Source organism: Cynocephalus volans, chromosome 2, assembly GCF_027409185.1.
Source record: "Cynocephalus volans isolate mCynVol1 chromosome 2, mCynVol1.pri, whole genome shotgun sequence".
Taxonomy (NCBI): Eukaryota; Metazoa; Chordata; class Mammalia; order Dermoptera; family Cynocephalidae; genus Cynocephalus; species Cynocephalus volans.
In genome coordinates this window covers 209,655,974-209,800,152 of record NC_084461.1, presented here as the reverse complement: position 1 = coordinate 209,800,152, position 144,179 = coordinate 209,655,974, and the positions used below count along the sequence as shown (strand labels likewise).

At 45.3% G+C, this 144,179-nt stretch overlaps 4 protein-coding genes across 6 annotated transcripts in view; 1 reads left to right on the top strand and 3 right to left on the bottom strand.

The window, feature by feature from the left end:
- ZNF74 (zinc finger protein 74) overlaps window positions 1–636 on the bottom strand; it is an 18,904-nt gene extending 18,268 nt beyond the window's left edge. The window contains exons 1-2 of the mRNA XM_063085763.1: window positions 362–636; window positions 1–14 (exon numbers count right to left, since the gene is read on the bottom strand). The exon at window positions 1–14 is cut by the window's left edge and continues 72 nt beyond it. Coding sequence (XP_062941833.1) covers window positions 1–14; window positions 362–395 — 48 coding nt within the window. The 5' untranslated portion in view covers window positions 396–636. The remainder of the gene's footprint in view (window positions 15–361) is intronic.
- A 61,297-nt stretch (window positions 637–61,933) lies between these two features.
- LOC134370806 (protein FAM246C) lies at window positions 61,934–62,653 on the top strand. Its single transcript, XM_063087761.1, has one exon. The coding sequence runs from the start codon at window positions 61,934–61,936 to the stop codon at window positions 62,651–62,653; it is 720 nt and encodes a 239-aa protein (XP_062943831.1).
- Window positions 62,654–64,089: 1,436 nt separating this feature from the next.
- On the bottom strand, window positions 64,090–66,997 carry LOC134368176 (carbonic anhydrase 15-like). The gene is made up of 8 exons (XM_063084723.1): window positions 66,931–66,997; window positions 66,655–66,690; window positions 65,928–66,098; window positions 65,239–65,399; window positions 65,047–65,139; window positions 64,716–64,782; window positions 64,444–64,610; window positions 64,090–64,314 (listed from the first exon to the last, which is right to left on the bottom strand). Exons 1-8 carry the CDS (start codon window positions 66,995–66,997, stop codon window positions 64,090–64,092), a joined length of 987 nt encoding a protein of 328 aa, XP_062940793.1.
- A 2,271-nt stretch (window positions 66,998–69,268) lies between these two features.
- DGCR2 (DiGeorge syndrome critical region gene 2) lies at window positions 69,269–143,531 on the bottom strand. 3 transcript variants are annotated; one of them, XM_063086140.1, is made up of 10 exons: window positions 143,225–143,531; window positions 114,234–114,356; window positions 94,817–94,942; window positions 92,202–92,421; window positions 90,361–90,437; window positions 87,429–87,605; window positions 81,156–81,359; window positions 75,082–75,234; window positions 73,754–73,990; window positions 69,269–72,174 (listed from the first exon to the last, which is right to left on the bottom strand). In XM_063086140.1, the coding sequence occupies exons 1-10, from the start codon at window positions 143,301–143,303 to the stop codon at window positions 71,918–71,920; spliced, it is 1,653 nt and encodes a 550-aa protein (XP_062942210.1). In that variant the 5' UTR covers window positions 143,304–143,531; the 3' UTR covers window positions 69,269–71,917. The 3 variants fall into 3 exon arrangements, with proteins under 3 accessions (XP_062942210.1, XP_062942211.1, XP_062942212.1); XM_063086141.1 differs by having other exon boundaries at window positions 92,202–92,412; XM_063086142.1 differs by lacking the exons at window positions 114,234–114,356; window positions 143,225–143,531 and adding an exon at window positions 95,492–95,656.
- Between the last annotated feature and the right edge of the window lie 648 nt (window positions 143,532–144,179).

Here is a 144,179-nt window from a genome sequence, read left to right as displayed (position 1 = left end):
CTGAGAGGAAAGAGCTGGGGAAGGAGAAACGAGTCACAGCCATCAAGTTCATAGCTGAGCTAAAGCCCACCCCACCCCTGGCACAGACCAGAATCAGAGAGGCGGCAGGAACCACCCAGGCAGGTCAGGTGGGTAATGAGCCGCAATAGCCAGCACAATCTGATACAGCACGAGGAGTTAATTCTGCCCCTCTGTGTCTCAGACACTCCAATTAACGAGGAAAAGCGCTGCCATTCCCTTCTTCCCATCAGCATGCTGGAGTCATGCTTTGCTGGGTGCTTCTGGGAAACGAGCCTGACCTCTCTGGGTATCAGTCTCCTCAAGTGCAAATCCACAGACCCACTGATGAAAGAAGCTGTACCTGTCTCCTTGGGCTTCAGGGCCAGCGTCTCCATGGCGCCCCTCGGCGGCGTCCCCTGGAGGAGTGGGCAGCTCTGTAGCCGCCAGGATCCCAGGTCAGGCCCAGAGGAGCTAGTCCTGCTCCCGGGACTCAGGGACAGCCGGCAGCAGGGGATGCTCGCAGGGTCGCACACGCGCGCACAGCTGCACGATCACACGCACGGAGCCCCCTCCCCGCGCCCCGGCTGAGCTCAGCAAACACAGCCCAGCCCACACGGGGCTCACCCCATCACACCCGTCCACAGACACACCCACACCCCACACACCCCACACAACGCCCCGGCAGCTCGTCAGACACTCCTCAGGGCTCGGGGACCAGGGCCCGGCCTCGGGCTCGGCCGTCCGGAGCCAGCGGGCGCGGAGCACGGACGGCAGACAGGCGCCGGGACGGACGGAGAGACCGACTGACAGTCGGACGGACGAGAAAGCAGACAGGCCTCCCACAAAAGAACAGCGACCCCCACAAAGAGAAGCCCAGTGGCCACCAGGGAAAAGTGCGCCTGCGCGGGACGAACGCGAACTACATCTCCCGGGAGCCTTTGCGCCGCGCAGGCGTCGGACTCCATTTCCCAGAGGGCTCCTGGCCCCGGAGCTGCCCTGTCGTCCCGACCCGGCCGGCCTTCTGGGAAGTGTAGTTCCGCGGCCGGCCGCGATATGGTGCTTGCTGTCAGAAGCACTGTGCACGGGTATAATGCCAATAACAGTAACATCCAATATTTATTGAGCACTGACAACGTGCCAGGCACTCTTCAATGCTCGCAACAGCCCGGTGAGGTTTGGTAACTATTATTACCCCCATGTGAGAGATGAGAAATCTATGGTACATGTAGGTTGAGCACCTTGTCCCAAGTCACACAATTGGGAGGAGGCTGAGTAGCTCCAGATCTGAGGTTTGTTCCTACTGAGAGTTGGGGTGGGGTGGGGCAGTGCAGACTCAAACTCTTCAGACTCCCACCTTGACCCCAGTTTAGACTTAGTCACAGCTTAGCTGTGTCCAGACCGCCCCTGCAGAGTGCAGCACCAGTGTTCAATAGCAACCCCAGGACAGGAGCCTAGGAGCGTGTGGGCCTGTGTGCACCTGAGCCCCACAAGTCTCACTGTGACTCTGTGTATACATCTATTGGTGTATGTGAACCTATATGTGTGATTGTGAATATCTCTATCTGGTTGTTAATCATGTGTGTGTGTGTGTGTTGGTGTGTGTGTGTGTGTTGGTGTGTGACTGTTGGACACACAGTGTGTCTTTGCATATACAATAGTACTTCAAAAAGTTTGTGGAAAAATGAAATTAAAAGATAATATGAATCCTTCCATGATTTTTTTTTTTTTTTTTTTTTTTGTGGCTGGCCGGTATGTCCATGAATTTTTGAAGACCCCTTGTATCCCTTGTATGTGAACTTTGTGTTTGTGTTTGTGTCTCTATGGGTCCTACAGTCTAGATGTTTGTATGTGTGCATAATCACTAAGTTCATTTCCGACTTTGTGTCTCACTGTCTTGATGTGCCTCTAAGAAACAGTATGTACATGCACCTGTGCACAGGTGAGTCTGTGAGCCTGTATATGGCTACCGTCTCACAGTTCTGGTATGTGTCTGGATGTGTGTTTGCGTGCAGGCTTCTGTACATGGGAGCGTAATTTGTGTGCACCCGTGTACTTATTTGTGAGTCTAATGTGATTTTGTATATGTTGGCGTATAGCTGTTGGCTTACAGGTCTGCTCAAAGTCTTTATATATACTGTTGTCCTGTGGTATCCATGGGGGATTGGCTCCAGGACCTCCTGTGGATACCGAAATCCATGGATGCTCAAGTCTCTGATTTGAAATGGTACAGTATTTGCACATATACTATGCACATCCTCCCATATACTTTAAATCATCTCCAGATTACTTGTAAAACCTAATATAATGTAAATGTTATGTAAATAGTTGTTATGCTGTAGTGTTTAAGGAATGACAACAAAAAGTCTGTACATGTTCAGATGCAATTAAAAAATTTTTTTCAATCCACAGTTGGTTAAATCCATAGATGTGGAACCCGCAGATATGGAGGGCCAACTGTATGTGCTCACGTGCACATATGTGTGTCTCACTCTGGCCACACAGGTCTGAATGAATGACTAGATGTGTATTTGTATGTGTGCCTTTGTATGTTCATCTATATGTAGCTGCATATAGTATCCATCTGTGTCTGATTGCCTGGGTGTGTTCTGTGTGACAGTGTGTTTATGTCTTACACACAGGTGAATCTGTAGAAGCGTGTGTGTGTGGCTGTTCTCTCACATTCTGCTTTGTGTGTGGGTGAGTATGCCCCTCTCTAAGTTTGTGAGTCTGTGGGTCTATGGATCTCACAGGTCCAGTTGTGACTGTGTGCATGTGGGCCTATATGTGTTTCTCTGTATGTCACTCTGTGTGTTGGCTCACAGGGCTCATCAATGTGTGCATCCTTGTGTATCTGTACCCCTGTCTACATATATATGTCACTTTGGGTCTCACAGGCCTGGGTGTGTCTGAATGTAAACCAGTATGATCCCAAGGATTCTATACTGAGGGCGGTGTACACCCGTGTCTGTGTACCCAAGTAACAAGCGGTAGTGAGAGGGCTGTGGCCAGCCTGAAGAGGGAATGAATTGGAGGGTGCTGATATTGCTTAGTCTTGACTGTAGAATTCTGGGGCTAGGAAATGCATTTAAGTAAAGTTTATTTAGCCTAAGATTCTCACCGTAGAGAGGTCCCAGATCACTTTCTGGCCCCTGAGTTCCCCATCCATGTAAAACCTTGAGGACTGACTACCAGGGCTATGTGAAGCTCCAAAGAAATATGAGTACATATCCCATTTTAAAAGCAAAAAGTGGGCTGGCCTGTTAGCTAAGTTGGTTACAGCATAGTGTTGATAACACTAAGGTCAAGGGTTCAGATCTCCATACTGGCCAGTTACCAAAAATAAATAAAAGCAAAGAGCATTTTTTTTTTTTTTAAAGATGATCGGTAAGGTGATCTTAACCCTTGACTTGACGTCACCGGCACCACGCTCTCCCAAGTGAGCAAACCAGCCATCCCTATATAGGGATCCAAACCTGTGGCCTTGGTGTTATCAGCACCGCACTCTCCCGAGTGAGCCATCGGTCGGCCCAGCAAAATGCATTTTTTAAAGTGGAAGATTTTAAAGGCCAAACACACATTAATAATGTTGTACTACATTAAATATTTGGTGTTGCATCCTAAAAAATGTTTCTAATACCCGTTGCAATAATTGCAAAGTAGCTTGTATCCGACCAACACCTGAGCCAATAACAATTCTAAACTTGCAAAGGAATAGATCTCAAATAGAAAGCAATAATCTCAACGAGCTGATTGTCCAGAGCTTACAGACTGGTTCTAAATTGAGAGGGAAAATCCAGGAACAGAGACAGCCAAATAGTGGTAAGCCTCAAAATCTGCATAATTTTTTTCCTCAAATTCTTGGGGGACTCCTAAACCGTACAAGACCCCAGGAAACTCAAGAGAAAGCATTAGTTGGAGGCTAAAATGCTGAGTAGAAGTTTCAATGGAATTTGGTATTCAACTTTCACCAAGAGATTTGTTAAATATCTCATGCTTTCCATTGGAACCCCAAAAGGTTTATGCATTAGGGATAAACCTACAGCTCAAGTCTGAGGGCTACACCCTAGGACTAAAGGCAAAACTAAAATAAATGTACCTTTAAAAGCCTAAAATGAAGCTTCCATGGAATCAAGGTGAGCAATTTAACTGCCTGCCTGAATGAAACTCAAGACTCTTTAATCAGAATATCTTCAAAGCATCATTCACAATAGCCAATATAAAATAAAAGATTATTAGACATGCAAAAAAGCAGAAAGGTATGACCCTTATTCAAGACAATACAAAAACGTCTATATAAGCAAACCCACAGATTACTCAGGTGATGGAATTAGCAAAGTGTTTAACACAATTATTATAACTATGTTAAATAATTTATAAGAAAAGATAGTCAAACAAGTGAATGAACAGGGAATCTCAAGTAAGAAATGGATCTTTAAAAAGAAACAAATTGAAAAATTCATTGATGAAAACAGATTAGTAGAAATAATCCAAACTGAACCATAGAGAAAAAGGAATGAAGTGGAAATAAAAAAGAAAGAAAAAATCTGAGATTTGTGGCACAATATCACATGGTTTAACACAGTGGGTCCAACTTTTTCTCTTCAGGAGCCCTTTACACTCTTAAAATGATTTAAGGACCCCAAAGGACTTTTGCCTATATATTTGCTGCATTCAAAATTAAAACTGAAGAATTTTAGAAATATTTATTAATTCATTAAAATAACAATAAACCCAATACATGTTGTATTAGTATCCTGGGACTACTGTAACAAAGTACCACGAACTGACTGGCTTAAGCAACAAATTTATTGTCGCAGAGTTCTGGAGGCTAGAAGTCTGAGATCAAGTTGTCAGCAGGGTTGGTTACTTCCGAGGGTTATGAGGAAGTATCTGTTTCATGACTCTCCCATAGAAAATGGTGATTTTCTGGCAATCTTTGCTGTCCCTTGGCTTGTAGAAGCCTCACCCCAATCTTTGCCTTTATATTCACATGAATATTATTCCTGTGTGTGTGTCTGTCTCCAGATTTTCCCTTTTAATAAGAATATCAGCCATACTGGATTAGGGCCCACCCTAATGATCTTATTTTAACCGATTACCTCTGTAAAAACCCTATCTCCAAGTAAGGTCATGTTCTCACATACTGTATGTTAGGACTTTGACATATGAATTTTGGGGGGATGCATAACCCATAATACATCTTAACATAAACAACATTTTAAATGAAAAAACCCCTACATTTATTTTTTATTTTAGCTTATCAATATACAATGTAGTTGATTCTCATGTCCCTTTACCAATTCCTCTTCTCCCTCTCTTTCCCCCCTCCCCCCATCAAAAAACCCCTATATTTTAAAAAATAGTGAGAAGCACTATTTTACAAGTTTTGCAAATCTTTTTAATAGAGAACAGCTGGACTCTAATATCTGCTTCACCCTTTACCCTCTTGTGATATCACATATCAAGTAGATTCTGGAAAATTCCATTGGACACTCATGACAGTATTCTCATGAAATATATGAGAAATACATATATTACTATGGACCTCCTAAAATGGTCTTGAAGAATCCCAAAAGTCCCTACACAACATTCTGAGAATCACCAGTCTAATATATATATGTAAGTGGAGTCCTAGGAGGAGAGGAAATAATGGAATGGGAAAATTATTTGAAGTGAGAGTGGCCATATCTTTTTCCTAAATTTGAGGAAAGACATCATCTCTGAGATCCAAGAAATTCAGCAAACTCGAGAAAGGGTAAAAGCAAAGAAGATCAAACCTAGTGAAACTACTGAAAACAAAAGATGAAAAACGAACAATAAAAAGACACATTCTATTTAGGATAACAATAAAAAGAAAGATGGCTAACTTCTCATCAGAAACAATGGCAACCAGAAGACAATTGAATGAAATTATCAAAGTACTGAGGAAAAAAAGTCAACTAAGAATTTTATATCCAGCTAAAAGTATTATCTAAAAATGAAAGGCAAAAATATATATCTCAGAAAGTCAACAACTTAAAGAATTCATTATAAGCAGTAAAGGAAATGCTAAAGGAAGTTCTCCAGACTGAAGAAAAATGATCCCAAGTAAAAATTCAGATCTTCAGGAAGAAATAGAGATTAACAAGAGTAAATTGATGAGCACATGTAAAATACTATCTTTGTTGACTTCTTTTAAAATGTATAAATGGTTTAAGACAGAACTATAATAAAGTATTGTTGGGTTTATAACATATGCAGAATTAAAATAAATGACAACAATACACAAATGGGGGGGTAAATGGGACGATATTGTAGTAGAATTTCATTTTCTGTAAAGCAGTGTAACATTAATTTAAGGAACACTGTGATAAACTTAAAATGCATATGATAATGCAACTGCTAAAAAATATACAGGAGATATACTTTAAAAGCCAACAAATGAGACAAAATGGAATACTAAAAATTACTTGATTTATTCAAAAGAAGATATAAAAGGTGAAGCAAAAGCAACAAAAATATGGGACAAAGAGTTTCACAAACAGCAAGACAGTAGACTTGTAACAGCCAATCATTTCAGTTACCACATTAGAGAGAATGGACTAAACATAGTATCTAAAAGGCAGAGATTGTCAGACTGGATTAAAAATGAAAAGTAAGATCCAACTATATGCTGTTTACAAAAGATACCCTCTTTAAAGGCACAGAGAGATGGAAAGGAAAAAGACTTTTTTAAAGATATATTATGAAAAACTCTCATCCCAAGCAAGCTGAAGTGGCTTTTAATATCAGACAAAGTAGACCTAAAGGCAAGGAGCGTTTAAAAACCAGATATCAAGAAGAACATTTAATAATGATGAAACAGTTCATCCTGAGGACATAACAATCCCCACCCAGCTTTCCCTATCAGCTAGACCACTGCACTCCACCTGGTTCTCAACCTCGTCGGAAAATGAAGGAGAACATGTTAAAGATGGAGGCACTCCTGCTCTCCACGATTTAGACTGTGTCAGCAGAAATGCAAATAGACCAGGTCAGCAAGGATTCGCAAGGCTTAACTGCAAACCACAGACTTCCTATTGAGTCACCTAGATGGGCAGGTGTGGGAGGGGCTTACGGCTGGCTAAAATGTATATAAGACATGCTTGTAGACAACAAAGTTGCTTAGTGCGTACACTAAGCCCCAGAACTTTGTGTCTGGTTTCTGGTTGCCCACCTCCCTTGGCAGCAGCCCCTAGTTCAAGGCATGCCCTGAGCAACTCACCTCGCTGCACTCTCTTGGCAGGGCTGCATGCGGCCCTGTTCCCTGAGGGACTCCTGGCAGAGGCTACATGTAGTCCTGCCTCCTGAGACCCCCCAGGACCAAGAGACAAGTGCACAACCTAAAGGGTTTCACCTGCCTTCCAGGTTGGGAATTATTCAAACAAATGATGCACATCCTCCCATGGGGACAAGAGGGTAACCTGCTACTAAAAAGCCTGCTTCCCATGGCCCCCACTGGTTCATTCTGCTCTTAAATGCAACTCAAATGTGGTGTTGGATGGTGTGTCCTGTTCTCTCCTGGGTTGTGAGTATCTGCAACTCATAAATTTCTGTCAATTATTTAGCCAGTGTCAGGTGTCTTATGTTTGGCTTTCTCATATACTATTTAGGGCACAGAATCCTTTCATCACTAACAAGGTGATCAAAACACTGAACAGGTGATCAACAAATTATCAGAAGTATGTTTGCTATAAGTATTCATTAGAGAAGCCATATAATTATCTTCAAAGAAACACTTCTGCCTTGCATTTTCCAGAAAATAATTTTACCCTAAGTTTTGCAAAATAATTCAGAAATTATAAAACAGGTAAGTTCTCTGTACAGTACAATTTGATTGACTACAATGTTGCCCTAATTTACCAATTTTATATATTTTAGAAATCTGCATACAGCATAGAATGTTGACATATTAATTATAGTTGATTCTAGACACCCACAAAGTTCAGCAGAACTCTTTGTAAAGGGCTAGATACTATTTTAGGCTTTGCAGACCTGTTATTAACTTGTGTTCCTCCCAAATTCATATGTTTGAAGATAGGTCCTTTAAAGGGGTAATTAAGGTTAAATGAGGTTATAAGGGTGGGCCCATATCTGATAAAACTGGTGACCTTTGTAAGAAGAGAAAGAGACACCAGGGGTGTGTGTGCACAGAGGAAAGGCCATCTAAGGACACAATGAGAACACAGCCATCTTCAAGCCAAGGGGTGAGACTTAAGGAGAAACCTAACCTGCCAACACCTTGATCTTGAACTTCTAGCCTCCAGAACTGTAAAAAAATAAATTTCCGTTGCTTAAGGCATCCAGTTTGTGGTATTTTGTTATGGCAGCCCCAGAAAATTAATACAGGCCATACAATATCTATCACAACTACTCAACTCTGCCTTTATAGAGTGAAAGCAGCCATAGACAATATACAAACAAATGGATGTGACTGTGTTCCAATAAAACTTTAGAAAAACAGGTGGCAGGCTGGATATTATGGTCATGGGCCATAGTTTGCTGACCCCTGACCTACAGTATTTAAAGCTATGTCTATATGAAGTGGGGATCATATGTTAAATGTGAGCCTCACTTCCTCATATATAACATCGTTTATAGATTCAACAGACACTATTTCTATACCTTTTCTAGAAACTCAAAATGATGTATAAAAAGATCTAACTTTCATGTATGACTTCATGATTTTTAAAATATTATTTATAAGGTTCTCCTTGGTGTTTTTTTTTAACTTTTCGTAAGAGATGACATTATACCAAAACACTTCACAAATTTATTACATTCATAATTTTCTTCATGATGAGTGTATTATATTGCATACATACATATGACAAATGAAAAATTTCCCACAATTATAGGGTTTCTCTCTGATTAATTAATTAATTGGGGGAGCAGGGGACTGGCTAGTACAGGGATCCAAACCCATGACCTTATTGTTATAAGGCTGCACTCTAACCAACTGAACTAACCGGCCAGCCTGGCATATCATTAAGGTTTCTTTCTCTTGTGAATCCTCTGATGTTGAGCAAGGTATGCATTTACAGTGAAGGCCTTTCCACATTCTTCACATTGATAGGGTTTTTCTCCAGTGTGCATCCTCTGATGTTGAATCAGATATGCACTCTGACCAAAGGTTTTCCCACACTCATTACACTTGTAGGGCTTCTCTTCAGCATGAGTTCTCTGATGTTGATTAAGGTGTGTACTTCTGCTGAAAGATTTGCCACAGTTTTTGCATTTATAGGGTTTCTCTCCAGTGTGAATTCTCTGGTGCTGAGTAAGGTGTGTATTCCACCGGAAAGCTTTTCCACATTCATTACATTGAAAAGGTTTTTCTCCAGTATGAATCCGCTTATGTTGAATAAGGGATGACCTATGACTATAGGCCTTGCCACATTCAGTACATTCATAGGGCTTCTCTCCAGTATGCGTTCTCAGATGTAAAGTAAGCTGAATGCTCTGGGTAAAGGCTTTCCCACACTCTTTACATTCAAAGGGTTTTTCTCCAGTATGAATCCTCTTATGTTGCATTAGGGATGAACTATGACTGTAGGTTTTACCACATTCAGTACATTCATAAGGTTTCTCTCCAGAATGAGTTCTTAGATGCAGAGTAAGTTGAATGCTCTGAATAAAGGCTTTGCCACATTGATTACATTCATAGGGTTTCTCCCCAGTATGAGTTTTCTGATGCAGAGAAAGATGGGAACTTTGGCTAAAGGCCTTCCCACACTGATGACATTCATAAGGTTTCTCTCCTGTATGAATCCTCTGATGCTGTGTGAGGCATGTACTTTGACTGAAAGCTTTCCCACATTTACTACACTCATAGCGTTTTTCTCCAGTATGAATTCTCTGATGCAGAATAAGGGATGAGTCCCAGCTGAACGATTTTCCACATACATTACATTCATATGGTCTCTCTCCTGTGTGACATCTTTCATGTTGAATAAGGTGTGTTCCCCTGCTGAAAGATTTCCCACAATTTCTGCATCTGAAGGGTTTTTCCCTAGTTCCAAACTTCTGAAATCTAATAAGATTCAGATCATCTACAGAATGAGTACTCTGGTGTTGAGTGAGAGCCAAACCACAGCTAAAGTATGTCCCATACCTATCACATTTGTATGGGTTTTTGCTCATGTATGTACTCTGATGATTACTTAGATCTAGGTTATGTGAAAAGCTATTGTCATCACTGTCATCTTTAGGAACTATTTTCTCTGAAAGAAATTTGTTTTGAGTAGCAAAGTTTGATTGCAATCTAAACTCTTCCTCAAACCCATTATATTCATGAATGTTCTCCTGAGTCAGGCTTGTCTTCTGGGTAAATGCTATTTGCCCTAGATTGTTCTCAGATTGTATATGGCCCATAGATTCTGGGGTTTCTCTTGTGGAGGAACAGATTCCATTCCTCTTACCTTTGTTGATTATCATTCCTTGGGAACATTCTTTAGAAATTACTTTCTTAAGATTTGACTCTTTAGTTCCAGATCTGGTCTCTTGATCTGAAATAATTCAAAAGGGAGAATATTTGACTATTTAGAGAGAGGAAAAGCCACATATAATATGTTACTATTACTTTTATTCTTTGATTTCCCAGACAGAGGTATGTGGCTTTGATTGATTTCAAATATGTCAGGTAAGCCAGGAGCCACTGTGACACACGAGCAAGGAGGAAGGGAACAAGGACAGACAGACCTGTGTTTTAGAGGTGCTGATAATTAAGTAAGTGAGGATTGCCTTTCTGGAATGATGGAAGGGTGAAAAATGGGCCTCTGAGAATGGACAAGTGGATGATGTTAAGGGGAACCACAGGAATAAGAACCAGGACAGGAAAAGGACATAAACTAGACTCCCCATATGCCCAGATTACTGGGAAGTGTCCTCACTAATCTCTCAGCATACAACCTCTTTACCCTTTTGTCCATCTTGTAAGCTGAATTGGTGTTTCAGGAAACACCAGGTCTTTAAGGACAGTCCCAATCCACCCATTCTGCTGCTATCATAGGCAACCTGCAATCACTGTTGAATCAACCAGGGGGGCAAGACCTACACCTCACGGAGTCATTGGGTGATGGGCAGAAGGGGCACATGAGTAAGACACCAATGAGAAGGCATGTGAGTAAGATTTTAAAAATGCAGCAACTTGAGTAACTAGGGAGTGATCATGGAAAGTCTTGCTGAGACAAAGTGGCAGGAAGCAGAGATTCACAGTGTGCGTTCTAGCAGGTGGTGGCCATGGTTACAAGGACATTTCTAGTAGAGTTGCCTAATGGCAGCATTCGACGTGGATTAAGAGAAGACAGAAGGCACATAGTTAAGCACATCTCAGGTTGATATTCAGATTATGTGACCTCCAGACAGACTCTGGGAAGAGCCATTAGCCTCTGTGCCTTTCCTGAATCAACATAGTCACTAACACCAGCAAGAACCAGATTAATGTGTTACCCTATTGTTAAGGGCAGAATGGAAGAACCAGAACAAGCACTCTCTACTAATGGAGTCCAGTCATTGTAGCACCAGGAGAAGGAGACAGTTTTAAGTACAGAGCTCTTCTCGGCACCATTTATAACCCCCCCCCGCTCTTCCTCTGCAGGGGTGTGGCTGCCTATTGGGCTTACACAGCAGCAGCTGAGGAGATGCTTAGCTTCTGCCTTCCATTCCGTCATTTCTCAATTTCTTGGATATAGTAGCAAAAAATCCATTTTAAGCAGAAAGGGGGTGCAGGCCTTAGCCTTTTGGCTTTACAACGGAGTAAAGGAGAGAGCTGGAAAGAGGGGATCACAGCAACACCTGAGCTCTACTGTACAGAGGTAATGACAGAGCCAAAAGGTGCTGGGGGAGTTGCCATGTGCAATAATTAGGCTCTGGTGTCTGGGGCCAATGGTTATGGGGCACTGGCTAGTCTGAAAATTCCTCCCCTGCAGATTTCGGCTCAGTGCCTTTTCCACCCAATCTTTCTTGAAAGTTGCCTGGAACATTTGCTGCTGTGAGGGACATTCTTTCCTTGGATGCTGACTGCCAAATAAAATAGCGACTCCCAATGGGAGGAATAACTAAAGAAAAGAAAAAGAGAGAGAAGACAGAAGGAATGGAAAAAATCTTGTCCCACTGCATGTGACGACAGGGTTGAATCAGAACCAGGAGACAGGAGCCACAGGTGCTGAGGGACAGAAGGGGTCAAATGACTAACAGGTTTTGAGGCTAAATGTGAAGTGACAGCTGAGGATCCACGTGGAGATATAAGAGCAGAGGAGAAGGCAGGGCTGGAGAGCTGGGAGACAGAGGAGCCAGGGGTTTGGACCAGCAATTCTTCTGCACAGGTGGCCACTGGATCTGGTACTTGCTCCAAGAGTACGAATGTGTACAAAGAATGGAAGCTGACAGAAATGGGAGGCTAGGGAGGCGAATGAATGATGTGTGGTATCAAGACACCAAGCAGGAAGAGGGCATGAGAAGGGAAGGAGCCACTCTAAACTCAGGAAAATGAGGACTACAAAGTACCTGGGAATTGGACCAGACAAATGCTGTCTGCCTGGGGAAAGAACTGGGTAGAACAAAGCATGGGAGAGAGGCTGACAGTCTTAGGAACTGTTGAAGAAATGAGAGTAAGAGAAAGGGAGCTGAAAGCTGCATGATGGAAAACTGATGGGAGTCCTTTAGAGAGGGAGGAAAGGCTGGCAGCACAGGGAGGTCTGCATATGAGAGAAAGAAGGAGGGAATGAAGCACAGCCTAGGGGAAGCAGCTCGCAAAGGAGGGAGGGCTGACCCAGGAGCAGGGGCTGCACTGCAGAAGAGGAACAAAAGGGGCAAGAGGAGGGTCACGTGCAGGAAGTGGTACCAAGGGCGAGGCCAAGGCAGCTGCATGTTCCTGAGGCCAGCACTGATTTCCCCATGGAAAAGGGCTCCATGGCCAGCATTTCACTGAAACCATGGGCCTGCTGGACAGCCATGTGTGTGAGTCTCCAGGACTCCTTCCTGACTATTTACCTGCGGAGAGGCCCCTAGGGATTGTCCTCCACACTATCCAGGGTGATCTGCCTTGCTCCAACTGGGAAATCACCTTGGGCTTGGGATCCTGGCACCCTGTTTGGAAAAGACAAGAAACTTAGGTGTGTGGGCTGGGACAGATGTGAGCCTAGGGCCCTGACTCCATTCTGTGGCCCATGGGACCTTTATAGCATGAATGACAGGGAAGCCACAGGAACACCATGGGCCTGTGTTCCCGGAAGAAGGAGACTATTTTTTCTTTTTTAAAGATGACCGGTAAGGGGATCTTAACCCTTGACTTGGTGTTGTCAGCACCACGCTCTCCCAAGTGAGCTAACCGGCCATCCCTGTATAGGAATCTGAACCTGTGGCCTTGGTGTTATCAGCACCACACTCTCCCAAGTGAGTCACAGGCCGGCCCTGAGAGCAGAAGACTCTGACCTCTGAACATCAAAATACAGTTCTATGGACCAAAGGCCTCAGGGCCTCAGGATTCAGGCTGGATAGCTAGAGAAAAGCAAGCAGGTGCCTCGCTTTCCAGCCCCTATTCATGGAGAAGGGTATACAGGCCTCCAAAGATCAGCAGGCAAATGAGCTTCTGCCAAATACAAAACCTCTACCCCGTGTTTGCTGCATCTTTTAAAATCATGCACATTTTCATTGAATCTAATATATCTGTTTATTTAATATAAAAATAACTACTTGCCAGTTAAATTACTTAACTTCTCCCGCTCTCCCCATAGGCTATGCAGACACCACAGGTAAATGGCACCCTGTGCCCTGACTCCCCCAGGGAGCCACCTTACCCAGGGAGGCCAGGCTCCTGTAGTTCTCCAGCATCACTTCTTGGTACAGCATCCTCTGAGCAGTGCCCAGCTGTTCCCACTCCTCCTGGGTAAATTCCACAGCTACATCATGGAATGTCACTGTTTCCTAAGACATGACACACAATAGTGCTAGGCAGTAGGAAGGCCACAGAGAGTGGCCAAGGCTATCCCCACAGGCAGAGAAAGGTATATTCAAAGACACCCAGTGACCTATATCATACTGAACACAAAACATGAGTGACATACTTGTTCAAGCAAGAACAGGACAGTGACACTGGGTTTTGCTACTCTAGTATTCTCCTGGAAGTGCTTGTGAATGCAGTAAGACATTCTGATGGGTTATAACAGCTACAGGCACCAATTTTAAGAATCTCAGGGACATGATGTCAGGGAGAAAAATGCAAAATGGTATATGAGTACATGAAGTATGCATGTATTCAGTGCTGTGAACTGAATTATTTATGCTCCTCCCCCAAAATTCTTATATTGAAGCCCTAATCCCCAATGTGACTGTATTTGGAGACAGGGTCTTCAGCAGGTAATTAAGGTTAAATGAAGTCAGAAGGGTGGGGCCCTAATCCAATAGGATTGATGTCCTTATAAGAAGAAGAAGAGATGCCAGACCTTATTCTCTCTGTGTGCACACAAAGAGGCCATGTGAGGACACAGTGAGAAGGCAGCCATCTACAAACCGGGAAGAGAGGCATCAGGAGAAACCAACATAGATGGCACCCTGATCTAGGACTTTCAGCCTCCAGAACTGTGAGAAAATAAATGTGTGTTTAAGCCACCTGGTCTGTGGTACTTTGTTATGGCAGCCCTAGCAAAGTAATACATTCAGAGTTCAAACATAAAAATTTCAACGATATATTGTTTAGATATACATGTGGCAAAACTATAAAGAAAAGCAAGAAAAAAATTCCTACGAATTTCAGGATGGAGGTTATATTTGAAGGAGAAGGGAGATGGATAAGATAGTTAGGGACCCACTCTTTTGTACGGTAGATAGTGGATAAAGAATAATTCATCTCATTATTATTAGTTTACATTACATATATGGTACAAACCTTATTTGGTTTCAATATAACATGCAATACAATTATTAGAAAGAGAAATGTGATACAACTATTGAAAATCAGAAAGTATAAATTTATTCCAACTCAATGAATAAATTAAACTCAATCCCAAACTAAATCTTCAGGAGATGTATGCCAGAGTGTGATTCTAAAATATCATGAAAATCACAAATATCATAAAAAATAAACAGATAATAGCATCTAGGTCAAGAAAGGATAGGAAATTGAGGATACCTGGTCCCACATAAAGATGGAGAGAGAGAACCATTCTATAAAGAATAACAGGAAACACACACTGGGCAAAGAGGTGGAAGAGCTCGATAGGGGTGCTGGTGACTGTACCCAGAACATGTGTTATGCTGAGAGCCAATCAGTGAAGCCACAAAGAGCCCTAGCTCATTGCCTGGCACCCGGCAAATGCTCAATCTGTTTTGGCTCATATTAGCACTATAGTAGAAGTGGCACTGAAATACAAATGAAGTCTCTCTCTCTCTCTCTCCTCTCTCTGCTTCCGCCTTCTTGCAACGTTAAGACCCCTGGGTCACTGTCGCCATCACCAGATGGACTTTGGATTTCCCAGCCTCAGAAACTGTGGTTTGGAACCAATCACATGCTTCTTCAGAAAAGGATTTTGCTACAAATGAGACAGCACTCTCTGAAGATCATCTTAACCTTAATGGAATGTATTCGGTTAAAGAAAAAACTAGTATAATTCAAATGAATTGATTTGTGAATATTAAAAACTGGTTTTTAAGCTAAAAAAAAAAAATTAAAATGAAAGCAACATAAAAGGCAGTCTCCCACCTCCAAAATATTATAAAACCTATTTTTTAAAACCTATGTTTAAGGGAAAAAAATACAACTCCTACTAATTAGAAAAATATGAAAAGCAAAATATAGACATTCCACTATTAACCTAGGAAACTGGAAAAATTAAAAATAACAGGATGGCAAGAGTATGGGAAATAAACATTGAAATATAAGTTATTACACCTCTTGGGAATGGTAGTTTCACACTATGTATCACAATGCCTTAAAAGTCTACCATTGTAAATGTAGGCTAATAATGTGCATGAGAATTAAGTAACTCCACAACATTGCTTACAATGACAATAAATTGGAAACAATCTAATAGTGAACAAAAATGGCAAATTGGTTAAATAAGTTGTGGTACCTCTAGGCCATGGAATACAATGTGGCCAATATAAATGATGTTTGCAGATATGTCATGACATAAGACACTTATGCTTAAATATGGTAAAGGAATATGTTCAGCACAAATTCCAATTGTAAAAAATATGTATGTATACTTACATATACACAAACATTTGCATACAAATTTACATTTACATTGTACACACATGAACACAGTACATAGAACATACGGTTAGCCAAATCGTAGAAAAACAGATACCAAAATGTTAACAGTTGTAAGATGCCAACAGATTTTTTAAATTAAACTTTTGGAGATACTTGCAGATTTGCATGCAGTTGTAATAAACAATTACCCCAATGGTAATACCTGGCAAAACTTAACTACAATATCAAAACCAGGATAATTGACATTGATACAATCAAGATACAGAATATTTCCATCACCATAAGGATTCCTCATGTTTACATTTTATAAGCACATCCACCTTCCTTCTGCCCCACCTCCTACTGAACCCCTGACAACCACTAATATGTTCTCCATCACTGTATTTTGTCATTTTAAGAATAATACATAAGTGGCACTATTATAGACTATGTAACCTTCTGAGATTGGCATTCTCCATTCAGCATAATTCTCTGGAGATTAACCCAGATTATTTTATATCTCAATAGTCTGTTCCTTTTCTATTGCTGAGTAGTAGTATTCTATAGTATAGATATGCCAACAGCTTGTTTAACCATTCACCCATTGCAGGATATCTGGGTTGTTTCCAGTTTTAGCCTATAAAAATTAAGTTGCTACAAACACCCATGCACAGGACTTTTTAAAAAAATTTAACAGATTTATTAGGATATAATTCATATACCATACAATTCACCCATTTAAGTAAAATTGTTTTAGTATATTCATAGAGTTGTACAACCATCATTACAACTAACTTTAGAACATATCAAAACCTCAACAAGAAACCCCTACCCATTAGCAATAACTTCGATTTCCCCCAAACCATGTCAGCCCTAGGAAATCCCTTTCTTTCTCAATGGATTTTCCTTTTCCAAACTTTTCAAAAAGAAAGAGTAATATGAGTACATTATGTTGTTTTTTTGTGACTGGCTTCTTTCACTTAGCATGTTTTCAAGGTGTGTCCATGTTGTATCATGTATCAGAACTTCATTTTTATTGGTAAATAATATTTCATTTTATAGATATACTTAATTTTATTTATCCATTGATCAGCTGATGGATATTCAAACTGATTGCACTTTTTGGCTATTATGAATAAGGCTGCTATAAACATTGACGTCCAAGGTTTTGTGCTGGGCCATATGGTAGTTGCAAGTTTAGTTTTTTTTGTTTGTTTGTTTGTTTTTTGTCTTTTTTCGTGACCGGCACTCAGCCAGTGAGCGCACCGGCCATTCCTATATAGGATCCGAACCTGCGGCGGGAGCGTCGCCACGCTCCCAGCGCCGCACTCTCCCGAGTGCACCACGGGCTCGGCCCTGCAATTTTAGTTTTTAAAGAAACTGCCAAACTGTTTTTCAGAGTGGCTGTACAATTTTACATTCTTACCAGCAATGTATGAGTAACCCAGTGATCCAATGTATGAGCATCTTCATCAGCATTTGGTTTTGTCACTATTTTTTATTTTACCCATTCTGATATCTGTATATGATATCTTGTATATCTTTCTGCCCTTTTTGAAAGTTGTACTAAAAACATATAAACATAAAATTTACCATCTTTTCCATTTTTAAGTGTACAGTTCAGGAGGGTTAAGAATATTCACGCTGTTGTGCAACCAATCTCCAGAACTTTTTCATCTTGCAAAACTGAAACTATATTAAGCAACAACTCCCAATTTCCCCTCCCCCAGCCCCTGGCAAACATCTACTTTCTGTTTCTGTGCATTGGATTACACCCGTTACCTCATATAAGTGTAATCATACAGTATTTGTCTTTTTGTAACTGGCTTATTTCACTCAGCAAAACGTCCTCAAGGATCATTCATGTTGTAGCATGTGCTAGAATTCCTTCCTTTGTAAGGCTGAGTACTATGCCATTATATGTATGTATCACATTTTGTGGACATTTGAGGTGTTTCCACCTTTTGGCTATTGTGAATAATGCTGCTATGAATGTGGGTGTACAAATATCTCTTTGAGACCCTGCTTTCAATTCTGCTGGCTACATAACCAGAGGTGGGATTACTAGGTCATCCTTGTGGTTTTAATTTGCAATTCTCTAATGGCTAATGATGTTAAACATCTTTTCACATGCTTATTTTCCATTTATATATCCTCTTGGGTGAAAGGTCTCTTATGTCTTTTGTCCATTTTCTAATTGGATTGTTTTCGCATGTTGTTTTGAGAGCTCTTTATATATTCTAAATACTAGTCCTTTGTTGTATATCTGCAAATATCTTCTCCCATTCTGTAACTTGTCTTTTCATCAGGGTCTTTACAGAGCAAAGATTAATTAAATTAAACTAATTTTTTTTTTTTTGCAGCTGGCTGGTATGCATAATAATTAAACTCTAATTTATCAATTTTTCCTTTTATGATTGTGCTTTAGGTATCAAGTCGAGAAACTCTTTGCCTAGCCCTAAATCCTATTTTATTTTATACTTTTATACTTTACATTTAAATCCATAATGCATATTGAATTAATTTTTATATACGGTGAGATTTCGGTCACGGTTTCTTTTTTTGCTCCAGTACCATTTATTGAGAAGGTTATCTTTCCTCTATTGAATTGTTTTTGCACCTTTGTCAAAAATCAGTTGGGCCTATTTATTTGGGTCTGTTCTTGGTTCTCTATTCTGTTTTATTAACACATGTGTCTATCCTGCCACCAGTACCACACAGTATTAATTACTGTAGCTATATAATGAATCTTGAAATTGGGTAGACTGATTGCTCCCACTATATTCTTCTCTTTCAAAATTATTTTAGATATTCTAGTTCCCTTGATTTTCCATACAAATTTCAGAATAATCTTATCTGTATCTATAAAAAAATCTTGCTACGATTTTGATAGGAATTGTGTGATACTTGGATATCAATTTGGAAAGAACTGACATTTTGACCATGTTAAGTCATCCATGAAACTGTGTCTCCATTCATTAGAACTTACTTGATTTCTTTCATCAGCACTGTGATTTTCAGCATACAAGTCCTGTACATATTGTGTTAGACTTACACTAATTTTTTAATTACAGCCAAAAATAATTTTAATTAAAAATTAAAAGTTTTAATTAAGTTTAATCAAGTTCCATAACCAAATTGAATAAGAATGCGAGAATGGACAACCTTTCCTACTTTTTATTCAACATACTACCAGAAATTCTAGCCAGAGAAACTAGACAAGAAAAAGATATAACGTATACAATTGGAAAGGAAAAAGGAAAAGTATCTTTACTTGGAGATGACACGATCTTATATGTAGAAACCCCTAATGATTCCACACACACATACACACAAAAACTCTATTAGAGTTAATAAACAAATTTAGCAAAGTTGTAGAACACAATATACATACACAAAAATTAGTTGTATTTCAATACAACATCAATGAATAATGTGAAAAAAATAACTTGACAAAATAGTATCATTTACAATACCATCAAATAACATAAAACATGTAGGAACAAATTTAACCAACGAGGTGCAAGAAAACTTGCTGAAAGAAATTAAAGAAGACCAAAAGATATGGAAGATATCCTGTGTTTATGGATTGGAAAACTTAATATCGTTAAGATATCAATAATACCCAAAACAATATATAGACTTAATGCAATCCCTACCAAAATCCCAATGGTATTTTTTGCAAAAATGGAAAAACTCATCCTAAAATACATATTAATTTCAAAGGAACCAGAATAGACAAAACATTCTTGAAAAAGAGGAACAAAGTTAGAGGACTCACACTTCCTGATTTCAAAACTTACTACAGAGCATCAGCAATTAAAACAAAGTAATACTGGAATAAGGAAAAATATATTGATCAATAGAATAGAATTAAGAGCCTAGAAATAAACTCTCACTTCTTTATCCAACTGATTTTTGGAAAGGATGCCAAGACTACTCAATGGAGAAAGAACAGTCTCTTCACCAGATGGTGCAAGAAAAACTGAATATCTGCTTACAAAAGAATAAAGTTGGACCCTTAGTTTATACCATATATTAAAATTTAACACAAAATGGATGAAAGACCTAAATTTAATAGCCAAAACTCCAAAACTGTTAGAAGAAAAGAAAAAGGCAAATCTTCATGGCCTTCGTTTTGACAATGGTTTCTTAAATATAACAATATACAAATATTATATGATTCCATTTACATGAAATATCTACACTAGACAAATTCATAGAGACAGAAAGTGGATTAGAGGTTACCAGAGGCTGGGAAAAGAGGGAAATGGGTAGTTATTGCTTTAACTTCTCCTCAACAAGAATTCATGAAAATAGTTTTTAAAAAACATTATGACCCCAATAAATAAATGTGCAAAAATCAGAACAGTCAATGCATGAAAGAATGCCCTACCTAACTTGGCACCTGTACCAAAAGCAAACTCCTCACTGTTACCTGTGCCTTGGCTGTATCCTCTTCTCCAGGAACAGCTGCAGAAAGAGAGAGGACACATGAGTACTTTGTCTTGTGAGGCTCTGAACTATCCAGAGAGGAGAGCCCACCCTAGCCCAGCACCCCAACAGGGGCAGGCAGGACATGTCACTTGTATACCTGTGGCTCTGTGCTGTGAAGGAAAGAGGGGCTTTTACTTGGGTTCCTTGTTTTTTTCTGACCTCTGTGAGGCATTTAACACAGTGTACACCACATTTATCTTCCAGAACAGCTCCTCCCACAAAGAAAATTCCAGACCTTGATGGTTTCAGTAATGAATGCTATCAAACATTTAAGGGTAAAATTCTTACATAAACTCTATCAAAAAGTCAAAAAGAAAAGAAAAAAGAAAGAAAAAAATTCCTTCTAACTCACTTTTATGAGACCAACAACCGTGATACCAAAACCTGACAAATCATTGAAACTGAATGATCTTGAAAGAAAAGAAAATTAAAGACCAATCTCACTCACAAACATAGATAAAAATCTTTAATATATATTAGCAAATCAAACGTATATATATATATATATATATATATATAGTATGTGCATGTGTGTGTGTGTGTATCATGACCTACTGAGTTTATCTCAGAAATAAAACGTTGGTTCAACATTAGAAAATGTATGTAATTGATCACATTAACAGAATAAAGGAGCAAAATAATATATCTTTATATATGCAGAAAAGCATTCAATAAAATTCAACACCAATTCATGGTAAAAATGTTCAGCAAACCGGGAGTGAACTTAGCTGATACACGGTGTTATGGGTTAAATGTGTTGCCCAAAAGTTCATGTATTGGAAACTTGATCCCCATTGTAACAGTTCTAAGAGGGTGGGAAATCTAATTATATTTGAAAGGTGGGGGCTTTAAGAGGTGATTAGATTTGTGAGGACTGGGCCCTTGTGAATGGACTGACCTATTCATAGAGTAATGGGTGTGGTTCTGATGGTTTTACAAGGACATTGTGTGAAAAGTTTAGCTTTCTTGCTCAGACCGTACTTGTTATGTGATACCCTGAGTTATAATAGAGAGTAACCCATCAGGAAGAAGGGCCTCACCAGATGTGTCCCCTGGACTTTGGACTTCCCAGCCTCTAAGAGTGTAAAAAATAAATTTCATTTCTTTACAATTTATCCAACCATTTTTACAAATCCCATTATAAGCAATAGAAACAGACTAATGCACAGGACATCTACAAAAAAAAATACGTGCAATTCACATCATAATAAATTGTGATATATTGAATGTTTTTACCCTAATATTGGGAAGTAGATAAGGATGTTTTTCTCACCATTTCTATTTGGCATTGTACTGGAGGTCCTAGTCAGTGAAATAAAATAAGAAAAAAGAAATAAAAAGCACAAATAGTAAGAGAGTAGAAGTAAAACTATTTGCAGACAATACAATTATCTCCATAGAAAAGCCTAAGGAATCTACAACAAAACCTTCAAAATTAGTAAGTAAATTAAGCAAGGTCATGAAATATGAGGGTCTCCTTATTTCTTACTAAACTCAATACACCAATAATTCTTCATATTAAACTTTCCCCAATGAAATTACTGTGTAATTTCTGTCTTGGGGTTGGAATCTTACTAATATAGTTGTGTGGGTGAAAAAAATCACCCTTGCCTTATACTTTACCATATACAAAAAGAAATTAATTAGAATTACAGAGCTAAACAGAAAAGCTAAAAGTACAAAGCTTCTAGAATAAAACATAAGAGGAAATATTTGTGACTTTGTTGTAGGCAAAGATTCTTAGGTAGGACTCAAAAAACATTCACTAACCATAAAAAGTTGATGATTGGACTTCACTAAAATTTAAAATTTCTGCTCTATAAAAGACATCATTAAGAAAATTAAAAAGCAAGTGTACAGAAAAGGGTTAATTCAGCAGGCCTGAGTTGCCCAAACCCTGCACATTCCCAACAAAGGTCTGTTTTCAGGACTGGCCCTTGGGTGGCTCCTGGGAACTGAGCTCTTAGAATGTTCTGTTGGACAAGAGTGTTCTTGCATGCCTGAGGGCTTCAGCCACACCGTATTACTTTGTCCAGATAGTTTACACTAACAGTGTGATTTATAATGAACATGTGATTCCCATCTAGGGGCCTAGAGCTTCAGTAACTGAGATAAGTCACACAGCACTATATTCCCATGTAACTGATCCTCAGTAAAAATGCTGGACACCCAGGTTCAGGTGAGCTTCCTGATTGGTAATATTTCACACATGTTGTCATGCATCATTGCTGGGGGAATTAAATACGTCCCTTAAAACTCCAGTCAGATGAGACAGGTAGAAGCTTGTGCCTGGTTTCCTCCAGACTATGTCCCATGTGCCTTTTCCCTTTTGCTATGTTCTGAATGCTTGTGTCCCCCCCCCCAAACTCATATGTTGAAAATAATCACCAATGTGATGGTTTTAGGAGGTGGGAATTTTGTGAGGGGATTAAGTCAGGAAGGCTCCACCCTCACAAAAGGAATTAGCACCCTTATAAAAGAGTCCTGAGAGAGGCTTACTAATTCCACTATATGAGAACACAGCAAGAAAGTGCCATCTATGAAACAGCAGGCCCTCTCCAAACACTAAGTCTGCCAATGCCTTGATCTTGGACTTCCCAGCCTCCAGAACTGTGAGAAATAAAATTTTCTGTTGTTTACAAGCTATCTAGTTCATGGTATTTTGTTACGGCAGCCTGAACAGACTAAGACGTCTCTGCTGATTTTACTCTGTATTCTTTTGGTATACTAAAGACTAACCATGAGTAAAACAACTTCTGAGTCCTATGAGTCCTTCTAGTGAAACATCAAGCTTGAGAGTGGTCTTGGAGACCCCTGACACAGCAAGCCATAGACTCCAAGAAAATATTCACTATATATATGACATAATGCATACACAATACACACAGACATATGAATTTAATATATAAAAGACAAAACCACAAACAACCCAATTAAAAAAAATAGGCAAGGGACTTAAACATACCTTCCCCAAAGAAGATATAAAAATGCATATTAAAAAAGCATATGAAAACATACTCATTATGTCATCAGGAAAATCCAAATTAAAAACACAATGAGGGGCTGGCTGGTTAGCTCACTTGGTTAGAGCCTGGTGTTGATATCACTAAGGTCAAGGGTTTGGATCCCTTTACTGGCTAGTGGCCCGCGTCCCCCCCACGCCCCCCACCATCAACACACACACACACACACACACATAAACACACACACTGGGATATTACCACATGCCATTACAAGGGCTAAAATTTAAAAGAACGAGACTACCAATTGTTGGTAAGTTTCTGGAACAAATGCAACTCTCACACGTTATTGGTGGGAGTGTTAAATGGATCAGCCGCTTTGGAAGTTTCAGTTTCTTATAAAGTTAACCTTTGCTACTACAACCCCTCTCCCTCACCTATCCATACCCCTAGGCCTTTACCACAGTAATAATTCCTCTGGCTTTTACAGTAATAATATCCTTGTTTACCTTTACAGTTTTATAATGCCTTTCCACTCCTCAGCAATAGAATTTATTTTTGTCAATTTTTGGATTATATTATTTAAGTGGAATCACTCTGTATGGAGGGTGTGTGTAATTCTCTTCTTGCTTATTGTGTAGGTGAGATTCATCAATGGTGTTCGTGCAGCTCTCATTAGTGCATTTTCTGCAAAGAACTTCATAGCAGGAAAATTCACTTTCAGTCTCTTCAAATACAAATCCACAGACACAGAGCGAAGCGGTACCTGTCTCCTCGTGCTTCGGGGCCGGGGTCTCCATGGCGCCCCTCGGCGGCGTCCCCCGGAGGAGTGGGCAGCTCTGTAGCCTCCAGGACCCCAGGTCAGGCCCAGAGGAGCGAGTCCTGCTCCCGGGACTCAGGGACAGCCGGCAGCAGGGGATGCTCGCAGGGTCGCACACGCGCGCACAGCTGCACGATCACACGCACGGAGCCCCCTCCCCGCGCCCCGGCTGAGCTCAGCAAACACAGCCCACCCCACACGGGGCTCACCCCATCACACCCGTCCACAGACACACCCACACCTCACACACCCCCACACGCCCCAGCGGCTCGTCACGTTGGACTCCCACAAAACAACAGCGGCCGCCGCGGAAAAGTGCGCCTGCGCGGAACGAGCGCGAACTACAGCTCCCGGGAGCCTTTGCGCCGCGCAGGCGTCGGACTCCATTTCCCAGAGGGCTCGTGGCCCCGGAGCTGCCCTGTCGTCCCGACCCAGACGGGTGAGTAGCACAGCCTTCTGGGAAGTGTAGTTCCGCGGCCGGCCGCCGAGCGCTCTGGCCACGCCGAGGTTCTTCCTGTGAAAGGGGCCGTGTATCTTGATGAGGGTGTGTGTAGGGGGGGCCGTTGCTTGGGTGATTATTTGCGGGGGTATCGGGAGGGCGATGCCCAGGAATGTGGAATTGTCCTGTCAGTTTGTTCATGTCTCCAGGTGGGCTTCGGCCCACATCTAAATGTAGGAAATTCTCAGGCCCTTTGCATCCTGGTGGTGGTGGGCCTGCCCTCAGGGGGTTTCCCAGGAGCCCTGCCCCCACTGCCCCTTCTGGAGGGAGACACCTGAGGCTCATGGGAGGGGCCCCCAGAGGAAGGCTCATGAGAGTTCCAGGTCTGCTCTCAGACAGGCCAGGTGGCCCTGACTGCAGCCCACCCTCTGGCGCTGGGGAAGGGGTGTTTGGGTGGTGGCCCAGCCTTGGCAGTGCTCTAATGCTACCATCCTCCCCAACTATGACCCCAGGTTCAGCTCTGGCCACAGCTTTACCCAGCCAGCATCAGCAGCACCATAGCTGTGCCCAGGCTTCGACTGCTGTGGGGCTAGCCTCCAGGATGCCCTCAATAATCCTTGTCTCCTGGTTTTCACACTCTTGTGTAGTACCTCCCACACTGAATAGGGTTGACTTGTGTAACGAAAAGAAAATTGTGGAAATGCTGGTGTGTGGATCATGAAGCTAGGTGGCAAAAGACATGGCAGCTTCTGCTTTGCTCTCTTGGATCACTCACTGAGGGAAGCCAATACCACATTCTAAGGACTCTTGGGCAATCTGTGAAGGGGTCTACATGGCAAGAAACTGAGGCCCCCTGCCTACAGCCTCTGCTATAGGGATTCATCTTGGACGTGGATCCTCCAGCCCATCTTAACTGCAGCCTCATCGGAGGCCCTGCTCCAGAACAAGGAGGATAGCTAGACATGGTGTAAAATAATTGGTTTATTGTTTTAAGCCACTTATTTGGTAGGGTAGGGAGGGGGTAATTTGTTGTACAACAATCCATAGCAAATATAGCTATCACTAGTGTAAATAACTAATGAAGATAACTAATTCCAGTATTTGGAAATAGGGTGCTATAAAACAAAAACTGAAATGTGGGAAAAGCTTTGGAACCAGCAATGGGCAGAAGCCAAAAGGACTTTGAGAAGTATTAGTGAAAGCTGAAATGCCTTTGAAGATATATTAGAAAAAGTCTGATGGACTTTAAAGAGGCTTCAGATGAAAGGGGAACCTTAAAGGAAAGAGAGGGGGCTGGCTGATTAACTCACTTGGAGTGTGGTGCTGATAACACCGAAGTCAAGGGTTCAGATACCTGTACTAACCAGCAGCCAAAAAAAAGGGAGGAAAAAAATTTTTGGAAATGGGAGTGTATTAGTCCATTTCATAGCATAAATATCTGAAACTGGGTGATTTATAAAGAAAATAAAATTTATTGCTTATAGTTTCGGAGGCTGTGACGTCCAAAGTCCAGGGAACACATTTGGTGAAGGCCTTGGTGGTGGTGACAGTGACCCAGAGTTCTGACATGGTAGAAAATGATGGAGCAGAGAGACTAACCTCTCATGTGCTCTTCTTTTAAAGCCCTCAGAACCACGCCCCTGACCGCCATTATTAATCCATTCACCACAGCATGGTGCTACAATCTAATCAATTCTCCAAGGCCCCACCTTTCAACTACCGTAATAGGATTTCCCACCCTCATTAGTTACAGTGGGGATTGAAGCTTCAATGAAGTTGGGGGAGGGGCATCCAAATTACAGCAGGGAGATAAGGGAATCCATATTACACTGTGGCAGAAAATTTAGCAACACAGTCACCTACAGTGAGATGGAAAGTAGAAAATATACCTAATGAACTGATGATCTAGTTAAGGAGATTTCCAGTCAGCATGCTGATGATTCCCTCTGGCTGCTTGATGCTTATACTATAATAGCAGACGAGAAAACCCACTATTAAATAAAATACAGTCAAAATTTCTAGGTTTGAAAATTCCCAGCCTCTCCAGATGGCTAATGATGCTGAAATTAGGAAATGGCTTTAAGGCGGACTAAACCTACAGTCAGTGAAACATGGCATGAAAGGCGGACTAAGGCCACAGTCAGTGAAACATGGCATGAAAGTGCAGTTCTGTGACAAGAAGCTCAACATCATTAGCCATCGGGGAACTGCAGAAAACTGTAATAAGAGACAGCTTGGCACCCACTAGAATGGCTATAATAAAAAAGAGGATATAGTAGCAAGTACAGGCGAGCATGTAGAGAAACTGGAACCCTCATACACTGCTGGTGGGAATATAAAATAGTGCAACTTCTTTGGAAAACACTCCTGGCAGTTACTCAAAAGGTTAAACATGGAGTTGCCATTTGACTCAGCACTTCTCCTCCTAGGTATATTCCCCGAAAGAAATTAAAACATGTGTTTACACAAAAACTTTACATCAATATTCAGAACAGTAATTATTCATAATAGTCAAAAAGTGGACATAACCCAAACGTCCATCAAATGATGACTAAATAAATAACATGTAGAATATTTATACAATAGAATATTATTCACTGATTGAAGAAATGAAGTATTGCTACCTGCATGACATGGATACACCTTGAAAACATTACACAAAGTGAAAGAAGCCAGTCACAAAAGTGCATATATTGTATATTGTATAATTCCATTTATGTAAAATGTCCAGAATAGCAAATCTGTACAGACAGAAAGTAGATTCGTTGTTGCTGAAGAGGTTGGTTTGAACATGTCACCCCAAATATGCCACTTTGGAATATTGATTATTTTGAGCTAAAAGAAATTGAGAAACAGCCAGTGTAGGAAAAACTCTTTACCTCCCCCTCAATTGCCTAAAATAAATTATAAATTTCCCCTTTTGTAAAGGAAATTTACATATTTTCTTTTTTAAAAAGTTTTATTTTATTTTTAATTGACACATAATAATTGTACATATTTATGGGGTACGGTGTGATGTTTCATTTATACCTTGTGCAATGTCAAATCAGAGTAATTAGCGTATGCATCACCTCAAAAGACCATGACTCTTCCCAATTTGATATACAGATGCTCCTGGACTTACAATGGGGTTACATCCCGACAAACCCGTAGTAAGTCAAAAATATCATAAGGTGAAGATGCGTTTAAAACCCTGATAAACCCATTGTAAAGTCAAAAAATCACAAGTCACGAACTGTCTGTATAGATTTAAAGCAATTCTAATAAAATTCATAGGAATGTTTTTGTTGTGGCAGGTAACTTGATTCTAGAATTTTTTTTACAAAAATAAATAAAAATGTGTGTTTTAATTGATAAATATAGTGGTAATAAGACTCACATTAGATGGGTAAATGGGTGGACGGGTGGAAGAATAGATCGGAAGCATTGCTCTATAAAGCATGAATGAAAAATTGTTCAATTTGTAGGGGGAAACTCTATACCTGACACTATAACTAACAAAGCCTATCAGGATTAAAAAGTTAAATGTGCACATAGAAGCCATAAAAGTATAAGCAAATATTTATATTATCTTTAGATGAAACAGGAATTTCTTGAATAAAAGATTCTCTTAAATTTAAAATGTATGCTGATCAAAAACAACCACATAAAATTAAAAGCTAAATGATAAACTGGGTGATAGTGCAGCATATGAGAAAAGATTGATATTTGTAACATACGAAGATCTTGTAACTTGATGAGAAAAGGGCACAGAACAAATATCTACCAAGCTTCTGCTATGCATAGGTGCTGCAGACACTACAGTAAGTAAAGTCTCTGTTTTCATGAATTTACCTTGTAGTCTGGGAGACAGACAACACATAAATAACAACAAATAAAACAATTTAATGCCAGGTCATAGTAAGTGCTATAGATAAAAGTCAAGCAAGGTAAGAGGAAGGTGATGGTGGAGGCAGGAGGTCTGAGTGTGGATAGGGAGGTCAGAGAGGAGGAAGCATTTCAGCAGAGGTCTAAAGAAAGTGAAGGGACGAGATGTAGACACTTGGAGGATGAGTGCTCCAGGCCAAAGGCTTTGAGGTGGGAACAGCACGGCATATTCCAGGAAAGGAAAACAGGCCAATGTAGCTGAAGTAGCATGAGTGAGGCAAAGACGAGGCCTGAGAGATAGGCATGGTCCAATTGTATAGTCTTTTACCTTGTCCTATGAGCCATTTCTGTCATTTCATACTCATCATAAATGTAATTTCTTTCTTTTTAAAAAAAAAATGACTGGTAAGGGGAGTTTAACCCCTGCCTTGGTGTTGTCAGCGCCATGCTCTCCCAAGTGAGCCACAGGCCGGCCATCATGAATGTAATTTCTAATGGCAGGCTTAGGACAGACTATTAAGTGAAAGTCCTAAGGCTTGATAACTATAACTGCTCTCATATAGTTGGATGTGATGTTAGATCCAATGCTGAACCATTATAAACAATGTTCCAATGAATAACTTTATACATCAATTATTTTTGCATTTGGTAAAAACATGGTTTTTTGATAGAGAATACCAGTTTATTTGACCCTTTTACAATGCCCTCATTAACATCCACATAAACTTATTTGGTCTCCACTCCATATTGTCCCTTTTCTGAATTCTGTTCACATTCTGGTTTTCCCATTTGTGTATTGGTGTTTTTTTCTCACCAAATTTTATTTTATTTATTTATTTATTTTTTGTGACCAGTAAGGGGATCGCAACCCTCAGCATGGTGTGGTCCGCACCACTCTCAGCCAGTGAGCGCACCAACCATCCCCATATAGGATCCGAACCTGCAGCCTCGGCGCTACCAGCACCGCACTCTCCCAAGTGAGCCACAGGGCCGGCCCTCACCAAATTTTAGAAGCATTTTTATAATAAAACTATAAGTACTATGTCATGCTGTCTGGAAATGAAGTGCTTGCCCTTTAACTTATAGCCAAAAGAAAATTGACAATGCCTAGCCAAGTGCCGGGCAGGCATGAAGCTTAACAGAGTATTGTTTATTCATTGTTCATTTATTCAGGAAGTTCTGGAACCACAACAATCCAGTTTGTCAGCATGGCCAGAAAACTACTCCTGGGAAATTTCCAAATAAAGAGAATGTCAGTCTTTTGAGCAATGGTAATAATGATGCCAGAGGAGAGGGTCTGGGAGGCCTGATAGCAGGCGTCAACCTACCCTGTCCTCTTAACAGGTTCTTGATTCCGTCACAGGAAAGAATTCAAGAGCAGAGTCACAGTAGAAGATGAAAACAAGTTTTAATGTACCAGATAAGAAATACAGACTTCACAGAGAAAATGTGGCCTAGCTCCAGAGATTGAGCAGGGTAAAAAAACACACACTTAAACGTTTAGTACAGAGTGCAGGCTTGCTCAAGGGAGGGAGCTGCTGCTTGCTGAAAGTAAGAAAGAGATACATACTCCACAGGCAGAGTGTAGGCTGGCCCCAGGGAGAGTGAGCAACAGCCCTGCCTTCTTCCTGGATTCAGCTTTTATAGTTTCACTGTCTAATAGATATTCATGCCACCTAATGAATATTCAATTAAGGCGGGGGTAGATCCTTGTTACGTAATGTAGTCTTGCACATGAACAGTTGGTCCCCTTTTGGAGCATGTTCATCGGTCAAATACCATCACATGCACTGAATATATTCAAGAATATTCTGTGGTCTTTAGTGGCACGGTCCACGCCATGGTGGGGTCTTGAAAAGAATAACTTGGGCTGCCCTTTCTGAGTTGGCAAGGCCCCGGAGGGAGAGCTGCTGGCAGGGCCACAGCTACCAGCACTTGCTTTCACTGTAAAGATCTCTGCCTTGGCACAGTGGTGCTGCTTTTGCTTTCTCTTTTGATGTTTTGGTCAGCGTGGCAGTTTCCTGAGTTTCCAAAAGATACAAAAAATGACACACAAACAGTTATTGTCATAAAATTAGATTATCCCACAAAAGATCCGGGAAGATTGAACAATTCCAAATTGTCCCTTTTGAGTCAATTTATTACACCAACAGATGTTTTAAAAACACCTTATGAGTAGCCATGAGCAACTGTTTTTACCGAAGAAATTAATAAACAATAGAAATTCCCATTCTCTTCCGACCATCTGGGTAAATGGTTATATGGATTATAACATGGGAAAAGGAAAAATTTGGCACCCTCCTAGGGGCCGTCCTAAATATGACTTAAGTTGGCAAACGTCATTTATAGGGGATTACATTAATGGTAAGAGAATGGTTGGAATTAATGGAAAAAGATACTATAGGAAGAATTAAGTTTATGAGAAAGAATGCATAGAAACCCTGTTACTCATTGGTGTCCTAAGTTAAATAAAAACATCTTAGTAAGATATTGGGACAAAAACATGATGCACAACTTTCCCTCCTAAAGATAAAGATTATAGATGGAATTTTGAATGCACCTGGTTTTGTGAGGGATGGTGCTGTGCACTTTGACACTTTACATTGGGCCACACAGCCGTTATATTAAGTACACGCATGATAAAGCTGTTCAAATATCCTTTATTCTTTTTCCAAATTAACAATAGGTTCATGCCTATAGAAATATGAGAATCATTAAATTTTTAGTTGATTATAAGTTTAATTGTTAGATTTATAAGTTTTAAATATAATTGTTAGAATTTTCTTTTATAGTACTTAAAAGTTAAAAATATATATAAGGTTTGTTTAACACTTTGTAACCGCAATCGCTGCCGTTTCAATTTTGAGTCAGACATATAACTTATGCTTGCTGGTAGTAATAAGTTTAAGGTTAATACGAGGGCAAGAAGAAAAGAAACACAATGGTGAGAAATGTCAAGAACAGCGAGTCACGGACTAATCGACCACAACAGATATAATCACCAAAAAGAATTGGCTGACCACCGAGTTTTATTTAACCTTGTGGATTATTAATTTTATGAGAACTGACGTAATTTTAAGAAAAGTTTCCATTTAACTATTGGTTTAATAATTTTAAAGGTTTATGTAGTTAAAATGCCCACATTAACCCCCCTGTGTTGTGTAACAAATAAAAATGCTGTTTTCAGTCTGAAGGCTGCTTTAGCTGCTTTAGCTGCTTTGGCTGCTTTGGCTGCGACAGCACTGACAGCCTGCAGAGCAAGAACGTGCTTCAAAGAAACCGAGGTCTCTGCCTGTGTTTGTTATTTTCGCCGACTCCTCATTCCTTTTTCAAGGGCCCCCAACTCGACTGGAGCTGGTCTCTGGCACTTTAGCACCCCTAGTGGAAGGTCATTCAAAGGACAAACTCCCTTCCACTATGCATGCTTGGTCACTGGGGTCATATAAGCCTGTATAAATTCTTTTTACTGAGCATGCTCAGCTACTGGATTTGCATAAGTCTGCCTCTTGTGGTCTCAATCTCCCCATGTTGGTATGGAAAATAGGTCCAACAAACAACAATAACTGTCCTTAGTGGCGGGCCCTGAGACCTTGGGGAGGGGCTTGATACCCAGAGATGTGTCCTGAAACCTGAACCCAGGGAAACTGAGCACCTCCTATCTTGATAACACAGGATTTGACACAGATCCTCCAAGATGAGCTATTTGGAAGAATACCATTCACTTGGATGCATGAAGTCTAGTGTATGAGTTAAGAAAAGTGGTCTCATTACTTTATAAAGTATTTTGTGGGCATTAATTTTTAAAAGCCAATCAAGGAAAAACAACAGTGTTCTAGAAATAGTTGAAATATGTTACTTTTAAAGAAAAAGACTGTACTGTACAGCCGCCAAAAAAAAAAAAAAAAAAAAAAGGAAGAAAGAAAATGACCTGTGATAAGAAGAATTGTTTTTGCTGAAATTAGGAGAGTTGAAGCTTTTTCACTTTGTTAGCTAATAAATGATAACAAAGTGGCAGCTGTCCAGTTAGCTCGGTTGGTCAGACTGCGGTGTTGTAACATCAAGGTCAAGGGCTCAGATCCCCTTACTAGCCACCTGCCCCCCCGAAAAAAAAGAAGAAAGAAAAGTAAGGGCAGTGAAAGTACGTTAGGTAAATCTCATAAAACTTGCACACTGGCCTCTTTAAACAGCCCCTGCTAATGCTAATCATATCACCTAAAAAGGACAGAAACTTTTTCCCCCTTCAAACATCTGGAAACTAGATTGATTTCTAATTTCCGGATTTGTTAATCATTAGAGCAAAACCAGAAAAATAGGAAGGGTAATTCCGGACAGTATCAGACATCTGTGATCTACAAAGAAAATATTCTGGATTAAATTGTCTCAAAAAAAGTATAACTTTTCTAATTTTTGTGACATAATTTGGGATTTTCCAAACAGGAAAGAACTCTACATAGTATACTCTGATTCTAGGTGAATGCGAGTAAGTAGGATTGACCACTGCAGCGCCTGGAGTAATCGATTTTAGATTAATGTTAGAATTAGAGAGCTTTGTACTGTACAGGCCTCTGATGTGCCGGTGTTTATCAAGTTCATAGATATTTCTATAAAAATCTGGTCAACAGATTTGGAACATTAGACTCCTCCTCCTGTTTGTAAGGGCTATCAAAATATAAGTACCTTATTCTTACATCTTTTTGAGAAAGTTGATGAAAGGTATGGGGAGAGAGAATTCACTTTACTAATCTGTGGTGAAAATATGTTATTAGTAGAGTTTCCATCCAGTGTGTATTACCTAATATTTAGTGAGAAATAAGAATTCACTTTCATATTTTACATATTTAATATATTTATAGGATTTCTTAATAAGAAACAGATTCTTACTGAATAAATGGTGTACAGATATGATGGCTGAGTTTCTTCCCATGATTATTATTCATAAAATGTCTCTGTCAAAGTGGTATCTCACTGATGTTGAGAAGTTTGCATTGTAGATTAAATATTCCCCACGTTAAATACATCTGTTGAATTTCTCTCCAGTCTGAATTTATTTATGATTGGGACATTCTTTTCTTTTCTATTGGTGGGGGGCATTCTTGAGGGTTGTTTCTCTTGTGAATCCTCTGATGTTGAGCAAGGTATGTATTTACAGTGAAGGCCTTTCCACATTCTTCACATTGATAGGGTTTTCTCCAGTGTGCATCCTCTGATGTTGAATCAGATATGCACTCTGACCAAAGGTTTTCCCACACTCATTACACTTGTAGGGCTTCTCTTCCGCATAGTTCTCTGATGTTGACTAAGGTGTGTACTTTTGCTGAAAGATTTGTCACACTTTTTGCATTTACAGAGTTTCTCTCCAGTACAGATTCTCTGGTGTTGAGTAACATGTGTATTCCATTGGAAAGCTTTTCTACATTCATTGTATTTAAAAGAGGTTTTCACCAATATGAATCCTGTTATGTTCAGTAAGGGATACCTATGACTATAGGCTTTGCCACATTTGGTACATTCATAGGTTTTCTCTCCAGTATGCGTTTTCAGATGTAAAGAAAGTGGAATGTTTTGGGTAAAGGTTTTCCCAAATTCTCTACATCCAAGTAGTTCTCCAGTACGAATCCTGCTAGGTTGCATTAGGAATGAATTATGACTGCATGCTTTGCCACATTCAGGACATTTATAGTTTTGCCCTAGTATGTGTTCTCTGATACAGAGTAAGTTGTGGGCTCTGGCGAAAAGACTTCTCATATTAATTATGTTAATTAATAGGTTTTCTCTCCTGTATGAATCATCTGATGTTGCATGATGTAAGTCTTTGGACCAAAAGCTTTTCCACATTCATTACATTCATATTTCTCTGAAATAGGATTAGGGATGAGTCCAAGCTGAATGATTTTCCACCTACATTACACTTATAGGATGCCTCTGTATGTATGTTGTATAAGGGGTGGACCCTTACTGAACTATTTCTCACAAGTTTTGCATTTTTACAGCTTTTCTTCAGCAACATTCTTTGATGTTAATTATGGGGAAAGGTATGACTAAAAGGTCTCCCACATTTATTACATTCATAAGGTTTTACTCTGATATAGGGTCTTTGACTTTTAATAAAATATGAGCTATCTCTGAATGTGTCCCACACCTATTGTCACTGTAGGTTTGTCCCCAGTATGAGGCAATATGTCTCTGAGTAAGATACGCAATGCAGCTGAGCTTTTCCACATTCACTACATTTTTGTAAGGTTTTTCACTTGCATAGCTTCTCTGTTGATTAATAACGCTCTGCATTGTGGGAAGCTATTGCTATCATGGTCATGGTTATGCACTATGTGACTTTCAAGAATCTGCTGTCATGAAATAAGGTTTGATTTCAAACCAAAGTGTCTCCCAAATTCATTATATTTATGATCATTCTCCTGAATCAGGCTTTTCTTATTAGTGAAAATCACTTGATTCTCCGGTGACTCTCTAAGTCATCAAAATCTGAGACGTCATTTGGGGAGTACAAAATGCCATCTGATTTGATGTTTTCTCCCTTTCCATGGGAAAAATCTTCAGCAGTTGTTGTGGATCGAATTGGGTACCCAATGTCTGTGTATTAGAAACTTAACCTCCACCGTGACAGTGTTAAGAGGGTGGGAAATCCTATTGTGGTAATTGAAAGGTGGGGGCATGGAAGAAGTGATTAGATTGTGAGGACCATGCCCTAGTGAATGTATTGATAAGTTGATGGTTTAATGGTGGTCACGGGCATGGTGCTGAGGGCTTTAAAAGGATGAGTGATGATTTAGTTCCATTTCTACTTCTGCCATTCACAATGTGATACCCTGAGTCACTGAAGTCACCACCAAAGAAGGCCTCTGCTATAGATATTCCCTGGACTTTGGACTTCCCAGGCTCTGAACTGTAAGCAATAAATAGCATTTCTTTACAAACTTCCCAGTTCCAGGTATTTCTGTTACAAGCAATGAAAATGAGCCAATACGGCAGTAATTTGCTTCAGATTTGAATCTTTGGCCCCAGTTGTAATTTTTTGGTCTGAAATAAATTAAAGATGTAAGATATCAGTAATAATAGAAACCTCTATGAGGAACTGAACTATAAAGTAATTGTAACAAATATAATTGTAATGGGTGTTGTCACCTTTCAAGTAATAATTTATATAAGTTACATATGAAATTTTGAGCACAAAGTATGAAGGCCATTGTGATATATGAGCAAGAAAAGAGTAAAGAGCAACAGCCAATGGTTATGGAGGATCAATGAGTATAATAGACAGACTGAAATGGAGATGGCCTTTGTGGTGGACAGAAGCGTAATTGGGGCCATGAAAATAAACAGAAGAGATAATGAAAAGGGGAACTGGGAGAGAGAAAGAGCTAAATACAGAGGAGGAAGAGAAGGTACAGCCCAACTGAGCACAAAAACAAAAAATGACAGCACAGCAAAGCGAGTCTGCAAATGGAAGACAGCAGGTATCTGACAAAAATGCAAGACGACACAAAGCAAGCCTGGAAGAGGTGGCATTTACAGAGCACAGATGGAGGGTGTGCATTGCAGAAGAGGACAAAAGAGGAACATGAGAAGACCTTATGCAAAAAGTGGTGAGGCTGAGGTAACTGTGGGTTTCTGAGGCCAACCATTATTTCCCCATGGGGCAGGGCTCTATGGCCAGCATTTCATAGAAACTACGGCTTGCTGGAAAGCCTTGTGCATGAGCCCCAGGACTCATTCCCACCTTTTCACCTGGAGAGAGACCCCTAGGGATTTTCCTCCACACCATCCATGGTGATCCTTCATGCTCCAACTGGAAGATCACATCTGGCACACTGCTTGGGAAAGAGGCTTAGGTGTTGGGGGCCAGCCAGGGTTCTTGTCTTCAGGACCTTTACAAAATGAATTACAGGGAGCCTCAGGTGGGGTAGCCTTAGCCTTTTGCTCCCAGATACACAGAGGACAAGCAGCAGAAACATTATGAGTCCCTGTATCAGGAGAACGAGATTCTGACCTCTAAATATCAAAATATGGTTCCATGGGTCAGAGGCCTCAGGGTCTTGGGATTAAAGTTTTGGATAGAGAAGAGAAAGCATATTATCCATTCTCCAGTCCCTATCAGCAGATAACAGTGCACACAGGCCTCCAAGAATCAGTAGGCAAATGTGCCTCAGTAAGTCTAAAGCTTCTTTGTATATTGCATCTTTTAAAATAATACACATTCATTGTAATCTACAATACAATTGTCTCTCGGTATTTGCAGGCGATTAGTTCCAGGACCCCCCACAGATACCAAAATCTGTGGATGTTCAAGTCCCTTATATAAAACGGCATAGTATTTGCATATAACCTATGCACATCCTCCTGCATACCTCAGATAATCTCCATATTACTTATAATACCTAATATGATGTAAATGCTATGTAAATAGTTCTTATGCTGTGTTGTTTTTTAAATTTGTATTTTTTATTGTTGTATTATTATTTTTTATTTTATTTTATTTTTTAAGATGACCGGTTAGGGGATCTTAACCCTTGACTTGGTGTTGTCAGCACCACGCTCTCCCAAGTGAGCCACGGGCTGGCCCCTAATTTTTATTGTTTTTTAAAAAATATTTGTGACCCACAATTGATTGAATCCACACATATATAACCCGCAGATACTGCATTATCTAATATACAAATAATTACATTACCTAACTTCTGCCATCCCCCATCAGCTAAGCAGATATACTATGGGAAGATTGTACCCCAAACCCCCCTGAACCACCCCATATTCATAAGAGATCTTAATCTGTAGTTTTCTTTTCTTGTGATGGCTTTCTCTGATTTTGGTATCAGGGTGATACTGGTGTCATAGAATGAGATGATAAGTATTCCCTCCAATTCTATTTTTAGAGGAGCCTGTGAAGAACTGGCATTAATTCTTTTTAAAATATTTGGTAGCATTCACCAGTGAAGACATCTGGAACTCAATCTATTTACTTGTTATAACTCTATTCAGAATGTCTATTTCTTGAGTCATTTTTGGTTAGTTATGTCTTTCCAGCACAAAATTAGCCTACTTCAAATTAGCCTATTTCATTTGTTATCTAATTATTGACATAGAATTGTTCATTGTATCCCTTTATAATCATTTTTATTCTTTAATGTCAGTAGTAATATTCCCACTTTCATTTTGGACTTTAGTAATTTGAGTCTTCTATCTTTTTCCCTTAGTCAGTCCACATAAAAATTTGTCAATTTTGTTGATCTTCTTTAAAAAATCCATCTTTGGTTTCATTATTTTCACGGTTGTTTTACTGTTCACCATTTCATTTGTTTTTGCTCTAATATTATTTTCTTGCTTTGGCTTGCTTTGGGTTTATTTCACTTTTATATTTCTAGTTTCATAAGATGGAAGGTTATGTTATTCCTTGGGACCTTTCTTCTTTTTAAATGTAGGTACATATAGCTATACATTACTCTTTAACCAGTACTTTTGCTGAATTCCATAAATTTCGGTTTGGTGTATTTTCATTCATTTCAAAATATTTTCTAATTTCCCTTGTGATTTATTCTCTAATTGTGTATTTAAGAGTTTGCTACTTAATTTCCAGATATATGTGAACTTTTCAAACTTCTGTTTCTGATTTCTAATTCCATTTCTTTGTGCTCAGAGAACATACTTTGCATGAGTTTAATCTTTTTTAATGTATTGTACCTCGTTTTATGGTCTATTGTGGAGAATGTTGCATGTGCACTTGAGAAGATGTGTATTTTGCTGTTATTAGATGGAGTATTCTATAGGTTTCTGTTAGGTTTAGTTGGCTTACAATGTTCTTCAGGTCTTCTGTTTCACTTCTGATCTTCTGTCTAATTGTTCTTTCCATTACTGAAAGTGGGGTAATGAAGTCTCCAACTCTTATTGTTGAAGTGTATATATTTTCCTTCAACTGTGTCAGTTTTTGCTTCATATACTTTGAGGCTCTGTTGTTAGGTGTGTATATGTTTATACTTGTTTTATCTTCTGATGGATTGGCACTTTTATCATCATGCGAGGGTACTTCAAAACGTTCGTGGAAAAATAGAATTGAAAGATAATATGAATCTTTCCACTAACTTTTTAAAGTACCCTCATATATTGTAATAATGGTTTAAAATTTTAATTAAGTGATCATATAATGTCCTTGTTTATCTCTAGCAATCTTTGTCTTGAAGTCTATTTGGTCTGATATTTGTATAGCTACTCGCTCTCTTGTTTATATGTCTACATGGAATATCTTTTTCTACACTTTTACTTGCAACCTATTTTTGTCTTTAAATCAAAATTGAATCTCTTGTAGACAATATATAGTTGGATCATCTTTTTTAAAAAATCCATTCTGCCAATCTCTGCCTTCTAATTAGTTTAATCTATTTACATTTAATGAAATTAGTGATAAGGAACGACTTCAATCTGCCATTTTGGCATTTGTTTTCTATACGTCATGTCTTTTATTCCTCAGTTCCTCCATCACTGCTTTCTTTTGTGTTAAACAGCTACCTTCTAATGTGCCATTTTAATGTCCTGTTGTTTCTTTTATTGTACATTTTTGAGTTGTTTTCTTAGTGAGTGCCCTGGGAATTACAATTCACATATTAATTTATAACAATCCAGTTTAGATACCACTGACCTAATTTCGATAGTATTCAAAAACTTTGCTTCTGCATGACTCTTGTTTTCTCCCTTTTATACTGTTATTGTCATAAATTACATCAATATTTATTATATGCCCATAAACACAGATTATCATTATTGTTTTGTGCAGGTCTTTTAAATCAGATATGAGAAAAAAAGAGAGTTTCAAACAAAAAATACATTTATGCTGTCTTTTATATTTACCTATGTAATACATTTTACCAGTGCTCTTTATTTCTTAGCAATTTACTGTCTAATTTCCTTTCATTTCAGCCTGAAGTCCTTTGGTATTTCATGTATGGCAGGTCTACTAGTGATGAAATTTCTCAGGTTTTGTTTACCTGGAATATCTTATAATCTCTCCTTCTCTTTTGAAGACTAGTTTAGCTGAAGATAGAATTCTTGGTTGACTGTTTCAGTGCTTTTAATATCATCCCACTGCCTTCTAGCTTACATGGTTTCTGATGAGAAATCATCTGTTCATTTTGTTGAGGCTATTTTGCATGTGATGAGTCTCTTCTTTCTTGCTGTTTTCAAGATTCTTTGTCTTGACTTTTGACAGTTTGATGATGATGTGTCTAGGTTTGAATTTCTTTGCATTTACTCTAGCTGGAGTTTCTTCAGTATCTTGGATGCATAGATTAATGTTTCATCTAACTAAAGAGAAAATGTTGGGTATTATTTCTTCTAGTATTCTTTCTGCCCTTTCCCTCCTCTCTTCTGGACCTGCCATTATACATGTATTAGTATGCTCAGCTGCATCCCACAGGTCTATTGGGGCACTTTTCTCGGTTTTTTTTTTTTTTTTTTTTTTCTGTCTCTCAGACAGTAATCTCAATTGGCTAGTCTTCAAGTTTGCTGATTCTTTATTCTGCCTGCTCAAATCTGCTATCAAGCCCCTTTAGAAAATTTTTTAAAATTTCAATTATTGTTATTTTCAACTCCAGATTTTTATTTGGTTCTTTTTTTATAATTTCTGTCTTTTTTGATATCCTCTATTCAGGAAGAGAATGTTCTCATACTTTTCTTTAGCTCTTTACATATGGTTTCCTTTTGTTCTTTGAACACATTTAAAATTGCTGATTTAAAGTCTTTGTCTAGTAAGTCCAATATCTGGTATTCCTCAGGGATAGTTTCTATTAATTGCTTCCCTGCTATTCCCCCCCCCCCCCCCCCCCGCCAACTGCATAGGCCATAATTTTCATAATATAATGTGACAACACTGAAAATCAGATTCTCCCACCTCCCCAGGGTTTGTTGTTGTTGACCTTTGTTGTATCTGTTTGTTTAGCGGCTTCTCTGAACTAATTCTACAGAGTCTGTATTTTTTGTTGTGTGTGGCCACTGAAGTCTCTGCTCATTAGCTGCTTATGCTGAGTTAATAATTGGGCGAAGATCTCCTTAAACACCTGAAAGCAGAATGTCTCCCGGTCTTTGCCAAGGAGTTCTGTGTGCATTTTGAGGCATGCCTTCAACACTCAGCCATGCAATAGATAACTGCGTTAACTCTCACTTTCTGCTTGTGCAGAGGTCAAGGTCAGCCAGAGATGAAAGTTTAAGAACATCTCAGGTCTTTCCTGTGCATGCACTCAGCACTGGGTGTGTACACAGCCCTGGGCATGCATCTGGCCTTCTAGATTCTCCAGAATATGTCAAAGCTTTTCAAACCCCCTATAGACATCTCATTAGATAGCTTTTCCTTTTAAGCTTTTAATTAGTCTAATGTTTGCCCTAACTGTTATCCACTGCCTCAGGCAGCCAGGAAGGTAACCAATTGCCTATAATTGTTTTTGACAATTACCTCCAGGGAAAAGGCTTGTTGTCCTGGATGACCTCCAAATCAGGTCAAATATGGAAAGCCTTATAAGTGTGGTTCTTACAGGAAACCACCAGACTGGACAAGCAATGACAATCCTGTGGGAATAGGTTTTGAAAGAGCTCCAGCGCCATTCTTTTCCCTCTAGCGGCTGCAAGACTCCCAGTTTTCACCACTAACGTGGGTTGTTAGTTTTCAAGGCTATTGTAGAACTGGAGAATGAAGGAAAAGACTAGGGCAAGCCTGATCACCACAAGCTCACTGTTCTTCCTAAGATTCAGCCATTCTTCTTGAATAAACACTCCCTGGATTGCTGCAAGTCTTTGGTAAATTTCCAGGGTCTAAAAACGCTGATTCTAACAATTTTGGCCAGTTTTCTCATTGCTTTCATGAAAGAAAGGATTTTTAAGAGGTCCTTTCACCACCTTTTTCACCAACATCACCCTCATGATATTTATGCACACACATGCATCTATAAGAAAAGGCACCAAAGTTGCAAAGGTAACTATCTCCAAGAGGTGAGAGTGGAAAAGGATTTTTTTCTATGTATGATACACTTTTCTATTCTGTCAATTTCTGCCTATAAGGTGCTCTTATAATTTGGCAGGCTGGGTACCCCAATGGCAGTGACAGGCAGATCTACTGGTAAGGAGTTGTCTAGGCCACTGTTTTCAGTTGCAGAGATCCTATCAGGATCTGTTAAAAGGAGCCTGTGTTAAATTTATAATCATGAAAGGTAATAATTACAACTTAGTACAAAAGTGGAAATGATCTAGACTAAAATATGGTATCATATATGACAGAAGAAACCCAAAAACAAATGAAAAAGATATTCTAATGCAATAGAGGACACATTAATTTCCAACAGCAGATCAAATTCTGTGAAAGCAGAAAAGGAATACAAGTAGTAGATGTGCAGAAAAAAGCTACCATAGCCAGCCTGAGACTGTTATCCTTAAAAAGTCCTGCTTACAAGGTTAGTGTCTGGAAACTTGGATTTTGGGAAGGTTCCCACCATAAGAGTGGCTCACTGTGCGTAAACTGTACAAATAATATGGTTTATGCTGAACACCTGTTTTCTCTGGGAAACTGAAATTTTTGTACATGGGAGGCAGCGGCTCCATGATGAGCCCACAGTAAAAACACTGGGCACTGAGTCTCTAATGAGATTCCCTGGTGGACAACATTTCACATATATTGTCACAATTCATTGCCAGAGAAATAGTGTCTGTGCAATTCTACTAGCAGAGGACTCTTGGAAACTTGCACCTGGTGTCCTCTATACTTTGCACATGTGCCTTTTCCTTTGTGATTTTGCTCTATATCTTTTTGCTATAATAAACCATAGCCATGAGTACAACTACATGCTGAGTCCTGTGAGTCTTCCTAGTGAGTCATCAAAACAGGGGGTGGTCTTGGGGATCCCCAACACAGTAGACATATTTTGGATAATATACAGTGAATAAATGTTTGACTTCTCTCAGCAAAATTCACATTAAAAAAACAATGAGATGTCATTTTTCCCTAATAAAAGACATATATTTTGAAAAGGCAATACAGCCGATAGAAATGCTGAGGTTAGGCACTGTGGTAGCCAACCTCCAAGACAGTCACAGTGACCTTTGACTCCTGGTGGTCAGCCCTTGTGTAGGTCTATCTGACAGAGAACCCTGCAGGAGTGATGGTACGCCACTTCTAAGATCAGGATATAAAAGACATTGCTACTTCTGTCTGGTCATATATATGATTATTCAGACAACCACAGGAGGTCCATACTATAAACAGTGCTACCTAAGAATAAAACAAAGGCACAAAAAAAGGGAGGAACCAAAAGGAGAGGCCATCCTGGGGACCAAGTGACAGCCAGATCTTCAGAAAGGAAAAACCAGTCACTTTTGCAATTGTACTCAAAATAGTCAATGAATGCACTGTGCTAACAATTGGGTATAATCTACATTGAGTTTCTCCTATTACCTACGAAAAATACTATATATTGATCGACCCAAATGTAGGGGTCTACACTGGAGTCATAGTGAACAGCCTGGTTTTTATCACAAATGTCGAACAAGTATTCTCATGATGCTTAGAGCATATAGTGCTTCAAATTATATATCTCATTATAATTTCAGCAGGTTCCTATCAAGAGAAAAGCACATGAGAAATAGAGAAGTGTGTTGGTGCTGTTCTTCCTGTTGCTGGACAGTAGTAAAATCGAGACACGTGTGGAAGGTGGGCAAGAGTGGCCCCTGCCTGGGTCTCAGTAACTTAAACTGAGCTATGGTAGTCCAAGAGGTTCCTTGCCAGTAGATCTGCTTGTCACTCTCACTCGTGTACCCAGTCTGTCAAGCTATGGGAGCACTATGTGAGCAGAAACTGGCAGTGTCTAGGAACTAACAAAACTCAACCACCACCACCACCCCCACGACTCCACTTGGATTTGGGAACAGAGAGGGTGATGGTATGTGCTCCCCAATGGTGTTGGCTGCTCTTAGGCTGGCTGGGAATGATGGAGAAAGCTCAGGTCAGAGGTGAGGAGAGGCTCTGCCTGAGTGGTCAAAAGCTGTGGTTCTTGCAGATTTCTGAGCACGCACCAGCAAGTCAGACCCACAGCTACCAAGGCCCAGACATCACCTGGCAATCGGGAGCCATCCACATGCCACTACACTGACCATTCTGATCCAGGAAATGCAACCTACAGGCTACACCATGGCTATGACCATTGGACTGCCACAGAAATGGGTTCTCACACTGTCACATATAAACCTGGGTAAGCACTATCCCAAGGGGCATTCCTTGGACACTCAAAATAGACTGGGACAAGTACAACATTTAAATGTTAACTGTTTTTTTTTTAATGTGAGAGGACCCCCCCCCCCAGGAGTCCCAGGGACAAGGGGACCAGCAGACCAGGAGACCCACAAGCCTGGCTCTTTCTGGCATCTGCTTAACTCCACACTGGGAAAGGGTGGTGCCATCATGACAGCTCGTGTCCAGAAAAACACCTGGAAGCTCAATGTCTCAGAGAGAGGAGAGAACAAAGACAAGGGTGCCATGCCGTGTTTGCCTCTACCCAGGACTGACTCTCATCTGAAACCCCTGAGTGACTGACACCATTCAGGCCTGCCCTATTAGATAGGACCTCCCCCAAAGCTGTGACCCCCACCATTGCCCATGGCAGTCCCAATGGCCAGACTGGGAAGGGGGTGGGGGTATGGGGGGCCACAGGCAGGATGGGATTTCTCATCCCCAATAGGTTACCTGCAACATCTCACCCCTGAGTGGCAGCTACTGAGTAAGGAGACTGGGTTGCCCCTCTCCCAGCTCCTCAATTAAGGCTGGGCCCACAGACTCACTCAAGAGGCTTATGACCCCATCCTCCTCCTCCTCCAGGGAAGCGTGTGTGTGTTGGGGTGGGAGTGGGGGTGGGGCTTTCTTCAGAGTCTGCCAGTCAAGACGAAACTCTAGCAACAGGGGCAGCACGGAGCAAGGCAGGAGGCCTCGGTTCCCTAGGGGACCCGCCAATAGTGCACCATGACTGTCGGCACAGAACGGGACCCGGGGGTCGGGACCCCTCTCCAAGCACCCAAGAGGGCAGAGAGTGGGGAGGGGACCAGCTCTGCCAAGCAGTGAGTGCTGGCCCCAGGCCTCCACCTTCCCCAGAAACGCGGCCCATCTCTCAGACAGCGACGCCCCCAACTCCGGCCTATCCACCTCTGGCACTGCTTTGACTGGAGGCGGAAGCCCCCACGCCACGCTCTCATTCTGGCCCCTCGGGATGATCCGGACGCTCGTCCCGGAGGAGTAAAATCCCAACCTGGGGAGTTTACACTTGGACACACCTCACCGTGAACAGGCAGAGATGAACACATGGACACACGGCATACACAGTGACACACACACCGGTACAAAGACACCCGAGGACCACACAAGAGATGGACACATCGGCAAAAACAGCGAGCAGCCCGCAGGACACCGGCACCATTTAAAGGCTGACCCGGTGGGCAGCAGACTCCTTCCGGCGCGCAACTGGGAGGCGGCCACTCCCAGGACGACCTCCGACCCCCATACAGACCCCGGCTGCGACCCGCGGGGGCAGCGGCTCCGCACCCACGCGTTACTCCGCAGCAGCAAGGCGGGGCTACACCCGTGCAGCAGGGCTTCTCTCCCGGCCTCCAAACTACATTTTCCAGAAGCCCCGCGGTACCCACGCCTACAAGAAGGGAGCCACAGAAGAGCGCGGGGGCGCATGGGAAATGTAGTCCGGGAGTTCCGTGCGGTGAACTAGTGACCTCGCTCCTAGAACCGGGCTAGTGTGTCCACGTGGGTCCCCTTCTCTGTCTCCGACCAGCCCGCGCGCGTCAGGTTGTCTGCCATCCTCAGACGGTTCAGTGCCTGTCTGTGAAATCCGTGACAGACCCTCTGTGGATTGCACCTGTCTGGTTGGCCATCTGACCTTTGTCGCCCTGTCGTTCGATCTTTCTGTTATGTCCCCGATGGTTCCTCTGCGCATCGCCCATGTCGGCTGCCCTCCTGTCCTGCCGACTCTGAGCCTGTCCGTCTAGTATTCTGAGACAGAGAGGAGTATTTATAATAGTTCATGAGGTGTTTGACTCAAGATAAATGCGAGGGTACTTCAAAAGCTTCGTGGAAAAGTAGAATGAAAAGATAATAGAAATCTTTCCATGGACTTTTGAAAGTACGACTGTACAATAAAAACCTCGAGGGAAAAAATCAACAGAAACAAATAGGAGTAGACACCCCAAGACTGAAGCAGTAGGCAAAGTACATTTTAGAAATTAAATAAATGAAAATATAGAAGTTCTAAAATGTATTACAATTTTGGTTAGTATTATTTACTGTCAACATGTACCAGACATAAACTGTCTCATTTAATACTCACAACTCTAGGAGGTAGGTGCTATTATCATCATTATTTTACAAGTGGGAGCAAACCGAGGCTCAGAGAAGTTAGGTGGCTTCCACCTCTGACTTGACGGCATAACAGGGACTGTTTTCACCCTCCTGCCTTAACAACTTAGAACACTGGACAAAATATACGAAACAGAGATTTTCAGACATGGAGAAACAGGCAGGACCAGACTGTGATTCAGACAGAAGGTAAACAACGGGAGCCCTCAACATGCCTCCAGTATCCAGACTAAAATTCCCAAACAGAACCAAGAAGTTTTGCTGAGTTGAGGAAACAGAGATGGGAATTTAAGGAAGCCAAATGTCTAGCATTTATAGGATAGCTGGCTGGTTAGCTCAGCTGGTTAGAGGATGGTGCTGATAACACCAAAGTCTGGGGTTCTATCCCTGTACCAGCCAGTTGCCAAAAAATGGAGTTACAGGATGAAAAAAAGGAGTTTAGTATTCTACAGAAAAAAGAGCTGAACAGGGAGACTGTTATAGAAATAGGGAGATGAGTTCTCTCAAGTTTTAGACTCAGTAATGATGTGTGCATGTATTGAAGGAAGTTACTTAAAAGTAGAAGAACCACCAGAAAGCAGTAGGCCAAATTATTTCCAGAGCTCATGCAGGGTTAGGAATAATTTGGGCTCGCATTAGTCACAGTGGAAAGACCTCATAATACACAGGACATCACCGTAACAGTAGGGCTCAGTTAACCCTTGACGTGAGGCTGTTCTGACCTGCCCTTAAAAAGCTTAAAAACAAGTCTCAATATGATTAGACTTAATTCAAGATACTTAGCTCCATTCCAGAACAAAGTCTAACTCCAAGGGCTGCCCAGTTAGCTTGGGTGGTTAGAGCATGGTGCTGATAACACAAAGGTCCAGGGTTCCATCTCTGTACTGGACAGCTGCCAAAACAAATTTTTTTTAAATAAAAAAAAAGATTACAAATTTAACTCAAAAAGTTAGAAAAATAATCATAAACTTAATTTAACAAAATCAAATTAAACATTAATAAGCCTAAAAGCATATATTAGAAGTTAAAATCGACAAATTCAGGCTGGCTGTTTGCTCAGTTGGTTAGAGCATGATGCTAATAACACTAAGGCCCAGGGTTCGATCCCCATACTGCCTCCCCCCCAAAAAAGAATAAATTAAGAAAATAATAATACTGACAAATTCATTAGGTATTTTAGCTCTCTCCCTTTCTTCCTCTCTCTTGCTTCTTCTCGCCATGTGATCTGCTTGTACCCGCCGGCTGCCTGCCACTTTCCGCCATGAGTAGAAGCAGCCTGAGGCCCATGCCAGATGCAGCTGTCCCAGAATCCTTTGTCATCTGCCATGTAAGATTCTGCCTTACTGTGTAGAGTTACCAGGGAGGCCATCACCAGATGTGTTCCCCGGGCTTTGGACTTCCAGCCTCTGAAACTATGGAATTTGGACTTCCCAGCCTCAGAAACTGATTACACATGGGCGTTTCTGACACCTGCAGCCTAGAGGTGGGGATCGAATGCAGCGGCCTTCGTGGACCTGACACCTGGAGACCTGACCTCGGACCACCTTTTTTTTGATCAGAGAAGTGGTTGCACGACGAGCCAGTAGGCTTCACCGCTGCCACCCAGCTCCATCCCAAGCCTGGCCCAGCGCACATGGAGCAGGGAGACACCCAGCAGGGGAAGGGGAAGCTCCACAGAGACCACACGCTCTGCGGGGCCTCTGCGCATCCCAGCAGCCTGGCCCAGTACACACGGAATAGGGAGACAACCAGCACGGGAGGTGGAAGCTCAGCAGAGACCACACACCCTGCGGTACTGCCCCGTGACCCAGCAGCCCGGCCCAGTCCAAGCTGACCAGAGAGGTGGCTCCCCGGAGAGGCCCAAGACCCGAGGCAACCAAACACACAGGGCACTAGTGGCCAACTGAGCAGTCACTGAGGTAGCCATAACAAATTGGCAACCCCAGCAACATTTTAGTCAGACAATAGTGTCAAACCTGTGGGCTGTGAAACCCCCTGCCACAATGAATAAACATCAAAGAAAAGATACCAGAAATAAGAAAAATCAAGAAAGTACACCACTAAAGGGTAATAACTCTGAAGCTCTAGATCCTATAGAACAAGAAGCCCTTAAAATGACTGACAAGGAATTTCGAGTGATAATTCTAAGGAAACTGAATGAGATACAAGAAAACTCAACTAGACATCATGATGAAACGAGGAAAAGTATACAGGACCTGCAAGAAGAAATGTACAAGGAAACCAATGCCCTGAAAAAAATGTAGAAGAACTTACTGAACTGAAGAATTTATTCAGCGAAATAAAAAACACAATGGAGAGTTTAACCAGCAGGTTTGTGGAAGTTGAAGAGAGAACCTCTGAACTTGAAGATGGGCTGTTTGAAATAACGCAGGCAGACAAAAAAAAAAAAAAAAGAAAAGAAAAGAAAAGAAAAGAAAAGAAAAGAAAAAAAGAAAAAAGAATCAAAGGCATTGAAGAAAATCTGAGAGAGATATCAGACAACCTTAAGCGCTGAAATATCCGAGTCATGGGTATTCCAGAAGGGGAGGAAAAAGGAGATTGCACTGAAAACATATTCAACAAAATAGTGGCAGAAAACTTGCCAGGTATAGGAAAAATCACAGATCTTCAGATCCAGGAAGTTCAACGATCTCCAAACGTATTCAATCCAAAAAGGTCTTCACCAAGACATGTTATAGTCAAATTGGCAAAACTCAAAGACAAAGAGAGAATCTTAAAAGCTGCAAGAGAGAAGCGTCAAATCACCTATAAGGGAGCCCCAATCAGACTAACATCAGACTTTACATCACAAACCCTAAAAGCCAGAAAGGAATGGGATGATATATTCAAAATACTAAAAGATAGAGATTGCCAGCCAAGAATACTCTACCCTACAAGGCTATCCTTCCAAAATGAAGGGCAAAAAGTATATTTCTCAGACAAACAAAAACTGTGGCAGTTCACCACCACATGACCACCCTTACACGAAATTCTCAAGGGAATACTGGGTTTGGTCCCTGAAAAATAACTACCACTGCCATAAAAACCCAAGAAAAATCAAAACCCACTAGTATAATAAAAATGGCATTCATGAAGAGAAAACAAACAAACAAAAAGGCTATCTACTATCCAAGGAACCAAAAATACAGAAAAAAAACAGTAAATCAGAAAGCAAGGAACAAAAGACACCTAAGACAACCAAACAATAATCAGTAAAATGCTAGGAATAAATCAACACTTTTCAATAACAACTCTTAATGTAAAAGGCTTAAATTCCCCAATCAAAAGACACAGACTGGCTGACTGGATTAAAAAGGAGGACCCAACTATATGCTGCTTTCAAGAGACCCACCTCACCCATAAAGACTCACATAGACTAAGAGTGAAAGGATGGAAAAAGATTTACCACGCAAACAGAAAAGAAAAACGAGCTGGAGTAGCTATTCTTAAATCTGACAAAATAGACTTTAAACTAAAAACCATAAAAAGAGACAATGAGGGGGCCGACACCATGGCTCACTTGGGAGAGTGCGGTGCTGGGAGCGCAGTGGCGTCCCGCCGCGGGTTCGGATCCTATATAGGGATGGCTGGTGTGCTCAATGGCTGAGCACAGTGCGGGCGACACCAAGCCAAGGGTTGCAATCCCTTTACCAGTCACACACACAAAAAAGAGAGACAGTGAGGGACACTACGTAATGATAAAAGGTTTGATCCTTCAAGAAGACATAACAATCATAAATATATACGCACCCAATGTCAGAGCAGCCAGATTTAGAAAACAAACTCTATTAGACCTAAAAAAGGAAATAGAAACTAATACCATAATAGCAGGGGACCTGAACACCCCATTGTCAATATTGGACAGATCATCTAGGCAAGGAATCTGCAGAGAAATACAAGATCTAAACAATACTGTAGACCAATTGGACTTGGCAGATATCTACAGAACATTCCATTCAACAACCTCAGAATATCCATTCTTCTCATCAGCACATGGATCGTTCTCCAGGATAGATCACATATTAGGTCACAAATCAAGTCTCAATAAATTCAAAAAAATTGGAATTATCCCATGTATTTTCTCAGACCAAAATGGATTAAAATTAGAAATCAATAACAAATGAAATTCTGGAAACTATACAAACACATGGAAATTAAACAGCATTCTACTTAATGACATATGGGTCCAAGAAGAAATCAAGCAGGAAATCAAAAAATTTATTGAAACTAATGAAAATAATGATACATCATACCAAAACCTGTGGGATACTGCAAAAGCAGTACTAAGGGGGAAATTTATTGCATTAAATGCTCACCTCAGAAGAATGGAAACATGGCAAGTGAACAACCTAACACTTCACCTTAAAGAACTAGAAAAACAAGAACAATCCAAACCTAAAGTTAGCAGATGGAAAGAAATCATTAAGATCCGAGCAGAACTCAATGAAATTGAAACCCCAAAAACAATACAAAAGATTAATGAATCAAAAAGTTCATTTTTTGAAAAGATAAATAAAATTGAGAAACCATTAGCATGGCTAACAAAAAAAAAGAAGAGAGAAGATTCAAATAACAAAAATTAGAAATGGAAAAGGTGATATTACAACTGATTCATCTGAAATACAAGGAATCATTCAAGACTACTATAAACAACTATATGCCAATAAATTTGAAAATCTGGAGGAAATAGATAAATTTCTGGACACACACAAGCTCCCAAAACTGAGCCATGAAGACGTAGAAAATCTGATCAGACCAATAACAATAAAGGAGATTGAAGCTGTTATCAGAAGGCTCCCAACAAAGAAAAGCCCAGGACCAGATGGATTCACAGCAGAATTTTACCAAACATTCAAAGAGGAATTGACACTCATTCTTTACAAACTATTCCAAAAGATTGAAACAGATGCAAATCTCCCAAACTCGTTCTATGAAGCAAACATGATCCTGATACCAAAGCCAGGTAAAGATATAACCAAAAAAGAAAACTACAGGCCGATACCCTTGATGAATATAGATGCAAAAATCCTCACTAAAATACTAGCAAACAGAATACAGCAACACATATGTAAAATTATTCACCACGATCAAGTGGGATTCATCCCAGGGATGCAAGGTTGGTTCAACATACGTAAATCAATAAATGTGATACACCATATTAATAAAATCAAACACAAGGACCATATGATCATCTCTATTGATGCTGAAAAAGCATTTGATAAAATTCAACATTCATTCATGACAAAGACCCTCTATAAGTTAGGTATAGATGGAAAGTATCTCAACATAATTAAAGCCATATATGATAAACCCAATGCCAATATCATCCTGAATGGGGAAAAGCTGAAAGCTTTTCCTTTAAGAACAGGAACTAGTCAAGGATGCCCACTCTCACCACTCCTATTCAACATAGTGTTGGAAGTACTAGCCAGAGCAATCAGAGAAGAGAAGGAAATAAAGGGCATCCAGATTGGAAAAGATGAAGTCAAACTGTCCCTGTTTGCAGATGACATGATCCTATATATTGAACAGCCTAAAGCCTCTACAAAAAAACTCTTAGAGTTGATAAATGATTTCAGCACAGTAGCAGGATACAAAATCAACGCACAAAAATCATTAGCATTTCTATTCTCCAATAGTGAACATGCAGAAAGAGAAATCAAGAAAGCTTGCCCATTTACAATAGCCACCAATAAATAAAATACTTAGGAATTGAGTTAACCAAGGATGTGAAAAAATCTCTATAATGAGAACTACAAACCACTGCTGAGAAAAATTAGAGAGGATACAAGAAGATGGAAAGATATCCCATGCTCTTGGATTGGAAGAATCAACATAGTGAAAATGTCCATACTACCCAAAGTGGTATACAAATTCAATGCAATCCCCATCAAAATTCCAATGACATTTTCCTCAGAAATGGAAAGAACTATCCAGACATTTATATGGAATAACAAAAGACCACGCATAGCCAAAGCAATACTGAGCAAAAAAAATAAAGCTGGAGGCATAACACTACCTGACTTTAAACTATACTACAAAGCTATAATAACCAAAACAGTATGGTACTGGCATAAAAACAGACACACTGACCAATGGAATAGAATAGAGAATCCAGAAATCAACCCACACACTTACTGCCATCTGATCTTTGACAAAGGCACCAAGCCTATTCACTGGGGAAGGGACTGCCTCTTCAGCAAACGGTGCTGGGATAACTGGATATCCATATGCAGGAGAATGAAACTAGATCCATACCTCTCACTGTATACTAAAATCAACTCAAAATGGATTAAGGATTTAAATATACACCCTGAAACAATACAACTTCTTAAAGAAAACATAGGAGAAACACTTCAGGAAATAGGACTGGGCACAGACTTCATGAATACGACCCCAAAAGCATGGGCAACCAAAGGAAAAATAAACAAATGGGATTATATCAAACTAAAAGGCTTCTGCACAGCAAAAGAAACAACAGAGTTAAAAGACAACCAACAGAGTGGGAGAAAATATTTGCAAAATATACATCTGACAAAGGATTAATATCCAGAATATATAAGGAACTCAAACAACTTTACAAGAAGAAAACAAGCAACCCAATTAAAAAATGGGCAAAAGAGCTAAGTAGGCATTTCTCTAAGGAAGATATACAAATGGCCAACAGACTTATGAAAAAATGCTCAACATCACTCAGCATCCGGGAAATGCAAATCAAAACCACACTGAGATACCATCTCACCCCAGTTAGGATGACTAAAATCCAAAAGACTCTGAACGATAAATGCTGGCAAGGTTGCGGAGAAAAAGGAACTCTCGTACATTGTTGGTGGGACTGCAAAATGGTGCAGCCTCTATGGAAAATGGTATGGAGGTTCCTCAAACAATTGCAGATAGATCTACCATACGATCCAGCTATCCCACTGCTGGGAATATACCCAGAGGAATGGAAATCATCAAGTCGAAGGTATACCTGTTCCCCAATGTTCATCGCAGCACTCTTTACAATAGCCAAGAGTTGGAACCAGCTCAAATGTCCATCATCAGATGAGTGGATACGGAAAATGTGGTATATCTACACAATGGAATACTACTCAGCTATAAAAACGAATGAAATGCTGCCATTTGCAACAGCATGGATGGACCTAGAGAGAATTATATTAAGTGAAACAAGTCAGGAACAGAAAGAGAAATACCACATGTTCTCACTTACTGGTGGGAGGTAAAAATAAATAAATAAATTCACACACACACACAAAACCGGGGGGGGGGGGAAGAAGACATAACAACTACAATTCGTTGAAGTTGACATGACAAGTGAACAGAAAGGACATTGTTGCGTGGGAGGGGGAGAGGGAGGAGGGAGGGAGGTTTTGGTAACGGGCAACAATAATCAACCACACTGTATATCGACAAAATAAAATTTTTAAAAAAATTCATTAGATATTTTAAAATCAATAGATAAATTGCAAAATAGAAATGCACAAATATACAAAATTGGTAATAAGAAAAAAGAACAATTACAACTTTTGAGCGCTAGAATCTTCTACAGAACTCCATGCAAATACATTAGAAAATGTGAATGGAATGAATTACTTACTACAAAAATCATCAAAATTAGTTTCAGAAAAAAGAGGAAGCCTAATTTGACCTCTAATGAAAGGAATTCAGAATATTACCAAACAGCTTACACACACCCCTGTTTTTTTAAATGCAAGGCCCAGGCAATTTGATTGGTAAAATCTCTCAAAACTTTGGGGAACAAATCATTCTGCTGTTCATTGTGGCAGATAGTTAGCACTTCCAAATTATGTTTCTGAAGGTACCATAATATTGATAAACATTGAAAAGAGTATAAAAAAGAAAAATGTAAACCAGTCTTACAAATACCAATGCAAAAATGGAAACAAAAGTATTAGCAAATAGAATTCAGCAATACAATCAAAGAATAATACACTACTGGTAGTGCTGATTCCAGAAATGCAAAGGAAATATATTAATATAGTTCTCCATCTGAAGAGTCCAAATGAGAAAAACTCAATAGATTTAAAAAATTTAATAAATGTAACATCCAGTCTGAATTTTAAATAGCATAATGAAATAATATTGTAAAGGGTACATCTTTCTCTATGTATAATTACAGCAAAGAGAAAACATGTTTCTAAAATAAGTTTTTCTCTAATGATATCTTTAGCTGGGTCTTCTAGCTGTTTAAATATAAATATATTTTAGGGCCGGCCCGTGGCTCACTCGGGAGAGTGTGGTGCTGATAACACCAAGGCCACGGGTTCGGATCCCATATAGGGATGGCCAGTTTGCTCAGTGGCTGAGCGTGGTGCTGACAACACCAAGTCAAGGGTTAAGATCCCCTTACCAGGTCATCTTTTAAAAAAAATAATAATAAAATAAATAAATAAATATAAATATATTTTAAACAAAAATATAGCATCATACTTAAGAGTTTACATGTGTGAAGTCAGGTACTTCAATGTAAACATTGTCTTTTTTTTTTTTTTTTAAATTCAGACCTAAATCAGTGCAGTAAGGAAAAAAAAAAAAGGCAAAATGATTGTTTAAAAAAACAATCATTATTCGCAAATTATCCTCTGTACATGTAAAACCCGAAATAATCTACATACTCCCAGAAATAATAGCAGCAGCTGGGTGTAAGATCATCATATAAAATATGCAAAATTTTATATCTTAATTACAAAACAGGTAGAAAATACAATTTTGAAAATATACCATTTATCATTCAGATCCTTGTAACCAGCCAGCTGCCCGAAAAAAAAGACAAAATATACCACTTACCATAGCAACAGAAGCTAAGGTAACTAAAACATCTACAAAAGTTATATAGGACCTGTATTGAAAAATTACAAAACTAGATTGTAAGACATTAGAGAAGATTTAAATAAGAGATAATATACTGTTTGTGGATCAGAAAATTCAATATTATAAAGTTGTCAGTTCTTTCCAAATTGATCTACAGATTTATCACAACTCCAGTAAAAATTTCAACAAGGAGTGTGTGTGTGTGTGTGTGTGTGTGTGTGTGTGTGTGTGTGTGTGTGTGTGTGCGTGTGTGTGTAACTTGACAAGCCGATTCAAAATGCATATGTAAAATGTATATGGAAAAGCAACGGGACAAAAATGACTAAGATACTCCTAAAGAAAACAGGATGGGAGGATTTGTCCTGCCAGGAATCAAAACATTTTATAGAACTATAGTAATTAAGACACTATGATAGTGATGCCCGGATAGAGAGCGTGGAAACAGACCCAAGCATATACAACGAAAGTAGCACTGCAAATAAATAAATACTGCAGGGAGAACCCATTATGAAAATGGAAAATACAAAAGTGAATCCCAACCTCACTCCAAACACAAAAATCAATTCTATATGGATATGAGACTAACTGTTAAAAGCAAAACTTTCAACTTCTACACGAAAATATAGGATACTATCTTTTTGATGTTTAGTAAAATCTTATTAAGCAAGAAAACATTTTATTAAGCAAGACATAAGAATTTACTAACAATAAAAGAAAGGATGGATAAATTCAATTATATTAAAGTTTTAAACTTCTATTCACTGGCCAACACCATAAATCACTTGCTGTGGAAGACTGGGAGAGGATATTTGTCCACATAGACACATAATAGGCAAAAGATGAGCATATCGAATATTTAAAGTTTAGTGACTTCGATAGCAGTTGACTTTTGGTGGGTACTGACTAGGAGGAGCCTTCTGGCTGCTGTAGAAGTTGTACATCTTGATCTCATTTTGAGACAGGAAGATGGGGAGGGAGGACATTGATGTGGGTGTTAGTTACAAAGATGTACACAAATATCTGATGTGATTTGGTTCAAATTCTGGATAGAGGTCTGCACTCACATCCCCTCCCCAGCCCAACACCACCCCACGTGCGCATCCTCCCTCCCCTCTACCCCACTCCCCACGGGTGCGGTGCCCAGAGGTAGGCGCAGACCCACTTCCCAGCAGCCTGTTGAGGGCCAGGGGCCAGGAACCCCTGGGATCCGGCTGGGACGAGCACTCTGACCCTCCTTAGACAGTCCTATCCAGGGGTGCAGAGATGCAGCTGGGCCTGCCTTGTATCCATTCTGGCTGGGCAGGAAACTGAGATGCAAAAGCATCACAAGACTGGAAATAATGAAGCCAACACCTATTGAGTGCCTACTGAATGCCAAACCCTGTGCAGACATCGCTCAACGAGAGTGGGCAAGTATTTATGATGTGTCTATTGTGTGCTGGGCACTTTTCTGGGCCTTGAGGACACAAGAGGATTCCTTGCCTGGAGGAAGTCAAATCCGAAGGTAGACAGAGACCAGGAGCCCCATCCGCCAGGAGGAATTACAAAGCGAGCTGAGTGCTAGATAGGAAGACACAGGCACATTACGGAGAAGGGCAGGTGGGGCAGGGAGGTCCCTCCCAGGAGGGATGTACAGATTATGCCCTGAGGCTGAGCAGGGAGCTGGCCTCAAGCCCAGGATACGCATAGGGCCAGAGCAGGAAGTTGCTGGAATGATGGGCAAAAGACAGCATGTCACTGAGGGGGCAGATCCAAATCCTGGGGGCTGCGTTGGCACAGTAAGGGCCTTGGGCAGGCTGACCCTGCACATGGACTCCCGTCCCTCTTTCATTTACTAGGAATTGCAGATGAGGTCCATCCCCAAGGATCGTCTTAACATGGAGACCCCAGCCCAGCAGGCAAGGGAAAGGGAGCCCCCAAAGTGCCAGTTTATGGGCAGGCCATGTCCCTCCTGGACGGCCCTCTATACTCTGCCCTGCAGCAGCCTTACATGCAGAACCTCTTTTGTCCCCATTGTTGAAGAAAAAATTATCCAATGACACTTTTTAAAGCGTGGTAAGGAAGACCTTACTTAGCACCATCGCAATAGGTACAGAGACCACTGCAAGGGTGTCTTGCCCTGGGGGAGAGAGATTGATCTCAACACTGAACACAGTATGGACATGTGGGAATTTACAGCCCAGGAGCAGAGTGAGGCTCAGTGGGAGGAAAATCACTAAGAGTCTCCATCAGGGGGAAGGGGATTCCAGCTAAACCCATCTAACAGGATTCTTGCTGAAGACAGGCCAGGGCAATCAGATATCGCCTGGGGATGGTGAGGATGAGAAACCTGATCAGATATCCAGGGTGATCAGGTATGGGGGGAAGGTTCTTGCTAAACTGACTTAGCAGGGTTCTTTGCTAAAACTGGATTTTACAAAGTGCACAGATGGGCTTAAGAGAAGGTTCAGGAGCCTGAATCAAATTTGGCCAAGCCAAAAATCTTTGTCGTCATCTGTGGTGAGAGACTGAGGCACAGTGTGTAAGGGGCTTACCTGCCCAAGGTCATGCAGCTGGAAGGGGACAGTCAGGAACCCAGAACTGGGAGACAAGGCTGGGCCCTCAGCTCACACACAGATGAGCCCAGCACCCCATCCAGGGCAGGTTGGAGGGCTGAGGCCCATGGCTAAGACTGGTCAGAACCACCCCAGGCCAGACATTCCTGGGGGGAGATGGGGGCTGGCAGAGGCTGCTGATGCCAGGACCAGGTAAACAAGGTCATTTTCAGGTAATGAGCTCATTACAGAGGTCAGGCAAGGTCATTACTGGGTAATGAGTTGCCCCTTGCAGAGCCCCAGGACAGTTCCTAGAGGCCAGGGCATAGTTCCAGGGCCCAGAGGGCAGGGGTGTTCTGGGACAAGGTGTGCCCCCAGTTCAGACCCCACAGGAAACCCCAGACCCTGCAATAAGAACTGGAGCAAGTCACTTCTCCTCCTTGACTTCTGTTTAAATGAGGGGTCACCTGCAGCTCAGGGTCCAGGATGTAGGGTCTCCCAGAATAGACCTACCTGGCTGCTGTCATGACCATACACATCCTCCCAGCCTCTCACCTCTGCTGCCCTCACCATCTCCCGGCCAGTGTAGATTCATCCTGGGCTCTGATAGGCGGGGAAACTGAGGCTAGCTGCCAGAAGCTGCCAGAGGTGAGTTTGAAACCTCTGAACCCAGAACCCAGTGTCCTGAGCTATGGCCCAAGACAGACCTGCCAGCTTGTGTCTACTGAGGCCCACTACACAGCCTGCACTTTGGGGGCCATAAAGTCACCATAGCCTTCTTTTCCTAAGAGCCCAGGGCGAGAGGTCTGGGCCCCAGCCAGGCCAGCCTTATAGCCAGAGCAAGCAGCACAGCCGCCGCAGAAGAAGGACAGGCGCCCGCCGTGGGCCCTGGAGGCTGTGGCAGAAGGCCACAGTCCCTGAGCGGAAGGGAGAGTGGTAGCCCCAACCCTAGACCCTCAGCCCACAGCCCTCTCCAGGATCAGCTCCAAGATTAGCCCTCCCACCCCCACCAGGCAGATCAGACATACCTGCTGGCTGTTCTCAGGTCTGCACCTCCCTGCCCGGGGGCCCCCTGCTCCCCGCTGGGGCTTCCCAACACCTTCTGAAGACAGCTCCAAGACCCTGTGGCCTGCACAGAATCCCTCTCCAGCTCATCCCTCAGGCCTCTGTCGGGTGCACCCTCTCCCCACACAGACCCTCTGAGCCAGCCTCAACAACCCTCTGCCTGCATCTCCACCTCCCTCCGCCCCTGCTTCATGGAGGAATGTGCCAGCTCAGAGAACATGGTGGTCAGATACTTGGAGAAGACAAAGACCCAGCTCTACCTCTTGGGGACTGTCTGGAGGGCCAGAGGTACCTGGGGGTTGTGTGTGTTCCTGACACTCCCCCAATAACTGTGAAGCTACAGTCACCCCTGCTGCTCCCCTCCCCGGCTCTGGGTTTTGCAGCTACCCCTGGAGGCCACCAGAGCCCCCTCCCGCTGGCCAAGCTGTCCTGGCCCTGCCTGACTGAGTGCTCTCCTGCCTCCCAACTGCCCAGGGACTGTGGGAAATAAAACCTCCTGTCGAGGTGGCTGCCAAGGTTTAGCAGCAATGGAGCATAGGAGTGAGGACGGTTAAGTCACACAGAAAGATTGCCCCCTCTGGACCCCTGCCTGGCCAAGGCAAAGCCCCCGGGTTTTCTCTCCTCCCCCTGCCCCCCCCCCCCCACTGTTAATGAGTTAATGAGTGGCAAGGTCATTAGTCACTAATTGTCCACCCAGCCTGCTGGGAGGGCCCGCCTGAATGCTCAAAGCTGGGGGACTGGGCTGATTGAGCTGGTGGCCTCTCAGACACAGCTGGCCTCCCCACCCCACCATCCCTGGCGCCTGGCCCCAGGCACGTGGAGGAGGAAGCGGGGGGAGGGAGGGAAGGAGCCGGCCCCTGCACAGCTCCTCCAAGCAGTGAGCAGCCTGGGCAGGCTGGGCTGTGTGAGGGCCCTCCATCCTCCACCACCCCGTGCTCCCTCCAGCTCTGCGCCTGCTCCCTTCCCCGCCCCTCGGCTCTGAGAGCCAGCCTGGGCAAGGGCTGTCAGCTCTCCCCACCCATCTCCCCACCTCCAGTCCTCAGCTTCCACCCAGCACCGTCACTGCCACCACCACCGCCAGTGATGAAGCTCAGGCCAGAGTCCCCACGACTTATTTCTCAGCCCTCTCTGCACTTGAGCTCAGGGGCTCAGGGCTGTGCTGACCACACCTGCCTGCTCACCCCTCACCTACACCTCTGCAGCCCTCCTCAGGACCCTGGGGCCTCCCCTCCCACTCCATCCTCACTCCTGCGCAACCCATCTTCTCCAAGCCCATGCCTTTGGGACCCTCTACCACAAGCAGCAGCCCCCACCTCTGCAGCCCTGCAGGAGCTCAGCTTGTATCCTGGCCTGGGCCCCTCCAGCCCCACACATCCACATCTGCCGGTCAGCAAACCCGGAGGCTCTCCTGAATCCTCTCCCACACCCCAGCCTCCCTGCTGCCCCTGTTGGGGATCTTAGGGATTCCTTCATTTCACAAATGCAGACTCGGTTCAGAGCGGGCGGAGCCCCTGGGTCACACAGTCTGTCTCCAGCAGGCCTGGGCAAGGGATCCAAGACTCTTTTGTCAGCAGCGTTTTAATTACTGGGGTAGGGGGACAGTTAACGAGGCCCTGGAGATCAGCAGAGCCAGATGCTGGAGGTCCCAGGAGGGCAGGTGACTCAGCAGGGGTGGGGTGAGTCAGAGAGGTTGACAGAGGGCCAAATTCTCACCTCCCCCTACATCTTCCAGAGAGACAGGCTGTAGTGAATGAGTTAATGAATGAATGAGTGACTGGGGGGACCCAGGCCTCTCCACAGTGGCTGCCTGACCACAGGGTCCACAGCACCCCATCAATCTCCCCCCCCACACACATACAGAACTGCATAGAGGCCAGACCCCTGTGGGCCCTGGGGACCCAGGTTCCATTGGCTGTCTCCCCTCCCAGCCCAGCCTGGATCCATACCAGGCCCTCCCTCCTCACAATTTGCTGGGGAAGGCCCCAGGGCCCAGAGCACATAGAGTCCTAACTAGCCCCTGGGGTGCAGTGAGAACAACATGCTGCGTGGAGGGTACTGCTCTGTAGAGGGGCTACAGCCCACTGCCCATGGCCCTGCGAGGGGCACAGGCAGGCTTGCACGTGGAAAGGCACCAGGGGGACAAAGACAGGGTGCCGTGGTGAGGGGCTCCAGGGAAGGTAAAAGGGCCGTAGGGGCAGAAGAGTAGCAGGGACGACCATGAGGACCTCGGATGCCAGGCTGAGGTGGACAGGCGGCCAGGGCAGGCAGGGAAGGCCAGCCGCTCCTCCTCTTGGCCCCCTATTGTAAGATGGAGCGAGGACCCCCGCCCCGTGCATTCATCCACGTACTCCATCCAGCATTCTGCATGTTTAGCACCACTGAGTACCTGAATCCGACCCAGGAGATAATCCAGCCTCGGGCTCAGGGACCCCACTGAGGGTGGACAGAGAACACAGCCATTTAAATACCACTCTGAAGGGTGCTGTGGGGGAGGGGCTTGAGTTACTTGGTGTGGGATGGGGTGGTCGACGAAGGTTTCTCTGCCCAAGTGAGAGAAAGGGAAGCCCCCAGCAAATGAGGGGCAGGGAGCCCCATGCAGAGGCCTGGAGGGGTGAAAGAAGGTCGTTGGGTTAGAGAAGGTTAAAGAGAAAGTGGCCAGAACACAGACAGTGTGAGATGGGCTGGGACCTCCAGGCGCCTCAGTGAGGGCCAGGCACATGGAGAGCAAGGGAGACCCGCAGAGCTTGGAGGGGCAGGAGCTCTGGGTTGGATAAAAATGGATTCCTGCAGCTGCGTGTGCACTGCTGGGCGGGAGGAGGTGACAGTGGCCTGGACTATGACATAGAAGGAGGTGGTTCTGCGCCAGTGAGGAGGGCTGCGGACCCTTCCCCCGACCGCGATGAGGACAGTAGCTTCCAGTCGAGAACACGGGCTTGGTTTCGGACTCAGGTCTGGAACGCCTGGGCTTCTGCAGCCCGTTTCTCCACGTCCTGTCACCGCTGCCCAGAAGTCGGCCCAAGCCTCTGTGGAGCCCCACCGACAGCGTGGTCCCCACGGGCAAGTCCACCACATCTTAGCCTGCCGGGGTCGATCCCTCCAACGGCCCCCGGGACCCCAGTCGCCCCGGACCTGGCCCTGCTGGGCTTCCCCGGGACCCAGGCCGGATCCCCCGGGGCCTGGGTGTTTCCCACCGCCGTCCCAGGGGCCCTCTCCACGGCGCGTGTCGCCCGGGCCCCAGCGGTCGCTAGGCTGCGGGCTGGGGCTCCCGGCCGGGCCGGGCGCTGCTGCTGCTGGTGGAGGCGGCGGCACGGATGGCAGCGGAGCCCGGGCGCTCGTGGGCTCAGGCGCGCAGGGTGTACGGGGCGAGCGACGCGCTGCGGCGCGGCGTGGACCGCCGCCGGGACCCGGGGCCGCTACCCAACGGGCCGGGCCCTGAAGACGGCCGCGCCCCGGGCCGCCTGGCCCGCGTGCGGGGCCAGCTCCGGGCCGAGGTGGCGGCGCGGGCCGAGGCACCACGGCTGCTGCGGCTGGTGGAGCGCGCGGGGGCCGGGGCGGCGGGGGCGGCGGGGGCCGGCGAGAGGACGGACGCGCGCAGCGGCGGCTCGGTGTGCTCAGTGTGCGGGGAGCCGCGCGGCGGGGCCACCTACCCCGCGGGCGTGCTGGAGGTGAGCGAGCGGCGGCTGCAGGAGGGCCTGGCGGCCGTGCGCGCCGAGCTGGGCGCGGGGCTGGAGGCGCTGCGCGCGGAGCTCCGGGCCGAGCTGGACGCCCTGCGTGCGCTGCTGCCGCCCCCGCCGTCCCCGCCGCCTCCCCAGCGCCCCCGCCGGGAGCCCCGCGCCGCCCCCCGCATCGCGCCCCGCGTCCCGGCCCTGCTGCGGGCTCTCGGCACCGTGAACAGCCTGGTTGCCGCCGCGAGGCCCTCGGAGGACGCCCCCGACGGTCATGCCGAAGGCGGTGCCAACCGAATCCCAACCCGGAAGAATCCAAAGACGACGCCGGTGTCGCCCAGTGCCCCGCAAAGCGGCGGGGACTGAGAGCGGTCGTATGGAGGGTGGCCCAGAGTGAGGTGCGGGAGGCGTCGCAGGTGGCCGGTGGGGCTCTGGTATCCCCGGGAGGGGGCAAGTGGGTAGATCTGTCCCCCTCGTGGAGCGTGGCTCAAAGCTAGAAGGGTCCCCGGGCACTGCCAGCTACTGCTTCGGTATTGGGGGGCGGTGGGTGGAGGGAGTGGGGGGATGGGACCGGCAGAGGCTAGGGGATCAACCAGGGTCGCGCCTGGGGAGTGCGGATGACTCCGTGCGGCTGGTGGTCACCTCTGGAGACTCAGTCCAGGCTGGAGGGGTGTGTGTGTAGCTTCTTTTGGCCTAAAAGCTGGGGAAGGATCTGGGCCAGGAGTTTGTCAGCCTCCAGGAGGGCAGCAGGGAGCCCAGGGGTCTGTGGTCCCCACTCTGCTGCCTTGCAGGCTCTTCTACTTTAAAGATCTTTGGGAGGATGCAGGGCCTCCATGCACTGGAATAGAATATCACCCATACACTAAGCAACAGACCTCAGGGACACGTGGACTGCTGAGGCATTATCACCTGGACACAGTGTCACTCAGGACAGTGCCATTCCAATATATAACCACATTCCACATGGCACCAACTGTACAGCAGCCCGACTCTGGCCAGCCTCACTCTATTGACAGCTCGGCCCACTCTCTCACTGCTTGGCGTGGACACAGAGCCTCATCTCATCAGCGTCCTTCAGACTCAGCTTTGCTTTGGACAAGCGACTCTAAGGACAGTTACCCCTTCACTTAGCTTCATCACAGTCTGTTACCTGGACAGCGGCACCTCTCCAGAAAATATCACCCTACATTCAGACTGCACAGCCTAACTTCCCAGAGTGTTGCCTGGGAATGACTTCGCCACTGCCAGATAGCTCTTCACTAGCTGTCCACTGTCACCAGGACCTACCCACCCACCCAGGGCAGCCTGCAGCCCAGTTTGGAACTAGCAGCTTCTCACCTCCTGGCCTCGGGGAACATCAGCTGGACTCATCATTTAACTAGGCACAATGTCCCTGGGTTAGTCACCAGGCTTCTTCTTTATTTATTAAATTAGTCTTGGTATGCAAGGATCCCAGCTCATTTTAAAAATAAATTATGTAGTCTTGGGCTGATGGTGATGTTCCTAAGACCTGCTAGCTTTTCTCCTTCCATCTGATCAGGGTATTCAGACATAATGTGTAGGTTGGGTGTGGGGAGGCCTGGGGGTTCTGGATGAGGACCTGGGACTGGCTGTGGCGTAGAGGAGAGTCACTCAGGGGTCTCCCGGCTGTATGGACAGGCACGCTGAGGACTCAGTGGGGCTACAGCCTAAATCCCCCCATCGTGGGGAAGGCAGCACACCCCAGGCTTCACCCCCAAGTCACATTAAGCCAAGGTTACTCTGTGCACAGTTTATTACAGGAGGGTGGTCGTGCCTGGATCCTATGGACCCTGCCAGAGTCCCATGCTGAGCCCCAGGCCCAGCAGAGCCCCATGCACGCGGGCCAGAGTGGGGGCAAGGGGCGGTGCTGCTGCGCGGATGGAGGCTCCTAGGGAGGCCAAGACCCTGCGCCCCCCGAGAGGCTGCTGCGGGCGGAAATTATCCGTGAGTGGCGCGGGGCGTGAGCCCAAGGTCCCAGCCTGGGGCACGGTCTGGAACTGGGCCACCTGGGGGGGGCGGGGCAAAGATGGGTCAAGACGGGGTGGGGGAGGGGCAACGCCCACGGGCGCGGGCCGGGGTGGGCACAGCTGCGGGAGGAAGGGCAGCCTGGCCCGGGGTAGGGGCAGTGACCCCACCTGCGCGCGCCCAATGGGTACGGCGTTCTCGAAGATGGTCCAGAGCACCGCAGGTTCGCAGCCGGGCGTGGTGAGCGACCCGGAGTAGCGATAGTAGCTCGAGAGGCGCGAGGCGTCCGGCAGCAGCGAGGCCAGCGGGAAGGTGGACTTCAGATTCACTGAGTTCCCTGGGCCGGGGCGCGGAGGAGAGATTGGAACCCACCTCCCTGCGCCTGTCGCCCCTGTCTCCAGCACCCCCTAGCAAGGATGTGACCCCAGTGGTGGCTCCTCACCCCGCGCAGACACGTTCTTCAGGCCCGACACAATGGCTGAGAAGTTGGCGTTGTCACAGTCCTGCTCCTGGGGAGGGGCTCCAAGTGAGCAGAGATCTGAGAGGGGGGTCTCCAAAAGGCACGTAGGGTCACCCCCCACTGACCCTGCAGTTCCATCACCTCCCACTGTCCCCATCCTCCCACAGAACCATTTAAGTCCTACAAACCCTATAGCCCACCCCCAAATGCCCCTCACTACCCCACAGACTCCACAGGCCCACCCTACTCCCTCTGCAGACCCCTGTGGACTCCCTTTCTGGAAACACACACGGAGTCACAGCCCCTCCCTCACCACCAGCAGCACGGCCAGCACCGCGATCCCATCAGGGTGATGTAGCGCCTCCCCCATGCTCTGGTACTTTGTGTTCATGTGGACCACATGCATCTGGGGAGGCACAGACCATGGGAGGCACCCACCTTCCTCCACCAGGCTCCCCTTGTCTTTATGGGGCAGTCCACCACCCCAGCCCATGCCCGAGCCCACCTCCATGGGACGGCGCTGCCCATCCAGGCTGTGCTCTGAGCCTGCTCGCCCTGGCCTCCCCCAGTGGAAGTGCAGCTGCAGGGCACGGTAAGCAGGTGATGGCAGCCCGGCCCCCCAAATTTCCAGGTGGCTCTTTGGACCAGTGTCCACTCGGAGTAGCACTGAAGGTGAGAGAGCACATGAGACCTCTCTCCCACGCCACGTACCCCGCCCTCGTGCTATAAGGACACAGGTGCGTCACTCCCTCATGCCCCTCTGCTCCCCGGCTGGGCTCACTGCCTCCATGGAATAGGACGCACTTGGGACTCCACAGACTGCAGTGGAGACCCCGACCCAGCATGGCCGGGGACAGCCATGTGGTGGGGGTCCTGTACAGTCGTGACTACTCTCCAGGCATCCCGATTCTGTGGGGATTCTGACTTCCAGGTGTGTCCTGACTCCTTATCCTCAGGGGCCATGGCTGGCCGCTATTTGTAGTGAGGGTCCTCACCCCCATGGGGGGTGTATCTCCACTGCTGTGTGTGGAGGTTCCTCTTTTGTGAGATTTTGGTTCCTGCGGGGGTTTCTCATTCTTGTATAGAGGTTCTTAACCCATTTGTGGGGGGTCAATGACATATTTGTGGAGGTTCCCATCCCCTGTGTGGGGGTTCCTGCCCCTGTCTGTGGGGTCCTGACCCCAGGGTGCTGACCTGTATGGCCATCATTCTCCAAAGTCCATGGGCCTGGAGGTGCCAAGTCATAGCCTTGGAAGATGATCGGCCCAAGGGTGGAGTCCCGCTGGACTAGGTGAAGATCGATGTTGATGGGCGACTGGGCTGGGCCCCCACATGCAGGGGCTATCTCCTCCCAGTGGGTGGAGCCTGAGGGAAGAAGATTTGGGGTCTGGAGGGGGTCAGGGAGGCAGCCTGGAGGTGCACAGAGAAGGATGGTCCTCACACACCCAGAGAATAGCCCAGCCTCAGAAACATTCTCCCCGCTTCCCCCCATGCACCTGGATAGGTCACAGTGCTGCTCCTTCCCCCCAACTCTGCACCTGACCTAGCTACCTAGTCTGTAGGCAGACTGCCCCCCAAGGAGAGGAGGGTGAAAGGAGCCCCTGGCACATGGATGCATACCCAAACTGGGGACCTCCACCACATTCACACACTTGGGCTGGCCACACTGACTGGCTCACAGACCCCTGACTAATAGGAGCAGGACTGGTGATCACAGCAGACCCGGACACACATACGGAGGGACAGTCACACACATAGTGCCTGGTGCCCAGACACAGGACTACAGACAGGAACCTGCAGAAACCACAGAAGTATGGTGTGCAGACTGTCTCTTGGCCACACTTGCACCACTGGCACATGCTCTGGTGGCCCCAGGACACAGACTAATCCCGCACAACCTCACACAACACTCTGTCCTCACCACATTTTGGGTCCTGCGAGTCATAGCACCAGGCACCTACAGACAATGGACAGGGGACAGAGCTGAGAGACCAGCCATCTGGGCCCTCTCCAAGCCCCATCCCAGCCAGCGTCCCAGGATGGGGAGTGGGGCTTTGGCTAGAGGCGGCCAGCCAAAGCCTGCTCTCCTGTCACCCCAACCCCGGTATCCCCCCCACAAGTGGCAGGACTGAAGGATTTGCAGAGAGCTGCGAGAAAGGTAGATTCGAGACCAGATGGGCAGAGTCCCGGCGCTCACCTTCCGAGTCCGCGCGCACCGCCAGCCGCACCGCGAGGAAGGCGAGCGGGAAGCACAGGGTCCGCATGGTGCAGCGGCCGCGGCTTGAGAGGACTAGAAAGTGGCCGAAGACCACGGAGCGGGGCTGCTGGCGAGGCCGCTACATATTCATTAGCGGGGTGCGCTAAGGGGCGTGGCCAAGTTCTGAGGGCTCTCGGGGCCGGCCACCGCAGGGAAGGCCGGAGGGGGCGGTCCCAGGCATGGCCACGAGGAAGAGAGAGAGCTCCAAATTCACCAGGCAGGCGCTCTGACCCCAGGTCTGCAGCTGCCTGTCAGCAACAACCACTGGCATTAATCCTGCAGGGGTGAGGGTGTCCTACTATTATCCCTATTTACAGTTGAGCAAAAGGAGTAGGGGACCAGGAGAGACAAGCCAAAGCCACCAGCAAGTAAGGAGTTCAAAGCGTGAGGGCACCTTGGATCCCAGCACCCGTGGCTCGAGGGGCGGGTTTGGGAGGGTGGGCGTGAGAGGACGTCTCTCACCCTGCTGCGGGCCTGGGACGCCCACCCTCACCCCAAGACCACAGCCTCCCTTGTACACTCGGTCCCCTGCGGATCGGGCCCCTGATGGAGCCCTGCGCAGGGACCACCTCACCAAAGGGTCTCGGGGAAGCCGCAGCCCTCCCCCTCTGCCCTGCGCAGCCCTGGTGGGGACTCGAGCTTCGGTCGCAGTTCGGAGGCTCTGGAGTCCAGCAGACCCAAGGCTCGGCAGGAGCCTCAGTTTGTTCTCTTGGAAAGTGGGCTCTGAATCCTACGCGCAACGCTGCCTGGAAATAGCTCCGCACCCGGGCGCCCGTGTGCCCGCGGCTGTGAGCACGACTGGGCTGGCGGGTTGAGCGGGCAGGAGGTGGGGTGGGGTAGAGTGGGAGGACACCTCTGCATCCGGCGCCTCTTTCCAATCGCCAGAGGGCCGGGCTCTTCCCACGCCGGGGAAGCGGGGCGACCCCCACCCAGCGGCAGCAGGGGCGAAAGCGCTATCCGCGGTGCTGACGGCGGTCCGGAAGCCCAGCCCGCACCCCTCTGCCGCAGCAGATGTGTTCAGGAATGATGGGTCTCCTCCTCGGAGCTTCCATTTCTACCAGGGGATTCACCAGTTCCTTTCCTAACCCTGACCCTTCGCCCGTCTGGCCGCCGCCGTCGCCCGGCCTGGAGCGCACCCCGGCGGCGGGGCGCGCGATCACACTTCCCGCGCCGTGCCAAGAGGATGGGTTAGGAAGGCGAGCTCGAGGATTTCCACCCCGGGGTTGAGTCGACCAGGTTTTCTCCCGTCCCCGAATCAGGAGTTGGGAATTTATCGAAAAGACCACTATCGGAGAACAGGAGAGACAGGAGAGTCTCGGAGCCCCGCACCCCTCCCTAGCTTCTAGGTATGGTCCAACTCCTCCAACCAACCGGCTCTGGGGTCACAGCATGACCTCAACTCGGACCGAGCCTCCCACCCCAGCTCCTCCCTTGTGCAGGAATGAGTGTGCTGCGGGGTCCCGCTGCTCCACTCTGGGAGACACCTTCTGGCCAGATCAGGTCCAGCTGAGCGCCCAAGCAAGCCTCATCGGGCACTGCCCCGGTTCTTATAAAGGGTTCCTCAGGTCACACTGAAGGCCCATTTTATAGATGAGAACATGGGACTTCCAAGGCTCCCAGAGAGGGCTCGAGTCCCTTCCCCATCCACACACACACTCAGGAAGGGGGGGGCAAATCTCAGTCCCACCCTCTCTGGGAGTGCTGGGCAGCCAGCTCCCTACCCTCTGGGAGTTACAGATGTTCCCACTGGGCTTCAAGACAGGTCTGAAGACGCCCCCAGGGGCCACAGCCGCTTTGGAAAACCAGGTGCTTGGACTGCACAGAGGGGCTCCTTACAGCTACATGGATAATAAAGGGTGCCTAGACAATGAGATGGGTGGGGGGCCAACCAAGTTCCAAGCACTTTCTGCCTGCCCCATCGCACATTGGCTGCCACAGAGTCAGGGCGGCCAGCCTGATCAGAGGCAGCCCTGCTGTCTACGCAGACCCCATGCATGTCAGCAACACTGGCCAAGGCAGCAGCCAATGCCGTGGAATGGGCTTGGGTACCAGAGTGACACAGCCTCAGTTGCAGGGCCAGCCACTCACACTGCACACTGTCTGGAGGCTCAAGCTCAGCTCCAAGGGACCTCAGGCCAAGGGGCCTCAGGGGTTCTGCTGGGCGTCTGCAAGGGCTGCAAGCCCTAGGAGAATCCTGCTGAAAGGTGGGTGCCCCAGCCACTCTCATCTAGTTTGAGGCAGCTATGGTGGCTGGGTCACACCAAGGACTGACTACACCTTTTCCAGAACACAAGTTTATTTGGCATTTGGATGAAATGGTTCTCACAGCATCTTAAGGATTAGTGCCAACCCAACCAAAAATAAACCCAAACTAAAAACCCTTAGTGAAAGGAAAACATAAAAACAGGCATTGAGACAATTTACAGTATCAAATTCTACCTCCACAAGGCAGGTCAGAGGGCAGCTGGGCTCCCAGGAACAGTGGCCAGGGTCCTGGGGAGGAGGCCCCTCCCAGGGGCTTGGCCTGTCCCTCTGAGGCCCAGGAACACAAGTCTCAGCAAAGGCTGGCTTTGGAGTTCTTCATTACTCAGACCATGGAGTACAATCAGATCTTGCAAAGGGCGGCAGACTGGACGGCAGGGTGAGGACAGACAGGTAGACCCCAGCAGAGCTCAGCTCCTGGAGAGTCGTATCCTGGAGCTGCAGCGGGCCAGGAAGCCCTGAATGCAGGCTTTCTGCCCAGCCCAAGTGCCAGTGGGCTGAGCACCCCAGGAGACCTAATAAAGGGAAGGGGGCCACTGGGCAACCCCGAAAGAGCACTCTTGGACAGAATTCTGTCCAATCCAGAAGCAAGCCCACCCTCTGCAGCCCCTGAGGTCCAATTCGGCCCACTTCCTTCCTCACTGCCTCCTACATGCCAGACTGGCACCAACAGTCCTCAAAGGAAGCTTCCCAGTCCCACACACCTTGTGCCAGCCACCCTGCCATGTATACTTGGTTCTGAGGCCTGGGAGGGACCCTCTGAGCTGTTGGGACCCCTGAGGGACTTGGCTGTGGTGGTCCTCAGGACCCTTGATGGTCAGCCAGCACCAACAAGACTGCTGCTCTGGAACCTGGCTGCCCTGCATCCAGCAATGCTGGAAGCACAAGCTTCCTGCTTTGTCCTCAGCCACCGTGTGGGGCCCTCGTAGCCCATACATGATTCTCAAGAAAGTAGCAGCCCTTCAGGGAGGGGAGAGCAGGTCTGCCCGGTATGCAGCCTCCAGCAACTGGCTACTGTGCACTGAGCCCAGGGACAGCAGTTCAGTGACAAAACACAGCTCTGGCCAGCTCTGGGACTAAGGTCAGGTCTGTGGGGCAACTCAAGATTCTCATTCCACTTGGGAAGAAAATGGGTTTCCAACCAGTGTGAGAATGTGCCCAGAAGTGGACTGTGCATGGAGTCTGTCCCCACAGAAACCTGCGTTTCAGTCTGTCCTTCCAGAGACACTCATGCTGGTCTGGAAAGACTGCGAGAGAAGACGCAGGGCTCCATGGACCCTCGGCCGAGAGAGCAGAGGCCCGGACACAGCTCCGTCTCAGAGCAGCCCAAGACTCAATGGCCAAGCCAGGAAAGTGGGGCCTCACCAAGTTCCTGTGTACCACCACCACCTGCAAACACTTGGCCACATATGTACACACAGACACACAAACACACCAAAGAAAAGATCCAGACATTCAACGTAGAAAAGATATGGATGTGCTAAAAATCGCACAGAACCCGCTTAATCTCCAAACCTCAGAAATGCTAAAGGCCCCATGTCAGGAGACAAGACCACTTGCCCAGGAGTGGACAACAGGGTCCCTCAGCCAAAAGGCCCCCAGGCAGGGCATGCAGCACCCAGCACTGCTGAGGAGGGATGGGGGTGTGCATGCGGCCACTGGGCACAGGGCTCCAGCAGTGGTGGGCAAGGAGTGGATTTTCAGGAGATGGACATGGCCCAGGATGTTGGTTTCGGCCACCCCTCCCCCAAAGAAACCATCCTTTATGGCACAAACAAGGTAGGGTGGGGGCAGGCCTGGCCCAGGGGCAATTCAACAGGAGGTGGGGCCAAGGCTCCAGAGTGTAGCAGACAGGAGCCCACTCCGCCCCTGATCCCCAACTCCAGAGCCGTCTCCTGGGGAAGCCATGCACAGCGATGCTGGGAGAGTTGGAGGCAGTGGGGTGGGCCTCCTGCCACAGAGCTGCGCTTCACAGAGCCCAGCTGCAAAGACAGCGGAGAGTTCAACCTCCTTCCATGCTCCCCTTCTCAGGGCCTCAGGTCTCAGAGTCCCAGGCCAGCCCCCAGCCCAGGCTGAGGTCATCTCCACGTTTCTAGCTGGACCTGTGGAGGCCAGCTCCTCAGCGGCCATCGCAGCAACCTCAAAGGCTGCCTCCCTGCCTAAGAAATACTGACAGTCCACAAACAGCCTGGTGCCCCGAGGCACCCTTCCGAGTGGCAGCCAGAGAGGCGCTCTGTGCTGGTCCCACACTCGGCTGTCCCCGAGGCTCAGTGACCGGTGGGCAGAATTCTCTGGACAGCACACTGCAGTGAGCAGGCCCACCAAAGGCGTGTTTGGTTTGGCCACGGCCCATGGTGCCTTGTTTCCTACCTCTAAAATGTGTGGTTTGAATAAACTTTTCATTCTTCTGCCATTTAAAAAGAAAGAGACAGTGACCCAAAGCTATGCGTGTTTTCGAAGCCCTCAGGAATCTTGGTGCAGGTGCCCCCTCCTCTTGGAGGGGGGCTGGCTGCAGTCTCTATGTACACACACCCGCCCACCGGGGGTGTGCGGCAGTGGACTGGGGTCCAGACTGAGGCAAGCCCTTCAAGTCTCCCGCAGGGACCGGTGTTTTCTCGACAGCAAACAGGTGCTCCTAGCCCATCTGGGCCATGGGCCGGGCTATCTATACCATGGTGTTAAGGGAGCTGCGGCTGTGGCGGCCACCCCCAGGCAGTGCCTCTGTGGCTGGGGCACTGCCGCTCTGGACAGGGTCAGGGGGCACGAGCAGGGCGCTGCTACTGTCGGCGGAGTCTTCCAGGTCTGCCAGAGAGGCCCCTGCGGTGGGCAGAGGCTGCTCCAGGTGTCGGGGCAACATGCTTTCACTGCCACCATCCCCTGGGGTCAGTGGCCCAACCTCCACAGGCTCAAAGGCATCGTCATCTGCAGGAGGAGACAGAGGGTGTCAGAGGTAGGTGTGGGCCTGATGCTGGAGACATGGGGGCTGGGCAGACTGGGGACACTCCTCCTGCCTGAACACTGCCACCACTGCTGGGTGGTGAGTGGGCCCTGGCCACCCTCCTGGACCTTGGATGCTGTGGAGGGAGCCCACCCCATGTGGGTGCTGTCGCACACACAATGCCTGCAGCTGGGCAGCCAGTACGGGTAGAATGCAGGGCACAGTCTGAGCAAAGCAGGCAGGGGCGCACCCTGCCATCACGGTGTGCAGTGGGGGAGATGCACTGACAAGAGCTGGCAGGAACAGACAGAGGCCGGGGGAAAACCAACTCAGACTCATTGGGAGTGGAAACCAGGCCCAGCTGGAAGGGAGCAGCATTTGATGTCAGGGATTCACTGGGCCCAGCTGTGGAAGACCACTCAGGGCTGCAGCCGGAATAGGGAAATCAGAGCACAGGTGACAGGGTAAGAGAAGGCAGACCTGCAAACCATGTGGTGTCTTCAGCAGCTCTGGTACAGGGAAGCTTTATGGTGGGTGGCCCACCTGCTTTGCTGCCTGCCCCTTATCACCCTAGGCTATTTTGGGAAGCCAGTGGCACAAGGTCCAGGATGCATCTCTCTCCCGGCCACTCCCCATGGCCGCCCTGCCACCCAGCTCATGGAGGCATCTGGGACCTACTGCTGCCCAGCAGCATCCCTTGCAGGATGCTCCTAGTCTACCCTGGCTCATGTGACAGCTGACTGTAACAATCTGTGGCCCGAGGGCAAGGGTCAAATCCAAGCCTTTCCTGCACCCCCAGACTACATGGGCGCTGTGCTGGCTGCCCAAATGAGCAAACACGACTGAGCCCTTTCAGCACAGTAGTGCCAGCCTTGTGGTGTCCATTCTGTTGTGGTGGGCAACTGCAAGAAGCCGGCTGCCCTGGGGTGGGGCGTTGCCTACAAGTGACTGTAGGCATGTCAGAGGCGTAACATGCAGGGAAACGAATGGGACATCGGCACTGCTCACTAGGGACAGGGAAATGGGGGTTGGGGGAGGGGGGGAGACATGACATTTCCTCTTAGGCACACAGCCCTGTGAGAAACAAGTCTCAGCATCAGAGGGGTAACAGACTCAGCAACTGTCCAATGTCACAGAACCAGCTTTCTTCCCACCTCACAGGGGCACCTCCTGACGTGACACAAGGGACTGTCATGATGGTGTGTCGGCTCACCACATGTGCAGGTGTGTCTTTACAGCCAAGTGACTGGCTCCTGAGACTGGGCCAGCCCCGTCCCCACAACCACCCCCGCCCAGCTCCCCAGCTCTCCACAGAGCCGGGCTGGGGGGCTGCTCAGCTAAAGGTGCTCATGTGGGAAGGGGTCCCAGGCCTCCCCAGAGCCTTCTGCACAGACACGCTGAAAGCCAGAACAGGATGACCAGGGCCTTTTTTGCACAGGCCACTCTGGGAAGAGCTTAAGACAAAATTAAAGAGAAGGGCAGGAGGAAGTGGGGGTCCCCAGCCTTGTGGAGCTGGAGAGGACTGCTGGGCCTGGCTCCCTCTCCCTGGGGGTGGGCAGACACCTGCAGGGTCATAGAATACACTGTCCGGGTTGATGGAGGCCTCGTAGGGTGGTGGCGGGTCGTCGGGCTGGTCAATGTCTGGGTACTTGTAAGCCGTGTAGGGAGGCGGAGGGTCGTGGAAGTGGAAAGTCCCGCCTTCCCCGTCGTCAGAAAGATGCAGCGGTGTGAGGCCCGTGCCGAACCCATCTGGGCCGTAATCAAAGCCGGGGATCCTCCGGCCGAGGTTGAAGTGGTGCACTGGGTCATCAGAAGGGAGACACAGGAACAAAGCTGTGTCACTCGGAGGCAGGCTGCCTGGCTCCTCAGCCACCCGTCCCCTGCTTCTGCGGTTGGGCCTGCTGTCCCCAAGTGTCACACTCCTGTGCCCAGCTGCCCTGGTGGGCCACATTCAGCATGCTTACATGAGAACTCTGACTTGGCCTGAATCTCCCACCTCAGCCTTCCTTCTCCAGAGCCTAGGCCCTACTCCTCACCCACACACAATCTGTCACTTGATTCTGCCATTGCTACTGTCCAACCCAGTCTCAGGACTGCCCACTGGCCTCCAGCTCTAACTTGTGTCTGGGTGTCTAACATACGACATCCTCTGAGTTCTGCCGACCTTGCAGCTCGGTGAGAATTAAGGAGAATCTTGAGAAGAACATTCCTGGCCTGCAGACAAGGGTACAGAATCACAGTGACGTGGGGCCTTCAAACCTGACCTGGGTGTCCAGGAAGGCACCAGAGGTTGTACCCCACCACCACCACCCGTCTCCACCAGGACCTGAGTTCCTGGAGACAAGCGTTGATCTCAGAAGCTCTATTGGGGGTATGGGCTGCTGTGGAGGAGCCTTTGGGCTGGGCCTGGCACACTGAAGAACTCAGGCTGAAGGGGATGAGCCACACTCCCTGAGCTGCCTAATGGTCCCCAATGTCTGCTGCAGCTCCTCTAGCAGGTCATCTTTGACACGTGGCCCACACTCATGGCTCAGGCCACTGGAGAAGGGGACATCACCATCTGGATGCATGGTGTTGCCCTTCCTTGCTGCAAGGCTCAGAGGTTGGAAAGCCCACCTCTGATTTCAGCTCCATGACAGTTCCTCAAGTGCCCATCTGTTTCTCTGCCTCTCCAGGAATGTGCACAGCCCAGGAGTAGGTGCGTGAGTGGGAGAGAAATGGCCCCCAGCACCTTCCATCTATGGGGAGACAGCACAACCCCTCCTTCCTCCCTAACTGGCCCCCAAGGAAACTGCCCGCATCCACACTTTACCTCAGACTCTGACTTGGAGGGGACACAACCTAGGACAGGGAGACCTGGGTTAGGACTGTGGCCCTTGGAGGGCACTCACGGTTTGCTCCAATCAGGGACTCGATGCGCTCCCGGCGTCTCTGGCGCAGCCGGTGGACCATGAAGAGCAGCAGCGACAGGATGAGAAAGGAGGAAATGCAGCTGACGACCAGACGCATCCCACTGGCCATGGAGTCGAATAGGCTATTGCCATCTGTCACGTGGGGAAGAAAAATAACCTCACTCTGAGAAAAGGAGGTCCCACCCCACGTGCTTGCCACAGCCCTCCTCTCCTAGGCCGAACACGTGGACAAGGCGCGTTCATGTCTTGACTCTCTGCACTTGACCTCTTAGGACAGATGGTGAAATAAAACTACTCAAAATCAAGAACACTGTGATACCACCAAAAGCAGAGGAACGTTTCCACAGGACAGCCCCTCATGGGTGCCCTCTGCCCTGCTCTGGCACAGGGAGGCTGTCTCAACTCACACCAGCTCCTTCTCACTGATAACTGAGCACCTTCCTTCCATGAGCACCAGGCCTGATGACTGCTGTGTGCAAACACCTGCCTGCCCATCACTTGAGCAAGGAGGCCGCACCTCCTGAGACAGAGCTGTTAAGGCCATGCCCTTAACAGCACCGAGGCACACAAGGCTACCGCCCGCACTCTCCTTGCTAAACAGGTCACGGCATCACCATCCCTACCTCACTGAGTATACACAGGTATGACACAAGACGACAACACAGAGCATCGTTTTCAATAGTGCCCAGAGCCCCGAAAATAACGGGGTGGGCTCAGGACATAAAGGCGAAGGGCAGCATGTATCCCGTCAGATGTGGGGTCAGAGAAGACCTTCCTCCCTTCTGAGGCCTGGAGCTCTCTGAAGATGCTCAGTTTCCTACCCAGAATGAGCCAGGGTGAGGCAAGGTGGCTGACCTTTCCCAGAGGGGCCTGTGGTCACCCAGGTGGGCAGGGGTCTCAGGTGAAGGGAGCTGCTGGAAGGTTTGTAGTAGGAGCAATGTCCCCGTGGAGCTCAATTCAGGGCAGCTGCTACAGGGAGCACAGGCTGCAGGGAAGGAGCGTGGGGTTTCGGGAAGCCAGTGAGGAAACGTCTATGGCATCCAGAGGAGGAAATGACAGAGGCCCATGCAGGGGGTAGTGACAGACAGGGAGAAGTGACAGCATGGCATACATCTCACTCGAATTTTTACCATTATTTACTGATGGACTGAGCAGGGGACAGTGATCACCTGCTGGACTGTCACTCAAGGGTCGGGAGCAGCTGCAGTCTCCAACAACTGCTGCAGACACGTCTCACAAAGAACAGTCCACTCAGGTGTCATTTCACAAATGTGCCCCCACTGTAGCTGTAAGTGAGTCAAATAACTTCAGTCCTTAACAAGCCACACAGAGGACCCCCACCCCCCTGTTCCATGCCAGCCCCGGGCACACCTGTGCAGACATACAGGCATGCTGGGGATACATGGGCACAGCACACGGGCGGGGTGGGCGTGGGGAAGGGGCCATGCAGCTGACCTCCAGCAGGGCTGGGGCCAAGAAGCACCCAGTTCCAGCTGCAGGGCCTTCCTTAGCTGTCCCGACCCTGCGTCCTTCCACCCTTTTGGTGGTCACCACTTGGAGGAGGTGCTCATGGCATTTCCTGGGTGGAGGCCAGGGTGCTGCTCAACATTTTGCTGTGCACAGGACAGTGCCACACACAACAGCCACACGCACAACAGTTCGCTGGTGAGGATGCCCCGCCCTGGTGCACACGGGACTGTGAGGTGCTTCTGGGGAGCCACTGATGGTAGGACAGGGTGATGCACGTGCTACCGGGTGTGAAGGAAGAGCACTGACAACGCCACTGGCATTTCCACGGGCTCTCAACCTAGGGGAGACTAGCGACTGGCACGAAGTCATAGAATGATAGAACCAGGAAGTGGTCCCAGGCGTACCTGCCTCCACAGACTGAGGGTGGAGGTTAGGAAGAGGAGTGGCCTGTCAGCTCCTGGAAGCAAGAGAACCCTGCGAGGGTATAGGGACCTCGCCAAGCTTTGGGAAGAGCCAGGACTGGCCACTCCCCTCTGCAACAGGCAGGTCAGGTCCCCAGCCACCAGCCCCAAGGAGACACTTCATGACCCACGTGTGCGTGGCTGGGCTCTCAGAGCCTGCTCCAAATCCACACAGATGACCAGAGCTCACTTTTGCTCTCCTCCCACGGGGCCAGAAAGCATCTCCAAAATCTTTTTGTTTCTGACAGCACCTGTGAAGTGAACATGTGGAAAGGATACATCTTCTCACCAATTAGCTGCTTTTCCTGGTGCCTCTGACCCGCTCCTGTCTCAAGAGAACATTCTGTCCCTGTCTGTGGGCAGAAGTCCATCAGTATGTGTCTGTTAATTTGCAGCCAGTTCAGAGATCCCAGGGAGCTCTTCAGAAAGCAGCACCTTTGCCATGACTAACCCTTAATCGGTCCTAAAACAAACCCGAGGCCATGGTCAAGGTCCCTGACTATCCTTCCATGATGGGAACCAGGAAGAAGCACCTCCTAGAATCAAGCCACCTGCAGTCAGGCATAAAGAAGAGAGCCTGTCCCAGGAGACAGAGGCCAGCCCAGGGATCTTGGGGGATCTATGAATGGTTGGTCCCTCCATGGTGTTCTAGACAGTGCAGACAGGACTGTCTTCTGCCTCCCAGCTGACCCTGGGCCCCCAGACAGAAGACATGTTCTACTGGGGTATATCCTGCCCTGGAGTCCACCCAGCCTGACCCTCGATCTGAAGCCTGAACCAGTCCAGGTCTCCAGGTAGCCACCCAGCCTGTGTGTGGAGATCTCCAGTGACAAGGAGCTCACCCCTTCATTGAGCTTGGTTCTGCGGTAACAGCTTCAAATCTCAGGTGGAGCAGAAGGTCAGCAGGGATCAGAGGCCAAGGCCCTGGACCCTGATGTGGACACTTCACCTCACCTCTAGGAGCCTTGAGATATCAGGGCTGACCCAAAGCACCAGTGCAGGAGGGGGCAGAGAGCAGTGTGAGAGTTCAGTAAAACTGACGTGGCTGTAACTTTCATTATGTTAGCCTTTGCTAGGCGTCGTACCCTGTGCGGATTTAATTTGTTTCCCTCATGACCAGTACTGAGCATCGCTTCAGATTCTTGACTCCATCATACATCTTTTCTTCAGTGAAGTGTAATTTAAATCTTTTTTTTAAAAACCATTTTTCATAGGGTTTTCTTACTGAGTTTTTAGAGTTCTTTATATTTTCTGAATACAAGACCTTTGTCCAATTTGCTTTTTGCAAATTTTTTAGTCAGTGACTTATTTTTTCATTACCTTTATAGTGTCTTTCAAAGAAAAGAAGTTTTCCATTTTGATGAAATCTAATTTGTAAATTTTTCTCTTAAGAATTATGCTAAAAATGTTGCCTTTTCTATGGTCACAAAGATTTTTCTCTTATGTTTTCTTCTAGAAGTTTATAGTTTAAGGTTTTACAGTTAGGTCTATGACCATTTTGAGTTAATTTTATAGATAGTAGGAGATACAGTGTAAGGTTCTTATTTTATTTTTTTACATATGGATATCCAACCGCTCTAGCACCATTTGGTGGAAGACCATCCTTTCTCCACTGTGAACTGCCTTTGCATCTTTCCAAGTATCATTTGACCATATTATTTTTCATATGATTGAGTGGGATTATTTCTTGACTATTCTGTTCCACCAATCTGTCTATTTTTCCATCAATACCCCACTGTTTTGATTACTATGGCTGTAGAAGATAAGTTGTGAATCAGGCAGCATGAATCTTCCAACTTTGTTCTGTGTAAAAACTTTTCCTGCTATTCTAATTCCTTTGCATTTCCACATAAATTTTAGAATGTGCTTGTCAATGTCTACAAAAGTCTACTGGAATTTTGGTTGGGATTGCATTGAATTTATAGATGACTTGGGGTGAGTTAACCTCCTAATGATATTGAGCCTTCTGATCCATAAACATGGTATATACCTTTCCTTTTATTTAAGCCTTTGATTTCTTTCATCAGCATTTTCTAGTTTGCAGTATATAGAATGTACACATATTTTTTAAGATTTATAACTAAGTATTTCATGTTTTTTGGTACTATTATAAATGGTACTTTTCTTAAAAATTTTCGATTTCCAGCTGTTACAGGTAGTATATATAAATGCAATGGTTTTTTGTGTGGTGACCTTATATCTGGAGACCTTGCTAATCATATTTATCAGTTCTAGTAACTTTTCTGGTATTCTCTGGGATTTTCTATGCAGTCATGTCATCTGCAGAGAGATGATTTCATTTCTCCTTCTCTGGCCTGGATGCCTTTTTATTTCTTCTTGCCTTCTGGCACTGGCTTTGACCTCGAGTACAATGCTGAACAGGTAGCAAGAACAGACAGTGTCCCTTTCTTGCCTTGTTGAAAGGGACACTCTGAAGACTAACTCCTGAAATCCTATTTCAGTGTCTCCAGTTTCGGTGGCAGCAACTTGTTCTTTGGTGCAATAAGGGCACTTCCCCGGAGAAGGCCCCTGGGAGAGAGTCTGGAGCCCGTGGAAGCATGGCCACAGTGCAGGCAGAGTGGGGCTTGGCAAGCTGCCTGGCTGTGAAAGAGAGTGGCTTGCAGCAGCTCTAGGCCTGTCCAGACACACTGTGGGCTCTGCTCTGCTGAGAAGTTCTCAGGGCTGGGCAGGCTCCACAGGCCACATATGCCCAGAGATGGGTCATCCTTGTATATTTCTGGGCATTCTTACAAAGGCTGGACAGAGTGGCAAGGCAGTACTGGTAGACTCCTGAGCAATGGAACCAGGAATCCAAGTGATATGGCTTGTAAAAGACACAGTCTGACTCCAGTAGAAGGTAACTGGGGTGGAGGTTGGGAGTGATGTGGCTGGGCGCATAGGAAACTTGGTAAGCACCCAATGAATGCTTCTCATGACCCCATGGGGCTGCACCCTATACAAGCAGAAAACTGTCTACCCTGTAGGATGGGGAGACCCAAGCTCTGCCTTATTCATCTCTGGCTCTGTGTGCCCTCGCAGGCTCGACTGCAAATATGGCCTCTGTGCTCTCTGCAGTCAACTGCACATGTCTGGTGGAACGTGTGCCAGAGCCCCCACTTCCACCTAGCCTCAGACATGGCCTCTGGATGATGGCTCTGTCCTCCCACCCAGCAGCCATCCTGGCATGAGGGACTCTGACAACACTCCACTCGAGGACAGTTCTCATCATTGTCATCCTTTCACCCCGTCTCCAGGCTCTTCTCCATGGGGGCCCCTGGAGATGAAAACAGCCACCATGCCTACCCAAGCTGCCATTCTGCAGGGTCCATGGCCCAGCAGCTTCCACAAGTCCCTGCTATGTTGATCTTACACTGTGGCACCCAAAAAGGAAACAAATTCATGCTTCTGATTTACATTTCTCTGGAGCTCTGAATTCACAGAATGGCCAGCTGCACAGTGTGCAGAAAAACAAGCACGCCATACAGAGTTTGATTGGTGCTAATGGGCCTGGAGAGCAGGAGCCCACCAGCTGCTCTGTTTTGCAAGTGGAAGGAAGAGGCTCGTCCTGAGACCAGATTCCTAAGTAGTGTCCACCTTAAAGGACCACCTAGTGGTGAGCAATTTTACCTTGAAATTGAGGGTAATATTTCATCTTTTTCTTGAAGATTCTGACAGTAAACTGTCATTACTATAAGTAATGACAACTGTCACTACCCTCCACATCACCGAAAACTGGAAGAGCTCAAATGTGGACATAAATTAGAAGTCAGGCTCTGAGTCTTTTTTTAAAAAAAGAACAGGTTTGAAGCCATTAAGTTCCAGCTGATTTGTGAAAATGCAGCCACACTCAAGTTCATTTGTGAATGCTACCTGTTACTGGAGAATGGGAACAAAGCAACTTCAGGGGTGACAGTTAAGGAGGTGGCTGTGTGAGACATGTACACCTACTAGAGTAGCCAGCTGTCAAAGCCTCCAAGACAGCTCTGTTAGCAAACTCTGCCATTGCTGCTGCGCCATGTGCCATGAGCTCTCAGGAGCCTCCACCACTGAGGAAGCAAAGGACATCCAGCCTCCAGACCTGAACAGGGAGGCTGACTTGTGACCCACCATCAAGAGTCTCACCTGGGTCCAGACACATGAACTTGCAGCACTCTTTGGGGTCCTTGCGGTACTGCTGGCAACCCTGGGGCCGCTCACAGAGGGCAGCCACACACATCTCGGGCTCCCCTCCATGGCAGGTACAGCTCAGGCATGGGTCGTCTCCCTTGGGAGTGAAGTAGAACCCTTCATCCACCACGTTGTCCTTGATGTCGACACATGTTTGACCTGCAACAGGCACACACATGCACAGACGTATGGTTATGAGCAAAGAGAGCCCTGACCTTTCCTACCTGAGCCGGGGGGCAAACCAAGTAACTGAGGAGTTGACCAGATTGTGCATGAGAGTCCTCCCTGGAATGCTGTGGATCTGCCCCACAATGCAGGGAATGATTGTCCAAGAGTGGCCACCTCAACACACTGTTACAACAAAGCACATGTGGCTGGGGCAAACATAGCCCATGGGGCCCAGAAAGCCAGGACAGAGAATGCCAGATTCTAGGGTGAAGGTCCCTTGCAGAAGTGTTCGCTTTTAAGTTGCCTAAATAGCTTATGTACAAGATTTCTTCAATTTAACATGCAGCTGCTGAAGACATTAACCATTTAAAAATCAGAATGTGTCTCAAATGAATCTCCAAAGAAGCTGCTGATTCTGCTTGGGAAGATGGTTCACTGGACCGGAGACACATGGGGTAAACTCTGTGCAGAACTGACCTGGGACTAGAGTAAGAGGAAGGAATGGCCATGTCCAGAGACAGGAATCTAAAAACCTGGAGCTGTAATCTGTTGGCAGACATGACAGACGCCTGGGGCAGGGGATGAGGAATGAGGTGGGTCTGCAAAGGGACAGATGCTCAGTGAAAGACAAAGGGACATGAGAAGGAAGCCATTTCCTCTCCAAATGGGGTGGGGATGTCTGTAAAAAGACTCCTGAGAAATTTAACAACCATGGGTCTGTGCTTTACCTAAGAATGGGGTCAAATGTAGTCACCCACATGGTCAAGAATCCCAGGGCAAGAAACTCACCTAAAATTATTCCCTGCTAAAACAAAGAAAAAAGAATGAAGAAAAACAAACAGTGTCCTTAGAGAAATGCAGGACACCATTAAGTGCACCAATATATGTGAAATGGGAGTATCAAAGTAAGAGGAGAGAGGAAAAGGAGCACAAAAAATAGTCAAAGAAATAACAGCTGAAAAATACACAAATTCATTAGCAGGGGGTAAAAAACCCTACACAACCAGGAAGCTCAACAAACTCCAAGCAGGATAAATGCAAAAGATCCAGAAGCTGACAACAGTAAAAATGCTAAAAGTCAAAGACAAGAAAGAAAATGTTAAAAGCATCAAATGGAAAATGATTTGTTACTTATAAAGGAACTGCAGTAAGATCAACAACTGACTTCTCAGCAGAAACATGGAGGCCAAAGCAGTGGGATAACACATTCAAAGTGCTCAAAGAAAAAACTGTCAACCAAGAATCCATATCCAACAAAGGCTATCTTCCAAAAAATGAAGGCAAAAATACTTTCCTGACAGACTAAAACTGACAGAGTTTGTTGCTTGCAGACCCATTTTACAAGAAATACCAAGGGAAATTCTTCAGGCTAAATGCAAGTGAACCCCAGGCAGCTTTTCAAATCCACATGAAAAAACAAAGAGCACCAATAAAGGTACTTAAGTAATTAAAAATTACAGTATAAAGGCATATTTTCTCCTTTATTCTTTTAGCTGATTTAAAATAATATCTATATAATGTAGTGCTGGGGCACTTACAGAAATGTAATGTATCTATAATACATTTACCAATATATATAGCACAAAGGAAATGTGTAGGAGCAAAGCTTTATTGGACTAAAGAAACTTGACCGAAATCTTACGCCTTATAAAAAAAAAAAAAAAAGATTAACTCAAAATGGATCACAGACTTACATGTAAAATGTAAAACTATAAAACTTTTAGAAAAAAACATAGGAGAAACTCTTCAGAACATAAGTCTAGGTAAAGAGTACTTAGACTTGACACCAAAAAAGAAAGGTCCATAAAAGGAAAAATTAATAAATTGAACTTCATCAAAATTAAAAACTTTTGTTCTCTGAAAGCTCATGTGAAGAGGAGGAAAACAAGCTAAAGACTGGGAGAAATATTTGCAAACCACATATCAGACAAACTACTGGTATCTAGAATATGTAAATAACTCTCAAAACTCAACAATAAAAAATCCAAATAATGCAAATAAGAAATGGACAAGTGACTTGAATGGACATTTCACCAAAGAGGATACAGAGATGGCAAATAAGCACACAGAAAGGCATTTAACATCATTAGCCTCAGGGAAATGCAAATTAAATCCACACAAGGACACAGTAATGTATCCCTATTAGAATGGCTGATACAAAACACAGTGGAAAGAAAACAAGTGCTAGTGAGGATGTGGAGAAGCCAGATCACTCATACACTGCTGGTGGGAGTATAAAACAGTACAGCCACTATGGAACAGTTTGCTTGTTTCTTAAAAAACCAAACACGCAACTACCATACAATCTAGCAAGTGCAACTCTGGGCATTTATACCAGAGAAATGGAGACCTATGTTTGCACAGAAAACTGTATGCAAATGATCACAGCAGCTTTCACTGTAATAGTCAAAAACTGAAATCAGCTCAGATGTCTTTCAACAGGTGATGGTTAAACAACTGAACAAAACCATAAAATGCTACTCGGTAATGGAAGGAACAAACTACAGTTGAGCATCCCTAACCTAAAATACTCCAGAGTACAAAACTTTTTGAGCATCAGCATGACACTCAAAGGAAAGATTCATTGGAGCATGTTAGGTTTTTGGATTAGGGATGCTCAATGGGTTTAGTATCTGCAAATATTCCAAAATTTAAAAAAATCTGAAATCTGAAACACTTCTGGTCCCAAGCGTTTTGAGATACAAAATGAACGAAAACCTGTATTTACTTAACTATTTGATGGCTTTCCTGAAAAAAGCCAACCCCCAAAGATTACTGACTATATTCCATTCACAGAACATTTCTGCCTCATGATGTGATGCTCGACAATGGCCAGGCCACATATGACCAAAGAACTCTGACCCACCACCTCTGTAGTAGCCAGCGCAGAACAGTCAGGATCTGGGTCAATGACCACCAGCTTCCCTGTTCCGTGTCTGTACTTACAACTCAGGACCTGCCAGAGAAAGCAAATATGCTCCCCAAACCCATCACCTAAACTGCCTTGATTTTGGTTGCCTCCTCCCATCAAAGTACACCTCGGCCTCTAGGGCACTGGTGAAAAGCCCCTGTGCTGGCTCCCACTCCAGCTGGAGGAGGGGCAGAGCACCCGTGAAGCCACACCCTGGAGACCCAAGCACTGCCCTGCCAAAACATCAGCCCCCAACACCAGAAGTTTACCAAACTTTGAGTAAATTTTCCAGTGGACTCTGCTAGTAGAGCTGCAAGACACACTCTCTGACACATGGCCCAAAGCAAGAGCTAGAGTGGAGGATAAAGCAGACATTAAGAGAAACCCTCTGGCAAACCAGCCCCCACCCCAAATGCAAGGCATCACTACTGTATATAAAGTCCAGGGTGCACTAAGGGTAACCACAGTGCCAACAAACCCCAAGCCTGGCCCAAGCCCCAGCCCCCACTATACTAAAGACCTCCCCACAATAAAGTCCTAGCAGAAGGAAAAGCATAGCCAAGTGCAAGCTACCAGAACTATTGAGCTCAGTCTCTACCATCCTACACGAGATGTCTGACTTTAAACCAAAAGCCCATGAAAAAAGCACCATGCTCCAGAGACAAAACAATCCACAAAACCAGACTCAGATATAACACAAATGAAGGAACTACCCCACACGCAATCTAAAATAACTATCATTAGTATGTTAAAAGTTCTAATGGAAGAGGTAAACAACATCCAAGATCAGATGGAAAATTCAGCAGAGATAGAAACTATAAGAATCAAATAGAAATCCTAGAAATTGAAAAACACAGACAAAATGAATGAAACAGATGAAGAATATCTTCAGCAGGCTCAAAAGCAGACTTGACAGAGCCAAGGAAAGAATCAGTAAATCTGAAGTTAGGTCAATAGAAATTACTCAAACTGAAGGACAAAAAGGAATCTAAAGAGATGACAACTAGATGCAATGCACAATTCTGGGTCAAATCCTGACCAGGGAATAAAACCGCTATAAAGGAAATGACTGGAACAACTGACAAAACTGGAACAATGGACGGTGGATTATTGCATAGCACTGTATCCATGTTAAAAGTGTCTTGATTTTGATCAGTGTACTGTGATTATATAGGAGAGTGTCCTGGTTCTTAGGAAATATATACTGAAGTATTTAGGGCTCAAGTTTCAAAGTATCTCTAGTTTACTCTCAAATGATTCAGAGGAAAATGTGCAGAGACAGTGGATGATAAAGCAAATGTGGCAAAATAGAAATAACTGGTGATCCCAGGTAAAAGGAGACCAAAAAAAGAGAAAGAACTAGTGAGTCTGTGTAGAGGATGTGAGGAAATTCCTTGTGCTCTTCTTGCAACTTTTCCCTAGGTATGGAATCATGCCTAAACAACATGTCACAAAGGTCTCCTTCTCCCTGGCCCAGATGGTCCTATAAGTACGGTCTGCCAGACACTCAAGGACAAGATTATCCTAATTTGTACAAATGGATTTAGAGAATGGCACAAGAGAGTGTTTCCCAACTCACTTCATAAAACTAATATAAATGTGATACAAAAAAAGTCAAGGAGAGTACAGAAAAGGAATGTAACAGGCCAAGTTCACTCCTTAAAAGGGTTCCAGAAATTCTAAATAAAATGTCGGCAAATGGAATCCAACAATATAATATATACACAAAAACCATGTGGATGGCTTAACATCAGAAAATCTGTCTTTTGTTTTTTTGGGTTTTTTTTGCTTGCTGGCCAGTATAGTGATCAAACGCTGGACCTTGGTGTTATCAGCACTACACTTTAACCAACTGAGCTAACAGGCCAGCCCCAGAAAATCTGTTAATGTAAAATAATAAACAGATTCAAAGAAGAAAAATCACATAACTCCAATAAATGCAGAAAAAGCATTTAATACAAATCAATACATTTTTATAATGTAAATATTCCCAGAAAACTAGGAATAGAAGGGACTTCCTTAGCCTTATAAAGCTATGTGCTCAAATCCTATAGAAAGCATTATACTTAATGCTGACTCATTGAAAGCATTCCCAAGTTAAGAAGATATGAATGCTCACTGCTACCACTTCTAATCAACACTGCATTGCAGACCTTAGCGAGCAAAGTTAACACCAGGGGAGAAAGGAATATAAAAGTCAAAGATTTAAAAGAAACAAAACTGTCTGAATAGAAAATCTAGGAAAATCCACAAACTAAAAGAATAAGGGAGTTCAGAAAACTCATCTTAAAATTCATACAGAAGAGAAAAGGGCCAAGAGTAGGCAGCATAATAGTCATGAACAAGGCAGAGGAGGTCACAATACCAGCAATCAAGATTTATCACGAAGCCATTGCAAAGACAACAGCCTAGTATTGACACAGGGTTGACAAAGAGCCAAAGGTCAGAATGGAGTCCAGAAACAGACTCAGCCATATGTGAAACCTTGCTCTATGACATTTATATCAGCAGGGAAGGGAGTGAAGGTCTAAATGACTGGGGCTGAGGTCATCAGCGGCTGCCAGGGCCAATTTCACACCCACCCCGTCACAGACGAGGGCTGGGTGGAGGTGAGGAGTCCTGCCCTTAGCTGGCACAACCATACTGTGAGCCTCTTAAGCTGAAAGAGACCTCCACGTGGAATTTGGGCGAGTGAGCTGGCAGAGGAAGGGAAAGGCCCGTAACACTGTAGACTGGGGACGGAGCAGCGGTCCAGACAAGGCAAACAGAAGCAGAGAGAAGGATCGCAAAAGGAGCCTCAGAGAGGTGACCAAGTGGCTCAGATGCTGCAGAGACGCCACATGATTGGCAAGTCCTTGGGTCACCATTCCCATTTAATCTCCTAACAACACTTACGCGGTAGGGCAGAAATTATTGTATCTATCCTAGGGGAGAGAACTGTGGGCTCAGGGATGCCTCCCAGCTGCCCAGGCCACAGAGCTATGATGGGCCAGCAGAGCTCACACCCGAGAGCAAGGTGTGAGTAGTGAGGGGCATCTGCTGCGACACTACAAAGCCATTCTGCCTCAGAGCAGCGCAAGGTTGGAGTCCACTTGAGGCTGACACCAGGGCCCAGGCATTTCCCTGAGAAGCAGGCTCGGGGGGCTTACTTCTTTTACATAGAAATGAAGACTTCTCGTAGCAGCTCTCGGCATGCCAGCTGTGGAGGTCGTGGTGGCGCAGGGTGGGGAAGTGGAAGCACTGGAGCTGGGCACAGAACACATTGTCGTTCTCAGACATGGCCGAGGCAAAGATGGGGTCTGGGGGCAGGAAAACCTCCGAGGAGCCTGTGGGGGAGACACAAGGTGGGGTGGGACATGACAACATAATGTCAGCAGATTAGTCATGCACAGTCCTCAAGGGGACCACGGTGTCAAACAGAACCATCAACCAAAGAGTTGTGGACTGCAAAGTGCTAGTTGTCACTGTGGTTCCAGCTCCAGGCACGGGCCGGGCAGGGCCCCTCCTATGGAGATGGCAAACACCCAGCCAAGCAAACACTGGGTGGCTGGAAGTACTACAGAACAGGAGGAGGGGCTGGATTAGCTGGCAGCACTCAAAGTCAGAGCACCAACGTGAACAATCAAGTAATGGATTATGATACACAGTGTTAAAATGCATGAGTTCATACTGATAAAACCAACAGATAAACAAATGGAGAAATAGATAGGGGAAACACATGGGTAGGGAAGGTTCTTCCCTAGGACAGAATACCCAGTAATAAATTAGGGACTCAGAAAGTCTCCACACTGCCCCTGTGAAGAATGTGCCATTTGGGTGGAATTATCGGCTCTAACACCCACCAAGAGCAATGGCATTCCCCAAGCTGGCCAGGGTGAATACCTGGAAAGCACTGGCTCCCTGGGACCCTTTCTCAGCACCAGAGAAACTCTGTCACCCACTCAGATCATGTCCACCAAGCTGGTGAATAGGCGATTAGAAATCACATTATCCTTGCTGCTAAGGGCAGGGGTGTGGTACATTTTGGGGGAAGAGGCTGCTAACCTCCCAGTCTCTCTTCTGAATGTCCCAGGAAGGGGGGTTCTGGCCACGCCCCAGGATGAGGCACAACTAGCCTCCAGAGTCTGTTCTTTACCTGGCACAGCCTTATAAGGCTTGGCCACCAAAAGATTCCTTGAGGCTAACCCAACACAGATCATTGGAAATAGAAAAGCAACCTTTTCCAGCAAGCAGAAGAATGCACGCACACTTTAAGCTCTCATTCTACTAGGATGGCAATGTTTACCCCTTTAACAACACACCAGGCACTCCCACCCACACCTTTTCGAACTCTGTCTACTCCCAGCACTAAACATGGAGTTTGAAAAGAGCTGGTGAGTCCAGAAGCAGGCCTCACTCCTTGGGCATGTGGACACGTATTCATTTTGTGATCACTACTTAAATCCAATAACAGAATTCTCAAATCCATTCGATAGGGCACAAGCAGCCAACAACATGCTGCCACCTGTGCAGAGCTGCTGGAGCTCAGGGCACCTAACCCTTGCTTGGGGGCCACTTGCACACTGAGCTGCCCCAACAGGGGAATCTACACCAGCCACAGCTGCCAGGGTCGACACACACTAAAACTTGTTCTAAGTTTTAGGTTCACTCTCCTTATGCCCCAACGGAGCCACTGAGATAAGCATAGCCATTAGAGTCTACCCAGGGTCCTTGCCATTATCATGCCTGGGATAAGGGTCCCAATCCCCCAATTTAGAACATGCCATTATGCCATGAAGAACAATGTCTTCCTTTAACTACCAGTGTCAAGAAGAAAGCCGTGTCCTTGAGTGTCTACACTGTCCTGAAGGCCAGCACCCTCTGCTGGGGTGAGGGGGACAGGCCTGGCCTAGGACTGCATCGTTACAAAGATTTACCTACAAAATCTGTGACTAGCACAGACGAAAAACTGCTAGTAGAATTATCCTCTAAAGGTCACATTGTGATTTTAGGGCCTGTAACCCAAAAGCCATTTATTTGTCCACCACTGCTGTGGGAAATCTAAACAAGACACTTACAAAGTTTGGGAATGCAAATATAGGTAGTGCTTTAGGAAGGGAATCAGAGGACACAAGAATGAAGTGACATCCTAAGCAGGAGCAAGGGCCAGCAGGTGCAGCCCTCTCTGCAGCGCCATCTCTCCTCCCTGCCATGTTTCAGCTGCCAGGCGTGGTCCCTGCCTCTGTGGGGTCCTGCCTCTCTCCAAGGAAGCCGGCTGAGGGCACTGACCCTTCCCAATCTGTGCCAGGGCCAGCCCTCCTCACCTATCCTCAGAGACACTTACGACATCCACAGCAGGACTGGGGCGTGTTTGGGGAAGAACCCAGACCCAAGCTAGAGCCAGAGGCCCAGAGAACAGCCCAACAGGAGAAGCCTGACCACGAGCACTGTTGGGGAGCGTGCTTGGGCAGCAAGTGGAGAGGGTACAGGCAGGGTGTGCCCAGGGGGTGCCTCACCAGGGACAGGAGCTCAGCTGCCCACAGTGACTATGTTTCCTTCACATTGCCTTGGTATTTCCAAACAACTCAGCATAAAATCTTAGAGACCACGCACACACGCACGCACGCACGCACGATCTATTTTAACTCTATCCACCTGATAGTTTCCTTCAAGTTTTGGATACTAACTCTGACCTCTGTCCTAGGAGGCTTGTTCTTCCTTTTCTGGCCCATGTCAGTGGCATACTTTGTATGTCAATTTTTATGTCCCAATCTAAGTCCTTAATTTGAAAAGGAGGATGGATGTCTAGAAATCTGGCCAAAGTGAGAAGCAACAGGGGGTTCCAGAGAAGGCCCCAGCCGCACACAGGGCCTGACTAGCGGGCTGCACACTGGCCCTAGGGTACCTCCTGTGGTCAAAGGCTTCCCTACAATCTGGGGCCACTCCTCTCCACGACCCCTGCACCAGGTACCCTTGTAGGACAGGCACCCCCCAGGTGAGAGGGTAGAGAGAGGAGGGGAGACCCCAGCAATATCCCCGAGTCAGGATGATTCCCACCAATTTAAAACTCAACAACACTTTCAGCAGACCAGAAAGGCTTACCTTTGAATGCTACCTCCCAGCGACCTTCTAAGGAGCGGTTTCGGCCAGTGATAACATACTGATAGCCAACCCACAACCTGTAGGGGACAGAAACAGGGACCTCAGCGGCAGCAGGGAAACAGCCATCAATAACTGTGTGTGTGTGTGTTTTCAGTTATACTGACTTCCAAAACAACTGAACTTCTAAAACATTAGAGTAATTTAAGTTTTAACAATTTTAATAAAATGTATTAAAACTCTAAATAATAAATCCATGGGTCAGAAAAGTTTTCTCTCAGGTAACTCTTGCCAAGACTGCCCTTATTTTTTGATCAAAAAAGCTTTCACATCAAAAGCAAGATCAACTTTATTCTTTGTGAACACAAAACCCTGTGAATACAACTCTGAATATGCGAAAACCACAGAATGGTCTTTCTAAAGGGGTGAATTTCATGGTATGTGAATTACACCTCCAAAAGAAACAAGACCCTGTGAATACACACTGCTATGCTGGTAGAAACACATCAATGGCTTCCTTCTCAGATGTGGCCACCTCAGGCCTGCAGGGTGCTCCTGAGTGCAGAGGGGACCCTGCACACAGACCCAGCCTACATCACAAGTACCTGACGTGTCTGTGCCTTTGCCGCAGCTCTCCAGCCCCAGGCCTGGAGCTGCCCATGGCAGGTGCACCCGCCGTAGTGCCACTGTGCCCTCAGCCTACATTGTGCACACACTCGGCCCTACAGGACACCGACTTCCCAACCCACGGGGCTATGCCCTCTCACTTCTCCACTGGGCTCACAGGCATTTCCTTGTGGGGTTGGCACAACAACTTGTGAGCTAAAAGTTATGTGTCTCACTCTGCAGCTGCAGAAGGAGAAACAGCGTGGTCTTATGATTTGCCAGCATTGCACGGGGCATAGCTGTGAAGCCAAAACCCAGCTCCCGTCTGGAAACAAAGGCCCTCTGTCCACCTGCCTTGGGTCATTGTGCTCCCACAGCATGCGGCAGCTGGTGCCATTGTGGGGAGGCAGCAGGCGACTGGTGAGGGAGACTGGCCATCTCTTAGCCTCTACAGCTCACTCCCCCTCAGGGCTGTGCACACCTCTGGGAAAGGAGATTACAGCTGGCTGCCACTACCTACTCCCACCTGTGGCAGTGTGGATAGGACAGCATGACATGACCTCCAGAGGTGGTACACAACAGGCCTCAGGACACCCCTGCCCCCTAAACAAAAACACTAGGTCTGGCAGAGACTGTGGTCAGCTGCCTTTCCACACTCTCCCCTTGATGCAGCAAAGCCAAGAGGTCAAGAGCCAGGCTCTAGGGCCAGCATGCCCGGCTAGAATCCTGGCAAGCATATGGCCAGTCACATGCACGTCCACTCTGGGTCCCCTAAGGCTTCTGAGCGGGCATGAATGGGCAGCCCACGGAAATCACTGAGCACAGAGCCAGCAGGACTCACTTTCTCAGGAAGACCCTCACCCACCTGCACACTCCTAGTGCCAGGCCCACACAGCCCCATAGCAAGCAAGCCCCTCCTGACACAGGCCAGCACCCGCTGCCTGCACTCTGCAACTGCAGCTGTACCATAGAGGGAGCCAATGTAAGGGGCTGGCCCCCAGTCCCACAGGTGGCAGCAGAGCCCAGCCCACCCCTGCACTCTCCTCTAGCCCCCCACCCCATCCCGATGCACACTCTAATTCCTGGATCCATTTGCTTCCAATGGGCATGGCTGGCCTTCCCCACAATGCTGGCTGACGGCTGTGCCTGAGGAGTGCTATGGGGCAGCCAGAGGCCACGTGCTCAGCAGTCATCAGACACAACCTGCAGTCCCCACAGGCCCCCAGCCCAGGACTTACTTGCGCTGGTCCTTCCAACCAAAGCTCCGCTCTGGCTGGTCCCATTCCTGGGCCAGAACGAAGCGCAGCTCCTGGTCGGTGGAGAAGGTGGCAAGGGAGCCGTTCACGCGCTGGCAGGTCTGTGCGGCGTCCCAGTAGTTCTCCCCGCTCAGGTAGACCCTGTAGCAGCTGGCCGTGCCCTCATAGTGGTGCCACCCTGTCGGGCACTTCCCTAGGAAACATGAAAGACACAAGGGGAGTTGTCCCCAAAATTAGGATCCTTACTCCAAGAACACAATCATGTGTGCTGCATCAAGGACAGGCACACCTCAATCACCCTAGAGAAGCAAGGAAACTGAGGCCCAGGAGGACCAGCTCCTGCTTCTAAGACCATATACTTTGTAGAAATGTTCAAGTTTCTCTAAAACACAGATTCAACTTAAGGTACAAGTATATTCAGTAATTCCTTCAATTCTGATAAGGAATTTCTGTAAAGTGGATTTCATTTGCTGATTAAGTCTGGTTAACAAGACAGCACAGCTCCCCACACAGACTCACTGTGAGGCCCTGGTGCGAGTGAGCAGGAGGCTCCCTGCGCTCACTTCCCCAACGCCAGGCTCTCCTGTCCTCTCCTACCAGAAAAGCCCCCACTTCCTAGGCCCACCCCTACCCCTCCTTTTCTGTTCACATGGGCATTTTCAGTAGGGTGCTGGCCAGAGCTCCCTTAAAGAGCAGCCTAGTAGACCAGAACTGGGAGGGCCGTGAGATTGTGACCAACCCTTGCCTCCCACAGACGAGGAAAGGAGGCTCGGGCAGGGCTGCAGCTGGCAAAGCCGAGGAGCCAGCCAGAGCCCAAGTCTCCCTGAAACCAGCTAGCGTCTTTACACTTTGTGGACCTGTCAACCTGCCCCTCAGGCACAAGAAGGCTTGGAACCTTATGGCTTACCTTAGGTAACACTAATGACCTATTTCATAGAATCTATAAGCTTCAAATGTTGGGGTACCTCCTATTAGTACGCTGAAGAAGAGTAACAATTTTTAGCAAAGCCAACTTTTTAAAAATTGCAATTTTTTAATGCATCTATATCCCATGGAACTAGTAAAATTTCTTAGAGACTTATGTTAGTGTTTTGTTTTTTTTTTTTATCTAGTGTACCTGTGTGTAACTTATTAACAAAGCACACAGATCACAGCAAAGGAAAGGGCAGCTCTGGCCCCTGACCCGATAAGGCATCTCCACAGCACCGTGTGCAGCGGGTGAAAGCCAGACCTCAGCGTGCGCAGGTGGCCTGGGTAAGTAGACCTGGGCGAGCAGGGAAGCTCTTCAGGTGTAGATGAGGAGCCAGCAAAGCGCAGGGGCAGTGCAGCGTGTGCAGCACACGCCAACGAGGGGAGAACCCAGCTGCACTCTATGCACTTCCTGAGCACCACCCACATCAATGCCTGCTATCTGCCACCTGCCCAGCAGGAGGTTCTGTTCCATCTCCATGTCAGAGGTGAGGACACCGAGGCACAGAGAGGCCGAGCACCTCTTCCCACCTTGGGACATCCCAGAGGAGACCCTCTGGAGGGGGGCAGTGGAGGGAGAAAGCATCCCTTTTTATTGACTCATCGTTTTATGCTTTGAACTTCGTGGAATTATTACCTAGATAGTATACCTGTTCATAAGAAAACACGTAAACAATGGGAAGAAAGAACAGGGAGCTGAGCACCAGGATCCCCCAGGGCTGCATCCTGGCACTGCCCCTTCCAGCTATGTGACCTGGGACAGGCTGCCCTCTCAGAACCTTAGTTTCCTTGTCCTCCAAGAGTGTGCAGGGCCCTTCAGCTTCAAGTAGCTTCCCATACCTACTGTGTGGCAAAGCCAGGCACAGAGTCGGGGCCCACACCCCCCACTGCTCTCTCAGTCCTCAGCAGACAAAGAACAGAGGTTACATGGGGGTTGGAGCCGCAAGGAACACAGGGGCCCACAAGATGGTGGCTTCCCCGGGCTGCCTCACTGCTGCCAGCATTGGCATAGGCTGCAGGCACAGGCCAGGGTGCGAGTGCCCCCAGCACTAGGAGCCCGGGAGCTGAGTACTAGTACATGCAGACAGATCCCCAACATGGAAGCAAGCGCATCAGTGCGGCCCCTGCCTGGCTAGTGCTGCCCACAGAACAGAGGTGCGTCACCCCACCCAGCACATCTGCACGGGATGGGGCTTCAGCTGGGGCCTTTCCTTCCCTCAGCTTTCCTTAGCCTTGTTACGCTCCTGTAAAATTTTACCATCATAGGTAATTCATTAAACAACTAATCACTTAAAAAAAAAAATACAAAACAGAAGTAGAGCCTTCCCATCCAATCAGCTGTAGTTAATCTCTCAGAGCCTGTCTCTCCACTTGCAAAAGGAAACAACACAACTATGGGATTTCCAAGGGCCGGTGCCACCTAGCCCTCAAAGGCAGCCATTCTGTGAAAACATGTGGCCTGGCTTCATAGCCTGGGTCACCATGCAGCCTCTCTCATCCCCCCCAGTGCCTTTGAGGGCTGCTTTAGGAAACAAACCCCTGACATGGCAGTGTGGCATCAGGAAGGCCAGGGGCTGAGTCAGGCTGTGCGCTCACATCGTCATGGTCAGTGCAGGTCTGCAACTTACTGCTGAAGCGGACGGGCTGCGCCACATTCACCGCATGGAAGTGTGTGGGGTCACCTCCTCTGGCCCGCCCCTGCCGCGGATCCACGGCCTCCTTTCCATGGTAAGGACGCGCCTCCCCGGTCACTTCTGCAAGCAAAAGGAGAAGGGCGCTGTGAGTTTTGCTCAGGCAGCTGTGAGCGGCTCTCTACTGAAGTGGGTTCAGCCGACCTGGGGCTGGAAGGACAGGTGGGGCATGGCAGCACAGAGCCCATTTATTCCGGCTTTCTTTAGAGCTCTCTACAACGTCACCATTCACATCGAACGGGTCACGTGTGCATCTTACTAAAGCTATGCCTTGGAGGCTGGCTGGTTAGCTCAGTTGGTTAGAGCATGGTGTCAATAACACCAAGGTTTGGGGTTCGATCCCCGTGCTGGCCAGCTGCCAAAAAAAAAATTATGCCTTGGCAGTCTTCATTTTTTTTGTTACTATTATGAAATGGGGTCCTTCGTTCATGGCATTTTCTAACAGGTTACTGCTAGCACAGCAAAGGGTAAGCCACTCCTGCTTAAAATCTCTCAGCAGCTCCAGCTTCCAGGGATGCCAGACAAGGGAATTCTTTCCAGAGCCCAGCTGCCCTTCGCCCCACCCTCACTGGCCCTGAGAGCCTCCCCTGTTAGAGTGAAAGGGGGACCCACTGTGAGCGACCCTTTTCTTCATCAGTTGTCACTGAGCCTGAGCCGCCTGTTTATCCACCTGCCTGCCGGTCCCCAAAGGCATGACAGCCTCCAGGCCAGGGCCTCAGTATGTTCACGTCTGGCTCCTTGGCACTGGCACAGGCCCTGGTGTGCAGCAGGCCTTGAACAGGAAGCTGCAGATGGGGGAAGAATTCTAGTTTTCTGTAGCATGATCTAGTAATAAAACTCTTCGAAACAGTCTCTCTTTAGAGTCCTCCAACCCCCTTGTGAGAGAGGAGAACCATGCTACTCCCAGCTCCCACATGAGGCGCAGACTCAGAGAGGTAAAGTGATTTACCCAAGGCCACGGAGGAGGAACAAGTCAGAGGCAACGCCCCTCCTGGGCCCACCCACCTCCCACTCTGCCTGCACAGGTGTACCCTGATGCATAGTGAAGAGCACCTGGTGCAAGATCAGGTCGGAGTGGCAACAGATTGGCCCACATGCTGCACACAGACAGAAAGACAGACACTTGCCAGCAGGTGTGCTCTGGCTCCAGATGGCTAGATGAGGGGTCTCAGCTCCCTCAGGTTGGCCTGAGACAGAGGATGAGGCAGGCAGCAGCATGGGGCGGGGCAGCCTGCTGCAAACCCACCTTCCCTGACTCTGCAGGGGGCATCAGCCCCACCTGGCTGAAACTTCGCTAGCTGCCTGGTTCTGCTAGTGTCATGGACTCTGACACTGCTTTTATTTAACAAAAAATCTGTATTTTTTTCTCATTATAAAATAACGAATATTCAATGCAAAATATTTCAGAAATACAAAGTTTGAAAAGAGAAAATGTGTAAACGGTTATATTAGAGTCCACCCTGCCAGTGTTTTTTTCCTACACAAATCCTTAAAAATATTGGGATCACATCAAACACTGTATTTTATGACTTGCTTTCTAATCTTAAGACTAGAAACATCTTTCCATATTCCTAAATAGGCTTAAGAACATTACTTTTAATGGCTACACAGTATTTTGTGAATGGATTTCTTTAATTTCCATAATCGCTATAGTTTGAAGTTTAGGTTTGCATTTTTTTCATTATTCTTCAAAAGGCTGCATTGAACAACTTGTACAAAACTCTGTCTGTGCTCCTCTTTATTTATTTCTGAGACCCTCGGGCAGGTCACAGACCTGGAAGCTCTGTTTCCTTCACTCACTGAAGACTCAGTGAGAGAATTTCCAGAGCTCCTTCTCAGGCACGTGATGGGGATCGGCTGCTGTTAGACTGGGAATCACTCTAAAATATAAAATATGCTACCAGGGCCTAAGTTCAATACAAAGCAAAGACCTCAAAGGGAGAAGCATCTTCAAGGCCTCATTGTGTGTTTTCAGTGGAGGTGCTTTGGGGTACCTCACCACCCCAACATGCAACATAAGAACCTCAGGTATTGCTGCCAGTGTGGGACAGTAACCCAGCACCAAGAGAGGCTCGATGCTGCAGCTGCTCTCTGCAAACACCTAGCCCAGGGAGGGGATCAACTCCCTAGGACTGGAGCACCCTATCCCGTGTCCTGAGCAATGCCACCTGCAGTGCCCAATGTTCCAGGGAGGAGACCGGCAGACTCGCTGGCCACTCTGACGTGGGGGCAGTGCACAGCACAAAGACCCTTCACGGGGAGGCAGGCCGAGGAGGGTTGCTGGGATGGGGCATCTGAGCACTTGCTGGAGAAAGGAAGAGCCACACTGGGCTTTTGAGGGATGGAGAACAGAAGGCCTTCCTGTCAGAGGGAACAGTGTAGGCAAAGAGCAAAGACAGGCACAGCTGGGACAAGCTTGAGGTCACGCTTGGGTGTGGCAAAAGCTTATTTCACTGTACCTAATTTTCACATCTCCCTTCTGCCTGCTCAAACAAGCAAGACCTGTGATTTTACTTTGTGTCCTGGCCTCGTCCGCTAACCAAGCACAGTACCTGGTAAAACTGCTCACAGAAAGACGAGATGGATCTAGGCAGAGAGAGGGAAAGAGAAAGCAAAGGTCACACAAATAGCTGCTCAGTCACATGGGCACTAAGACCAGGTCGTGTGGCTGTTGACTGAGTAAAGCCACGTATAGACTGGGAGTGGGGGGCAGGGGAACAAGTGAAATATTTGAGCCAACTGTGAGCCCTTCTCTTTTCCATCCCTTCTCTTCAAATCCAAAGGCTCATTCATCCCCTCACCCACTCATTTATTCAACACCTGGTCCACATTCATCACAGAAACCCGCCAGCAGACACAGGCTTCTGCCAACAAGAAGGGAAAGGGCTTGGCAGGCCCAGGGGATGATGCTGATGACAGAGGAACTCCTAAGTGTCCTGGGGGAGCCTGGGGATGGGCTGGGACATGGGCGGAGCACAGGATCAGCCCCCTATATATCCTTTAGGATCACCTCTGACAAGGGTGTGCAAATGAACAGGCCCAGCTCTCACCACTGAGCCAATCCATGTGCAGCTAGTCTCACAGCACGGGTTTCAGGGTACAGGCACCCCAAAGCAACTGTCCCTCTTCCACTCTCTATGTGCCAGACACTGTCCTAGGCATGGAGAACATGGCTGTGAACAAAACGGTGGATGATCCTGTCCCCCTTAGGAAGGGGTCATGCTCTCCTTGGCCCTCCTCCTCTTCCATCTAGCAACTGGACAGGGAAGTGCTTGATACCCAGGACTGGGATGGGGACAAGTCCAAATACATAACACAACCCCAGGCCCACCCCTGACATCTTGGAAAGAAGCAACAGAAGTGGGCCCTGGTGCTCCACAGTCAGCCTGCTCTTTGGTGCTTCTAAAACACAGCTCTGGGCTGGCCGGTTAGCTCACTTGGTTAGATAATGTGCTGATAACACCAAGGTCAAGCGTTTGGATGCCCATACTGGCCAGCTACCAAAAATAAAAAAGGAAAAACAGCTCTTCTCTCTTCAGCTGTTCTTGCCAAGACATCAGAGCAGTTCCAGCAGCCAAAGATGGAACTGGAGCCCACGGAAGGGACCTGAAGAATGGCTGACTTGGTGCTGAGAAACAGAGGAAAAAGGAAACGTTTTAGGGATGGGAAAAGCAGGTGCAGAAGTGTCAGGAGACTTGTTCCAGGGCAGAAGTAGAACGTAAGGGCAGGGACCTCCTCCTCCAGGGCCAAGGGCCTGCTGCAGAGGGCCTCCCCTCCGGCTGCCAGCATCACAGCCAGCAACAGGTATGCCGGGCTTCCTGCTTCCACAGCAGAAAGCCTCAAAGTGAGAGCTGGGGCGGTGCTGGAGAGCCTCAAATCCAACAAGGAAACAGGGCAGGCCAAGACATGCTTACTTCCCAAGAGCCTTCAGCCAGAAAGGAGGATTATTTGCAAATAAAGGCAAAATGTGAGTGCTTCTACTTGATCTAGAAATTTTTGTTTCTTTTCTTTTGTTTATCTAGAAATTTAAAACCGGCCCACATAGGGTATTAGGGTCCAGCTAAGCTTGCAACCTCTCCAAACAAAGGAGAGGGCAAGATGCCTGAGTTTCTTTAGCACTCTGAGATGTCAGGACACAAGTCACTTTCCTGCTTTACACCAAAGCAAGTCTGGAATTGTGGTCAAAAATGCTTACCAAAACAGAATTTCTAAAACCGAGAGCCAGAAAACATAAAATTCCTAGAGGTACCACCATTACGTCATGCGTGTTCTTTAAATTGATCCTTCCCCATCAGCCAGGGCCAGGGCTGCCTCACGCCCTGAGACTCTGAGGATAAAAACTTGCTCGTGGGTATGCCACAGTGGCCACCATCTGTCTCCACCAGGACTTTGAGACCTACGCTTTTAAAACATCAAGATGAGCACTTTTGTTTTTCCATTTTATACCCATGTGGACAATATGTAACCCGACACAGAAAATAACAGCAAAAATACAGCCCTGTGAATTTAAACTCAAAATTTGCCTCCCTCCTGTTGCTCTTGGGTCCATGAATGTCTCCAGCACAAAGACAGAAACATTCACAGAGACAATGTCTTTCTTACCTTCTGCTATAGGCCAATGACAGGAGCTGAAGCCACCAAAGTCCTATGACACATTCAAGCTGTGGCCTTGGGTCTCGACTGCCAGTAGAGACATGACAGAAGTGGACTGACTTGAGTAGGAATCCTCACCCAAGGTCTTTTTAATTCTTTTAATACTAATATCACACCAAATAGACTTTAAGACAGAAATTACTAGAGACAAAGAAGGACATTATATAATCACTTAATAAAAGTTATAAATCATTATAACATTATATGAGGGTACTTCAAAAAGTTCATGGAATGATCCATATTAACTTTTAATTCCATTTCTCCACGAACTTTTTGAAGTTATGCTATGGCAGATGAAGATTTAGCTCACAAACTCTTACCCTACCTTCTAATAAGGTAGAATCGATTTCACAATTAAAGTCAGTGTAATAATATAAATATTCTTCACTTGGGAGCCAAATAGCATAATAAGGTTATTTCATTTCTCTAACAACTTTCTTTTTCCTGGAGTTAATATTTGCATTAATTTTTAAGTTTTTCTGTATTTCTGCCTCTTTTTCCAGATGCTACAACAAAGGCCAGTAATAAAATTTTTAAACACTCTTACCATTATCTCAGGGTCTCTTGGCTCTGCTGGGCTTCCTGGAAACCTCCCTCCTGGGGCCCTCTACCTTGTTCCAGTCTGAACCAGCTGCTCTCTGGGCTGGGGCAGAGCTGTGATCCTACACTGGGCCATCTTCTTTCTCACTTTATGCTCTCCTTTTACAAGATTACATCTTCCACTGTCATTCCTAAGAAAGGGCATGATGACTTTTCTGATTCTGTCCATATCTGCAAATTTCTGTATTCTATCCTCATGCACCACTGGTTTCTTTAGGTACAAAAATCCCAGATCAATGACATTTTTGAAGCTTCTAGTTAAAGAGATAAGATTAAACAAACATATTCATTCATCTTAGTCTCTCCTGCAACCTGTTAAAACAACAGTAATGAACAACAATAATGAAATTTTTTAAAAGGCACATGGTCACAAAGACAGAACAGGAAAGAGGATGACAAAGTTCTAAAAACTGTAAAGCAGAAAGACACGTGATAATTAACTTAGAGTGACCATACATCACAATCCGCCTGGAGATAATCCCAGTTTATGCCTGTTGTCCCAGTATCCTATCTAGTTTAGTATCTGTCAGTCTCAAATTGTCTTATTTTAGAAGTAAATCACTCTAAACCTATTTGAGCCCAGAAAGCTAAATCCTAGGCCAACAGATAGGGAAGTGGAAAAAATAAGGCATCTGGAAATATTTAACAAAACTACTGTTTTGGGTTGAATGTCCCCCCAAAACTTCATCCCTACCTGTAACTGTTGAGGGTGGGAAATCCTATGATGGTAATTGAAATGTGGAGCCTTGAAGAGGTGATTAGATTATAGGACCATGCTGTAGTGAATGGATTAATAATGTTGGTCAGGGGTGTGGTTCTGAGGTCTTTAAAAGAAGAACACGAGAGGTTAGACTCTGCTCTCTCTGTTTCCACCATCTTGCAATGTGAAGGGTCACTACCACCGCCACCACCAGATGTGTTCCTTGGACTCTGTACTTCCCAGACTCAGAACCTATAAGCAATAAATTTCATTTTCTTTATAAAATACACAGTTCCATGTATTTTGTTATAAGCAACAGATATGGACTAATAAAATTATACATGCATTTACTGTTTGACTTGGCAATCCTACATTTAGGAATTTACAATGAAGACATATCTCCAACAATTCAAGCAGGGGAACATATGCACAAGGTGTTTTATTGTGGCATTATCTTTAATAGCAAAGTAACGGGAGCAACCGAAAGGCCCACACACAAGAGACTGTATAAAGTATGGTCTCTAAAGGGGCGTGTAATATAGCTGTAAAAAAGAATGAGAACGATCTCTATGAATTAATACAGAGTGATATCAGGATATTTTGTTAAATTAAAAAAAGAAAATTCACAGTACAAACTATTTTTCATTACAAAAGGTAAAGAAAACCATTCACAATAGTGATATCTGGCAGACATTACCCTTAACCAAGTGATCAAATTTAACATCACCAATAATGGGACAAATTGACTTCATGTGCCAAGTGATGTGACAACTTATGACCTATGACCTATGTAGTATTCTTATGTAACTTATGACCTATGTAGTATTCCTATGTATCCTATCCTTTTTTATCAATCCTATGTAGTATTAAAAAAAAAAAAGTCTCACCTGAAGCTCATCATGAAGAAAGAGACAAGTCCAAATTCAAGGACATTCTACACAATGCCTGGACTGTTCAAATACGTTAATGTCATGAAAGGACACTCTCCACCAAAAAAAAGGGCTGGGGAACTCTTCTAGATTAAAGAAAGAACAAAGGAAGAAGGCAATAAAATATAATATGTAATCCTGGAATAAACCCTGGATTTAAGGGGAAAAAAAAACCTGTAAAAGACATTTTTGAGACAATGAAAAAATATGAATATAGACTGTCTATAATAGTATTATAGTAAATTTCCTTTTTGGGGGGGTGGCTGGCTGATTTGGGGATCTGAACCCTTGACCTCGGTGTTATAACACTGCGCTCTAACCAAGAGAGTTGACCAGCCAGCCCTATAAGTAAATTTCTTGCATGTGAAAATTGTATTGTGCTTATGGGGATTGTTCTTGTTCTCAGATGACAGTATTTAGGGGTAAAATGTCATGATATCTGTAAGAGTCTTGACGGGTTCAGAAAAAAACACACAGAGGAAAACATCACGGGTTGATGAATCCAGGTGAAGGCTAAATGAGTGTTTATTAAACCATTTTTGTAACTTTTCTGTAGATCTGAAACTGCTCACATTAAAAGGTGGAGGTCTTGGAGGGGACACACCCAGGTCCCTCCCCACAACACTGCTGATTTACTGGCAAGAAGGTAAAAACAGACAGTCTCTGGGTTGGGGGACACCAGTTCAGTTGAAAGTCTTTACTCGGGGAGGGGAAGGCAGACCCTAGATGCCCTTCCTCCACTAAGCTCCCAGAAGCCCAGCCTTCTGGCAGACTGGAACATTCCTCTCTGGAAAAATCTGGCCAGTCCAAGAAAAAAGTCCCAAAGGGGAGGAGATTCCCGATGAAACATTCCAGCTGGTTCACCCTCCAGGGAGGCCCACGTGCATAGAGCTTCGAGTCCCTCTGCCACACACAGCAGACAGGCAAGGACCACCAAACCTCTAAGAACCTTCAAGTGAAAGGCAGAGACCAAAACTACAGAGGAAAACAATACGGAAGAAACAAGGAGAGATGAAAAGTAAAACAAGATAAAAAACATGCCGTTAACATAGTCAAAGTGAGAGACTCTACTGTACCCATGACAGAAGAATGGAATGCTATTAAGGAATATGCAGAAAACAGTAACCACTAACCCCCTCTGAAAAAGTGCTTGTAGAAATGAAAATATGGCAGCTAAAATGAAACTCACTAAAAGATTTGGCATAAGTTGTAGAAATCTCCTAAAAGTAAAATAATAAGGCAATGAGATGGAAAACTGGACAGAAAAATAATTGAGGATCAGTCCAAGAGCTCCAATTTCCAATAACAACAGTTCCAGAAACACAGAACAGAGATATAGAAGAGAAGAGATTTAGTGATTCCTTCCCTTAAACTGAAAGGCGTGAGTCTCTTAAATTAAAAAACCCACTGAGTTGCCAGAATAATGGATTGAAAGATAATCAAAATTTCCAGAAAGAAAGAAAAACAGGTTATGTTCAAAGAATCAGGAATTATTATGGCAGCAGCAACACTGAAAGCTTATAAAATTGTAGTAAGACCTTCAAAATTATAGGAGAAACTTATTTCTAGATTGTTATTCTAAATCCAGCCAAATTTATGTACGAAGATAAAAGACATTTCAAACATGCAAAAAATGAAACAAAAACTTTTGCCTCCTATGTTTTTTTTTGCAGAAGTTATTAAAATAAAGGAATAAACCAAAACAGGAAATACATGAAAACCCCAAAACAAGATCTAACACAAGAGAGAGAAGAAGAAATGTACTGATTCTCCCACGCTGATAGCAAAGGGACACTCCAAGATGACAGCTGGATGGTGGGCAGTAAGCCCAGCCAGCACTAAGCAGGCTGGAGCAGTCAGAGGGCTCTGGGACAGCAGAGTCCAAATGGACTCTGGTGGAATACCTGATAGATCTACAACTGAGGGGACTTCAGAAAAGAGCAACTGCTAGTTACAATCTTTTAAAAAATGTAGATCTACAGCCACATTGGAGAACAGTTTGGCAATTTCTTAAAAAGTTAAAGATAAATTTACCATATAACCCAGAAATTTAACTCCTATGTATTTGCCCAAGAGAAAAAAAGTATAATGTTCATGCAAAAACTTGTACACTAATGGTCACTGCAGTATTATTCATACTAGCCCAGAAGTGGACGCAACTCAAATGCCCATCAAATAGTGAATAGATTTTTAAAGTGTGGTATAGGCACAAAACAGAATATGTGTCAATGAAAAGGAATGAACCACTTGATGCATGCTGTAACGTGGATGAACCTCAAAACCATTATGTTGGGTGAAAGAAGCCAGTCATAAAAGATCACATATTACATGACTCTATTTATATGAAATGTCAAGAAAAAGCAAATCTACAAGAGATAGAAAACAGATTAGTGGTTACCCGGGACTGGGGCAGGGAACAGGGAGTAACCGCAAATGAGCACAAAGGGTCTTCTGGGGATGATTGAATGTTCCAAAATTGTGGTGATGGTTTCACAAATCTGTAAATTTACTAAAAATCATTAAGCTGTATATTTTTAAAACCAGTGAATTTTATGGTATGTAAATTATATCTCAATAAAGCTATTAAAAAACTAAAAGACTATCATGAGATATAGGTATAAAAAAATAGTAAAAAAACAAACAAAAAGAAAACAACATGGATAAACACTGCAAACATGCTAAGTTTAAGAAGCCAATTGCAAAAGACTACATTTTGAATGATTCCATTTACATGAAATATGCATAAGAAGCAAATCCATGGAGAAAGAAAGTAGATTAGTGGTGGGAAGATTAAATTAGGCCTGAAGGGAAATGGAGAGTACCCGCTAACGGGTACCGGGTTACCTTCCGGGGTGACAAAATATTCTAAAATTGACTGTGGTGATGAATGCACAACTCTGTGTATATACTAAAAACTACTGAAAACCACTATAAATTGTACAGTCTTGTGAATTATAGCTCAATAAAGCTGTTACCAAAAAAGCAAAAAGATGATAACTGATCAATTCCAGAGTTGTGCCAACAAAACAGGAGATGGAGCCATCCTCTGCAGCCCAGCTAGGAGCAGTGCTGACGGTGAGTGAGAGCTCTGGGCAAGAAGAGGTGAAGGGCTAAGTGTCAGCTGTCCTGTTCAGGAAAAAATCAAGAGAATGCCTAAAACCATGGAACTGAGAGACACAGAGATAAACACCAAGTGAAACCGCTAAAATTTGCTTCTGAGAAGTGGGAAGCTCAAGGGGCCCACTGGGTTTGCTATTTAAAAAAAAAATAAAAGTCTTATGGAACTCTTTGAATATTCAAATTGTGTACATAAATAACTTGAATCAAGATAAAACTAAAACTTTGAATTGGGCTGTCAAAATCAAATCTGGTGGCCTGTCCCACTGATTCCTCAGAGCCACTGCTGGGGCACCTCCTGTCACCCTGATTCCTGATGCTTTCATCACAACCTGTGTTTTTCCTCTTTGGAGGGTTTGACATTTTCCACATTCCTGATGTTCTGCGATTACACAAGGAGGTATCTTGTACCAGTCTTTTGAAAATTAGTGTGCCAGGCCCTTCCAATCCAAAGCTGCCTTCTTTCTTTTCTGGGAAACTTTCTTACATGACTTTGCTAATTCCCTCCCTTTTTGTTTCTTTTTTGTCTTATTAATCAGATATTAGATTTTCTGAATTCATATTTTGATTTATAAGAGCTCTTTCTTGCTCAATTATTCCTGCTTACAGCATTCTGTTCATGTTTCATATGTGTATATATACATATGTATGTGTGTATAAGGTATGTATATATATATAAACATACATTTAATTGTGGTAAAATATATATAACATACAATTTGTCATTTTAACCAGTTAAAAGTATACAATGCTGGGCCGGCCTGTGGCTCACTCGGGAGAGTGCGGTGCTGATAACACTAAGGCCACAGGTTCGGATCCCATATACAGATGGCCGGTTCGCTCACTGGCTGAGCGTGGTGCTGACAACACCAAGTCAAGGGTTAAGATCCCCTTACCGGTCATCTTTAAAAAAAAAAAAAAAAAAAAAAAAAAAGTATACAATGCTGTGGCATTAAGTGCATTCACATTGTTCAGTAACTGTTACCACCAGCAACCTCCAGAACTTTTTCAACTCCCCAAACCGAAACTCTACATCCATGAAACATTAACCCCTCTTTCTCTCTCCCCACGTCCCCTAGCAACCACAATTCCACTTTCTTTCTCTATGAATTTGAGTATCTTGGAAACTCAGATAAGTGGAATCACATAGTATTTGTCCTTTTGTGACTGGCTTATTTCACTGAGCATAATGTCCTCAAGGTTGGTCCATGTTATAACACGTGTCCTTCCATTTTAAGGCTGAGTAATAGTCCATCATATAGATACACCACATTTTGTTCATCCATTCACCCACTGATGGACGCTTGGGTTACTTCCACCTTTTGGCTACTGAGAATAGTGCTGCTATGAACACTGGTGTGCAAATACCTCTTCAAGATACTGCTTTCAGTTCTTTTGGCTATATACACAGAAGTGGAATGGCTGGATCATATGGTAGTTCTACTTTTAGTTTTGGGGGAACTGGCATGCTGAAATAGCAGCTGCACCATTTCACATTACTAACAGCAGTACACAAGGGCTCTAATTTCTCTGCATCTTCACCAACATTTGTCATTTTTTGTTTGATAGTAGCTATCTAATGTGTGTGAGGTACCTCACTGTGGTTTTGATTTTTCACTTCTCTAATGACCTAAAGGTACTGAGCATCTTTTCATGTGCTCACTGATCATTTGTGGAAATAGTTATTTTACCCAGTCTCTAGTTGCTTTTTAATGTTTCTGTGGTGGAATGAGGGCCTGAAGCTTCCTAGACTGCCATTTTGCTGATACCAGAATACATTAAAAATTTTTTTTTTTTACTCCCTGAATAAATAAAATCACAATGACTACTAACATATACATTTGGGGAATACTGTGTGCCATGGTCTTCTCTAAGCACCTTGTATGTATATTGCATCATGTTGTCTGATCCTCACAACAACCCTAAGTGGTAGGTGCTATTATTTTCCCCATTTTACAATGCAGCTTGTCCAAAGGAGCACAGCCAGTAAGTGGTAAAGGCAGGGTACCAGCCTCAGCACCCTGGTTCTAAGCTTCCACATTTAACGTCCATTTTAAAGACAGCAGAATTAGCTACCTCAGGCCACTCTGTTCTGGCTCTTCTGGTCTAGGATGCTTTGTCTAGTCAGGTGAGCACCCATAGTGGAGGTTTTCTTCCAAAGTCTGGTAAGCATCAGCTGCCTCTCATGTTTAAGAGGAAGGTGGTCCAGCTAGCCAGAGGCTCTGTGAGCACTAGCGGGCCAGGTGCTGGTCAGGGTTCAGGTGGGCCTCATGGTGGAGACCATGTGGGAGAGCTCCCCTTTGGTTGGGAACCCTTCAGTATGTTGATGCCTCTTCTACCTCCTCTACCTCTTCCATGGAGCACCAGTGTCTCCAGGAAAGGCTAATCTGCCTGTGGAAACACACCTCGCTGCTGGCATTTGTGGAGCAGGCCAGAAGACAGGGCTGAGGGTCTCACCGGTCATCATGGAGAATTTTTAATTCCTCTATGTTCAACCCCCATAACTCCCCTCTGTTGTCTCCTATTTTGCAGATTTTAAGTCCAAGTGCTGTCTAATAGAAATATAATGCAAACCACATTTCAACAAGTAAAAAGAAGCCAATAAAATTAATTTTAGTACTGTATTTAACTCAATACACTCAAAATATTATCATTCCAACATGTAATCAATATACAGAAGCAGCCACTAGATGTTTTCCATTCTTTCTGGTACTAAGTCTTTGCTATTGGGCATGTATTCTATACTTGCAGCACATCTTCATTCAAAACAGCCACACTGCAAGTGCTCGACAGCCACATGTGGGTCACGGCTACCGAATGGGACGGTGCGGATCTAGAAAATAAATCTTATGTCTTCTGGTGGGAGAAGTAGTCAGCTAGCTATGCAGAGCGAAGGAGGGAGTATGGAATGCTGAGAAGGAATTCCGCCAATCCCCATCCCATTCCCAGGCTAGATGCACACCCTCCTCGGTATTCAGAGCCTTCAAGCGCTGAGCCTTCCGGGGTGCTGCTGGGCAAACTGGCTCATTTCCTGTGGTTCTCTCTCTCCAGCAGGCCCACAGCTGCAGTTGTTCTGCTATGCTAAGGTAGTTCTCACTCCTTCTACTAGCTTTTCTTTAAAAAGAAAAAAAAGCTATATAATATCTGAAACATTCCAAAGGATATATACAACACATTTGTAAGATATAAGCCTAATAATAACATATAGTTGTGAACCACCTCCCCACACCATACTTAAGAACATCATTGTAGGTGCTAAACTTACATGATTGCTTCTCCCAGGCTTCTCCCTCTGTCTCCCCACCAGGGAGAACCAAGAACCAGCATTCTGTGTACCACTGTTGTGCTTTTTCACATATGTATGTATGTTTCTCACTTATGTATGTATCTGTAATATAATGACCATTTTGCTTGTCTTTATTGTGCTGTGTGTAGTTTTTAGCAACTTGCTTTTGTCGCCTGACATTGTTTTTAAGTTCATCTATGTTGCTGCATAAAACTAACGTTCACTCACTGTCATTGGTGCATTGCTTTATTATGTGAGCACAGATATCTGGGTTGTTTCCGAGATGTATATTCAGGTTGAGTATTCCATAATCCAAAAATCCAAAATCTGAACTGCTCCAAAATTCAAAACTTTCTGAATGCAGATATGGTACTCAAAGGAAATTTGAGCATTGGAGCATTTCATTGCTCATTGGAGCATTTTGGATTTCAGATTTGGGGATTTGGGATGCTCAACCGGTAAATATAAGGCAAATGTTTCAAAATCTAAGAAAAATCTGAAATCCAAAACACTTCTGGTCCCAAGCATTTTGGATAAGAAATAACCAACCTATAGTACAAACGATGCAGCAAGGGCTTCTCCAGAGTTTCTCCATATAGAAATCCTGGATCACACTATATGAGAATGTTCACCTTTGCAAGATAATAATGCCTCTTCTCCAAAATGGGTATATCAATTTATCCTTCTCACTGGTAGCAGATAAGATTTCCAAGCCACCCACATCCTCTCCAAATCTTGGTTTTGTCAGATAACTCAATTTTTGCCAGTCTAAGCATCTGTAAAATGTCTCACTGGAGTCTTAGAATCTAATGAGGTTAAATATCTTTTTCTATGTTTAATCACCATTCTTGTTAATTTTTCTTTGAAATATCTGTTTACATCTTTTGTTTTCTTTTTAGCTACTGGTCGGTATGAGGATCCAAGTCCTTGACCCTGGTGTTATTTATATAACACTATGCACTAACCAACTGAGCTAACTGGCCAGCCCTGTTTACATTTTTGTCAATTTATAGGATTTCTTCATAGATGCTGGATTATAATCCTTTATAGGCTATAAGTGTTGCAAATATCTTCTCCCCATTTTGTGGCTTGTCTGTTCAAATCCTTTATTGGTGTCTTTTGATAAAGGGAAGATCTTAAGTTTATTCTAGTAAGGGTTAGAGAGTAATTGGGTTAGGGACACAAAGAATAATTTCAATTTGTAATGATGAACATGCTAATAATATTGATTTGATCATCACATACCGTACACAAATACTAATAGCCAACTCTGTACCCCATAAACATGTATGTACAATCAAAAATAAATAAATTTTAAAAATTAATCTAGTAAAATTGGTCATTTTGATTCTAGAGTTAACATTTTTAGTGACTAAAAAGAAAAAAACAACCCTTCCTTATCAAGGTCATAAAGTTATTCTCCTATATTGTCTTCTAAAAGTTTTTCTTTTAATTTACGTGAAACTGATTTTTCAATATGTTGTGAGTTAGGGATCTAATTTCATTCTTTTCTGACTGTCACAGCACAGTGCATGAAGAGTCTATCATTTGCCCAGTGATATGTAATTCCACCTTTGCCATACATCAAGTTTCTCAGGTCTGTTTCTGACAGCTTCTGTCTCACTAGCCAATTGTGTTCCCCTGAGCCAATTTTAAAGTAAACCTTGATAATGGTAAGGCAAGTACTCTCTTCTTCTTCTTCACAGTGACCTAACAATATTAGGACTTACTTCTTCCTAGCATTTTAGAATTGACTTGCCACACTTCCCATAAAACCCTCTGGGGGTTTAGATTGGAGATGCACTGACTCCACAGATCAATATAAGAGCTTTATAGTATTGACTCTTCCTAGCCAAGAACATCCTGTCTCCATTTATTCAAGTCTTCTTTAATATCTATTAATAAAGCTGTAAATGTTTCTCCATTACAAATTTTACACATCTTTTGTTAATCTCCATTTATATCAAAGATCAGGAAAACATACCACACTAGGCATTTCAAACACCAAGAGGTTTAATACAGGGAATTGGTTGCTTTCAAAACAATTGGAAAGGCTAGTGTGGAAGCAAAAGTAAAGTAGGCCACCTCCAGCCTTCCTTTCACCCCTGTAGCTGTAGGCAAGAGAATGTGGAAGCTACTCTTGCCATCCACAGGTTAGAAAATGGCAGAAAATTACTGCCAATATAACGATGGCTCTGCAGCCCTGAGACAGCTGACCAGTAGGGGAATGTGGAAGCCACTGCAAAACCTCCCCTTGGTCTAAGCCCCTGCACCCAAACCACTGTCAGGGGAAGAAAGGATCTGACCTCCCTTCAACGTTACACATCTCCTAAGCTGCATCTCATGGGCCACATGAAAGCCAGAAGCCTGCTGGCAATGGGGTCAAAGTGTTACAGCTCCAAACCTCCAGTTCTGAAATACAAGGAAGAGCCCAGAGGGAGTGGAAAGGTACTAGGCACCCAAACTGTATCTACCACACCTTCCAAAAACATGCTGAAATTACTGATCTTCTGTGACATCTTCTCCCATTTTCTTTGTTCCTGTAGTTTTCTATATTTTACACTCTTTTTTAGCAGGCTTTTAGCAGAGCAATGCAATAATCTTAAGTGGTCACTCCAGAAATCCTGAAGTTCTATGTTCAAAAGCAACCTGACTGACAATGGCTAGGGCTTCCCATGGGGCTACCACAACTGTCCCCATGTACAGGAAGACCACAGCTTTTAGAGCAAAGGTGGTTACGAGCTAACCTCCTACTTCTCCCTACACAAAGATTTTTCTTCTTCTTCTTCTTTTTTTTTTTTTGGTGGGAGGTGAATGTTAATGAGGACTTGACTTTATATCTGTGATATAGTGATATATATTTTTAGGTTTTTGTCCATGGTTCCTGGCTTATAACTCCCATAGCCCTTGTGCTAATCTTTCTCCACCTTTCTGTCTTGGAGCTGGCCGTAAAAGAAATTCTCTGACCTACCTCATCTGACTGTAGGTCATAAGATCCCATGCCTCAGAGGAAGGAATGCTGCAGAAAGAGGCCAAGAAGAATCTCACCAAACAGGCCTTGCTGGGTTTCACCTCTCAGTTGCTTAGTAGTAGATCACACCCTTTTTGTCCAATCACATTTCTACACGGTTGTCCACGTTTCAATCATGCCTACATAATGAAGCTTCCATCAATACCCAAGAACACAGGGTTCGGAGACCTCCTAGATAAGTGAATAAATGGAACTTCCTGGAGGGTGATGCGCACCAGGAGGGCATGGAAGCTGTGGAACCCCTTTCCCCATACCTCACTCTCTGCATCTCTGCATCTGTATCCTTTGAACATCCTTTATAATAAACCAGTAAACATAAGCAAGTGTTTCCCTAAGTTCTATGAGCCACTCTAGCAAATTTACCAAACCCAGAAAAAGGGTTGTGGGAACCCTGACTTATAGCCAGTTGGTCAGAAGTTCCAGAGGCCAGGACTTGCAACTCATATCTGAAGTGAGGGCAGTCTCAGGGACTGAGTTCTCAACCTGTGGGATCTGACACTATTTCCAGGTAGATAGTGTTGGAATTGAATTGGGAGACACCCAGCTGGCATCCACTGGAGAACTGCTAGCTTGCTTGGTTGTGGGGAGACATTCCTACACATCTAGTGATAGAAGCGTGTTGTGAGAGTACAGTGGGAGAAACTCAGTTTGTGTTTTTCCCACTCAATATCCATAATGATTTTCTTTTTAAACTTCTTTTAAAATAAAATAGGAAAAAAAAATGACAAAATTTCAGTGGTTATTAGTTCAGGGAAGAAAATAAGTATTATATTATACTTTGTATATTTTTATAATTTCAACAACATTAAGATCAGAAATCTGCTTACTCCCGTCCCTCTCTGGCCGACTGTGACATGGCACTATAGCACAAGGACAGACACAGTACCACGAGTCAAGGGGAAGCCAGGTGAGACCCGAAAGAGCAACGGCCTTCTCAGCAGTCTTCCAACACACCCAGACCCTATCATGCCTCAGTGAGTTTGCAAACTCCATTCCTTGTGGTCATGCCCTGAAAGCTCAGGTGCTGGAGCAGGTCACCCACTCACAACTCTGAGCTTCCATATGACAGATTTTATTTTTCTGTCTGGGGAAAAAAATACAGCAACCTATGTAACCTCAAGCCAATACATAGGTGCGGAGCAGGTGACTCCTCTATGCCAGGCCATGTGGTCCAAAACAGAAATCAGATCTAGTCTTCCCCTTCAACAAGTCCATGGTACATGGACAGATGGACAAGATCACAACCACAAGGGTGGCTACCATGTTTTCAGTAGCTGTAACTGGACATTTATTACACACAACCTTAGAAGCAAAGCTAGGTGGCACTTTGAGCACAGCAAACAAGCCGTGCTTCCATGTGAAAGCCAAGAGCCATTTGGTTCTTTCTTCAGAAAATTCTCCAAGAGGCTAGATATTAAAGTCTCACCCTATGAGTCAGACCAGGGGAAGCTCCCACTCATGACCATGTGGTTTTCACCAGGCTGACCAACCATCAAGCATCTGTGTCCCAAGCACTGGGAAGTCCACTCTTTCTGGGCTTTGACCCAAGGAAAAATCAGATTGGCTCCCAGACACAGGGCTGTCCCAGAGGTTCCTGACTGGGCTGCCACTGTTCAAACTCTCGTTTGGAAAGGCAAGTACCTCCACAAGAGACACGCACAATCCAATGAAGGAAGAACAGGCTCAAGAGATGAGGAGGAGGCATCCCCTCTATGCAGCATTCTTTACACACTAATACAGTCTGATGAGACTATCTCTGCTTACTGTCCCATGTCTCATGTCACCTTCTATTTGACACCCTACCTGATCTTCCTGGTTGAAATGCACTTGGCCTTTAGGAATTACAGCATGCCTTTCATGTCCTAGGCCAGGCCCCACCGAGGAAGGGGAAATGTCTCCTGCCCTTGGGAAGCTCAAGGTCTGAAAGGAGAGACGAAACATGGGCACCAAGAATGGCAAGAATTACTGTGGTTCTAGATGTTGTAAGACAGGGACACATCAGGAGCTGGCAGAAGCTGATCTACAGCCAAAGGGACTAGAGATACCTCTCATCTGAGCCAAGCCTTGAAGGACTGCAGGATGTGTCCATGCAGAAACAGAACAAGAGAGTTCCAGGAAAATAGAAAGGCATAAAGGAAGCATGCAGCTGGGGAATTATTAATGGAGTAGGGGTCAGGAAACAGCCCAGCTGGGCCACTGAAGGGGAAAGAGTGATAAATCAGGTTGGCAAAGTAGAATTATGCCAGACTATGAAGGAATTTGAATGCCAGGCCAAAGAGTTTAGACCTGTGATTCTCAGGCTGCGGTAAGACACACCTTTCTCTTTGGGGTTTTATCAGAACTGCCTAGGGTCTTAAATCAGCATGTGCATGTATGTGTATGTGTGTCACACATACACGGGCATGTACACACATGACACTACGCTTCCCCCCAACCCAAGTTGAGAATGATGGATGTAGTGAACACTGTTACTCATGGGGTACATTGTATTCCTTGAGGGTGCTGGGGCAGAAACCAGGTGGAGAACCAATGATTCAGACTTTTTGTGGCCTCTCCACACATCTTCAGGAAAAAAACCCCGAGTGCAAGGTTACCAGCGAGTGAGTGAGCAGGAGGCGTAGATAGTGCTGAGGCCAGTCTAAAGAACACACTCATCAGGATTCTAACCAAGTCTCAAGAGGCACCTACATCCAGAGCCAGTACGAGGTGAGGCCAGAGGAGCGCAGAGGACACCACCCCTCAGTGGGGGCTCACTCTCAGGGCTGTGCAAGTCCAGGGCCAGTGGTGCCTCCTTATATGTGGTATCCCGGGTGCCTCACTCACCTCCCCACAACCCAGGCCCTGCCACCTTGCAAGTTCTGGGATCTGCCCATGCCTGGCACCAATTTTTCAAAAAGACAGAGAAAGAGAGAGGGAAGGGTTAACTCAAACTAACTTTCCAGTGTGTGGAGACAACACAGATTTCCACCCCTCACGGGAGACATAATCACCCAGCTACACCACAGAGGTGGGGTCACGTGCCTGCTGGACACACTCACCTGGACAGTCGGCTTCGTCGCTCTCATCCTCACAAGTCGCCCAGCCGTCACACTGCCAGGGGAGGGGGATGCACTGGATGGCGCCACTGCGACAGGCAAACTGCCCAGGGTTGCACCGCAGCTCTGTGGAACCAAAGGGCGAGAGGCCATTGAGGAAGCAGCAGTAGGAGCAGAGACCTGGGGCAGCAAGGCCCTGCCACCGCTGAATCCTGGGGAGTGTGGGCCAGAGGCCGGGCAGCTCCCCACAGCCCACCTCCTCGGGAGGCCTAGACAAACATTTCCAAAGAAGGTGCCAAGAACAGGTACGACAACACTGCAGCAAACAGAGCAATCCTTCCCCAAGACAACAATTTTTATATGTCACTTCAAACACGCACTGAGTCCAGCTCTGTGCTGGATGGTGGAGGAGACAGAAAGGGGAGGGCATACCTCTCACCTAAGGGATTCTCTAGGTCAACAGGACAGATGGATGGACACACACACGCACACACTGAGGTTTCTGACAAAGAGCAAACGGAGGCAACTGCCATAAGAGCGTCAAACCAACATGAAGGAAGGAGAAACCACCTCCAACCGAGGTGCTCTGGAACACTTCTTAAAGAAGGTGGGATTTGAAGAGGGTTTCGAAGGAAAGCGATGGTTTCAGGAGGTACATATGATTACCAGGAAGAGCATTCCAGAAACAGCAGGGTTTAAGGAAGTACCAGGGAGCAGGAGGGCATGTCAAATAGTCTGTGTGTGAGCTGACAGATGGAGAATCACTGAAGGTAAGACTGGAAATGTAAGAAGGATTTGACTATGCAGGCTCTAGTAATTCGGGCTTTTATTTGGTACACTGTAGGGAGCCAGAGGGTATTTAGCCAGTAAGTCACATGATAAGAGCTGTGTCTTAAGCAAGGTAAAATGAGCAATGACTTCTGGGAGCAATTAAAATAGGAGGACCAAACAAAAATATTAAATAACTCAACAAAGCAAGGGCTTGAACTGAGGCAGTAGTTCGCAAACCACAGTCCACAGGCCAAACCCTGCCCTTGCTACCTGTTTTTTAAATAAAGTTTTGTTGGAACACAGAGACAAATATGTCTGTCTATGTCTGCTTTTGAGCTACGAGAGCAGAATAGAGTAGTTGCAAGAGAGTCTGTCTGGCCTGCAAAAGTGAAAATATGTACTGTCTGGCCCTTTAGGAACCTGCTACCTAGAGATGAAAACTACACACCTGAGATGAAAACTACACTGCAGAGGGTTAACAGACTAGATTTTACAGAAGAAAAAATTACTGACTGGAAGACATAATCATAGAAACACTCTGAAGTGTAAAACACCGAATGAAAAAAGACTGTAAAAAATGAGCAGAGCATCAGTGGGCCGTGGGACAACTTCATGCACCCTAACATGTGTAATTAATAAGAGGGAAGAACAAACAAAACATGTGAAGAAACAATGGAAAAATATTTCCCAATTTTATGAAAAGTATAACCCCACAAATCCAAGTAGCTCAACAAACCCCAAGCACCAGAAATATAAAGAAAATGACTCTAAGTCACAATGGAATTGAACTGCTTAAAACCAGTGAGAAAGAGAATGTCTTAAAAGCAGCCAGAGAAAAAAGACATGTTATATATAGAAAAACAAAGATAAAGATGACAGCAGATTTCTCATTAGAAACAATACAACCTAGAAGGTGGTGGAGTGACATTTTTAAGCTCTGAAAGGAAAAAGAAAAAAGCTGTCAACCTAGAATTATTTATAGCTAAAACATGTATACTATACTGTAGGGTTTATAATGTATGTAGAAGTAAAATTTTGACAATAGCACAAAAGTTGGGAAGAGAGATACAGAAGCATACGGTTGTTGTAATATAGGTAAAGTGGTCTATCATTTGGAGTGGACTGTGATAAGTTAAAGATGAACAAAATAACTTGAATAACACAAGAATTATAGAAAATAAGCCAACAAAGAAAAAATGGAAAAAAAAAAAAATACTCAATCCAAAAGAAGGCAGAAAAAAAGGAAAAAGGAAACAAACAATAGTATAAATAGAAAAGAAATGACAACGAGGTAGGATTTCACTAATTTCACCTGGTCAATAAACACATGAATTGATCTAAATAATCCAGTTAAAAGGCAGAAGTTGTTGGGCTGGCCAGTTAGCTCACTAGGTTAGAGTGTGTTGCTGATAACACCAAGGTCAAGGGTTCAGATCCCTGTACCAGCCAGCTGCCAAAAAGAAAAAAAAGAAAAGAAAGGCAGAATTTGTCATACAGGTAAAAAAGCAAGACCCAACTAACTACATATTGCCTAAAAGAAACTTGCTTTAGGGCCGAGCCCGTGGCGCACTCGGTAGAGTGCTGCGCTGGGAGCGCGGCGACGCTCCCGCCGCGGGTTCGGATCCTATATAGGAATGACCAGTGCACTCACGGGCTGAGTGCCGGTCACGAAAAAACGACAAAAAAAAAAAAAAAAAAAGAAACTTGCTTTATATATAAGTACACAAACAGGTAAAAAAAGAATGGAAAAAGATATACCATATTAATGCTGATCAAAAGATAGCTTGAGTGGCTATATTAACATCACACAAAGTAGACTTCAAAGCAAATAATATTACTAGGAGTAAAGAAGGTCATTTAATAATAATAAAGGGGTTGATTCATTAAGAGGACATAATCCTAAATGTTATGTGCTTAGTAACAGAGCTTCAAAATGCATGAAAGAAAAACTGCTATAACTACAAATAGACAAATCCATAATTACAGTCAGACATTTCAATACCCCTCTTGATAGAACAAGTAGACAGAAACTCAGCAAGGATCCAGACAACATGAACAACACTATCAACCAACTGGAATTATCTGACATTTACAAAACATTCTACCCAACCACAGGAGAATACGTATTCTTTTCAAATATGCAAATATCATTTACCATAACAGGTAACACTATGGGCCATAAAACAGGTCTCAATAAATTTTAAATGATTCAGATCATACCAAGTATGTTATTTGGCCACAACTGAATTAAATTTAAAATCAACAGCAGAAAGATACCTGGAAAATCCTCAACCATGTGGAAACTGACACACTTCTATATAGCCTATGGGTCAAAGAAGAAATCAAGAGGAAAATTAGAAAGTATTTTATTTTGTTTTATTATTTTTTTTTTTAAAAGATGACCGGTAAGGGGATCTTAACCCTTGACTTGGTGTTGTCAGCACCACGCTCACCCAGTGAGCTAACCGGCCATCCCTATATGGGATCCGAACCCGTGGCCTTGGTGTTATCAGCACCGCACTCTCCCGAGTGAGCCACGGGCCGGCCCCTAGAAAGTATTTTAAATTAATGAAAACTTGTGGAATGCAACTAAAGCAGTTTTCAAAGGCTAATTTCCAGCAGTAGACTCCAATATTGGAAAAGAAGAAAGGTCTCCTATCAATGACCTCAGCTTCCACTTTAAGAAATGAGAAAAGAAGAGCAAATGAGACCCAGGCAAAGGCTATTCAGTTAGCTGACTTGAGCGAGTGTGGTGCTGGTAACACCAAGGTCATGGGTTCAGATCCCCTACCAGCCAGCTGCCAAAAAATACCCAAAAAGAAACAAACAAAAAAAACCCCCAGTAATGGGAAACAATAAAGATCAGAGTGGAAATGGATGAGATAGAAAACAGAAAAACAACAGAGAAAATAATAAAAATAAAAGCTGTTTCTTTTTTTATGATCAATAACATTAATAAACCTCTAGTCAGACTGATCAGGAAAAAAGTAAAGAATAAAAAATTCCATTATCAGAAGAGAGATGTCATGACTATAGAGTCCAGAGATATTAAAAAGAATAATAAGGGACAGGGTGAATAATAAGGGAATAGTATGAACAACTTTGTCAATAAATTTGACAACTTATAGATGAAACACACAAATTCCTTGAAAGGCACAAAGTACCAAAGCTCGATCAAAAATAAATCAATAATCTGAATAGCTCTATAGCTATAAAAGAAATTGAATTTTTGTTAAAAACTTTCACACAAAGAAAAACCTCAGACCCAAAGGGCTTCACAGAAAAACTCTACCAAATACTTAAGGAAGAATTAATACCAATTCCATACAAACTCTTCCAGAAATTCAAACAATAAAAAAACAAAAAAAAACCAACCATCATTAGCAGTAGCATTAAAAAATAAGAAATACCTGGGGCTAAATCTAATGATAGATATGCAAGTCCTATACAATGAAAAATTTAAAATATTACTGAGAGAAAATATTAAAAGACCTAAACCTTTGGGGAGATAATATGGTGTTCATGGATCAGCAGATTAAAAATTAAGATAAGAATTCTACCCAAATTGATCTACGGATTCAATGTAACCCCAATCAAAATTTCAACAGGCCTTTTTGTAGAAATTGATGATCTAAAATTCATATGGAAATGAAAAAGACTTACAATACTGAAAACAACTTTGAAAAGAAAGAACAAAGTTGGAAGACTTTCATAACTTGACTCCACGACTTACTATAAATCAACAGTAATCAAGACAGCATGCTGTAAGCATCAAGACAGACATCAAGATCAATGGAACACAATAGAGAGCACAGAAACAGACCCACACATATGTGAGCAACTGACTTATGACAAAGGTGCTAAGGAAATTCACTGGAGAAAGAACAATCCTCTCAACAAATGGTACTGGGACAACTGGCTATTCATTAAAAGTATCAGCAAAACAACTTTTTTTTTCTTTTTGTCTTTTTCGTGACCAGTACTCAGCCAGTGAGTGCACCAGCCATTCCTATATAGGATCCGAACCCACGGCGGGAGCATCGCTGCACTCCCAGCGCCGCACTCTCCCGAGTGCGCCACGGGCTCGGCCCAGCAGAACAACTTTGATCCATTCCTTGGACCGCATACAAAAATTAATTCAAAATAGATCACAGAAGGCTGGTTGGTTAGCTCAGTTGGTTAGTGCACAGCCTTATAACCCAAAGGTCACAGGTTTGGATCCCTGTACCAACCAGCCATCAAAAAACAAACCAAAAAATAGATCATAGATGTAAATGTAAAGCTTCCAAGTATAAAACTTCTAGAAGAAAACATAGGAAGAAAATCTTTGTGACCTTGGTTTAGGCAAAGATTTCTTAGATACATAAACCCAAAGTACAATCCATAAAAGAAAAAATTGATAAACTGGACTTAATCAAAATTAAGAACTTTTGTCCTTCAAAAGACAGTTAAGGGAATGAAAAGACAAATCACATATTGAGAGAAAAACACCTGCAAATCACTTATCTAATAAAGGACTTGTATACGGAATATATAAATTTCAATAAGAAAGCAAACCACCCAATTTTTTTTTCTGTCGAGCAGTTCCGTTTATTATCACACAAGCACTTGCTTTTATTTTTTATTTTTTATTTTTTTAAAATTTTATTTGTCAATATACATTGTGGCTGATTATTGCTCCCCATCACCAAAACCTCCCTCCCTTCTCCTTCCCCCGCTCCCCCCCAACAATGTCCTTTCTGTTTGCTTGTTGTATCAACTTCAAGGAATTGTGGTTGTTATATCTTCTCCCCCCCCCCCCCGGTTTTGTGTGTGTGTGTGTGTGAATTTATATATTAATTTTTAGCTCCCACCAATAAGTGAGAACATGTGGTATTTCTCTTTCTGTGCCTGACTTGTTTCACTTAATATAATTCTCTCAAGGTCCATCCAATGTTGTTGCAAACGGCAGTATTTCATTCGTTTTTATAGCTGAGTAGTATTCCATTGTGTAGATGTACCACATTTTCCGTATCCACTCATCTGATGATGGACATTTGGGCTGGTTCCAACTCTTGGCTATTGTAAAGAGTGCTGCGATGAACATTGGGGAACAGGTATACCTTCGACTTGATGATTTCCATTCCTCTGGGTATATTCCCAACAGTGGGATAGCTGGGTCGTATGGTAGATCTATCTGCAATTGTTTGAGGAACCGCCATACCATTTTCCATAGAGGCTGCACCATTTTGCAGTCCCACCAACAATGGATGAGAGTTCCTTTTTCTCCTCAACCTCGCCAGCATTTATCGTTCAGAGTCTTTTGGATTTTAGTCATCCTAACTGGGGTTAGATGGTATCTCAATGTGGTTTTGATTTGCATTTCCAGGATGCTGAGTGATGTTGAGCATTTTTTCATATGTCTGTTGGCCATTTGTATATCTTCCTTAGAGAAATGCCTACTTAGCTCTTTTGCCCATTTTTTAATTGGGTTGCTTGTTTTCTTCTTGTAAAGTTGTTTGAGTTCCTTATATATTCTGGATATTAATCCTTTGTCAGATGTATATTTTGCAAATATTTTCTCCCACTCTGTTGGTTGTCTTTTAACTCTGTTAATTGTTTCTTTTGCTGTGCAGAACTTTTTAGTTTGATATAATCCCATTTGTTTATTTTTCCTTTGGTTGCCTGTGCTTTTGGGGTCATATTCATGAAGTCTGTGCCCAGTCCTATTTCCTGAAGTGTTTCTCCTATGTTTTCTTTAAGAAGTTTTATTGTTTCAGGGTGTATATTTAAATCCTTAATCCATTTTGAGTTGATTTTAGTATACGGTGAGAGGTATGGATCTAGTTTCATTCTCCTGCATACGGATATCCAGTTATCCCAGCACCATTTGCTGAAGAGGCAGTCCCTTCCCCAGTGAATAGGCTTGGTGCCTTTGTCAAAGATCAGATGGCAGTAAGTGTGTGGGTTGATTTCTGGATTCTCTATTCTATTCCATTGGTCAGTGTGTCTGTTTTTATGCCAGTACCATACTGTTTTGGTTATTATAGCTTTGTAGTATAGCTTAAAGTCCGGTAGTGTTATGCCTCCAGCTTTATTTTTTTTGCTCAGCATTGCTTTGGCTATGTGTGGTCTTTTATTGTTCCATATAAATGTCTGGAGAGTTTTTTCCATTTCTGAGAAAAATGTCTTTGGAATTTTGATGGGGATTGCATTGAATTTGTATATCACTTTGGGTAGTATGGACATTTTCACAATGTTGATTCTTCCAATCCAAGAGCATGGGATATCTTTCCATCTTCTTGTATCCTCTCTAATTTCTCTCAGCAGTGGTTTGTAGTTCTCATTGTAGAGATTTTTCACCTCCTTGGTTAACTCAATTCCTAAGTATTTTATTTTTTTGGTGGCTATTGTAAATGGGCAGGCTTTCTTGATTTCTCGTTCTGCATGTTCACTATTGGAGAAAAGAAATGCTACTGATTTTTGTGTGTTGATTTTGTATCCTGCTACTGTGCTGAAATCATTTATCAATTCCAACAGTTTTTTTGTAGAGGTTTTAGGCTGTTCGATATATAGGATCATGTCATCTGCAAACAGGGACAGTTTGACTTCATCTTTTCCAATCTGGATGCCCTTTATTTCTTTCTCTTCTCTGATTCCTCTGGCTAGTACTTCCAACACTATGTTGAATAGGAAAACCACCCAATTTTTTAAATGGGCAAAAGATTTTAATGGACACTTAACCAAAGAAGACATACAGACGGCAAATAAACACATAAAAAGATGCTCAACATCATTAGTCTTTAAGGAAATGCAAATTAAAACTGCAAAGAGATACCATAACATACTTATTAGAGTGGCTAAAACTAAAAAGAATGAGGGGCTGACCTCTTAGCTGTTGGTTAGAATGTGGTGCTGATAACACCAACATCCAGGGCTTAATCCCTGTACTGGCTAGCCACAAAAAAAAAAAAAAAAAGAAAGAAAGAAAGAAAAATTAAATTAAAAAGAATGACCATACTAAGTACTGGCAACTATGTGAAGCAATTAGAACTCTCCCACATTACTAGTGGGAATGTAAAATGGTACAACTACTTTGGAAATCTATTTGATAATTTCTTAAAAAGTTAAACATACACCTACCATATGGTATTTACCTAAGAGAAATGAAAGCATATGTCCACACAAAGGCTCGTTCATAGTAATTTTATCTGCCCACCAACAAGTAAATGGATAAACAGATTGTGGTATAGCCATACAATTGAACACTACTCAGCAATAAAAAGGAATGAACTACTGACACGCAGCCACATGGATGAATCTCAAAATAATTATGCTGAGTCAAAGAAGCCAGTATGTATTCCAAAGAGTATCTACTGTATGACACCATTCATCTTAAGTTCTAAAAAATGGACACTCATCTATAATGACAGAATGCAGGTCAGGGATAAGGTGGTGGTGGAAGGGATTACAAAGGAGCATAACAAAACATTTGGGTTGATGATATGCTATGTTCACTATGCTGACTGTGATGATGGAGACGGTTTCACAGGTTTATACATATGAGGGTACTTCAGAAAGTTCGTGGAAAAATAGAATTAAAAGATAATACGAATCTTTCCATGAACTTTTCAAGTATCCTCGTAGATCAAAACTTCCCAGATTTTACACTTTAAATATGTATGGTTTATTGTAAGTCAGTTATACTCAATTAGGCTATTAAAAAAACAATCATGAAATAGATTTCAGTTTAAATAACCAGGAAACAATTTTGAGGAAAAAAGATACTGACCACAAGGCTAAAAATCCAGACACTTGTGTTCTAGGACTAGATATGCCTCGAAGTGACAACAGTCGTAATTAAGATCAAATCACTACCTGCCTGACCTGCTTCCTCACTTGGAAAAGAAAGGCTTGGCCAACCAGATCTCACTCCCACCCCCAGCTCTTTTTCAAGATTACAAACAGGGCTTCCTCCAGGACTGGCACTGAAGAACTATTTGATGAGTGAACTGACAACTGGGACAGTCCCTTCAGACCTAGAGTCTGTGTTCCTGACCTGTAACTAACAGTTAAATCTAGTGCCTGAAACGCTCCATTCTTCCCAAGGTATTCTAGGTCTTCTGTTTTATGTAAAAATTTTCTAATTTCCCAAACTATTTATATTGAGAATGAGATCCTTCCCTAAATAAAAATTTAGCAATAACATTTTTAAGTGTCCATTCTGTAAAAAAAGCTATGATGTTGTTTGGCCAAAGCAAATTCATAGGTCATATCATATTAGTCCTTCAAAATCTCCTTGCACAGATCAAACACTAGGCCTAGAAAAATTTCAATGCACTACTTCAAATTCTTTTGGGAAATAATTGAGTAAGAAATAATAAATAACATCACTGGGGTTTTTCTTTCTCCACACCCATATCTCCTTCAAAGGCAATTGTCCATTATCACACCAAGGTCAAGGGTTCGGATCCCCATATAGGCCAGCCACCCCAAAAAAAGCAAATGTCCAGGGGTCGGCCAGGCCTTCTCTGGCAAACGGAGACACACCTTGCCTTGTTCACTCCTAAGTACTTATCACCCCTGGCATTGTATGTACTGGTACTGTTAAATAAAAATTATCAGAGGCCATTGTTTTGGACAAAGCTCCTGCACTAGGCCCCATAAGACCACACTAAAAATCAAAATGGCGCCACCCCTGCTAAGTTCCACATGACTTAGGTTGTGGTCTGACCTGCAGAGAAATAAGGAGAAAGAGATAACAGCCAATTTCCTAAACAAGCTAGTTTAAATCTTCAATGGTTAATGATAATAAAGTTCCCTCTGCTTTAATCCTTACACAAAAGAGCCTGAAGTAGCCTGATGTTAACTAGTCAGTTATTTTTCCATTGTTCTGTCTCCATGTCCCCAACTTACAAGGAAAGTAACTTTAAAATGACCAGTCTTCTTTTTGTTCTTTGTTTCTGCTTTCTTCAGCCTTTTTCTGTCTACAAAATCAACCTCTTTTGCTCAGCTCATTGGAACACCTATTCTATTTCATGAAATGAAGTATTGCCCGACTTTAGAATCACAATAATGCCAATTGAGATCTAAATTGTTATAATTTTGTCTTCTGACAATTCGTTTATTCACCCTCAGGTAGTAAGGTTTCCTGAGGGCACAGGTCGTGTCTGCACTGTTCGGTCCTATGTTCCTTGGGCACTGCAATTAGAGTCTACAACAGGTGCTCAAATGTGCTCAAATAACATCCGCAGTCTCCTCTCTCCACACTCCAATCCATACATGTCTGGGAAAGGTTCCTGAGGCCCAAACAGCTTCCCTCTTTGAGAAATGCCCATTTGGCCACTCCAAGAGTGCCAGGCCTGACTGGACCAGGGAGGGCCATCTTGCCCCAAGCTGGGCCAATCAGAGACTCTGTAAGGAAATGGGAGTAGAAGTTAGAGCTGAAAGGTCCAGGGTAGCCAGGCTGGTCTGGACACTAACTTCTGTGCACCCTGAGGCAGAAAGAGGCAAGACCAGAGGCTGAGACCCTGGAGAAAAGGGAGCAACACCCTCAGCACTCCCAAGACCCCAAGTATGGCTGTGCTTCCTCCTCTGGGTTCAGAGAAATGGGCCTCTCTCTAAATTCCTCTTACAGCTATTGCTTGCAACCAGACAGATCTAGCTACAACAGCCCCCAATACAAGTTTTCTGGCCTGTTCTTTCTACTCCCCCCAAAGGCTTTTTAAAAAAATAACTATCAAAGGGGGGAGAAAATAAATAAATAAAAATAAACAAAAGAAGGAGGGAAAAAAATAGCTATCAGCAGAGTGTTTGTCTTGCTACATCCTGAACATACCTGGCCTCCCCACTGCTGGGCCTTAGCCCATGGCATCCCCTCTCCCCAGGTTTCAAGACACACCATCTTCTAGGAACCTTCCTTCCCCACAACTCCCATAACTGGGTCTGACTTTTCAGCCTAGCCCTGTTTTACTAAGCAGCATTCCTCTGATCCATCCTTTCCCTGCAGTCATTTATATACCTGTCTCCTCCAGCAGGGGTTAGGACACTTTCTTAAAGGGCCAGATGTAAATATTTTCACCTATGCAGGCCACACACCTACTCTGCTGTTGTAGAGCGAAAATAGCCACAGGTAATGTGTGAATACATTAGCATAGCTGGGTTACAATAAAACTTTATGTAAAAAAACACAAAAAACAAGTGGCCAGCCTCAGGTGTAGTTTGTCAAACCCTGCTCTACAATGTAGGTATAGGGACACATCTTTATCCCTGCCTCACACCCCACATTCCACACCAACACCCAGCACAGGGAGGCACACACTAAACATCTGATTGAGGCAGGACAGAGTAGGGACACGCCCCAGGGAGGCTGCTCATAAATATTGAGACTGGATAGGCCAGAGCCTGCACACTAGGCGGGACAGGAGGGACAGAGGTCGGCCATTAGGAGTTTGCACATGGGACAGAAAGGATGGAGAAGGTCAGGGGCGTGTGTCTCTCTCTGGCGGAGATGCCTGTGCACTTTGGCACGTATCTTCACTTGGTAATAAAGCCCTATCATGTTCTGTTTCTCTGTCTCTCTCTCTTTCCTTTTGCTGGTCCAAGAACCTGGATATGCCTCCCAGTAACAATGAACTGCACTGCTCAAAGATCTTCCTATATTCTGCAAGTGGATAATGAAATATCCACAGCTCTCCAATAGGGAAGGTTCTCTCCCTTCCTGATCCACCTGTAGTGTGGGGGCTGTTCTAGAAGCAGTTCGACATGTGGGTCACTCATTAACACGTGAATCATGACTTCAAAAAATCTTTATGAGCACCCACTTTGTGCCAAGTAACTCTCCAGGTGACAGGGCTGTAGAGGTGAGCAAAGCAGGTCAACCCAAGGGCTGGACAGAGTTTGCACTGAGCACAGAATACCAGATGGTGGCTCTGATGGGTCTAACTGGCATTACTCAAGATGTATGTCAATATTTCCTTTCCTTTCTTTCTCAATATCCTCCCAGACCCTCTGTAAAGCAGCCAACACAATTTCTGCCACATGCAAAGTTGCTCAAAAACAGTCACTCTTCTTCCTACTGTTGGCTTTGCCAATGCCTTATCCCAGACCTTCTCGTGATGACTGGCTTCTCGCTATGACACGGGAGAGGCAAAACAGATCTTCCCAGCCAATGGTCTGTTGACACTTTATGAAATAATCCACGCCCTCATCATGCAAGTACAAAGCCACAGGACCAAAATAAGAACCTCCACCACACTAGCAGTTCTCAAATTTCTTCATTCTAAGACCCTTTTATACACTTAAAATTACTGAGGACTCCAAAGAGCTTTTATGTGGGTTATATCTACCAATATTTATTGTATCAGAAATTAAAACTGGACTGGTTGGTTAACTCAGTTAGTGTGCAACCTTAGAACACCAAGGTCATGGGTTCAGATCCCCATACCAGCCAGCCGCCAAAAAAAAAAAAAAGAAAAGAAAAGAAAAGAAAGAAAGAAACTGAAATTGAGAATCCCAAGCACATATTCAAAAGGTTAAACATAGAATGGCCACAGCAATTCCACTCACAGGTGCATACCCAAGAGAACTGAAAGCAGGCACTCTCAAGGGTTTGGATCCCCACACTGGACAGCTGCAAAAAAAAAGAAAGCAGGAACTCAAACAGATGCTTGTATACTAATGTTCACAGCAGCATTACCCACAATAGCCAAGAGACAGAAACAACCCAAATGCCGTAACAGATGAATGGATAAACAAAATGTGGTATATCCATACAAAGGAAAATTATTCAGCCATAAAAAGGAACAGGTGTGCACTACCCCACAGGCAACCAGGTAATGGTGTATTATGTCCCTTCAAAAGTGAATGTGATCAGCCATAAAAAAGAAGGAACTATAACATGCTACAACATGGATGAACCCGGCTGACATTATGCTAAATGAAAGAAGCCAGACACAAGAGGCACGAATTGTAACACTTGTGTGAGGTACCTAGAGTAGTCAAATTCATACAGACAGAAAGTAGGATGGTGGTGGCCAGGGGCTGAGGAAGAGGGGAACGGGGAGTTAATGCTTAATGTGTATAGAGCTTCTGTCTGGGATCATGAAAAAGTTCTGGAAATGGGTAGCGGTACTGGCTGCACAACATTCTGAATGTACTTAGTGGCACGGAACTGTACACATAAAAGTGGTTAAAATGGTAAATTTTATGTTATGTGTATTTGATAGAGTTTGGATGTGTTGTCCCCCCAAAATTCATGCAGAAATTTGATCCCCAATGTGGCAGTGTTGGAAGCTGCCCAATGTGGCAGTGTTGGAAGCTGTTTGAGTCACAGGGGTGGATCCCTCATGAATGGATTAATGCTCTCCCTGGAGGAGGGGGGCCTGAGTGAGTTCTCACTCTATTAGTTCCCGCAAGAGCTGGTTGTTTAAAAGACCCTGGCACCGGCTCTCCTCTCCTCTCCTTCCCTCTCCCTCCTCTCCTCTCCTTCCCTCTCCCTCCTCTCCTCTCCTTCCCTCTCCCTCCTCTCCCTCTCCCCTCTCTCCTCTCCTCCCTCCCTCTCTCTCTCTTCCTCTCTCTCTCTCTCTCTTCCACTGGCTGCTTGCCGCTTTCTGCCATGAGTAGAAGCAGCCTGAGGCCCATGCCAGATGCAGCTGTCCCAGAATTGTAAGCCAAATAAACCTGTTCTTTATACATTACCCAGTCTCAGGTATTCTGTTACAGCAACACAAAATGGACTAAAACAATATTTTACCACAATAAAAAAGAATATTTAAAAAAACAGAATCAAACGGAGAGACAGAGAGAATCTCAAGCATACATCCCATTAGCAATCAGAGCAATAACGTCATCACATAGTCTCTGGAAATAGTCAGTCTCTGGAAATGCCACTATATGCTTGTGAGAGAATAAAAGAAAGAGACAAATAACACCTTGGTATGATTGTGAAAATAGTTTTGACCTCATAGTGCCTCTGAAAGGGTCAGGAACCCCCCAGAGACCCCTGGGAACTCCTGGACAGCTCCTGCTTTAGACTATGCAATGTTTGGGGAATTGGAGGATTCAGGCCCTGAAGAAATTTAGGAGTCTCTGCAATACAGATTCTTTCCTTAGATTCAATTTCTTCTTTGTCAGCAAGGCTTGGCCTTGTTTTAAGTTATGTAAACCGAGCTGTCTCCAATTACTGTGTGAAATTTAGTGTGCTGCCTGAATTATTTGGAATTGATTTCTCCTCCACATGTGCCCACAAAGAGCAAGAGGAAGACAGTACTAACAGAAGCATGCGTGTCCACAGTCACATTGTTAAGAGATCAAAAAATCTCCAGCAAAGGAATGTAAGAGAAAATTCTAGCCCACCTCCTGCCACTGCCCACCGACACTTGGATGGGTACCCACCAGAGAGGACTGGGACACCTCAGCCACAGCCCTCCACACAAGCCCTCTACACCAGGAGCAGTGGCCAATCCACCCCAGCATCTTCGGCAGGCCCACTCAGACATTCCACCTTGGAAAGCACTAGCAGCTGCTTCCCAGAGGGGCTGGTCCCACGGGTTCTCATCCTATCCTCTATGAAAGATGCTGCTGGCAAAGGGACATGTATCCAGCACCACACCTCAAACCAGCAGCAGAGGGGAGAGGATCTGAACACAAGGGCTACTGGGCCTGTTGTACAAGTGACCATGCAGCTTAGGAGACTGGCTCCTGTGGACGCTGGGTTCTGCCCAGCACCATGGACCCTGGGCCAGCAGTCTCTTCTCTGAATGCTTTCAAAAAGAGACAGAGACCATCAGCAATAACTAAAATACAAAAGAGAGAGCACTCTGCTAAGTGGCCCTCCGAATGGAGGAGTTATTTCTCCCTGGCACCAGCAGGCCTGCCTGTAACCTCCCCACCCCTGCAGCTTCCTGGAACGATGTATGGAGAGAGCAGCTTGGAAAGAGACCCCAGAGACCCATCACAAGACAAAGGAGAGGACTGAGTCTCCACTTGGCCTTGCTGGGCTTCACTTCTTCATCTGTAAAGCATGGAGCTGATCTGCCCTGCCCTGCCCTCCTGACATCCATGGCAGTCACAAGGCCCAGATGAGAAAATCACTGAAGCAGCATGTGGTTGCTGAAGTTTCATGTATTGCATCCCTAGGAATGATTCCAAGAGGTACTGTGAAGAGGCCCATGCTCTGAGGGACCCACATGGACAAAGGGAAGACAGAAGGTGGGAAGCTGGAGCCAGGGGCTTGGCACAGCTTGGCCTGCAAGTGGTCTCAGTTAAGACTGCTACTACCTGGAGGCCTGGGCACCCTCTGCTCTGGCAGCCACTAGGTCACAGCACCAACGACGTCAGTATCTGAACCTAAAGCTGTAAGGAACTCAGAGACCAGCTGGGCCCATGATTCTCACCCACGAGGGCCCAGAGTTCACAAGGGAGTGAGACATGTGTGGCTCAAGAAAAACAAAAGAACTAGAAGTTTCATTAGCAAAATTTAAAGGAAGACCTGAGGCTGCTCTATTTTTTGAAACACCTATCTAGTCCAGCCAGCTCACTTCCCAGAAGGGCTGACCCACCTGCTCAGTGTCCCACATCAAGTTGGCAGTGGCATAACAGACACCGGAATCTAGGCTCTGCAACCCTGGCTCTATGTTCTTTCACCCAAATCCTTGTTCCCAAAGCCAGCAGAGCTGCCCTGGCCATGATGCTCTGCGTTCCAACTCCTCCTTAGACGGCCAGTTCCAAACTTTCCAGTTCTCACCCATTTTCTTTGTTCAGATATAGACAGGATGTAAGAAATGTAGTACCTCCACGGAGGCCGGCCAGGAGGACTAGGAGGTGCCCTGGCCCTGACCACCGGTTTGGGACCACAGAGCCAGGGATGTACCAAATGTTTTAAACACACAAACACTCCTGTCGCGATTTTGAAATATGTGCACAGCTTCTTTGATATGGCTCCCTAAATGGCAGCTCTCCAGTCGCCATGGCTAACAAACGCATTTCCAAACAGCCCGTAGGGCAGGTGGAACCTCTGAGTGATGGCTCCACCCTTGGTCACTCCTCCACGTGGACCACAGAGCTCCCTATCCCATCACCGGAGGCCTGGCAAGGACACCGCAGGTGGCTAGCTCTGCTGTGACAGTGGACAGGGGTGAGGCTGCCAAGCACAGGGGATTGCCAGCCACTCTCTCCTACAAGCCAACGGGTCATAACGCTGACACTGGAGAATGCCACACCAGAACAAAGTGACAAGGACCAAACCTCAGTATTTATTTCTTATAAGTAACAAGCAGTTTCTACATCCAAGAGATGAAGGGACCGTCACCTACCATCTATCCACAGACGCTGTCCAGCCAGGACACTGGCTCGTCCGTCCCATGGCCCTGCTTAGAATAAGTTATCCTAGAAGTGGAGGGAACGCTTTAAGAGAAAGGATGTGACCACAGAAGATGAAAGAGGAAAGGCAGGTTTACCAAGCATATCTATTAAATGAATGATACTTTCGAGAAAAGAATGGCAACCTACAATCAGTCTACATTTTATGGGGACTGGGTAGGAGAGGAGGAGGGGGAGGGAGCCTATATACTCGGGAATAAGACCAGGGCAATGGTGTGGCAGTACTGGGGTAAGAGCTACCTCTCATCTGTCACATCTACCAGCAGTTTCATCCTACACTCACACCACATTTTGACCACAGCCACAGTGTAGTACAGCCAATTCATCTCAAGAGGAATAACAGCAGTAGCAAAATCAGATTCTTGAATGTCCATTCTGCATGTGTCAGGCAGTGTATCAAGTGCTTGGAATATATGATTATAAATCCTTAAGACAAACCCACTCACTCCTTCAATGAACACAGCCTGTATCTCCTAGGGGCTGGCGGCTGTGCTGGACACAGAAGAAAAGAACGAGAAACACAGGTGCCTGCCTTCACGGAGCTCAGATTCTGGCAGGGAGGCAGAGATCTTCATAACCTTGCGATAGGCAAAGATTTCTTAGAGAAAAACAGAAAGTATAACTATAAAAGGAAAAATTAATAAAGTGGACTTCACAATTAAAAACTTCTTTGACCAAAAGCTCAGCAAAGATACATAGATCAATGGAACAGGATACAGATCTCAGAAACAGACCCATACAGATGTGGTTAGTGGATTTTTGATAAAGGTGCAAAGACAATTCAATGGAGAAAAAACAATCTTTCAACAAACGGTGCTAGAACAATTGGACTCCATGTATGCAAATAAACCTCAATCATCAGGGAAATGAAAGCTAAAACCACAGCACACCTCACACTCATCAGGATGGCCACTGTTGCAAAAACAGAAAACAAGCGTTGGTGAGGCTGTGAAGAAATTGGAACCCTTGTGCACTGTCAGTGGGGATGTAAACTGGTGTACTCACTATGTAAAACAGTATGCAGGTTCCTCAAAAAATTAAAAACAGAATTACCATATGATTCAGCAATTCCACCCAAAAGAACTGAAAGCAGGGTCTTGAAGAGATATTTATACACCCGTGTTCATAGCATTAGTCACAATAGCCAAGAAGTAGAAGCAACCCAAGTGTCCATCATGGGTGTATGGATAAACAAAATGCTGTCTAGAAATACAGTGGAATATTATTCAGCCCTAAAAAGGAAAGGAGGTCTGATACATGGTACAAGTGGATGAAGCTTGAGGACATTATGCTCTGAGAAATGAGCCAGACACATAAAGACAAATACTGCATGATTCCACTTATATGAGGGTACTTCAAAAAGTTTGTGGTAACTTTTCCATGAACTTTTTGGAGTACCCTCATAGGAGGTAACTAAAGTAGTCGAACTCAGAAACAGGAAGCAGAATGGTGGCTGCCTGAGGCAAGGGGAGGGGAAAGGGGGGTTGTTGCTCAATGGGTATTGAGTTTCAGTTTTATAAGATGAAAACGCTCTAGAGACCTGTTGTACAACAAGGTACATAGAGTTAACAGTACTGACCTGCACACTTAAAAAGAGTTTTTTTTAAATGAACAAAAAATTATTTTTACCATATTTAAAACAAAAATAAAAACTAAGCCTTGATTCCCCAGATCCAGCAACAACCCTCTGAGGTCTGTTCTATTACTATCCCTGTAACATAGGGTCCAGGGTCTCCTAAATGCCCAGGCACTCATTGCTGCTAAAAGGTCAGAAACAGTAAGTGAACTGATCATAACCCTTTGTTCTGAGTTTTTGTTCTTGCAGGAGGTGGCAGGAAGTCATGAACCCTGAAATACTAGACTATGCTCAAAACATACCAGCTGAAACTGAAATACGGGCCCAGAGATGAACTTTGATGAATCTCCACCTAAGGAGGAACCAGGATCACCATACCTACCTGCCCGTTTTATGTCATGAGTCAGCTACAACAGGAAGTCTCAATTTGCCACCTATGGACTGTAACCTGTACTGGCTGAAGGCTCAAGGTTTAGCCCATGTGACAACTTCCTGAGGTCTTGCTGTTGCCCGAAGGTCATATACCTTCCCAGGTCCAAATGCAAATTTGGCTCCAGAACTGACAAATGAACTATGTCCCATAGTCAACCAATCCAAATTGAACAAGCCTGTATCCCTCATTTACAGGAGGACCTAAATGAGAACTTGGGCAGGAAGTTAGGTGGGAACTTTGGCTATTTAAGACCATCTCTTTCCCTTCTGCAGGGAACACTGGTTTGGGAGCTTTCCCCAGTGTTCCCCTTATTTGCAAGAAATAAAGCCTTTTCCTCCTACCCTGGTCTTGCTTGTGCTCTCCCAGGGATGGACCCTGTAGTCCAATAACATCCCCATTTAGAGAAAAAGAGGACGTCTCTTCATGTCCCTCTCTGAGCCAGTTTCTCAAATGGAGTGGCAGTGGGGCCACCTAATCCTCAAAAGCCTATACAACATATGGAGGAGTTTAAAGTCCTAAGGATATTAAGACTGAACAAAGTGACTCCTGCAGGAAAGCAGGACTGGAAGTCTGAGGCATCCTGACTCTAAGGCCCAGCCATGGGCAGGTAGTTTTGCCTGGCTCTTCCCTCAGGCTAGCTCAGTGGGTCCAAACTCTCCACAGGGAGTTACACTCCCAAAAGCACACCTCTTATCATATGGCTCTTTAAAGAATGTTCAAAGACAACATTACAGCCTGCAAGCTCCATTTCATACACTTACTTCAAATCCTAAATCAAAAGCAAGATTCAACACACAAAAAACTGTATCTGAAAAGTAGAGTTATGGTTAGGATTAACTACTATTGCACACCAAAGGCTCAGCAGAGTGCATGATGTTCAGAAATGGGGGTGGTGAGATGGGGGTGAGAACAACAATGACAACAGCGGCAAAGAACCAAGGCTGAGACTGCAGGAGCAGGCTGGGAGGGGACATGGTCAGCTCCTGGCAGGCCGAGTGTGAAGATTCCTCAAGGGCACTGGCATGGACACAGCAGTGGGAATGAGGGAGGTGAGAATGGGGAGTTAGGGCTGTGGCACCAATGCCAAGGCTATGGGAGGAAAAGAAAAGCAGGGGTCAAGCTGAAAAAGCAAGAGGGGAAAGACAAGAAGGAGCAGAGGACAAGGAAGTACCTACTGAAGCTGTGCAATGTCAGAGCACAAGCTCTGGGTTGCCCAGGCTTCAAATACCGGCTCCACCACTTACAAGCTGTGTGGCTTTGGACTCTGTTTCTTCACCTGTAAAATAAGGTTAATATGAGTACCCGCTCCCTATAAAAAAGGCATCGTATCTCACACTGCAATTATGAAGAAACACGGAACAGCATTTAACTAGAATTTTATAACATTTTGTGTGTGTTCTAATCGTTTTTAGGGCTATCCTCTATTTCTGGGGTAATATCAGTTTTACATTTAGTTATATAAAATTTTTCCTTTTCTAAAAAAAATTTTAATTTGGCAGCTGGCCAGCAAGGGGATTAAATCCTTAACCTTGGTGTTATCAGCACCACACTCTAACCAAGTGAGCTAATCAGCCAGCCCAAATTTTTCCCTTTAATATACCATTTCCTGGGGCCGAGCCCGTGGCGCACACAGTAGAGTGCTGCGCTGGGAGCGCGGCGACACTCCCGCCGCGGGTTCGGATCCTATATAGGAATGACCGGTGCACTCACTGGCTGAGTGCCCATCAGGAAAAAACGACAAAAAAAAAAAAATAATAATAATATACCATTTCCTGATCTTTTACCTTCATGATTTTTTTTTTTTTTTTTTTTTTTGTGACTGACCGGTACAGGGATCAAACACATGAATGCTTCTTAAGAGGTAATATATCCACAAGGTCCGAAATCCACAAGGTCCATACAAAAGAAGGTGACACTAAGGTAAGTTATTAATAAGCCTCCCAAGCTTCTGGAAAGGCATACATTCCTTTGACTGTAATCATAGTGTGGTGAAATCACAGGAGGAGGCCACTGGCCTGAATTGGTCACCCAAGTCCAAAGAGCTGTCACAGCGTCAGTGTCCACACAAGATGATGGTGGAGCCAGGAACCACAAACACTAGAGAGCCTTGACCCAATGAAAAGGTGCCTCATCTTCAGGAGGAGGCACCAGATGGTGGCTCTCCTCTTAGTTCCCCCAGCCATTCAGTCTCTTCATATTACTTTGGAATCATGATGCAGGAGGCAAAGCATGTGGCTCAGGACAGCAGTCTTGAGTTGCCTGTTTCTACTTCTACTTAAAAGCTAAGTGATGCCACCAGTTAAACTGATCACCCTCTCTGGGCCTCAGCATCCTAATGTCTAAAATAAACCTACCACTTGCCTCACTCACCCACCCCCCCCCCTGCACAGGGCTGTCAGATAAAGGGTGTGCACACTACATCCCAACTCCTGGGCCAACCTCAGAACTGCTTCAAGCAGTTCCCCCACACCACCACACACCCCCAACAGAGCACAAGCCCACACCATATGATGAACAGGAAATACAAAAGGTGTCGGATCGTGGAAATGACAGCTCATTAAACCAACCGACAAGCTCACAGAATGTCAGAACTCAAGTCCAAGTGACCCTTGGACATCTAAGCCCTCCTTTTTTTTTTATCTCCAGGAAGAAAGTGAACCCCAAAAGAGAGATATGCCAAAATTCTTGGCAAATCAATAACAACACTAGGTCAACCAGGTCTCAGGACTCTTAAAAACAAAAAATAATAATTCTTTCTTAAATATTCAATTATTATGACAAAATAATTTTTAAGTAAAATTTTTTGTTCTTGAGCAATTTCAGATTTACAGAAAAGTTCCCATATACCCCCACATCAAGTGTCCCCTACTGTTAACATCTTATACAACCATGGCACATTTGTTACAACTAAGAAACCAACATTGTGCATTTCTTTTTTTTTGGTCTTTTTCGTGACCGGCACTCAGCCAGTGAGTGCACCGGTCATTCCCATATAGGATCCGAACCCGCGGCGGGAGCGTCGCTGCGCTCCCAGCGCCGCACTCTCCCGAGTGCGCCAAGGGCTCGGCCCTTGTGCATTTCTATTAACTGAATTCCACTGGATGTTCAACTGATGTCCTTTTTCTGTTTCAGGATCCAATCTGGGACACCACACTGCAGTTAGTATTACAAAGTCATTTCTAATATGATCCCATCAAAATATTCTAAGGTTAACAAAATTAAAAATTAATTAATAGTATTTATTAATGCTAAAATTTAAAGAATGGTAATTGTTATAAATTTTACTTAGCCTTTCTTTTTACTGATGCTGAGTGACCATTTACTCAAAAAGCATAATTCTCTTCATAGTACAAAATGGAAATAACAGAAAAGATATTTTAAGCAAACAGCAATATATATTAATGAGTTAACATATTAAAACTACTCCTAAAGGTGTTTTTTTAATTCACCCAGGAAAATAATGCAACCTATTCAAAAATGAGATGTTGCCTAACCAATCAGTGTGACGAAAAGGAAGCTTGTTATAATACTTAGATTACAGTAAACACCACCCTCAATATTACTTATTTAATAAAGGTGGTTTCCAATCAACAGAGTTTTGATGCTAACTATGTAACACACACACGAAAGAGAGAAAAGAATTAATCCAGGTAGGTTGTAAATGGAACACCTGGCAAATGAGGATATGGATAATATCATACCCGTGTTAAACTTCCTAAATTTGATAACTGTACTTCAGTTATGAGAGAACGGCCTTATTCTTAGGAAATATAAACTGAAGGATTTAGAAATGAAGGATTACGATGTATGCAAATTAGTTTCAAACAGTCCTGCAAAAAACTGTGTGTGTGTATACACACATATATAGAGAGAAAGAGGGCACGTGCCAATGTGCAAAGGTGCGGTGGGTCAGATGTTAACAGCTGGTGAATTCCCAAGTACTGATCTACAAAGATCTCCAAAACATTGTTAAATGAAAAAAATTTCTGAAGTTTTTATAAAAAGTGTAATTCCATGTATGTAAAATATTCTATGTATGAATGTTTGTAAATGTAAAAGAAAAAATCCACATCACTTTTTCCTGATTGTCCAGCCAAGATCACCCACAGCACTGGGCTTTCTCCGTGCCCCGTGGCTCACCATGCCAGTGTGCGCTGTCATCCTTTGCACAAACAGGGTGGATGGGGGAATCCTAAGAGCTTCTCCCACTGCTAGGAGTGGCCAACGAACCACCAAAACCTGCAGCGAAGGCCTGCCTTGGCTCCATACAAGCCTCCAGTCCTTTCAGGTACTTCCAGCCCTCTTATTCTGTCACACATGACCATAAACAAAGCTTTGTATGTTACCTGACTCAGAGACCCTAAAAGGCAGCCAGTGGCATGGGCAAGACCTCTGTGTCAACAGATCTGGTTTCAATGGAAGCATGTGGCCCAGTACTAGTACCCCATGTCTCCTGCTGACCACCCATGCCGACCCTCCAGAACACTCTGCTGTGGATCCTGCCCCTCATCCAATGCCCTGGCCAGCCCCAAACAATCCCATCCACAGCTATGAACTCCTAAGGAAAATTCCCCAGGGAACAAGCAGGGAAGGCAGTGTCAACCTGGGGGGCACTCTTGGTCCAGCATACCCACCGGGGCTCTGTCCTCAGCCTTCTCCTGTCCAAAATGTAGCAGCCAACAGCTAAAGGAAGACAGATGACAAGCCAACCAAACTGACGGCTGCCTACAGAAGTCAGGCTACAGGGAGGGACTATAGGTAGGGAGGGCAGGGGCACTGACTAAGGACGACGACCAGCCCAGGGTGACTGAGGCAACAGCTATGCCAGGCAGAGGAGGGAGAAAAGGTCATGAGGTGAGCTCTCGACCAAGGCCTGCACTGTGCCATGGCACGGGGAAGGGCCGCCCATGTCCTCACAATCCCCGTTTCCCGGATGAGCAGCTGAACTACAGTAAGGATCCGTGTTAGTGAGAAGCCCTCACCTGCTCTCACCTCTCAGCCCAGCTCACATCCACAAGAGCAAGCTCCCCGCAGCGTGAGATCCAGGCCAGCTGGCTGTGCAGCCGTGCCCCCACCCCTGGCCCCTCCATCCTCCAAAGGCGTTCTTGCAGGATGGCCACAGGCCCTCATCCTCCTGCTGCCCCCACCAAGGGCAGCTGCAAGGCCCACTGGCTAAGGGAGCTGTTGCTCTTTATGTCAAAATATAAATAGCCATTTGTGCATTTGTTCAATAACTGATTTCTGAGTGCCCACTCTGTGCCTGACTAGGCCCGGGGGATACAGCATGAACGTGTCAGTATGAACAATCCTAGCCCTGTCCAAAGCGCTGTGACTGTTTCGGGGGCTCGCGGCAAGTCACACACGCTCCCTCTGATGCCATGGGCACAGCTAAGACTCACTCAGCACTCACTGTGTGGCAGACATTACTTAAAATCACTGTGCTGCGCTTCCTCCCTGGAGGGAGCCGCTCCTGAGAAGTCAGTCCTTATGCACACACACAATCTGACACAGATTCAGGGGTTCCCCACACTCCCCAAGTTCTACCTGTGAATAACACTAACAGCCTTTATGAAGCATTTGCTTTCTGCCAGTCACTTTTTAGAACTTTATACTTACCCATTTTAATCCTCACAACATCCCCATAGAGTCCATATTAGAGATGAGGAAAGTGAGGCCCAGAGAAGTCACAGAGGGAGGAGTGGAGCAAACTTGACCCCAGGGAGAGTGGCTCTGGGGTCTATGGACCTGCATGAGAAGGCTTGCCCTGGCCCCAGACCCTCCTTTTACAGACAGCTCAGCTGAGGTAGAGCCTATGCACCACTCTGCTCAGTGCACTGGTGGCCCAAAATTGGGCTCTCGGGACTAATGACCTGCACTGCAGAATGACAAGGAAAGGGGCTGGTCACCAATACCTCAACACCCAAACATGAAAGCACACGTGATGAGGGAACAATGTAGTAGAACACCAAAGAAAAGACATTTAATCAGACATGGGCTGTTTACTGGATCCTAAATGTTGTCACTGACAAATTTCAGTTAGTCAAGAAACTACTAAATGTTTCCTGATGCCAAAGACCAAGGGAGGCAAAGGAATTCCCTGCAAGTCAAAAGCTTAGGTTCAGCAGCAAAGGGTCGACAACTAGATCACCTGTCATCACTGCTAAGAAGACACCTGCATAACTAGATGACCTCTCGTTACTGCTAAGAGGATAAGTGCACATCTAGATCACCTGCCATCATTGCTAAGAGGACACATGCACATCTAGATCACCTCCCATCACTGCTGAGAGGACACATGCACAGCTAGATCACCTGCCACCACTGCTGAGAGGACACAAGCATAATTAGATCACCTCCCATCACTGCTAAGAGGATACACACACACACAGTGAGATCGCCTGTCACCACTGCTAAGAGGGCCTAATCATTCAGTACTTCAGGAGGTGCCTGGGGAAGAAGGGCGGAGGAAAGTGCCTGGGAGTTAGGCCTGGGAAGCAGACCGAGGAAGAGGCAGGAAAGGCTCAGTCTAGCAACAGCACAAGTGTTCAATAGCACAGTCTTCATTCGTAAGACCAGAACCACCAACTAAAATAATAGCCCTGGCATGCAGTGATGCCAACTCGCCTCCACCTGGGCCAACCTGAGCTTTAACCACAGGGCTTCCTGTGCCCTCAAAACCTTCCTGCAGTGATGCAGTGCTTGGCACACAGCAGGTGTTAGTGAGGGTAAGGGGGTGGGGCTAAAATAGAAGCCACCTCCTGCTCTGTGCAGCGGCTGACATGTTCAGGGGTAAAAGGCCATAGTGTACACAATTTGCTCTCAAATGGTTCAGAAAAGCACACTGTGTGTGAGAACATACCTATGCACATACACATGTACACACACGGGGTGGGGTAAGGCAGTAAGGTAAGACACTAACAACAGGAAAGTCTGAGTAAGGGATGTGCAGTTGTGCTCTGCACTCATTTTATTCTTGCAATTTTTCTATAAGTTTGAAATTATTTTCAAAGAAAACGTTTCTTTTTTAATTCATTAGCTAGAGAAATTGGAAAGTATATTACATCAGTTTCCAACTAAAAAGAATGAAATTGTTAACCCAAAAGCCCAACCTGCCAGCAGGACAAATTCTACAAAGTGTCACAGAGGAAGGCACTCCCAACTCAGAGGGCATTTGGCAAAGCCAGGGGCAGACTCCTCAATGTTCCAGCTACTTCTGAGCTTCAGTTGCTTCCATTTACAATGAAAATACCAGCACTCTTCCTATTTGCCACGCACCGTGCTACTCCACATGAAAGAAAACTCTGGACTCCAGAGGCAAGGTACTATGGCCACTTCTCCTTGAGAATTTATCAGTTTAGCACAGCCAGCAGGCCACCACCTCCTAGTCTCTTATGACAAAGGGGAAAGAGCCCTGAACTAGGAGCCAGCTCACCTGAGCTTGAATCCCAGATGCGCTGCTCACCAGCTGTGTGACCTTAAGCAAGTCACTTGCCTCTCCCGGCTAGCTTTACCAGCAAGCCAGCAACGGCAGGAAAGGACCGGGGTCCTTGTACGGCAGCGACAGCATTAAGAAAGCAAACATTTTCACAACGATGTATGGTGAGGTCACCCTGGACAGAGCTGTGGCTGAAACCACAGCATGATTTTGTTTCACAATTAACACTAGAAAAACAGTTTTAGAATTGGCAATTGATGCTCCATTCCCTGCACAGATGAAGAAAGGGCCAGTGAGACAATATCACAGTTAGTGCCCACAATTGCCGCCCATCTTGCTGTCACAGTTACCTCAGCAGAGGTCCCCAACCCTTTCTTTTCACCACACCTCCAGTGGTCATAACACACATCATCAGTGGTCATTGTGGCCAACCACAGAAGGGATTTGGGGGGAGGGGTGGTTCTGTCCCCCAGACGGGAGTATTCAGGTGGAAAAAGGCTCTGCACCCCCACCTAGAAGACCCCTGGGACCCATCAGAAGACCCCTGGGACCCGTCAGAGGACAGAGGCAGCCTGGGACTCCACAGCTGGGGTTAAAGAAACTGTTCAAAGCATAGCCTGAGGTTCTCCTGAGCCTGGAGTTAGACATACACAACTAGAGTGGACAGGGCCCCAGCCTAGGGTACATGATGCGGGGACAGGCCAGACTTCAAGGATTAAAACCTCTCTCAGCCACTCAGCTTTCTGAGCACTCTGTATTTGTTTCCCCATCTGTAAAATGGGTCTAAAAACAGTATCCACCAGGGACCACTGAGAGTTAATCAATAGGTATGTTAGTGCTTACAACAGTGCTTGACATGTAACACATCCTCAATTAACCAAGATCAAAAGGGCATTTAAGAGAAACTTTGGGGGCTGGCCAGTTAGCTCACTTCAGAAAGCGTGGTGCTGGTAACACCAAGTCCAAGGGTTCAGATCCCTGTACTGGCCAGCCACCAAAAAAAAAAAAAAAAGAAAGAAGCTTTGGCAAAAGGTCAAGTCTGGCACACACGTGCTGCTCCTCCCTCTCCCCATAAAAGGCCTCATGCCCTGCCCTGCACCAGAGAGGAGCCAAAAGTGGCTTGGCCCTGTCCTCAAGGGCCCCACCAGGCAAGAGTCAGAGGACACTCTCCTGCCTGCCTCCCTTCCAAGAAGCAGGTTCTGGCTGGTGCCAGGATTCCGATAGAAGGAATGCAGCCCAAGACCAGAGAAGCCCCTTCCCCTTACAAGCGCCAGCCAGGCAGACCCCCTGCCTGGTACTCTCAGGAAGGACACAGGGTGAATGTGTGAAGAGGCACACACAGGAACACAAGAAAAACATCTGGCCCAGAGTGAGACCTGCCCTCATTGCCCAACCAAAGTCAGGGAGCTAGGTGGAGGACCCAGATTTTGCAGGGAAACTTAAGATAACACTGGAGACTACTGCAAAATTCTGGAGAGTCCTGGAATTAAAAGGATAACTTTACTCCCTCTACCAGAGCTACTCCCATCCCAGGTCCCACTCAGACATCAGTGTGAGGTCTTCCAGGAAGCCCTCCACAGGAACAAAGAGATGGCCACTTTTGCTGCTTGCCTCTGGGCTCCCAAACTCAGTGGTTCTCAACAGACAGGAGAGTAACGACTAGTTTACATCTAGCCTCTGCTTCCACATCAGTCTCTCCTAAAGGGAGTGGTTTGTTCTCTTACTTGAACCTCTCTCATGATAGGCAGGCAGCGAGCACTCACAGATGCTTTCTGAATTGCTGCTAGCCAGTTGGCAGGATATGGGAACTGACTGGCAAGGGAAAAGGAGTTGGGGACATCAGTCACCTCTATCAGCCAGGCAGGAGATGCTGGGCCTGGAACCACAGGAAACCCAAGGAAGACAGGCATGAAGTGTGGCTTCACAACTCTGAGCCCAGTGACCTTACCTGCAAAACTGGGACCCAGGTACCAGAACAGGATGATGTTTCACCTCTACACAGGTGTATACGTGTTTCCAAAGAATTAATCACAAGAACCCACAAACCTACTAGACTGGCTCTGACCTCCAAGAACCTACACAGTATCCTCCTCTACAGGTGGCCCTTTCCCTGGCTTTTGTTCCTAACAAGACCACCCCACAACCAGTCACTGTGCTGCCCAGAGAGAACCCAAAAGCAGTGAGCAACCAGCTCTACTCCCGGAGCTCAGAGAAGTATCACTGAGTCTGTCCAGGTCGAGCATGGGCCTGGGCCTTGGCAGCCAGGTAGACACTGGGGAGAAGGCGAGCATTCCATGCAGATGACAAAGGCACAGATTCCATGCAGCGTCTGGGGTGGGAGCCTGGCAGGGGCACAGCCGCACACCACTGTGCTCCCACACTCAGGCTTGACAGAGCTCAAAGAAAATGGCCCTGGGCACTTTTGCCTTCCTGGGATTCTTCCTCCATCAAAAAATATTAAGAATCATACTTTTATACTGTGTTGGTATAATGATGATTTTATTAATATATATGTATATATTAAAAACATTTTCTTTGACCAAAAATTTCATCCTTTTTAATTTTAAAATTAAAATAAACAAACAAACAAACCCAACTTGCAGGCTCCTAAGAGTACCCTGGGCCCCAAGCACCAGAATTCCTGTGGCTGATGGGTAACCGGGCTCTGCATTTGGGGTATTTGATTTTCTTGGTGCCCTTCAAGGGAGGAGGGGTACACCCGAAATAAGTAGAAAGGGGCCTTCTGGTTGCCATGGTTTTCTGATTCCCCACCACAGAATTATAAACACACAAGTTCCAAGGGGAGTTCCACACGCGTTTAATCACTCATCACATACGGAACACTCCCAAGTGCCTGGCACAGCAGCGAGGTCTGCCCCGGGACGCTTGTGCCCCGCACACGGTGCTTGGCGGGCTCTGAGCTGAGGACTTCTCCAGCGCAACTGCCTCACTGAGTGACAGAAAGCCACTCGGCTACCGCTGTCCAGCCGAGAAGTTTCCCGGGCTGAGAGGCTGGCAGCAGGCCACCGTCGGGCGAACGCCTGTGAAGCCAGGTACCTCCGCGAGCTGCTCCCGGGCCCCAGCCCCGCGGCCCGACCGTGCTCCCGGGCCCCAGCCCCGCGGCCCGACCCTGATACTCTCGGAGCATGCAGTGCCCGGGGGACGGGGGTCCAGAGGCAGCATCCTCCAGAACAGAGCTGCACGATGTGCGAGGCGCTACGAACCGAGGTGAGCGCCAGCACGCACCGGGATGGCGGCCCACAAGTCAGGCCTCGCCCGCCCTTTCCCGGGGCGCGGCCCCCGCAGGAGGTCGCCGCGGGTGGAAGGAGGTCGGAGGCGACCCCGGCCCAGCTCGCCGCTTCGACCCCGCCCCCCGCCGGCCGCCCCGCCCCCCACACCGCCCCCACCGTGCCGCGCACCTGGCCGCAGCGGCTCGGTGACCGTGAGCACGAGCAGGAAGAGCAGCAAGAAGGCGCCGCTGTCTGCCTTGGGCACCATTTATCCTCCGTTCATCGTCCCCGGGGCGGCCGCGTAACCCCACGGAGGCGCCGGGTCGGGCCGGGCTGAGGGTCGGAGGCCGGACCGGGACCGGGCGCGAAGAGGTGGCGGAGAGGACTCTGGCTGGGCCGCGGCGGGGCTGGGCGGTGGGCTCGCGCGCACTCTCGGCCGCAGCCTGGGGTTCCGACTCCGGCTCCGTGCAAGATGGCGGCCGTCCTGCTCGGCTCCGCGCCGCCCCGCCTTCCGCTCGCGTCGCTGGTGCGGACCAATAAGCGCTGAGATGGGGGGCGGGGGCTGAGCGGAGCCACCGAAAAGGGCGAGGCCTAAGGTTGGGACGGCCGGGGGCGGGGACTAAGGGGAGGGCCCGAAGGGGAGGGCGGGACTATATAGTGAGGCGTGCCATTGGCTAGGCAGAAGGCGGGGCTCGGGGGCGGAGCTGGAGCGGCAGGGCCTCCAAAGGGCCTCGGGTCCCAGGGCGCGGGGTAGGGGCGGTCGGGGGGAGCAGTGGGCTAGGGACCACAGTGGCAGATACTGAGAGGGGCGGGGCCTGGGGCGGGGCGCAGTGAGGCCAATGGGGGAGGATGCAGAGGGGGCAAAGCAGGACCCTGGGATTGGAAGAGTCTTCATACCTGCAGGCCCAGGTCCAAATGTGTGCCCTGAAGTGGTCTTTTTAAGGCCGAACCGCTGTGGATGAAGGAGGAAGAAAACTGAGGACCTGAGCTATCTTTAAGGAGGTTCTAGGCCGGCCCGTGGCTCACTCGGTAGAGTGCGGTGCTGATAACACCAAGGCCACGGGTTCGGATCCTATATAGGGAGGGCCGGTTTGCTCACTGGCTGAGCGTGGTGCCGACAACACCAAGTCAAGAGTTGAGATCC

Excerpts from the sequence above, each read along its gene's own strand:
- LOC134370806 (XM_063087761.1), top strand. The coding sequence starts at position 61,934 with ATGGCAGCGGAGCCCGGGCGCTCGTGGGCTCAGGCGCGCAGGGTGTAC.
- LOC134368176 (XM_063084723.1), bottom strand. The coding sequence starts at position 66,997 with ATGCGGACCCTGTGCTTCCCGCTCGCCTTCCTCGCGGTGCGGCTGGCG. Across the intron at positions 65,140-65,238 it reads GGCAGCGCCGTCCCATGGAG|ATGCATGTGGTCCACATGAA; the intron begins GTGGGCTCGGGC and ends GTGCCTCCCCAG. Across the intron at positions 64,315-64,443 it reads TACCCATTGGGCGCGCGCAG|GTGGCCCAGTTCCAGACCGT; the intron begins GTGGGGTCACTG and ends CGCCCCCCCCAG.
- DGCR2 (XM_063086140.1), bottom strand. The coding sequence starts at position 143,303 with ATGGTGCCCAAGGCAGACAGCGGCGCCTTCTTGCTGCTCTTCCTGCTC. Across the intron at positions 94,943-114,233 it reads CGACGAAGCCGACTGTCCAG|AAGTGACCGGGGAGGCGCGT; the intron begins GTGAGTGTGTCC and ends TTTTGCTTGCAG. Across the intron at positions 75,235-81,155 it reads GTTCATGTGTCTGGACCCAG|ATGGCAATAGCCTATTCGAC; the intron begins GTGAGACTCTTG and ends CCCACGTGACAG.